This window comes from Lactuca saligna, chromosome 9 (genome assembly GCF_052625555.1).
Source record: "Lactuca saligna cultivar CGN05327 chromosome 9, ASM5262555v1, whole genome shotgun sequence".
Lineage (NCBI taxonomy): Eukaryota > Viridiplantae > Streptophyta > Magnoliopsida > Asterales > Asteraceae > Lactuca > Lactuca saligna.
In genome coordinates this window covers 171,917,940-172,062,118 of record NC_136425.1, presented here as the reverse complement: position 1 = coordinate 172,062,118, position 144,179 = coordinate 171,917,940, and positions in this window count along the sequence as shown.

The window sequence follows — 144,179 nt, the reverse complement described above, 5'->3', positions numbered from 1 at the left end:
CCCTTAGGATGATTCCGTCCTCAGAATCACACATCAACAAACAAATGCGGATAGCGACTCATCATGTCACTCTCCGTCTCCCAGGTGAGATTTGGCCCATTCGTATGTTTCCAATGGACAAGCACTAACTCGACCATCTTGCATCGTAACTTCTTAGTCTTTCGGTCAACGATTGCCTCTGGTTCTCCAGTCAACCTCTTGTTTTCGTCAATTCTCAACTCTGAAAGTGGAATCATGTCGGGAACTTCTCCCATAAACTTCCTCAAATAGCACACGTGTAAAGTGTTATGAATACCATTAAGTTCTTTGGGTAATTCGAGCTTGTGAGTTTGGTTCCCAACCCTCTGAAGAACTTTAAACGGTCCAATAAACCTTGGACTCAAATTACCCCTTTTACCAAATCTTATAAGTCCCTTACACAGTGAGACTTTAAGCAAAACCGAATCTCCAACTTCAAAGGTCACCACTCTTCTTTTCTTGTCAGCATAGCTCTTTTGACGATCATGAGTTGCTAATATTCTTTCCGTGATTATTTTCAGCTTTTCAGTAGTCTGATGGACCATTTCGGGTCTCATAAACTTCTTTTCCCCAGCCTCAAGCAAACAAGACGGCATACACCACTTTTGTCAGTATAGAGCTTGATAAGGTGCCATCTTTATGCTCGAGTCGAAACTATTGTTGTATGAAAATTCTACCAAAGGTAAATGTTCATCCCAGTTACCTAGGAATTCCAGAGTACATGCTCTCAACATATCTGTAAGTGTTTGTATCGTTATTTCTCTCTGACTATTAGTCTGTGGATGGTAAGTTGTACTCAAACACAACTTGGTACCCAATTCCTCTTGTAGACTTCTCCAAAACTGCGAGGTGAAACGGTTGTCACGATCTAACACAATCGTTAATGGAACACCGTGAAGCCTCACAATTTCCTTCAAGTAAGAATTCACAAGTTTTTCCATAGACCATTTCTTATTGGTTGCTATGAAATGTGCACTCTTAGTGAATCGATCAACGATCACCCAAATCATGTTGTGACCACTTTTCGTTCTGGGCAGTTTAGTGACAAAATCAAAAGTAATGTCTTCCCACTTACCCATAGGCACAAGCAATGGTTCTAAACTCTCATACGGTTTCTGATGTTGTGTCTTTACTCTCGCACAAGTCACACACTCGGTCACATATTTTGCATCATCAAGCTTCATCGACGGCCACCAGTAGTAGGGTTTCAGGTCCCTATATATTTTAGTGCCAACGGGATGAATTGAGTACATGGTCTTATGAGCTTCTTCCATCAGAAGATCTCTGACCCCTCCTATCTTAGGTATCCAACTCCAATCTTAGAACACCTTCAGTCCATGATTGTTTAAACCAAACACCAACGTCTTGCCCAAACGGTCTTATTTTCGATCATTCTTCACAGAAGCTTCCTCTTGAGCTTTCTTTATGCTCTCCACAATTGTCGAGACGACTTCTCTTCTCAACGCTCTTAGTCTTTTTCTTTCAAGATTTACTTTCCGACTCAAAGCATCAGCAACAACATTAGCCTTACTGAGGTGGTAAAGTATCTTGCATTCGTAGTCCTTAAGTAACTCTAGCCAACGTCATTATCTCATATTCAATTCCTTCTGACTAAAGAGATATTGGAGACTCTTATGATCAGTGAAATGTTTTCACTTCTTGCCATAGAGGTAATGCCTCCATATCTTTAGAGTGAAAACTACTGATGCCAACTCCAAATCATGAGTCGGGTAGTTCTTTTCATGCTCTTTCAGCTGTCGAGATGCATACGCGATCACCTTATCTCTTTGGGTCAAAACACAACCCAACCTAACACCAGACGCATCGCTATAAACAACAAAGTCTTCAACTCCATCGGGTAGAGATAAAATCAGTGCCTCACATAACTTCTTCTTTAGCTTCTTGAATGCTTCTTTATGCTTATCATTCCAAGAATAAGTAGCTCCTTTGTGGGTCAAAGTTGTTAATGGAGTAGCGATCGAAGAAAAGCCTTGGATCTTTGTTGGATCAACCATTATCCCAAAAATCTTCGGATCTCCGTGGTACTTTTCAGTTGTTTCCACTTTATCACAACTTTGATCTTTGCTGGATCAACCATTATCCCTTCTTGGTTGACCACATGACCCAAAAGTTCAACTTCTCGAATCCAAAAATTAATTTTGGAGAACTTTGCATATAGCTTCTCCTTCTTCAACACTTCCAACACTTCTCGCAAGTGTCTACCATGCTCCTCTTGGATTTTCGAGTAAATCAGGATGTCATCTATGAACACTATCACGGATGTATCAAGGAACGAATTACAAACCCTATTCATTAAATCCATGAATGCTGCTGGAGCATTGGTTAGTCCAAACGACATAACCAAGAACTCGTAGTGTCCATATCTAGTTCTGAATGTAGTCTTCTCGATATCCTGCTCTCTTACTTACAACTAATGATATCCTGACCTTAGGTCGATCTTTAAAAAATAACTTGAGCCTTGAAGCTGATCGAACATGTCATAAATCCTTGGCAATGGATATCTATTCTTTATCGTTTCCTTATTCAGCTCTCTATAATCAACACACATTCTCATACTTCCATATTACTTCTTCATGAATAACATCGGAGCTCCCCAAGATGATGAACTCGGTCCAATGAAACCGTTGTCCAACAACTCCTGAAGTTGCATCATCAACTCCTTCATATCTGTTGGTGCTAATCGATAAGGTGCTTTTGCTATTGGCGTGGTTCCTAGTAACAAGTCAATACGAAATTATACTTGTCAATCATGCGATAATCCAGGAAGATCTTCGGGAAATACTTTCGGATAATCACACACCACAGGAATGCTCTGCATCTCCTTTTTCTCCTTCTTTGCATCAATCACAAATGCCAAATATGATGTACACCCTTTGGCCAAACACTTTCTGGCTTTCATTAGAGAAATGATCCCAAAACTTACTCTGCGTTTGTCCCCATACACCATAAATGACTCTTTCCTGGCAGGTTTACTTTGACTATCTTCTTTCTGCACAATATCTCGGCGTCATTGGCGCTAAGCCAATCCATTCCCAACACGATGTCAAAACCGTTTAATTCGATATACAATAAATCCTCGTCAAACTTATTCCCATTCAAGTCAATTAAGATGTTTTTCATACGATGGATAACAAGTACAAAATTTCCACTAGCAACTTCGAGTAATAAAGCATTATCTTGTCTATCAACAGGCAAAGCTAGTTTTCTACCAAATTCATGCGAAATAAAGGAGTAGTTGGCTACATAATCAAATCAAATTTAAGCAGACAATTTATTACAAGAAAGGTACCTGAAGCAACATCAGCTTCATCTTTAGCAGCTTCTAGTGTCCTCTGGAATGCTCTTGCCTTCGACTTTGGCAGAATGTTGGGTCTTGTTGCCTCCTTCTTTTTTGGACAATCCCTCGAGATGTGACCCTCCTCACCACAACCATAGCAAAATTTCTTGGTGAGACTGCATTCATTGGCATAGTGCCTTGGTTTTCCACATTTAAAACATGTGGCCACTACCTCACATTTTCCATGATGCTTCTTTTTACATTTGTCGCACTATTTCGCTTCGCCTCATCCTCCTCTCGAACTAGACTTCGAGGACTTGTTTTTCTTGTTGGACCCCGAGGGTCCATCGAACTTCATTTTCACACCAACCTCTATCCTTTATAGAACCTTTTCCTTATGTTGGGCCTCCACATTCTTAGCTGCACAAACAATTTTTTTCAAAGTGGTTGTCATGTTGACTGTCGTTCCAAAGTTAGCAGGCAGTCCATTAGCAAACCTCTCAATCTTGGAGAGTTATGTTGGTACTAGGTATGGAAATAACTTCATTTTCTCAGTGAATGCAGTAGCATAGTCATGTATGCTCATTCTCCCCTTCTTTAATTTTGGAACTCATTGTTCAGATCAATCATATTTATCTCTGAACAATACTGCACCCTTAATTGTTCCAAGAACTCTTCCCAAGGCATTTTCAAGGCATCTCCTCGTGGCATAGTATCTGCCAACAACTTCCACCAGCTCAAGACTCTGGTCTTCCGTTGTCTAACTGCAAAGACAGTCTTCTGTTTGTTGCTACAGTCGCAACTTTCAAATATCATTTCCATTTCAGAGATCCAATCCATAATCTCAACAGGCTTTGGGCTTCCAGAAAGACTTGGCGGCTTGGCGCCCAAGAAATTCTTATACATTCGCCCATCCTTTTTGTTTCCCCATTTCGGGCCGTTCCTTCATTCTCCTTGAGTCCTAACTTGACTCACAATGCTACTATTGTTTCCTTCCTCCGATTGCTCGGGAATCAGTTTGGGTTCCTCAATGGGTATGATTGGTTCGTCCCTATTTTCATGCAACATTTGTCGCATTTCTTCCATTTGTTCGGCTAACATAGCCCTAATCATGGCTTTCACTCTACCCATGGTGATCTGCTCTGGTGCAGCAACTTCAATAGCTACTTGTTCAATTACAGGCGGTTGATTCATGTTCTTGTTTGCGTTTCCAACACCGCTTCTTGTTCTTTCCATTCTTGATCTATACACTGAATAAGGTGAAATTCAGATCCTCATTCACGATAGATATTCAAATCATCCTTATCACTCTGAAACATTTACATGCTAGTTCTAATACTGTAGACATACGCTTAGAATCCTAAACACATAAGGTCTCCAGATCCGGTTGGCAACAAACCGTAGATCCGAACAAATAATATCATATATGGCAACATATAACATTTAGCACATAAAAGCATTTTAGGCATCTTCCTAAAATAAACTAGTGCTCGTGTCTATAATATAACAGACACACATCTCACAATATCCACTTAGTATTCTAAGTTTAAGTCTATAAATCCTACAAATTCCTAGTTCGCTTAAACTAATGCTTTGATACCAACTGTGACATTCCCAAAATCACGGTCAGAAAAGACCGTTTTCATTTATGCTTTTAAAATAGTTTCAGATTAAATCCATTGATTTAAAAGAGTTGCGGAATTTGTTCCCAAAAACAAAATATGATAAAATAATATTTACCAAAGCATTTCATAAAGAAATGTATTTTCATTATATAATCAAAACTCTGGATGTCATGTTCCAATACATACCAAAAAACCATAAACGGCATATTACAAGCCATATAACAGTTATATACAACTACAGGCTTATAAACAAAACAACTTAATGATTCATCCATCTTATACTCTCGTGCCACTACCAGTAATACAAATAAACTGAGTGGGCCAGGCTTGGGAGCCTGGTGAGCATATAGGGTTTTCAACCCGTAATAAATAATTATATTTAATTTCACCAATCAACAATAATCTGATTACCCATTCCCGTTATCCTCACTTTACATCCCTAAAACAACATATCTCAAGGGATCTAATCTAGGATTTTCATCGGGACATACATTACTCCAAAGGGCTTTCCTCAACAATAGATGTCCTAAAGGCAACCATGAGTGGGATAGAGTACACCGGTGAACACATCATTCACAACACCTACATGTTATGAACCTGCTAGCGTTCCACTGGACTATCTAGAAAGAGTATGTGGTCGTCATCCATACTCTGCTAGATGATTAGGTCAACAAAAACATTGAGGCCTCTCATCTGTTTATCATACATCAACTATCTACCCATGTTCTACCTAACATATTATTAGATAAAAATATATATTTTTATACATAGTTTAAAACCTGTATAGCATTCTCATTCAATACATATTCCAAACAAATAGATGAGACACATACACATAACACGTATCTCATAGAGAATAAATCATATGTATGAGACAGAAGAACGTGAATATACATTCACATATATAACCAACAAAATTTACACATAACATGTATTTTGTATAAAATACTTCGTAATTATGCGTTAGAAGAAAGTAACTACACACTCACTTGATCAGAAGATGATCGGACAACACTACGACTTGTAGAAGTAGTATTCTTCGGTAGATCTGGAAGATCATCACAAAAACCGGGCTTCTCGTGGGCAGAGCTTCGGCTCGAGAATTGCACTTCTCGGGATCTTCGGGGCTCAGGAATGATATCGGGGCTTCGGGGTATAAGTTGCACACAAAACGAGGTAAAACATGAGAGAAGGGAAGAAATGAGCAATAGAACTCGGTTGCATTCGACATATATTTATAGGGGGCTGAAACCCAAAATTACGTTGGGTGTAAATCTAGGTACGTTGGGCGTAACCCAGTGACTCCCCCCCCTTTATTTAATATTTTAATTACTTAATAAACTTCAAAAATTCATATCTTCCTCAGACGAACTCCATTTTTGACGTTCTTTACGTCCACGCATAGGTGAAACTACGCTCTAAAACTTTCGTTTAGACTCCGTCGGGTGATTTCGAATTTATTTTTATTATATTATTTTTAATAGGCTTGGACAGGGAAAGTCCGTTATAAATTCATAACTTCTTCATCCAAAGTCCGTTTTCTTCTGTATTTTTACTGTTGGACTACTATCGATGAGATCTTCGATTCTCGTTTAGATTGTGTCAGCTCAAAAGCGCTTGATCTCAAATCGAGTATTCGGGCTATCTACTGCTAAGCTGAAACTTCAAAAAATCATAACTTCCTCATACGAAGTCAGATTTGAGCGTTCTTTTTTTGCATGCACTTGGGTAAATTAAGTCTATGACTTTCTTTTAAATTACTAAGGCTAAATATCGATCCATCGTGAATTCACTATTTATGTCATTCAGCGTCATGCCGGTTCTGTCGCGAAACTTCGACAGGTCATAACTTCTTTGTTATAACTCGGATTTCAGCATTCTTTATATATTCGGAAAGCTCGTTACAACCACTACGTCTTCATACAAAGATATCAGGTTTATCTCACACTTTAATTTTGACACTTATTTTATTCTTAATTCATTAAATTACAATAATTAAGAAAATAAACACATAAATCACATAATACTCAAATATTTCATCATTAATGATTCAAAAAGAGTTACAAAGGTTAACCTAGACTATTAAATCAACAATAATGCCTAGCCTGGAAATACGGGCGTTACACTTTTATTATTTCAACCATGGGTCGAAAAATGGTTGTTTCCCATAAAGCATTTTGGCCCTTCCGGACGATGATTTTATCGACCAATGGATCCTCTCCTATGAGGAGACATGTTCTTTTGGTGTTGATGATATTGAGTCTCTAAGACTTAATGGGCCTTTCTTCCCGAAGTTGTTTTCAAACCCTTTGATCCTCTCATTTAGTCAGATTTCGTTTCTTTACTTGTGTGTGTTTTCATCGGTAGCCTTTCTCCTTAGGATGGAGATATCTTTTCCCCGGGATCGTCTTCGAATTCTTTAGGTTGAATGGGATTTCGTATATTTAGGTCATGCTAATTGTCTGGAGGATCCTATATTGGATCGACCAGGAAAACCATTTACAAGGCCTCGAAATATGACTTTCTGAGCATGCTAGCATTTATTACCTCACACCTTTGTGAATTCTTGTTTCCTCCTCAAGGTCAAAACTCTTAGATCCCTTCTAGTCTTGAAAACCAAGCACAATTATGGAGCTTGGAAAGGAAGATATCTCTTCGTGACACGTGACTCTGTTCCCAATGAGGATCTATTACCCACTACTTGGGTTAAGAAGGGTAGGATTTCAAAGCTTTTCCTTGTGATCTTGAAATCTTATTCCTATTTTGTTTGTTTCTTTGTAGATTTCAAATTTGAGGAGCTTGTTCCCATTGCTGAAGATTTCGAATTGAAGATTGAGAAGTTCTTGGCCTTGTCTTGTAACATCCCAATTTTCAAGACCACAAATTTCATTTTTGATATAATGATTCATAAACAATTTATAGAAAACATCATCAAGTTATCTCATTTCATAAAAACCATAAATCACACTTCTCAACCATATCATAATATAGTAACAATGTCATAGTACAATCCTAAGAATCTCATAATGTGGAAACCTTGTGTGTGTGATCTGTTGTTACTGTGTCGGCTCCTTCCCTTTGATAAAGAGGTACCTGAAAACAAAACTGAAAAATGTAAGCACAAAGATTAGTGAGTTCCCCCATCATATCATACACCATAAACATATAATGTCTATCCCTCGGTGTCTTTCAACTAGTATCTGACTGGTATAACTATAAGTTGAGCTCTCCTTTGGGATCTTTAAACCGGTAACCGGGAGTTGGCCTCCCCTTAGGTATCTTTCAACCGGTAACTGGGAGTTGGCCTCCCCTTCGGTATCTTTCAACCAGTAACCGGAGACTATTCACCCCTACCATTACCACATAGTAATATAAGATAAAAATATTGCTAGGCATGTATGGGTATTGTCTACCCCCTCGGTATCTTTCAACCGCTATCCGAGGACTATTTCACCCCTACTAATAGTAACACATATGTCATAGCATCCTAGCATATAAATCATATCAGATAGTGGCAGACCAGACAATTATCAAAAAGAAAATCATCTAACAAACAACTCTTACTGGTGGGCTGACATTGTGGCCTTAGACCCACTTATACTGGAAGGTAACTCACCTCAATGTCGTGTAGTGTCTGAACTGTCCTCGGTGCACTCTTCTCAAACTCCTACACATAAAAATTTTCCATGATTGCCTTTTCATACTCATAACCCTTCAAGGGTCAACTCTGGTCAAAGTCAACACCATGGTCAAAGTCAACTTTTGATTAAAGTCAACATCTAGTTGACCCACTTGCCGAGTTGGTCCACTAACTCATTGAGTTCTTTCCTACATGGTCGGGACTTTTACTCCAAACTTGTAAGTTCTCCTTGAACTCATTGAGCTCTCCTTCATACAGAGTTGGTACATTTTGCTCATGACTCACCGAGTTCATCCTTGAGCTCGCTGAGTCCTCCTTCATATCAGTTGGGATGTTTAGCCCTTGACTCGCCGAGTTCTTCCTTGATCCCATTGAGTTCTTCTTCATATCATTTGGGACATTTGTTTTAAACTCACCAAGTTCATACTTGAACTCGTCAGGTTCTTTGATCTTCAAGTTCATATTCACGTCCATCTTGTTGAGTCCTCTTCTAGACTCAACCAGATTGCTCATAAACAGAAAAGGTTGGGGAACCGTGACCCGCCTCGCCGAGTCCTATGAACGAGTCACCGAGTCCTCCAAAGTTCAATTCCATATAATCAATTTTAGTGGGGCTTATTGCATCCAAAGCAAAGATCTAGCCTCCTAGGGTCGATATAACACGTAAGGTTACAAACTTTACGTGCATGCATGGGTGTTATGAAGCTAAAACACCAAAACTAAGCCATAAAGGAGTTCTAATGCATGGAATAGGGCCATAGCTCAATAAAGGTGGCAACTTTAAGCTTCCTAAGCTCAAAAAGTTCCTAGACCTGAAGTCAATACTCTATTATGCACTAAAATCCCGAGAGTGACTTAAAAATGACCCAAAAATGACAATATGAAGGCCCTAAAGAAGATCTAAGTGATGGAAAGCCAAGGTTGAATCTTTTTACCTCAAACAAGCTGGAAATGCAACCAAAACTTTGGATCTATTGCCTTTTTCTTGAACCTTCAAGCCTTTCCTTCCTTCTCCAAGCTTTAAATCACTATAATGGCACAAAATAGCTCAAGAAACTCACAAACTGATTAGGGTTTCGAGAATAGGGTCTGAAGGTGATGGAGGCTGGATTGGAGGCCATATAAGATGTTTAAGTAGGGTGCAAACCCTGAAAATTAGGGTTTCACTCTAGCAAACCTACTCGTCGATTCGGGGCCTCTGATTCGTCGACTAGACTCCCCTACTCGTGAACAAGATTCGTCCCTACTCGACAAGTTTGGGGCCTCCAACTCATCGAGTACCAATATAAAAGTGCAAAATTCTACCCCTGTTTTAGCTATTGGGCAAGGCAAAGGGAAAAAGAGGAAGCACCCTTCGAAGGGTACCAAGGGAAAGTCTCTTGAAGGCTCCTCATCAAAGACTAAGAACGGTTCTGTCACTCCTTCTGCCATTCCCAAGGATGCTGAATGCTTTTATTGCCATGAAAAGGCACACTGGAAGCAAAACTGCCCTAAGTACTTGCAGGATCTAAAGGATGGGAAAGTGAAACCCACCTATGCAGGTATTTACACTATATTGTCTAATTACTCAACATATTCTAACTCTTGGGTGCTTTATACAGGATGTGGTATTCACATATGTTCTGATTTACAGGGCCTAAGAAGAAGTGAGGATGTGGAGCACGGGAAGATAAACCTAATCATGGGGAATAGGAAGGCTTCACCTGTTTCCAAGATTGGAGTTTATACTTTGTTGCTTAATAATGGGTTAAAATTAGATTTGAATAAATGTGTGTACTCGTCTGAAATTGCGAGGAATATTATTTCTTTTCATGCTTTGTACAAACAAGGTTTTACCTTTTCGTTTGATAATGAATGTGGTGGTATTAATGCTTTCTTTAATAATGTGTTTTATTTTAAAGCATTACCTTGTGATGGCGTGTATGAAACTGTGTCGATTGTAGACAACTTAGGAAATAATGTGTTGTATATTGATTCTTCTACTAGCCTAGATAAAGCATTATTGTGGCATTGTCGTCTTGGACATGTAAACAAGAAACGCATAGGCCAACTCCAAAAGAGTGGAGTCTTGGAATCATTTGACCTTAAATCAGATGATAGTTGTGAATCTTGTCTACTTGGAAAAATGACAAAATCACCCTTCACTGGAACTTGTGAGAGGGGTGAGGGTTTGTTGGACCTAATACATACTGATGTATGTGGGCCATTCAAAACCGCCACAAGGGATGCTAATCGGTATTATGTGACTTTTATTGATGATTTTAGTAGATATGGGTATGTCTACTTAATCAAACATAAGTCCGAAACCTTTGAAAGGTTTAAGGAATTCAAGCAGGAAGTAGAAAATCAATTGGGCAGGAACATTAAGATGCTTCGATCCGATCGAGGTGGTGAGTATCTTAGCACCGAGTTCCTTGACTACCTTAAGGAGTGTGGGATTGTCTCACAATTGACTCCTCCCAGGACACCACAACTGAATGGTGTAGCTGAGAGGCGTAATCGAACCTTGTTAGACATGGTTCGCTCTATGATGAGTCGAGTTTCGTTACCAATTTCTTTTTGGGGGTATTCCTTAGAGACTGCTGCCCATATCCTTAATCTAGTCCCTACAAAGAAGGTTACCAAAACACCTCATGAGATGTGGACTGGGAAGGTTCCCAATTTGGACGACATCAAAATTTGGGGTTGCGAAGTTTTCGTGAGGCGCGAAACTCATGATAAGCTTGAACCCCGAAGTGAAAGGTGTATTTTCATCGGCTACCCACAGAAATCCTTTGGTTACCTTTTCTACAGACCCAGTGAGAATGTGGTCTTTGTAGCACGAAGAGGGATCTTTCGTGAGAAAGAATTTATAAGCCAAGGAGACAGTGGGAGGCGGATTGATCTTGAAGAAATTCAAGAATCAATTGGTGAAGGAACCTCAGACACTAGCAATCAACCTGAGGAGGAAACTCCTGTTGATCCAGCTGCCGAGTCTGTACCTCCGAGGCGTTCCACAAGGGTTAGGAACACACCTTCGTTTTATTATGGTTTTCATATTACTACAGAAGGTGATACGTTTATTAGTGATAGTACACTAGTAAATTTGGATGAACCTAGCAGTGTTAAGGAAGCCATGGCAGGCCCGGAGTCTGCTAAATGGAAGGAGGCTATGGATAGCGAGATACAGTCCATGTATGAAAATCATGTTTGGAACTTGGTTGACAATGTACCAGGCCGTAAAACAGTCGGGTGCAAATGGATCTTCAAGAAGAAGACAGACATGGAAGGAAAAGTGCATACTTATAAGGCTCGACTGGTTGCGAAGGGTTTTACTCAAACTCAAGGTGTTGATTATGATGAAACCTTTTCGCCGGTAGCAAAGATTAAGTCTATTAGGGTTATGTTAGCCATTGCAGCATTTCATGATTATGAAATATGGCAAATGGATGTCAAAACCGCTTTCCTTAATGGAAAGTTGGCTGAGGATGTGTACATGATTCAGCCAGAGGGTTTTGTCAATTCAGAGTACCCTAATAGAGTATGCAAGCTTGAGAAATCCATTTATGGATTAAAACAAGCATCTCGTAGCTGGAATCTTTGTTTTGATGAGAAGGTAAAAGAGTTTGGCTTCTTGAGAAGCGAAGATGAGTCTTGCGTGTATGTCAGAGCTAGTGGGAGTATAGTTAGCTTCTTGGTACTGTATGTGGATGACATACTACTCATAGGAAATGACATCCCAACCTTGCAGGAGGTTAAGTCCTGGCTTGGGAAGTGCTTTGCTATGAAGGACCTAGGGGAGGCTACCTATATCCTAGGGATAAGGATATTAAGAGAAAGGAGTAGAAGACTAATTGGACTTAGTCAGAGTATCTACTTAGATAAGGTGTTGAAAAGATTCAACATGGAGAATTCCAAGAAAGGAGATTTACCGATCCAAAGCAATACCAAACTGAGTAAGACTCAGAGTCCGAGTACAGAGGCAGAGATAGCTGAGATGAGCCAATTACCATATGCTTCCGTAGTTGGCTCGATCATGTATGCTATGACTTGTACCCGTCCTGATGTGGCATTTTCTTTGAGCATGGTCAGCAGGTATCAGGGGAACCCTGGCAAGGCTCATTGGACCGCGGTAAAGAACATTCTCAAGTACCTGCGGAGGACTAAGGATTGGATCCTTACCCTTGGTGGCAGTGATGACTTGAGAATATTAGGGTATAGTGATGCTGGTTTTCAGACTGATAGGGATAATTTCCGCTCTCAGTCGGGCTGGATCTTTACCTTAAATGGAGGGGCATATTCTTGGAAGAGTTCCAAGCAGGAGACGGTGGCTGATTCGACTTGTGAATCAGAGTATACAGCAGCGAGTGAAGCAGCGAAGGAGGCGATATGGCTAAAGAACTTCATCGGAGACCTTGGAGTTGTACCAGCTATTAAGGAACCTATAAAGATTTTCTGTGACAACAATAGTGCGGTTACCTTAGCCAAGGAACCAAGAGATCATGGCAGATCCCGACACATTGACAGAAAATATCACTTCATAAGACACAAGATTGAAGAAGGACTCCTTGTGACAAGGAGGATATCGTCGGATGAGAATCCTGCATATCCCCTTACGAAGGGACTGACGAGGGTTAAGCATTTTCAGCATGCGAGACGCATCGGGCTGAGGGACGATATTAGTTTTACAGATTAGATAGTTTTCCTGAAACTTGTAAAATGTAATCGACGTTTGATGATGAATAAAATTTGTGATTTATTTATGAGTAAAGTGTTACTATCATTGTCAATTATTTACTATTGTTTCAGTTTTGCATGTTTTGACTTCCAGAATAATTAATTTATTCAAACCTCCACAATCGATCATACGTCGGAAGTAGGTATGAATCAAGATTGTCATGAATTTGGTTTGTAGATGCCTTAAAGGTGTTTAGACATGGCAATGGTTGCTGCAACATTCATGAGTACTCATAAGTTATGAGTATTGGTATAAACCCATGCTCACTTGTATCACTTCATGGAATTTATCTCGAGTGATCGTGAGATGATAACATCATATAAATCTTTAAACCTAGAGATATGAGTTGTTACCTATGAGTTGGTTGTGCATTGATTGCACGTAAACGCATCAGTAACTTGATGTTATAAAACGTGCCTTTGTGTACAATTCAATAAGTAGTAGAACAAGCATATCAGTCGAAGTTTATCTGTTCCTTCTAGAAATAGAAGCGATATCTGGGCCCCTCGATGATTTTGTGTTGACCCATGTACCAGGCCTGGTCAGAACTAAACGGATGTGTTCAGTGAAGTTCTTCGTCAAACAAATCGGAAAAACGAGAAACAACTGCTAGACAATAAGCAAGACATAGTTCCATGTGTTTGTCCGGCTGATATCATGAGAACAGAGGATTATGTGATCACTTATCTAAAATGGCGCTTCATAGTTCGACAGAGTCTTCATTGTTCGAGGGAGTTTTCGAGAGCTACGATTGTTGGTTGGTTCCTGAAGTTATAGGCAAATATAGTTATTAGACTTATCCAAGTGGGAGTCTGTTGGATAAGGTGTCTAAGTCCATAACTTATTTGGTATATACTTGACCCGACCGGCATGGTCCATTTGGGTTGCATCTCATCCAAACTATTATGGATAATTTTATGAGAGTTATACACATATGTTTATTAATATATTATGAGTTATAATATATTAATATGAAGTTACGTTATTTAATTAGTTTTAGTCTTAAATTAATTATGAATTAATTTAGAGATTAAAAGGAATACTAATTAAATTATGGGCTATTTGTTTTATATAGTGTGGGCTAATACTCATTTGTTAATGGGCTAGGCTTATGTGGAAGTCCATGGATGATCCATGGAGCTTTTAACCCATGGATCCTTGGAAAAGGAAAAGACATGGGTTATTAGGGTTTCACCCTAACCATGCACACTATATAAGCATGCTTATGGAGCATGAAATGAAGCCTAAGAGAAAACTAGTGAACTAGTGTGTGTGTGCATGTGTGTGGCCGATTTTATACAAGGTGTATACTCTCTCAAAGTTTTCCAAGAGTTTGTGGTGTTTGTGATTCCATTTGAGGCATTCACACTATTGGTGCTTGGCCCTCAAACTCCTAAGAACCAAACTCACCAAAAGGTATGTAATCTCTTCTAACTCTTTTATGTTGAAATGTTCCCCATGCCATGTTAGATAGGTTATAAACCTTGGAAAATTATTATTTTGCATGTATTTAGACAAACATAGATCCAAGGTTTATTAGGGTTGCATGCACACTTAGGAAGTGTTAGATTGCTCAAAACCCAACATCTTTGACCTGGAATTCTAGGTCCGAACGATGCTTGTCAATATTACATTTCTGCTGACTCTGAGCAGTCTAAAGCCTGCTATGAACCTACTGGTGTTGGATTAATGTCTAAGTCCATAACTATAATTGGTAAGACTTGACCCGACCCGGCATGGTCCATTTGGGTTGCATGGCATCATGCACTTGGATAGACTATAATGAGAGAAATAACACTTAAGGTTTGTTAATATATTATAAGTTCTAATATATTAATAAGGTTATTTAATTAGTATTGATCAAGAATAAATTTGGAATTAATTAAGTGATCAAAAGGAGACTAATTAAATATATGGGTTGATTGTGTAAATCATTCATTCTTATATATGTGGGCTTGTGATCCAAGATTCCTTATGTTGGACTAAGTCCATGGGGTGACCCATGGATACTCCATGGAGGTTAAAATCCATGGAGCATAAGGAATGGGTAAAGTCATGAGTTACATGGTGTAACCCTAATAGCCACCATATAAAAGAAACCCATGGCTCAAGAAATCGTGACTATGTGTATGTATGAGGGCTAGACGATTTCATGAAGTGTTCTAATTTCTCTCAAGTTATTCCAAGTGTATTTGGTGTTGTGTGAACCATTTGAGGTGTCACACTTGGGGCACTAGGTACTCAAGCTTCATGAAGACATTCTACATCAAAGAGGTATGTATTCTATCTTGTTATATTGATAGTTTTGTATGCTAGATTAGGATAATACCTTGGATGTTCATATTTGCATGTATAATAGAGAAAACATAGATCCAAGGTATTTAGGGTTACATGTACACTTAGGAGTGTTAGAATGCTCATAACCCAACAGTGGTATCAGAGCCTACGCTTGTTTTCTTGTTATACCTGCAATAGAAGCTGAAAAATCGAAATTGGTGCTGTCAGCCCAGCTGACTCGCCGAGTCCATGAAGGGACTCGACGAGTCCAAGGCAAAATGCATCCAACTCGCCGAGTTGTGTTCATGCACTCGACGAGTTGGACCCCAGACAGCATATCTTCGAGGTTTTTGGCTAGAAATGGACTAGGAACATTACCCTAAGTTGTTTTTGAACTTATAAACTTGTTTTTAATGTGGTAATGTTCATGCTAATCCATTTTCAAAGATAATTGTCAATAGATTCATGTTTTGTATTAGTTTAAATGTTAGACTAATTACATGAAAAAGTTTGATTTGAATTATCTTGTTCTTATGAGTTGCTTAGATTAATAGAAAAGTTGAGTGAAAAAGTTGTTTTCAATCCAAATTAATCTAAGAGTTGATTCTAAAATGTGTTTGTGTAACTTATCCTCAAGTTACATGAAGAGTCACATTAAAGACTCATAAAACTCATAAAAGTTGGCAATGGTTACAAAAGATGAAGAGTCTTGTCCTTAAGTTATGGAGGTTCAAGAGTCACTTCATTAATAAATAAATAAATAAAAATATGTAACCATAATTAATTCCATAAGTTATAAAATAAAGGAAAAGTTAATTCTTTATTAGTTTAAAGTCTTCCATAATTTGTCCTCAAGTTATGGAACTTGAAGAGTTTTTGGATTAAAACTACTTTAAACACATAAGTTATGGAATTAATTAGTTTTGAATAGTTTCAAAACTTGCCCGCAAGTTTTGGAATTTGTAAAGTTTTCTCTTATGAATACTTTAATTCCAAGTTAGCCCTTAGAATTTTAAAAGTTAAAATTCAACCCTTATACTTTATAATATTATAAGTTAATAATATATATATGTATAAGAGTAAAGTCGGTCTTACCGCTAGTACGCCTCATTCACGAAGCCGGTCTATAAGGTGGGTATAAGGTTGTTGCCTATAAAATGGCAACTTAATGGGTGTCCACTCTGACCCACCGCTTGCTTGACTGGTGGAGGGTCGTTAGCCGAACGGGTTTGACAGGACTATAATTCTCCCTTCATTAAAAGTATTAATGATAAATACTAAGTAACTAAACTCTTATAAATACCCAATCTTAGTTACTTAGAAAAAAAAATGTGAATAAGGTGCTAATCCATGAAATTACACTTTGCACTTTGTTTAAGTCGGTTAGTGGAGCATGTGTGGTTAACCGGCACACTAACTCGTATTTAACAAGGTAGGCAAAGGGTAACTTAATGTTTATCATAGTATCGATGGAGCGTGTGTGGTTAACCGGCACATCGATTGAGGGATAAACACTTAAGGGTACCCAGTAATTTGCATGGTTACTTCACACCTTGTTTTGTGATCCTCAGCATCCCAGTCACAAAACTTGAAGGGCACACTCAAGATTGAAACATGCCATTGAACAGTTTAATGAATCTCAAAAGATCTAGGAGTTTCAAATCCAATTAAAACCTAATAATACGTTTCGTTTATCTTGGTGGAAATTGGTGAATCGTCATTCACCTACCTTCAAATTGTTTTATAGCTTGGATTACGACATACCTCTTCTAAGTTATAAAATAGTCTGTTGGGTCCTAGCCTTAATATTTCATATTGGGTGTCATATTAAGGACTTTAAGATCAACTATCTTGAATATCTCCCAAAAGATGTCTGGTTTAGACATTTATGATCTTCCCAAATCTCTTGAAACAAGCTTTCCTAAATGAAGATGATGTCCCATGGAAATCATAATTCTTTCACCTCCTCCAATTATTCTCCCTACCCCACAAGTTCTTAAAAAGTTTAAAGTCACTCGAGCCCTATTGGCAATTAAAGGTCTTGGTGTGGTCACATCTTGGAGATGTAGTCACATATTGACAAGCCGGGAGAGAAGGGTGTCAAAGTCTTGAGAAAGTTGGTGGTTCAATCACTTTCTAAGTCACATAGTGAGTTCCTTTGGGACACCTATGAAATAGACTATGACAAGACCCTTAATGATCTTATCTATTGTTAAGATCAACTTCCTGAAACTTTATGGACATTGACAATGGTGACACTGGAAATACAGAAAAAGCATTCTCTTCCCAATGGAAAGGGATCGACCATAGTCAACTCGGTTGAACAAATGGTAAAGAGAAAAGCTAAGTTTGTGATAGTCCCGTGTACAATTATCAAAGGGTCCATATGTTTATATTGACAAAGAAAGGGTCATTATTTGCGAAGCTGCCAAATTTACCTAAGGATGTTAAAGTCAATAAGGTTGACTCTACTTCAGGTAAAATCCACTACTCTAACTCTTTTAAGTTTCTATTCTGAGATTCCTTACACATGATGTGATTGGGTCACATGGTGATGTTTTAAGAATCAAAGAAAAAAGTAAAGGAACTTAAAGAAAGAATATGCTGAATCTGATCGCATAGATGGATTTCTATCGCGTAGTTTGAAAAATCGGATTCTTGAGCTACTTCTTAGGAGTTATGAGATATTGCTAAGGAATAGATAACAACAAGTTTTTATATGGATTGTAAGGATAAGTTTTTCCGCATAGTTTTAAAATAAAAGAAAATTTTGATTTTATTTATTTTAAAAATATCCTTACAATGGCATTTGAGGAAAAAATTTGTTGCTTATATGATTCCATTAATAGCAAGAGTGGAAATATGAAATTGATTCCTTCATTTGTGGTAATGTCTAAATTTACCAAATAAGGAAAGATTCTCATCATCCAAAGTCTCAATTGGACCGGGACTTGGAGTCATGCAAGTTGTATAGCATGATGAATGAGAACTTTTCAAGTATTGGAAAAATTAAGACTAATTACTTATTCACATGGATGTGTGAGTCAAGTAATGGACTAAGGGATCGAGCACATAGTCATGTGCACTGATTAAGTCCACCACAAAAGATGTAAGGCTATTCGTCATAGTTTACTAAAGCTCAGTAAATATGATTATACTTACAAGCTTAAGTGTAACTCTGAGACATTGGAAAAGGTTCCAATGCATTGCAGAGCGGATAAGAAGAATCAAATTAGGCAGAAGGATAAAAGTCTCTCAAATCTGAAAAGATGGGAGAATACTTTAGTATCAGCTTTGTGATCATCTCAATGATTAAGAAACCATATCAAAATTAGTTCTCTAAGGAAGTCTTAGTGCATTCTTATGACTAAGAAGAAGGGATCTTGAATTGTTGAAATGGTTAAATCAAGAAGATGAGTCATACTTCGTTCCAATACAAGTCTTAGAGTCATACTCCAAGATTGTAAATTGAGTGACATGTCTCAAAGAAGGTTTAAAACACTTATCAAATGTAAGAGTAAAAGTTTTCTACTCTTGTACATTTGAAATTGGTAAGTTGTGATGTTTTGGATAAAACAAAGACCAACTTCGGCCAATTGTGTGAAGTGTTTGTCTTGATTAGAATCCGCACTATCTCTTGGATGTTTGACAACGGAGTCTTATAGGTCAAGAGGACAGTGGGAGTCTTAAAGGTCTTGAAATTCTCAAGAACTAATCAAGAATGAAACCTGAAGTTCTTCACTAGCGCACGACTTGAGGTTTATAACCTATCGTGTTGACATATTCTGTGCCCATTCTAGTTGAAGTTGGCTTCGCATATGAGTTCTTAGAGTTCTCAATGTGTTGCACAACAACTTGGAAGCAATGGTAGGCCCTTGAGCTGCCAGGTGGCAAGAAATTAAGATTGAGTTCAATCCATATGGTTTTGGATTTGTCATTATCCTTGTCTTGTGATTATGGTTTTGAAAAATTCATATGGGTAGGAACTCATACACCAATAAATCTAAGTGTCATAAGGTTTCTCTCTGATTCATGAAAATGATGGTGAGGAAACACTTCCACTAAGTAGATTTTAGCTAGATAGCAATTGTGATATTTGCATTCTCAAAGTCGTTAGTGGAGCGTGTGTGGTTTACCGGCACACTAACTTGGATTTGTGAGAAGTGGCAAAAAGGTCTAACCATTATGATTACGGCATCCCTCTTCATAATTGTTTTGACACACCCATGAGCTATCTAAGAGAAGGTGTATAATTTTGATAAAGTTCTATAAAAAACAATCCAGTATCAGAAATCTGAACTTTGGTCAATAAAGTATTGATTTCTAGAAGTCCAGCTGATTTCTGAGTACATGTCAAAGCTAGTGGGAGCATAAGTGTTATGCTAATAATCATCATGTTAGTGGGAGCATGATAATTATGATAAGTATCGCAAGTTAGCAATGTTAATTATAGAAAACAAAAGTTTCAACTGGGAAAGAGTTGTTTTGCTATAATTAAGGGAGAGGAAATTATACTTCATCTCAAATCTATAAGCTTAGATCGTGAGGTTTTAATCATTTAGTCAAGGATATATATGAATTTCATGTTGGAATGGCTCAACATAAGGAAATTCTGTATATGGGTCCATTATTTGCGTTCTTAAATTCGATTATGATTACGGCATCCCTTTTCATAATCTGAATTATGAGAACTTGGCAAATCGAAATGGAAATGTTATAGCAAAAGACTGGTTTAGTCTTTATGTGAGACATCATGAATCGTGTCGCATATGCTTCGGATATAGGATCGATTACATGTGCTATATTCATCCTTTCTAAAATTTTCCAAATGCCTGGGGCGTTATGAATGGAAAAGGTTTAGAACTGGATATGACTAAAAGGATTAAACAATTGTCGAGGACAATCTAAGGTTTACCAAAGATTGGTTGCTCAAGGACAGTTGGAAGTATAGTGATAATTCTGGAAGGACCATATTGACATAATCTGTAAGGAGGCAACTCTTGTTCAGAAGTGATAGTCGAAATGGAATCTGGAAATGTTTCAAAGTTAGAATTTTCAATCTGTGTAAGATTAAGGAAACTTAATGCAAGAAGGATGGTTCCAAGGAGTTGATCTCCTTTGGAATGCTCTATAATGATTGTTGTTAAGTCTTTCTGACTTTGTGCATAATCATTACAAGAGGATCGATGCATATAAGTTTAGAATCTAACAGATTTCAGTAAATGACATGAATTTGGAATTCTTGCATTTGCAGTCAGGATTTGGGAGTGTGAAAAGAGAATCATTGAAGATTATGTTCAATTGATCTAGTTCACAAAGTAAAGATCATAGACAAACATAGTATGCATACTTGGTGTATGGCATGACTAGTGTTTAGAAAACATAGTGTGCATGCTTGGAGCATGGGACAACTATTGTTTTAAATTCAAGAATAATGTTGAGAGCTGAAACAATATACAATGAATAATGTGTAATCATATGGTGATAAATAAAAAGTGTTTTATTTATATTCATAAGTTCTGAGACCATATTGGATTCAATTATTATTGTGTTTCACTTTGCATGTTTTGACTTCCCGAATAAACTAGGTTATTCTTCCGGAATGACTAAGTTATTCAAACCATCCACAGTCGGTCATATGTTGGAAGTAGATATGAATTAAGACTGTCATGGGTTGGCTTGTAGAGGTCTAAGATGTTGGACAAAGGGCTACAACACTCATGAGTGCTCATAAGTTCTGAGTATTGGATACAACCCGCGCTCATTGGAATCACTTCATGGATTTTATCACGAGTGATCATGAGACGATAATATCTTATATTCTTCAAACCTAGAGATATGAGTTGTTACTATGAGTTGATAGTACATTGATTACACGAAACGCATTGGTAACTCGATGTTATAAAACGTGTCTTTGTGTATGATTCAACAAGTAGTAGGACAAGCCACATGAGTCGAAGTTTATCCATTCCTTTTACCTTCGGGATAAAAGCGATATCTGTGGGCCCCTCGATGATTTGATGATGACAAATGGAAGTGCTCGGCCGGGCCAGGACTGATTTGATTTGTTCAATTAGTCAGTCGTCATAAATCGGAAATCGGGAAACAACAAATGGACAGAGAGAATGATTATAATCCATGTCTCAGTCCATATGATATCTAGAATGGAGGAATATATGATCCCTTATCTAATGGACAAGTCATTGACAAGATCAGAGTTCATCTACAAGGTCAGAGTTCGACAGAAGCTTTTGAGGGCTACGATTGCCAGTTGGTTCCTGAAGTCATACGCAATAATAGTTTTAGACTTATCGAAGTGGGAGACTGTTGGATTAATGTCTAAGTCCATAACTATAATTGGTAAGACTTGACCCGACCCGGCATGGTCCATTTGGGTTGCATGGCATCATGCACTTGGATAGACTATAATGAGAGAAATAACACTTAAGGTTTGTTAATATATTATAAGTTCTAATATATTAATAAGGTTATTTAATTAGTATTGATCAAGAATAAATTTGGAATTAATTAAGTGATCAAAAGGAGACTAATTAAATATATGGGTTGATTGTGTAAATCATTCATTCATATATATGTGGGCTTGTGATCCAAGATTCCTTATGTTGGACTAAGTCCATGGGGTGACCCATGGATACTCCATGGAGGTTAAAATCCATGGAGCATAAGGAATGGGTAAAGTCATGAGTTACATGGTGTAACCCTAATAGCCACCATATAAAAGAAACCCATGGCTCAAGAAATCGTGACTATGTGTATGTATGAGGGCTAGACGATTTCATGAAGTGTTCTAATTTCTCTCAAGTTATTCCAAGTGTATTTGGTGTTGTGTGAACCATTTGAGGTGTCACACTTGGGGCACTAGGTACTCAAGCTTCATGAAGACATTCTACATCAAAGAGGTATGTATTCTATCTTGTTATATTGATAGTTTTGTATGCTAGATTAGGATAATACCTTGGATGTTCATATTTGCATGTATAATAGAGAAAACATAGATCCAAGGTATTTAGGGTTGCATGTACACTTAGGAGTGTTAGACTGCTCATAACCCAACAACTGGATCCTTTCTATCGTCTTGAGTACCACTTCAGCACTCCCCATGACCCTCTATCCAACCTCACCCTAACATATCGGGGTTCTGTACTTCCTCCTGTATAATATCTCGAAGGGAGGACAGTCAATACTCGCGTGGTAGCTATTATTATAGGAAAACTCTACCAAGGGAAGGTAGGTATCCCAACTACCACCAAAGTCTAAAACGTGTACCCGCAACATATCTTCGAAAGTTTGGATGGTCCGCTCGCACTGACCATCAGTCTACGGGTGAAAAGTAGCCCTGAAGTGCAAACAAGTACCAAACTCGTTGTGAGACTTCTTCTAGAATCTGGAAGTGAACCGCATGTCTCTATCAGAAATCACGGAGATTAGCACTCTGTGTCGTGCAACTACCACCCGAATGTAGATAGTCATTCAGCTTCTTAGCCGAAATGGTCTCCAGGATCGGGATGAAATGGCCAATCTTGGTCAACCGATCCACGATGACCCAAATCGAATCTACTCCCCGTGCGGTCTTGGGAAGCTTTGTGATGAAATCTATAGTAATATCTTTCCATTTCCACATAGGGATGTCCAAAAACTGTGTCTTTTCATGAGGCCTCTGGTGCTCGGCCTTGACCTTCTTGCTGGTCAGTCATCTCTCAACGTACTAGGCTACATCCTACTACATGCAGGGCCACCAATAATCAGGACGAAGATCTTTGTACATCTTCGTTGCACCGGTATGGATAGAAAACCTAGATTTGTGCGCCTTATCCATCTAAACCTATCATACTCCTCCCCGGTATGATACATAGACCCTCTCGTGCAGGGTTAGCAGTCTACGACTGTCATAGTCAAACGAGGCCACCTGACCTATGATCCGCTCGCACTTCCGGGACTCCTCCTTCATGTCCTCAGCTTGAACCTCTCAGATCTGCTCCAAAAGTGGAGTCACCACCTTCATCCTCAAGAAAATGTCTCTGATCGGGTCCACCTTACAGCTAAGCGCATCAGCCACAACATTGGCCTTCCCGGGTGGTAGAGGATCTCAGAGTCGTAATCCTTCACCACATCTAGCCATCGATGTTGCTTCATGTTCATATTCGGCTGATCCATGAGGTACCTCAAACTCTTGTGGTCTGTGTAAATGGTACATTGGACCCCATAGAGGTAATGTTGCCAAATCTTGACGGCGAAAACAACCGCCCCCATCTCAAGATTGTGTTTTGGGTAGTTCGCCAGATGAGGCTTCAACTTCCTCGAAGCGTAGTCGATAACATGCCCTCTTTGCATCCATACCACGCCCAAACCTGAAATAGACACATCGCAGTATACTACAAAATCCTTCAGAACCTCTGGTATGGCTAGGACCGGCGCCTCGCACAACCTTTGTCTCAATGTCTTAAACGCTACCTGTTGCTTAGGCCCCTAATGAAAGACTACGACCTTCTTCGTCAACTGGGTCAAGGGTACTATTATCTTGGAGAAATCCTGAATGAATCTCCGATAATACCGTGACAATCCAAGGATACATTGAATCTCATATGGCGACTTCGGAACCTCCCACCTCATCACAACCTCTACTTTGGCCAGGTCTACCAAAATACCGTTCTGGTTGACAAGGTGCCCAAGAAAATACACCCCCATATAACCAAAACTCATACTTAGAGAACTTGGCGTACAAGCTCTCCATCCTCAAGGTATCCAACATCTCTCACAAGTGATCCTCGTGCTGATCATGCGTCTTCGAATAAAACAAGATGTTGTCAATGAAAACTATCATAGAACGATCCAACTTCGGTCTACATACACGGTTCATGAGGTCCATGAACACGATAGGAGCATTGGTGAGCCCAAAAGGAAACACCACGAACTCGTATGGCCATAGTGAGTCTAGAAAGTAGTCTTCTATACATCCTTGACTCTGACCCACATCTGATGTTAGTCTGAATTCAATTCTATCTTGGAAAAAAAAGATGCCCCATGTAGCTGGTCGAAGAGATCATCAATCCTCTGGAGTGGGTAACGGATCTTCACCGTTACCTTGGTCAGCTCCCGGTAATCTCTACACATCTGATGTGACCCGTCCTTTTTCTTCACAGACAGGATCGGGGCTCCCCAGGGTGAAATGATCGGTCTAATAAATCCCTTGTCTAATAGCTATTGAAACTGTGTAGACAACCCCTGCATCTCGGGAGGAGCCAACCGGTATGCTGACTTGGCTATTAGAGCCGTAACAGGGACCAGGTTGATTCAGAACTCCACCAGTCTCTCCGGAGGTATCCTAGGAAATTCCTCTGGAAATACATCCGAGTACTCTCGAACCACTGGTAAATCGCTCACAATCACCTTACCTGCCTCCAGGGTATCCATAACATAGGCGACATACCTTGCACAACCCTGCTGAAGGTAGCGCCTAGCCATCGCTGCCAAACACATAGTTGGTCCATGCATCGACCTTTCACCTTGAATCACCATCTCTTCGCCACTTAGGGTCATGACCCATACCAATTGTTGTGCACAGTTGATCATAGCCCCATTAGGGCTTAGCCAATCCATTTCTACGATAATCTTATGTCCATGTAACAAAATGGGAACCAAATCCACTAGGTAGTGCTCCTTATACATCCTGAAAACACAATCTATAAAAAGCTGTGATGCTTGTACTGATCGGTCATCAGCAATTGCGACCTCTAAAGGACAATCCAATATGCCCGAGGACTTTGAAAACCTCTTGCTAAGAGTAAGAGAGACAAATGATCGAGTAGCCCTGAGTCAAATAACATCTAAACCGGGATACCGTTCACATGGAATGATCCTAAACAACACGTAAAACATATACATAAATATAATAATTGTCATTAAATAAAAGTTACAGAGAAGAAAACATACCTGTCACCACATCCGGTGTGGCACACGCCTCCTCAACGGTCAACTGGAAGGCTCGGATCCTCTCCATTGGAGCATCCGTCTTTTTGTCGGCCATCCGTGATTCACCGGGTCGTTGGAGCTGGCGTGACCATTGGCACTGCTACTGCTATTAATCTCGAACAGTTGGCCTGATGGCCCTTTTGATTGCAGTGAAAGCAAATCAGGTCTGATGTCTGAAAGGTAGCGGTAGGGGTTCTATAATCCTACTTCGAAACATGCCACCACCATTCTGAAGCAAAACACAAAATCATCAGGATCATATATAACCTCGAGAGGTCTCACACACACTATAAGTTCCTTGGTTCTATCTCAGCCCTCTTTGAATCGAGTACGTATCCTCTACATTCAGTAGTACGGGCCCATACTTCCTTCCACATCTATTCGTACTTTCCTCAAGGATTTCCTTGACTTTTTGAAGTCCCGTTTACTACCACTACTCGCTTCAATAATCTCATCCTAGGCTTACCCTAGGGTACCTCTCCACCTACTCTCTGCGATCAGCCGCATAAGAAATCCCTCCTTCCTTTATATAAATAGCTCGCGATTATCATTACATATCACTAAGACCAGATTATTCTTCGAATGAGAGGTCCTACCCTACAATGGTTTGACACAAACGAGAGCGGCAAAATAAGGCTAGACCTAACCTTTTGAAATTATTTAGTCCCCGCAATATGTAACTTAACGTATTCATTTACTAGTTAGTTAAATATAACTAGAACTTCTACAAGCACAAAGCAAGCATCATTCAGGCACTAAGTAACCCAAACCAAGCATATCCTATCCAGGCTATCATATCACTGACTAGTCAGTACTATCATGCAGTGTAAAAAGCACATAAGGCATCTCCCTAGATACCTAGCCCTAATCTTGCATGCAGTTCTCATAATCATATCATATCATAACAATACATGTATGGGTATCTTGGGGAAAACTTACTTGAGCTCGGCCGGTTGCATGCATCACACACCTTGTGCTTTTAAAAGTTCTTTTCTCCTTTAAAATTCTTTTCAAAATTATTTTTATAGAAATGATTTTCTTTTGAAAATTTTCATGCCAAGTCCTCCGTTTGAGTCCAGTCACACTTGAGAGTGTGCCCGAATCCCTCAAACCAAGGCTTTGATACCACCTTGTAGCATCCTAATTTTCAAGACCAAAAATTTAATTTTTGATATAACTATTCATAAACAATTTATAGAAAACACCATCAAGTTATCTCATTTCATAAAAACCATAGATCACATGTCTGAACCGTATCATAAAATAGTAACAGTGTCATGGTACAATCCCAAGAATCTCATAATGCAGAAACCATGTGTGTGTATGATGCGCCACTACCATGTCGGCTCCTTCCCTTTTGATGAAGAGGTACTTGAAAATAAAACTGAAAACTGTAAGCACAAAGCTTAGTGAGTTTCCCCACTATACCACATACCATAAACACATAATCCGTATCCCTCAGTATCTTTCAATCGGTATATGCCTGGCATAATTGGAAGTTGGGCTCCCTTTGGTATCTTTTAATCGGTAACCGGGAGCTAGCCACCCCTTCGATATCTTTCAACCGGTAACCAGGAGCTAGCCTCCCCTTCAGTATCTTTCAACCGGTAACCGGGGACTATTTCACCCCCTACCACTACCACCTAGTAATATAACATGAACATACTTCTAGGCATGCATGGGTACCGTGTAGCCACTCAGTATCTTTGAACTGGTATCTGGGACTATTTCACCCCTACTACTACTAAGACATATGTCATAGCATCCTAGCACATAAAGCATATCAAATAGTGGAAGATCAGACAATTGTCACAAAGATAATCGTCTAACAAGCAACTCCTACTGGTGGGTCGGTATTGTGGCCATAGACCCACTTCTACTGGAAGATAACTCACCTCAATGTCGTGTAGCGCCTAAACTGGCCTCGGTTCTAGGATCACTCCTTTCAAACTCCTACACATAAGAATCCTCCTTGATTACCTTTTCATACTCATAACCCCTTCAAGGGTCAACTCAAGTCAAATTCAAAGTCAACACCCTGGTCAAAGTCAAATTTTGGTCAAAGTCAACATATGGTTGACTAAACTCGCCGAGTTGGTCTACCAGCTCATCAAGTTCCCCCTACATGGTAGGGATTTTTACTCCTAACATGTCGAGTTCTCCTTAAACTCGTCAAGTTCTCCTTTATACAGATTTGGGACCTTCTGCTCATGACTCGTCAAGTTCACCCTTGAGTTCGTCGAGTCCTGCTTCATATTAGTTGGGACGTTTATCCCTTGACTCACCGAGTTCTTCCTTGAACTCGTCGATCTCTTCTTCATATCATTCGGGACATTTGTCTTTAACTCACCGAGTTCATTCTTGAACTCGTTGAGTTCTTTGATCTTCAAGTCCATATTCACATCCATCTTGCTGAGTCCTCTTCTAGACTCAACCAGATTGCTCAAAAACAAAAAAAAGTTGATGAACCGTGACCCAACTCGCCGAGTCCCTTATATTCCAAGTCCATATAGTCAATTTCATTCCTGCTTATTACAAACTTTACATGCATGCATGGGTGTTATGAAGCTAAAACACCAAAACTAAGCTATAAAGACGTTCTAATGCATGGGATAGGGCCATCACTCAATAAAGGTGGCAACTTTTAGCTTCCTGAGCTCAAAAGTTCCCAGATATGAAGTTATTACACTATTATGCACTCATATTCCGAGAGTGACTTAGAAATGACCCAAAAATGACACTATGTAAGCCCTAAAGAAGATCTAAGTGATGGAAAGCCAAGGTTAAAGCATTTTACCTCACACAAGATGGAAATGCAACCAAAACTCTTGATTTACTACCTTCTTCTTGAACCTCCAAGCCTTTTCTTCCTTCTCCAAGCTTTAAATCACTAGAATGGCACAAAATAGCTCAAGAACACTCACAAACTGATTAGGGTTTTGAGAATAGGGTCTGAAGGTGATGGATGCTGGAGTGGAGGCCATATAAGATGTTTAAATAGGGTCCAAACCCTGAAAATTAGTTTTTCACTCTGGCAGACCTACATGTCGAGTCGGGGCCTCCGACTCGTCGAGTAGACTCTCCCACCCGCAACCAAGATTCGTCCCTACTTGGTGAGTTTAGGGCCTCCAACTCGTCGAGTCCCAGTAGAAAAGTGTAAAATTCTTATGTAAAATACGTACCAGAAACTGGGAATTACATGTATGTGATGGGTTTTGAGCAATACATCAATCCTATGGCGTACATGCAAAGCCTAATAGCTTTGGATCTACTTTTTCTAATGAACATGCAATTGATTATCCAAATCCATAAAACCTAGATCTAATAAATTATAACTAAAATTAGGGTTTAGATCTTACCTTTGATTGTTATATATCAATAACAATAAATCCTTCGCTTCATAAAGCTTAGTGCCTCAAGTGTTGCACCTCTAATGGAGTCACAAACACCACTAAGAAACTTGGATGAAGAGGGAAGAAAGAGGAGACACCAAAAACGGTTTCAAACCCTAAAGGAAGTGTTAGCCCCGTTTTTGATGCCTAAGGGCCCCTTATACACTTAGGCAATGAGGGTTATCTAACAAGGAAACCCTAATTTGACTGCTTAAGCCCTAAGCAACCCATGGACTCCTTCTTTAGAAGCCTTGGATGATTTCTAATGGGTTTCCGCATAGAATTCTTCCACTGCACCTTCTATGGAGTCCATAAGCCCATCTATGTAATTATCTTATAATTACATAATAAGTCCCTTAAGTTTAATTAATCTCTTTTAGCCACAAAATTAATTGTTGACTAATATTAATTAAACAATATGATTTCTCCTTTAATATATTATTCTTATAAGATATTAATAAATCATAATTAAACCTTTCTCTCCTTGATTCATCCTACATATTGCTATGGTGAAGGCAACCCAAAAGGACCATGCTCACAATCGGTTCAAGTACATACCAAAATAGTTATGGACTTAGACACTAATCCAACACTATGAAGTCAAGAGATCCTTCCTATTCGATCAAACCATCCTACATGAAAGCTCATCTGCCACTGATCTCAGGTCGACAAGTAAGGATCCTTGGTTTCTCTTTTGCTTCTGATAAAGATCGTTAATAGTTTTTTGCAATATACAGGATCCAAAGTCACACCCTCTGGTGCCTGCTTCACTTTTGCTAATCTTGATACAACCATGTTAGGAGATCAGCTGATGGAGAAGAAGGAGAAGAGTTCGTCTTCACTTCCTCCTAAAGGATCAACCGTGGACTTAACAGTGAAGACTCTAGGATCTCGGAAATGGAAAACTGTTGAATCCACAGGTTTATCATTGGAGAGCCTTGGAGCTGAGGTAGTGCTCCAGAAGTTGGTCTATTTCTACCAGGTGCATAAGTCTTGATTTTACTCTTGCTTCATTATTCATTTCATTTTTTGTTGACTCACTACATCTCTATCATAGGTCTCTAATCATATTTCCCCCGACATAAGGATTCGGGCGGAGAGGGCTGAACAAGCCCTTCAGGGATAAGAGAAGATGTGCAAGGCGACCAACAATGACCAACTGCTTAGCAAGGAGAAGGCTGAGAGAGAGGAGGAGCCCGTACACAAGATGGAAGAGGTGATCTCGGATGCGAAGGTCGGTGTTGTAGTGGCTATTTGGGAGGCCATGATCCGTCTGGCGGAGGATCTTTAAAACACGTGTTTCTAGGACATGGTTGGTTGGTGGGGAGTTGAGGGGCACTGCCCAAATTAACTGCAAGCCTGCTAACATCTGCCAAGATCCTGTATTGTGGATGATCGGGTGGGTGGGGGGAGGGGGGAAGGAGGTCGATGATGACCAGGCTAAGGTGTAGGCCTTTTAGGTGATTAGGGTAGCAAAATCTTTTGATGTGAACACATGACTCTTGTAAGGCTATAGGCCTTTTTATTTCGAATATAGTCACACCCCAAAACCGAGAACGGCGGAAACGTTCTGGGGCGGAGGACGTCATGTAATGTATCATAACAATGCTAAGTAGTAAACAAGCAACAACATCATCCATTGCATTAATAGTATAATTGTAATTACATTTGAGTTCTTTCATAGTATAATTCTACAAAAATGAATATTCAGAAATAAAAGACGAGTCTTGATCGCTCCGTCTTCACAAAACCTGGTAGTCGTACCTGCCTATTCGTATCCTGGGAATACAAGTTATTTTGAAAGCGAGTATCAGCAATAATGCTGGTGAGTTCATAAGTATTTATATGACTTGATTTGTAAAGCTGTAAAGAAAGACATGTAATTGTTTGAAAGAAAGTTTGTACCAACGAATATGTTTGTAAGTAATTGTAAACGTTTGAAACTTCTAGAAAATCCCATATTTTCTACTAGTATAAAGTGTAGCCTTCTACCAAGGCTCGACTGTTTTAAATGTTTGTTTCAAAAATCCAATATGTGTTCGTATGTAGATGGTACATTAAAAGTCCCAAAATGAAACTACCGTAATGTTTTTCATGTCTAAAATAGTAGATTTGTGTACAGTTATAATTGCTAAGGTATATGAAAACTCCGTAAATCAATCCTGTTTTTATACTTTTCTGTGAGTTTTATAACCATGCTAATGACCCTGATGGCCTGTAACAACGTTCTTCAGGCGTTGGAACTGTTATGACATTTGTCACCCCAGGCCTGTCGGCCTAGCTGTAGCTAACAGCTTAGGTGTGGGATTGTCAATCCCGTATAGATCTATACACAAGTATCACGTTCTCTCTCCAAGAGATTAAGATATATAATACAGGACTTGAATTGCATACATACGAGTATGTTGAAGTTCAATTGTCTCACATTACTTGGTATAAGCAGATTTACGATAATAAAGACTTTACCCCTTTTGAAAGCATTTCATTTGTCGAGATGTGTATGTAAAATGTATGAATCACTTGAACCCTACACTCATTATAGTTTCTCAAAAGTATGTTCCCATTTGGTAATAAAAACTTGGTTATATAATAGCCCTTAAACATAAAGTTATTTTTGTATCAAAACCCTATAAGAAAAATATTATAATTATGTTTATAAAACAGATTGAAAATAGTTTGTTTTGACAAGAACAAATGTTTAGTATCGGAAGACCTTTGTTTGAAATACGATTCTGATGGTGTTTTAAAGGAAACATAAAGTATGTAAGATAGTTTGATAAAAAGTTTTTAACATGTAAAAATGTTTGTCGTAAACTATTATAGTTTTTCCAAAAGTTCGTTTCGTTCGGATAGTAACCCTAGTGTAATGCTCACTTATTATGAAATGTGTAACTTTTTGTGGTGACATAAATGAACACCTGTACTCATAGTATAAATAAACTGTTTGATTCGTATACGTATAACAACATATTTAATTTCAATATATATCAGATGATATTGTGTTATGTTTTCTGTACGAAAGATTTCATATAACGGTTTTGAATCACATATGATTTACTTGATAAAAATGAGTATTTAGTGAAACTTTGAGTTACACACGATAATAATCATGTGTTTACTTGTATTCCCCCCCTCAAAAGTGTATATTAAAACAATATTGATAAAAATGTAGATTATAGGGGTATGAACTCACTCGTTAAGTTTGAAGAGAGGGGCTAGGGTTGAGCAGAACTTCAACCGCGGATGGTTGCGTCGTCGGCTCTTCGGGGATCTCTGCAGCGTAAATCTTTTGTTAGGGGCTCGAGTGCGGAAACCGAGGTGAGGGAATGGTCTCTGGTGCTTGGAAAGGGGTGAGAGTATCTAGAGGTTTGAGAATGTGTGCTTAAATTCGCAGCTGAACCTTTCTATTTATAGGCTGGAATTGCCTCGTACGCGGGGCGTAATTTTGGAGTACGCAGGGCGTACTCACGTACGCGGTGCGTACGTCGTTACGCTGGGCGTAAAAAATGCGTCATGGCTTACGACTCGAGTCTAGCTAAGCGTAGCTTGGGCGGGCCGATGGGACTCGACTCTGGGTCTAGTACGTGGGGCGTACTCCCAGATTACGCGGGGCGTAATCCCTGCTTCCGACTTCTAAATTCTGTAACTTTTGCGTACGAGATCCATTTTTCGCGTTCTTTATATCTACTCGTAGGTGAGATTATGCTCTACAACTTTCATTTAGACTCCGTCGGCTAGTTTTGACTTTATTTTTAATGATATATTTTTAATAGGCCGGGCCTCCTAAAGTTCGTTAAAAATTCATAGGTTCTTTATTCGACGTCGGTTTTCGTTTGTCTTTTTATTGTTTTATTACTATTGTTGAGATCTTCAACTCTCATTTAGGTTGTGTTAGCTAATTAACACTCGATCTTCAATTCGAGTTTTTAGCCCTCTACTACCGTTACGAAACTTTGAAAATTTGTAACTTCTTCATACGAGGTCCAATTTGGGCGATCTTTTTATGCACGTTCACCTTTCAACGAGATCTACGACTTTTGTTTAGATACTTAAGGCTAAAATGCATTTTATTGATATTTTACTTTTTACGTCCAATAATGTTTTAACGGCGGGTCGTAAATATACGAGTGGTTATAATTTCTTCAATATAACCCGGTTTTGAGTATTCTTTATGTTTTTGGAAACCTTGGCATGATATCTAATATTTGATGCATCCCAACTTAGATACTTGAACACTTTATTTTCGAGGTTAATTTCGTTGTTTTTAGCTTTCGAGTGTTTACAATGCTTTTGGGAAAAATAGGGTTGTCACATCATCCCCCTGTTAAGGGAATTTCATCCCGAAATTCGAGTTTTAAGTAGTATTAACAATCATACTACCGACATGAGTTTGCTTCTTGTGTTCTCAGCTGAACTCTGGTCCCCGCTTAGCATTCCAGCGAACCTTTTACTATCGGGATACAACTTTGCTTCTGTCATTTGACATTTCTGGGATGATAACTCTCCTTGGTTGAATGTATGTTGAATGTTTTTGTGGTTTGTGAACATAGTATACCTTGTACTCTACAAATAGTGTGTCTAGATCTTCGGAGCAATCCTCGCTGCTCCTGAATTAAGGTCATGTGTTGAACAGTCAAATTCTTGGGTCTTAAATTGTCTTGAGGTATAGGTAGTGATCTTTCCTCTTGCATAATAATTCAACCAAGCCCTTGGTTATATGTATCGCATTACACCATGCAATATTCTATCCCCTTTTTGGTGCGGTGCATCGGACTTACTTTAGCGTTTGGAATGCTCTTTCTTGTTTACAGACGAATCCGGTGCTCTTCCAAGTGAAAAACTTGTCCTAAAGAATCCCCTTCTGAGGAGTTTGTTAAGTTCGTTAGGAAGTTCTTGCACCTCGGTTGGAGCTAGAGAATAAGGTGATTTGGCTACTGGAACTAAGTCGACTATGAATTTGACTTGACGCCGTGTTGGTAGTCTCGGTTGTCCTTTCGGAAAGGTGTTGGGAAAAGTCGCGTACTTCTTGGATGTTCTGAATGTCCTCCACTTCTAGGCATGTCTCGGCGATGTGTGCAAAGAATACATGATATTCCTTTCATAAGCATTTATGAGTATGCATACACGAAATGATGAGTGGGTTCATACTTGGTTTGTCGCGGTAAATAACTAGAGCTTCGTTGTTTTAGGACAAACTGTTTTTACCAAAGCGCCTGATGTCGGTTCAATGTAGACTTAACCCACTCTAACTGATCATGATGTTGAAACTTTGGGGTGGATTAGCTGTCGTAAAGATCTAAAAGAACGTATAACTAGTCATGAATTAGGAAAAAGGGTAGGTATTTCTGATGCACGATCACTCGTAGTCTTGGGTAGTCTCCGTCCTGAAGTTCATAGTAGAACTCATACCTGGTCCATCCATCACAGACTCGGGTATACGAGTCGTATATAATTAAGATTGAAAAGGTAGTCGAATAAATGATTCCTTTTTAAGCTCACATCCCAACGAGGAAAAGAAGTTAAAGTGGAATCATCAATTCTAAACCTGTAGAATCTTGATTATATACCACCCTTATGTATACATTCTTCGGAGACCGATCAACCATATGGGTCTTTAGATTGAACTTGACGTACTGTACGAGTGATACTTCAGGGAGGTTTGCTGCGGTTTCCTTGGAAAGGATGAGAAGCAGGAGGTACTCTATGCCTGAGTACTTCGGAGTTCTGGAATGACGGCTTCGCTAGAAAGACGTTTTCAGAGAAGGAGAAGTACGCACGAAACAGATATTGTGAGGATCGAATTGAGTCAAATTGTATGATGATATCGGACTTTCTTGAAAATACAGTATTAGGTTTGATTATAAGGGTGTTACAGACAAAACACAACAGTGCAACTTTTAACAGAGTTACAGTACTTTGGTTCTACTACAAGACTATTGTTGCGAACAACGTATACTACAAAAGGCAAGTATATGCAACATGAGGGTCCCCTTATACTGACGGGATCTCTCAAAAGGTAAGACTCGAGTTGCACTAGTCTTATGCGAGTTTAACAACATACTTAATGCTGACGATTGGAAGTGAGCCCCTATTATAGTCGGGTCCTTCATTGTCTTTTTCCATTCTGAGGTCAAACTCCTCCTGTTCTACGGTCGTTCTTCTCTGTTGGGCAATCCCTCTTGAAGTGTCCCATTAAACCACATAGATGGCATATCCGAGAAGTTTCGACATTGGTGGTTGAAGTAATGTGTTTGACCCGAGTCTTGCAGAAGTGGGTAGTGTGTCCGTTCTTGTTGCAGGTCTTGCAGTGTAACAGACGACAACTGCCTAAGTGATGGAAGTTGCACTTATTGCAATTCGGTAGATTTCCAGCATACTGTCTGGCCGGGTTAGGGATAATTGGGATACTTGTAGTGTTGGTGGTAGGAGTTAAAGATGTCGTGGCTGCGAAGGCTGCCACCGGTGATGGTTTCTTGTTAGTCCCTCGTGGTGATTTGTCTTTAACTTTATCCCAAAATTTTCGTTTGTTGCTCATTCATTTGAGGTTCGGAGCGTCGTCGTAGTTTGTTACTCGTGGGTGTACTTGGTTGTTACTTGGATTGAAATTATTGAAAACCATCCCGCTAACATTTGCATAGTTGGCGTTAAGGTGATTCAGAACAGTTGTCACGGCAGCTGAGACTACAGCTTGAAAGGTAGCTGCATCAATCTGAAGAGTTGGTGTATGGCTGATGGGTTGATTACTTTTCTTCGGCGACATGATTCTGTAACACGAAAGGAAAAGGAGTTCGTGAGATATTAAGGTTGAACCTAGGTGTATTTTGATCGCTTAAGTAAAGAGTAAGAGTATGTTCTCGAAAGTTTTGACCTACATCCCTATGATGCAGTCCTAGTACAGAGTAGAAGTATGTTTGTTGTTCAAGCTGAGGTATTGTTGGTTGGTGGATAACATGATCCAACCACTAGAAGAGACATGGAAATGCCTCCGGAGTTAAATTACTATAGTCCAATGACTTGACTAAAGCATATTAACGAAGCTATGATGAGGGTTTTTGAACAAAAGGTGACACGGGAGTTAGTCGACTGTCAAAATCATCGATGCTTTACGATGTAATAAGTTTTAGGAAAATTTGTCCTTGAAGAAGGTCTTACATCTTATCCAGAGTAGAAAGGTTTTGCCCGCATAAAGGCCCAACTAACAGTACATATAGTACAAGATAGTTTCTTAGAAAATGCTGCATCGGGCACAGACAGAAAAATAATTCTTTTAACAAGGGAAATTAAAGTAAGGCATCTATTTTTGGTGACGGTCATCCCTCTGGTGGATTCTCATCCCAGTCAGTTGACATTCCATATCAAGTAGGTGTCCTTTGTATACCCTTCGGAGTTCTATGACTTCGGCTTGTGTTTCAGCTAATGCTTGCAGCAGGGTCTCATAGTCTCTCTTAGATCTCTCACGAGTGTTTTCAAGATGATTGGTGTAGATGGTGTGCATTCTTGCATTGGTATTTAACTTCTTTGATATAATGGAGCGTCGTCCTACCTTGAATTTCGTTTTGATCAACTCTGCGGATCAGTATTGTTAGAACTTTGTCTGCTGAGCTCCCTTCGCTTAAGTGGTAGTAGCTTCGGTCTCCTTTTGACGACATAGGTTGATCTTGCTCCGCGCTCCATGTTTCTAGGCATACTACCCAAGGAAGTGTCGGGTAATGAAGAGTTAGACGAGGGTTAGGGTTTGAATTGGAAGTTACCGGGGGTAGGTTCTCCTTCTTGAGATCAGGGTTATCATCATCCGAAAGGTCTTCAGTATGGTGATCATTCAAAAGGGATTGGATGATCATTCTCTGGCTCTTCTTTGAACCATCCAACACTGCCTTTGTTCGGGAAGTACGAGTTGTCGTGGGGATGGGGTCCAGCTATGTTATCTATACGGTAATTTGGGGTATAAGAATCTAACACATAAGTAGTTTATAGAATACACAAAATACTCCTATAGTATTTTAGGTTTACGTTCTATTGTTCCCATTGTTGTGTTGTGGGTAAGTTTTTAGACTTGTTGCAACTCACAACCACACTTAGGCACATGCTAGTCAACCCTTGGAAAATATAGTTGATCGGGCTATATCATCCCAGTTTTGACTATATGTCTCTAAGTCTACTTGTGTTGCCCAACAATCGTAATACTTTTGTTCTGTCCTAGTGATACTGATTTTAGTATGTATGCAGGCACGTTTACTTAAATATTTTATTATTTAAAAGTATAATCTCTTTATCAGAGTATTTTAATCCCTATTGTATTTATAGTTCGTATATCTTTTATGGGTTGATATACTTCATTCACTATAAACAATGCTCTGATACCAATCTGTCACACCCCAAAACCGAGAACGGCGGAAACGTTCTGGGGCGGAGGACGTCATGTAATGTATCATAACAATGCTAAGTAGTAAACAAGCAACAACATCATCCATTTCATTAATAGTATAATTGTAATTACATTTGAGTTCTTTCATAGTATAATTCTACAAAAATGAATATTCAGAAATAAAAGACGAGTCTTGATCGCTCCGTATTCACAAAACCTGGTAGTCGTACCTGCCTATTCGTATCCTGGGAATACAAGTTATTTTGAAAGCGAGTATCAGCAATAATGTTGGTGAGTTCATAAGTATTTATATGACTTGATTTGTAAAGCTGTAAAGAAAGACATGTAATTGTTTGAAAGAAAGTTTGTACCAACGAATATGTTTGTAAGTAATTGTAAACGTTTGAAACTTCTAGAAAATCCCATATTTTCTACTAGTATAAAGTGTAGCCTTCTACCAAGGCTCGACTGTTTTAAATGTTTGTTTCAAAAATCCAATATGTGTTCGTATGTAGATGGTACATTAAAAGTCCCAAAATGAAACTACCGTAATGTTTTTCATGTCTAAAATAGTAGATTTGTGTACAGTTATAATTGGTAAGGTATATGAAAACTCCGTAAATCAATCTTGTTTTTATACTTTTCTGTGAGTTTTATAACCATGCTAATGACCCCGATGGCCTGTAACAACGTTCTTCAGGCGTTGGAACTGTTATGACATTTGTCACCCCAGGCCTGCCGGCCTAGCTGTAGCTAACAGCTTAGGTGTGGGATTGTCAATCCCGTATAGATCTATACACAAGTATCACGCTCTCTCTCCAAGAGATTAAGATATATAATACAGGACTTGAATTGCATACATACGAGTATGTTGAAGTTCAATTGTCTCACATTACTTGGTATAAGCAGATTTACGATAATAAAGACTTTACCCCTTTTGAAAGCATTTCATTTGTCGAGATGTGTATGTAAAATGTATGAATCACTTGAACCCTACACTCATTATAGTTTCTCAAAATTATGTTCCCATTTGGTAATAACAACTTGGTGATATAATAGCCCTTAAACATAAAGTTATTTTTGTATCAAAACCCTATAAGAAAAATATTATAATTATGTTTATAAAACAGATTGAAAATAGTTTGTTTTGACAAGAACAAATGTTTAGTATCGGAAGACCTTTGTTTGAAATACGATTCTGATGGTGTTTTAAAGGAAACATAAAGTATGTAACATAGTTTGATAAAAAGTTTTTAACATGTAAAAATGTTTGTCGTAAACTATTATAGTTTTTCCAAAAGTTCGTTTCGTTCGGATAGTAACCCTAGTGTAATGCTCACTTATTATGAAATGTGTAACTTTTTGTGGTGACATAAATGAACACCTGTACTCATAGTATAAATAAACTGTTTGATTCGTATACGTATAACAACATATTTAATTTCAATATATATCAGATGATATTGTGTTATGTTTTCTGTACGAAGGATTTCATATAACGGTTTTGAATCACATATGATTTACTTGATAAAAATGAGTATTTAGTGAAACTTTGAGTTACACACGATAATAATCGTGTGTTTACTTGTATTCCCCCCCTCAAAAGTGTATATTAAAACAATATTGATAAAAATGTAGATTATAGGGGTATGAACTCACTCGTTAAGTTTGAAGAGAGGGGCTAGGGTTGAGCAGAACTTCGACCGCGGATGGTTGCATCGTCGGCTCTTCGGGGATCTCTGCAGCGTAAATCTTTCGTCGGGGGCTCAAGTGCGGAAACCGAGGTGAGGGAATGGTCTCTGGTGCTTGGAAAGGGGAGAGTATCTAGAGGTTTGAGAATGTGTGCTTAAATTCGCAGCTGAACCTTTCTATTTATAGGCTGGAATTGCCTCGTACGCGGGGCGTAATTTTGGAGTACGCGGGGCGTACTCACGTACGCGGCGCGTACGTCGTTACGCTGGGCGTAAAAAATGCGTCATGGCTTACGACTCGAGTCTAGCTAAGCGTAGCTTGGTCGGGCCGATGGGACTCGACTCTGGGTCTAGTACGCGGGGTGTACTCCCAGATTACGCGGGGCGTAATCCCTGCTTCTGACTTCTAAATTCCGTAACTTTCGCGTACGAGCTCCGTTTTTCGCGTTCTTTATATCCACTCGTAGGTGAGATTATGCTCTACAACTTTCATTTAGACTCCGTCGGCTAGTTTTGACTTTATTTTTAATTATATATTTTTAATAGGCCGGGCCTCCTAAAGTTTGTTAAAAATTCATAGGTTCTTTATTCGACGTCGGTTTTGGTTTGTCTTTTTATTGTTTTATTACTATTGTTGAGATCTTCAACTCTCATTTAGGTTGTGTTAGCTAATTAACACTCGATCTTCAATTCGAGTTTTTAGCCCTCTACTACCGTTACGAAACTTTGAAAATTTGTAACTTCTTCATACGAGGTCCAATTTGGGCGATCTTTTTATGCACGTTCACCTTTCAACGAGATCTACGACTTTTGTTTAGATACTTAAGGCTAAAATGCATTTTATTGATATTTTACTTTTTACGTCCAATAATGTTTTAACGGCGGGTCGTAAATATACGAGTGGTTATAATTTCTTCAATATAACCCGGTTTTGAGTATTCTTTATGTTTTTGGAAACCTTGGCATGATATCTAATATTTGATGCATCCCAACTTAGATACTTGAACACTTTATTTTCGAGGTTAATTTCGTTGTTTTTAGCTTTCGAGTGTTTACAATGCTTTTGGGAAAAATAGGGTTGTCACAAATATAATTGATGATCTTTCCTTTATCTTACTATGTCTCCTGCATAACACGATACTAAAATAAAATCCTCGCATAGTTAGGATCATAAAAATAGTGAATAATTTTTAAGATAAAATGGTTCGATAAGGATTGAATCAGTTAGACAAACAAGAACTAACACTGTTAAGTAATCTAAAACTTTGTTTAGAAGTTTGATGATTATCTTGTAACTCTTAAGAGTTTTTAACATGCTTCAAAACTACTTTCAAGATATGAAATTAAGATAGCAAATGACTTCGAAGTGATGAAAGTTCATAAATCAGTAGCTGGTTTAGGATCCTAAAAAATTTAGGATCCTTAAACTTTATCTAAATTTCTTTTAGAATAAGGATAGACGAAACCTGTTTATCTCCAAGTTTTTTCCTTAATATTCATGAGCTCTTTAGTATTAGGATTTACTGAGGATAAATCTCAACTTAGTAAAGAACTCGTGATCGTTGTCGACTTCTGATGATAAGGTTCTTCACTGATGAGGGTCCTTACCGATTGGGATCCTCATGGACAAGGATCTTTAATGATAAGATAATATGGGGGAGTTCCCTTCTTAGGATAACCTGTTTAGGTTATAGACTTTGATAAAAATTTTGTGTAACACCACAGGTTCAATATTTAACACATTAATGTTATATACCGAGGAGCATCCCATCTTGTGATATAATTTATGAGAAAGGTCCTTATTTATGATTACATGAAAATGTTATGATTCGAGTGTATTTTTTGGGGAAAATTCCCCACATGTGATAGCATAAAGATGTTACATATCTTATATATTTTCTGGGGCAAGATCCCAATCTTTTGATAACATGAAAATGTTATAAACCATATGGATCTCAACTTATGTTCAAATATAAGAGGGTTGTTAAGCCACTAAATCATGAAATGATCCCTTACCCAAATCCTACAGTCATATATCATGCATCCAAGCGAGGTGTATAAACCTTAGTTCGTGTGAAACATGTAATTAGCTCTTTAAACCTTAGAGGAGATTAAGTACACTTAAGCATAGGAGATATGATCAGTCTCTAGATTGTGTATATGATATTCTAAAGATTACATTGTTAAATATAATGGAGTTTATCAAGTATTATAGTGTTAAGATCTTCACGTGTCATGATACTTGTGTTTCAGGGTCTTCAACCTTGAGGTTCCTTATGTTTTAGGATATTCATGTTGGGTTATGAGCATTCTAACACTCCTAAGTGTACATGCAACCCTAAATACCTTGGATCTATGTTTTCTCTATTATACATACAAATATGAACATCCAAGGTATTATCCTAATCTAGCATACAAAACTATTAATATAACAAGATAGAATACATACCTCTTTGATAGTGCTTGTCTTCATGAAGCTTGAGTGCCTAGTACCCCAAGTGTGACACCTCAAATGGTTCACACAACACCAAATACACTTGGAATAACTTGAGAGAATTCTACACTTCATAAAATCGGCTAGCCCTCTCTAGAATAATCTAGTGTCCGATTTTGGGAAGAATAATATCTTTATATAGTGTTACAATTAGGGTAAACCCTAATTGTCATGACTTTCCATTTCCTTGGATCCATGGGTTCGAATACACCATGGAGCATCCATGGAGCATCATATGGGTTTTGGCCCAACTAGATAATCCATGGAGCATTAGCCCACTATATAAGTATGGATGATTTACACAATCAACCCATATATTTAATTAGTCTTCTTTTGATCACTTAATTAATCCTAGATTAATTCTTGATCAATACTAATTAAATAATCTTATTATTCTTATTATTAATATACTAGAACTTATAATATATTAATAACCATAAGTGTCTTATTTCTCTCATTATAGTCTATCCAAGTGCATGATGCCATGCAACCCAAATGGACCATGCCGGGTCGGGTCAAGTCTTACCAATTATAGTTATGGACTTAGATATTAATCCAACAATTCAGTCTTGAGGATCCTTAACTGCATGTTGTTGTGCATAGCAAACGTTATCTAGGGGTGGGCATTAGTCGAGCTAACGTCCCTCCTATGCTTAAGTTAACGATGCATTCGAGGAGAAAATAAGTAATTATGAAAAGTTTAAGGTAAAGAAGATGTGAACCTTGGTGTTGTTGTGGATTAGTCAACCCTACTTACATGTAGTTTGATTTGAGGTGTATTGCATTACAGGATCTTGGCAGTACATCTCCTTCGAGTGTTGCTAGCCAATATGCTCCTTTTCTTGCTTCAGTATCTATAAGATACGACCCTTCCCATTTAGGAGCTAATTTTCCTAAACTAGGATCCTTGGTGTTTTGGAATGCTTTCCTTAATACCAAGTATCCTATTTGAAACCTTATGATTCGTATGTTCTTATTGTAATCCTAGGTGATCCTTTATTGATGAGTAGTAATGCGTATTTTGAAAAGATCCCTAAGCTCATCAATAGTGTCAAGATCTTCTACTAGGATCCTGTCGTTATTCTCTTGGTCTTGCAGCATGTATCTTGCCGTCAGGATCACTACATCAGTAACGATTAATGTTTCTATCCTAAACACCAAAGAATAGGGGGTTTGACGTGTGTCCACTTTTTAAGTGGTCCTATCTGCCCACAAAACGAAAGGAAGCTCTTCTGCCAATCTTCTCTTCTTTTTGTCCAGCTTTTTCTTCAAATTATTTATTATGATTTTGTTACTAGATTTCTATTGACCATTAGCTTGGGGATGAATAGGAGTGGACATTATCATTTTTATTCCACAACTTGTGCAAAAGTCTCTTGCACTTTTGCTTATAAACTGGGATGCATTGTCGCATATGATTTTAGCTAGGATCCCGAACTTGGTTAAGATTTTAAGTTTAATAAATGATACTACCTCTTTGTCTCATACATTAACAAAAGCTTCAACTTCGATCCATTTGGAGAAGTAATCGGTCATCACCAGCAGGAAGACTTTTCCTTCTAGGGCCACTGTTAATCTCCCTACTGTATCCATTCCCCATATCATGAACAGCCATGGGGAGATAATAGGGTATAATGGTTCTATCGATTGATGTAGGATGTTGATGTGTATTTGGAAGGCATCACATTTTTGAGCATGTAGAAAGGAGTCTTTCTTCTTGGTTGGCCAGTTGTAACGACCCAAATTTACAAATAAAAATTTTCATTTATAATTAATCAAAACATTCCCATAAAATATGAAATATCAATGACATCTATTTTCAAATACATAACACAAACATTTTATTTCAAATATAAGAGTGTACCCATGTAAAATGTCGGAGAGTGCATGTCGTGCCATCAAACCTTGACCTTATCCTTAGGCTCCTATGTACCTTAAACAATTAAAAAACTGTAAGCTAATGCTTAGTGAGTTCCCCAGAGCATACCCGACACAATCCACGTAATCACATAATTCCCATTAGCTATAAAGGCTACATAAACCACATAAGCCATGCATACAAACATATAAGGATATCGTGGGCTCCTACTAGGGTCTTACTCCAAGATGTTATGGGCTCCTCCACATGGTCTTACACCTAAGTGCCCTGGTCTCTCCCATGGTCTTTAGCTGGAAAGCCATGGGTTCCCCCACATGGTTTGACATCCAAGTGTCATGGGATCTCCCGATGGTCTTTACCTAAAAAGCGATGCCCCCCCACATGGTCTTACATCTGAGCGTCATGGGCTCCTCCATCGTCTTTACCTGAAAAGCCATGGGCTCCCCCACATGGTCTTACATCCAAACATCATGGGCTCCCCCATGGTCTTTCATGCAAATATACCACATGTAAAACTACCATACCACCTAGCTTATAACCAACTAACATGCCACATATCACTGCATCAACTAGTCTACAACATATCATAAAATGCGATGGCCTTTGTGCCTTTGACCGATTGGTATGGTGAGGAAAATGACCTCTCAAGAAATGCTGAACTGATAAGGTCAATCGTAACTTGGAGCTCCAACTCAACTGCCTATAGTCATCATGTGACAAACTTTGTCAAAATGCCGAAATACCAGAAATACCATTAAGGTTAAACTTGGTCAACTATGGTCAAAATCCAAGTCAGCAGTCCATGTTGACCCCAACTCGTTGAATGCATCCAAAAACTCGTCGAGTTCTTTTAGAGTCCATAACCGAAGTTTTGAGTCAAGTTGCTGAGTTACCAGAGTAACTCATTGAGCTCTTTAGTGTCCAGGAGACCAAAAATTCATGTAGACCAAAAACTCTAATCACTCACCGAAATCACTCAAAATCCCAAAAATGGGTAAACCCAACCCAACTCGTCGAGTTGGGTAAGCAACTCACCGTGTTCCTTCATCTGTTTTCGTGTTCAGTCCTTTCTAGTTGAATCCAAGGCTCCACACTATAGATCCAACCCCCTATGGTGTAGTTACCACATAAAGTTGCAAACTTTACATGCATGCAAGGCCTCAAAAGGCAAAAACACTAAAACTAAGATTCAAAGTTTAGTGCATGGAAAAAGGCCTAAACAACATAATGTGGGCAACTTTATGTCCATGGAGGCCTAGAGGTGTCCAGATCTAGAATCATATCCTCATGACTAGTTCAAACCCGTGAATGGCACCATTATGCACCAAAAGTGACAATAAACTTTCACAAGATGATATATAAGGAAATAGTGGTTAAGGTAGCAACTTTATACCTCAAGATGGTTGCCAAAACAGAGTAGATGTCGGATCTACAGCTTCTCCCTTTGCTCTAACCTCTTTAAGTTCCAACTACCTTCACAATCACACACAAATCACACTCAAACGCTCTCACACACACTCAAGAAGGCACAAGGCTCGAATTAGGGTTTCTTTGGGCTGTAGAGATGATAAAGGAGGCCACAATGAGCCATAAGTTCTTTATAAAGGGCACAAACCCGTGAAAATTAGGGTTTCACTTTACAGCATCTACTCAATGATTTGGGCCTTCCAACTCGTCGAGTAGATCCTAAATCCCATGTCCCAAAATGATCTCTACTTGACGTGTTGGAGCTCCCCTAATCGTCGAGTTCCAGTTTAAAACCCTAAAATTTTGAAAAGTAATTAATACTTGAAACGAGCGTTACAAATCTCCCACACTTGATCTAGACTTTGTCCATGGACATTCAGATCCCCTTCGGTGCTGACTTTGTTGGGGTAGTGCTTCCTCATCTCATCCTCTGGCTCCAATGTACATTCAGAGCCCCTTCAATGATGAAATTGCACCTTCACTAGCTTCACCTCTTTATAGCGAAGGACCTTAACATTCCTATCCAAGAATGTAATGGGCCGCTCAATGTAGTTCAGGCTCTCATCCACCTGAATGTCATCCAAATATATAATTTCATCCTCGTCTATGGCACATTTCTGAAGCTGAGACACATGGAAGGTGTTGTGAATCAGGCTAAGCTCGTCCATAACTATTTCTGGAATGTACTTGACCCGGTTGGCATGGTCCATTTGGGTTGCATCGCATCATGATACTTGGATAGACTAAATGAGAGAAAGGACACTTAACGTTTTTTAATATATTATAATTTCTAATATATTAATAATATTATATAATTAGTATTGATCAAGAATTAATTTAGGATTAATTTGGTGATCAAAAGGAGACTAATTAAATATATGGGGTTGATTGTGTAAATCGTCCATTCTTAGATAGTGGGCTAATGATCCATGGATTATTGAGTTGGGCTAAAACCCATAAGGTACTACATGGATAGTCCATGGAGGTTATAAACCCATAGATCATGGAATATGAAAATCCATGTCAATTAGGGTTTACATGTTGTAACCCTACTTGTGACACCACTATAAAGGACCCCATAGGTTTCCAAAATTAGCACTATGTGTAGAACAAGAGGGCTATCTGATTTTGAGTGATAGTGTACTTCTCTTAAAGTTATTCCAAGAGTTGTGGTGTTGTGTGAAACATTTGAGGCATCACGTTTGGGGTGCTAGGCTCACAAAGTTCTTAAGGAACCCAAGCAACAAGAAATGTATGTTTTCCTACTAGTTTTTATGTTTCAAGTTGCCCATGCCATGATAGTTAGGTTATAAACATTGGAAAAATCAAATTTTCATGTATCTTAGTAAAATATAGATCCAAGGTTTCTAGGGTTGCATGTACACCTTAGGAGTGTTAGAATACTCAAAACCCTTCAGGAGGTTAGGACCCTGTTTGATGGGGTAAAGTTTTGCACTGAGTCATGGGAAGCATTGAGGTGGTGCTTAAGACCACTGTGTTGATTCAGCAGGTGCGCGACCAACTACGAGTCGCACAGAGCCGTCAGAAAAGCTATGCTGACCGGCATCGATAGGATCTTGAGTTCCAGGTGGGGGACTTTGTTCTGTTGAAAGTATCACCATGGTAGGGTGTCATTCGGTTCGGACAGAGGGGCAACTTATGGCCATGGTATATTGGTTCGTTCAGGATTACCGCCCGGGTGGGCAAGGTGGCTTGGATGAGTCTAGTAACTATAACTGAAAAAATAACTTTAGAAACTGATCAGCAATCGTAGCTCTTTCAAAGTCTCGCAGAACAGAGATAATGATGATACGCCATTTAAGATAAGTGATTATATAATCCTCTGTTGTAGATATTAGCCAAACAAATACATCGAACAATGTCGTACTTATTGTCCAACAGTTTGTTTCCTGATTTCCAATTTTTTTGATATAGAACTTAATCGAACATATCAATTTAGTTCTGATTGGGCCTGGTACATAGGTCAAAACAAAATCATCTAGGGGACCATATATTGCTTTTAATCCAAGAAGGAACAGATAAACTTCAACTCATATGCTTGTTCTACTACTTTTTGAATTATACACAATGGCACATTTTATAACATCGAGTTACTAATGTGTTTTCGTACAATCAATGTATAACCAACTCATAGTCAACAACTAATATCTCTAGGTTTGAACACTTATACGATATTACCGTATCATGATCACTCAAGATAAATTCCATGAAGTGATACAAGTGAGTGTGGGTTGAATCCAATATTCATAACTTATGAGCACTCATGAATGTTGTAGCAACTCTTGTTATGTCCAACACCTTAGACATCTACAAGCCAATATCATGACAGTCTTGATACATATCTACTTCTAACATATGACTGACTGTGGAGAATTTGAATAATATGATATACTATAACATAATTATTCTAGAAGTCAAAACATGCAAAATGAAATGATAGCAAACAATTGACAAAAGATAGAAACACGTTACTGATAAATAAACGACAACTTTTATTTATCATCAAATGTCAATTACAGTTTACAAATTTCAAAAGCTATATAATTTCTAAAAATAATATCATCCTTTAGCCCTATGCGCCTCACATGCTGAGGATGCTTAACCCTACCCAGTCCCTTGGTTCCTTGGCTAAGGCAACTGCACTTTCACTATCACATAAAATCTCCATAGGATCCTTTATAGCTGGTACAACTACAAGGTCTCCAATGAAGTTCTTTAACCATATAGCATCGTTTGTTGCCTTGCTTGTTGCTATATACTCTGATTCGCAAGTTGAATCATCCACTATCTATAGCTCGGAACTTTTCCAAGTAATTGCTCTTCCGTTTAAGGTAAAGGTCCAGCCTGACTGAGAGCGGATATTATCCCTATCAGTATGGAAGCTAGCATCACTATACGCTACTACTCTTAAGTCATCAATCCTACCGAGGGTAAGGACCCATTCCTTAGTCCTCCGTAGGTACTTGAGAATGATCTTTACCACAATCTAGTGATCCTTGCCATGGTTCCCCTGATATCTCCTGATCATGCTCAAAGCAAAGGCCACATTAGGATGAGTACAAGTCATAACATACATGATCGAGCCTAGAGCGAAAGCATACGATACTCGACTCATTTCAACTATCTGAGCCTCTGTACTCAGGCTCTAAGTCTTACTCATTTCGGCATTACTCTAGATTGGTAACACTCCTTTCATGGAATCGTGCATGCTGGACTTATTCTACACCTTATCCAAGTAGGTACTCTGACTAAATCAAATTAGTCGCTTACTCCTGTCTCTCAATATCCTTATCCCTAGGATATAGGCATCTTCTCCAAGGTCCTTCATAGAGAAGTACTTCCCAAGCTAGGACTTCATTCCATTTAGAGTTGGGATTTCATTTCCTATGAGTAGTATGTCATCCACATACATTAACAAAACGCTAACTATACTCCCACTAGCCTTGACATACACACAAGATTCATATTCGCTCCTCGAAAAGCTAAACTGTTTAACTTTCTGATCAAAACAAATATTCTATCTGCGAGGTGTTTGTTTCAATCCATAAATGGATTTCTCAAGCCAAACTCTTTGACTTTATCATCGAAACAAAGATTCTATCTGCGAGGTGCTTTTTTCAATCTATAAATGGATTTATCAAGCTTACAAACTCTATTAGGGTACTCTGTACTTACAAAACCCTTTGGCTAACTCATGTAAACATTCTTAGCTAACCATCGATTAACGAAAGCGGTTTTTGACATCCATTTGCCATATTTCATAATCATGAAATGTAGCAACGGCTAAAATAACCCTAATAGACTTAATCTTTGCTAGTGGTGAAAAGTTCTCATCATTAGCAACTCCCGGAGTTTGAGAAAAACCCTTTGCAACCAGTCAAGGCATTATAAGTTTGCACTTTACCATCCATGTCGGTCTTCTTCATGAAGATTCATTTTCACCGGACTGTCTTACGACCTGGTACATTGTCAACTTAGTTGCAAACTTCATTGTCATACATGGATTGTATCTCGCTGTCTGTAGCCTCTTTCCATTTAGCAGACTCAGGGCCTGACATGGCTTCCGTGTAGCTGTTAGGTTCATCCAGACTTACCAGTGTGCTATCACTGATAAGTGTATCACTTTCCATAGTAATATGGAAACCATAGTAATGCTTAGGTGGATTCCTAACTCTCGTGGAACGTCTCAGAGGTATAGACTCGTCAGTCGGATCAACTAGAGTTTCTTCCTTAGGTTGATTGCTAGGGTTTCAGGTTCCTTCACCACTTGACTCTTGAATTTCTTCAAGGTCAATTTGCCTCCCACTTTTTCCTTGGCTTATGAACTCTCTCTCGAAAGACTCCTCTCTTTGCTACAAGGACCACATTATAAATGGGTCTGTAGAAGAGGTAACCAAAGGATTTCTGTGGGTAGCCGATGAAAATACACCTCTCACTTTGATGTTCAAACTTATCGTGAGTCTCTCGCCTCACGAAAGCCTCACAACCCTAAATCTTGATGTGGTCAAGATTGGGAACTTTATCAGTCTCTAAGGCATACCCCAAAATGAGATTGGTAGCGAAGCTCAAATCATCATGGAACGAACCATGTCGAACAAGGTTCAATTACGCCTCTCAGCCACACCATTAAGCTGTGGTGTTCTAGGAGGTGTCAATTGTGAGACAATCCTACATTCCTTAAGATAGTCAAGGAACTCTGCACTAAGATACTCACCACCTCGATTGGATCAGAGCATCTTAATGTTCCTGGTTAATTGTTTCTCCATTAATTCTTGTTTAAACTCCTTGAACTTTTCAAAGGTTTCTGACTTATGCTTAATTAAGTAGACATATCCATATCTACTATAATCATCAGTAAAAGTCACATAGAAATAGTTAGCATCCCTTGTGTTAGTTCTGAAGGGTCCACACACATCAGTATGTATGAGATCCAACAAACCCTCACCCTTAGCTCAAATACCAATGAAGTGTGATTTTGTCATTTCTCCAAGTAAACAAGATTCACAACTATCATCCGACTTTAGGTCAAATGACTCCAAGATTCTATCCTTTTGGAGTTGGCGTATGCAATTCTTGCTTACATGTCCAAGACGACAATTCTATCATGTTGCTTTATCCAAGTTAGTGGAAGAATCAATACACAACACATTATTTCCTAGGTTATCAAAAACCAACACGGTTTCATATACACCATCACAAGGTAATGCATTAAAATAAAGAACACTATTAAAGAAAGCAATAATACTACCACATTCATTATCAAACGAAAGGGTAAACCCTTGTTTGTACAAACCATGAAAGGAAATAATATTTTTCGCCATTTTAGACGAGTAACAACATTTATTCAAATCTAACACTAAACCACTACTTAGCAACAAAGAATAAACTCCAATCTTGGTGACAGGCGAATCTTTCCTATTCCACATGATCAAGTTTATCTTTCCATGCTCCACATTGTCACTTCTTCTTAGTCCATACAAATCAAAACGTATGTGAATACCACAACCTGTATCAAGGACCTAGGAATTAGAATCAGGTGAGTTATTAGACAATATAGTGTAAATACCTACATGGTTGGGTTTTACTTTCTCATCCTTAACATCTTGCAGATACTTTGGGCAGTTTCGCTTGTAGTGCACCTTTTCATGGCAATAGAAGCATTCAGCCTCTTTAGGGTTGGCAGAAAGAGTGATAGAACCACCTTTGGTTCTACTTGAAGAGGAGCTATCAAGGGACTTTCCCTTGATACCTTTTGAAGGGATCTTCCTCTTTTTTCCTTTACCTTTTCCAATGGCCAGTACAGGGTTGAAGGTAGGAGTAGGAGTGGTAACAACCGATTTTCCCTTGAGATCACTTTCGGTGGTCTTCAAGAGTCCTTGAAGTTTGTTGAATGTAACGTCCTCCTTGTTCATGTTGTATGCCATTTGGAATTGATCATAAAAAGAAGGTAATGAGTGCAATATGATGTCAATAGCCAACTCCTCAGGGAAGTTCACATTTAGTTTCAGCAAACAGTCCACATACCTTTGCATTTTCTAGTATGTGATTCGTGATGGATTCACCATCATTCATTCAGCTTGTTATCATGGAGGAGATGATGTCATACCTCTCTTGATGAGCACTTTGATGATAGAGGTCCATCAAGTCATGGTGCATCTCAAATGGGTAATAGTCCTCATAGGACTTTTGGAGCTTGGTTGTCATCAAGGCCAACATGATACATGCCACTTTAGTGGCATCTGTATCATGAGCGCGGAATTCAGTGATCTCCTCAGGAGTAGAAGATGACTCATCAAGTTCATTAAGCTCCTTTTCATGGACATATTTAGTATCCATGTAACAAGTGCCCATCCTGATATTCTGGATCCAATCCATAAAGTTGGAACCATCGAAGATGACTCTCCCACAAAGGTTAATAAGACACCCAAATGTAATATTAAGGCTAGGACCCAACATAATATTTTATAACTTAGAAGAGGATGTCGTAATCCAAGCTATAAAATATTTGAAGGTAGGTGAATGATGATTCATCAATTTCCACCATGAAAAACGAAATGTATTATTAGGTTTTAATTGGTTTGGAAACTCCTATATTCTTTTGAGATTCATTGAACTTTTTAATGGCATGTTTCAATCTCGAGTGTGCCCTTCAAGTTTTGTGACTGAGATACCGAGGATCATAAAACAAGGTGTGAAATAACCATGCAAATTACTTGGTACTCTCAATGTTTTTCACCTAACCGATGTGACGGTTAACCACACATGCTCCACTGATCTATGATAAGCCTTTAGACACCCTTTTCCTACCTTGTTAAATCCAATTTAGTGTGCCGGTTAACCACACATGCTCCTAACGAATTAAGCAAGCTGCAAAGTGTAATTTCATGGGTTATCACCATATGCACATTTTCCTAAACTAACTAAGATTGGGAATTTATAAAATATTTAGTTACAATAAAATCATCATATTTTTAATGAGGACTAAAGTCATTGTCCTACCCGTTTGGCTAACGACCCTCCACAAGTCAAAGAAGCGGTGGGTGAGAGTGGTCACCCATTAAGCTGCCATTTTATATGCAACAACCTTATACCTCCCCTTATAGACTGGCATCATGAATGAGGTCTACTAATGGTAAAAACGGGTTGTTCTTATACATACATATATATATATATATATATATATATATATATATATATATATATATATATATATATATGTATATATATATATATATATATATATATATATATATATTATTAACTTATAATATTATAAAGTATAAGCGTTGAATTTTAACTTTTAAAATTCTAGGGGTTGGAACTAAAGTTTTTAAAGTTACTTTATATGTTCCAAAACATTTCAACCTCATAACTTATGAGTTAATGGTTTATTAAAATGAAGACTCTTCATTTTCATCTAACTTATGTGTTTCTTTAATGGACTTTAAAAGAATGAGTTTTGGTAATCCATAACTTGAGGACAAATTATGGATTCCATTAAAACACATGAAAATCAAGAGTTAAACTAACAAACTATTTGCAAATAATTCCTATGATCTTCTAAGCTATACGTGTATGAAAATTCATATCAACAATTTCAAGAATGATAAATAACGCATACAAAACATGAAATTTTGATAATAGCCACTGTAAATGGATTAGCATAACCATTACATCATCTAAAACAAGTTTTATAAGACCCAAACAGTTTAGGGTAATGTTTCTAGTCCATTTCCAGCAACAAAACTCGAAAATATGCATTTAGGGCCTCCTACTCGTCGAGTGCAAGAACCTACTCGATGAGTAAGATGAAATAACACATGGACTCATTGAGTCCCCCCATGGACTAGGTGATTTCACTCAGCAGAATGCAAAAATCTTGAGTTTTTTCAATAATTTGCATCAAGTATCAAGCAAACAAGCCTAGGCTCTGATATCACTGAAGGGTTTTAAGCATTCTAACACTCCTAAGGTATACATGCAACCCTAGAAACCTTGGATCTATGTTTTACTAATATGGATGCAAATTTGATTTTTCTAAGGTTCTTAACCTAACTAACATGGCATGGGGAACTTGAAACATAAAAACTCGTAGGAAAACATACTTTTCTTGTTGCTTGGATTCCTTAAGAACTTTGTGAGCCTAGCACCCGAAATGTGATGCCTCAAATGTTTCACACAACACCACAACTCTTCGAATAAGTTTAATAGAAATACACTATCACTCAAAATCAGGTAGCCCTCTTGTTCTACACATAGTGCCGATACTGGTAGCCCATGGGGTCCTTTTATAGTGGTGTCACAAGTAGGGTTGTAAACCCTAATTTACATGGCTTTTCATATTCCATGATCCATGGGTTTATAACCTCCATGGACTATTCATGGAGAACCTTATGAGTTTTAGCCCAATTCAATAAACCATGGATCATTAGCCTACTATATAAGAATGGATGATTTACACAATCAACCCTATATATTTAATTTGTATCCTTTTGATCACCAAATTAATTCTTGATCAATACTAATTAAATAATATTATTAATATATTAGAACTTATAATATATTAATAAAGCTTAAGTGTCCTTTCTCTCATTTAGTCTATCTAAGTGTCATGATGCCATGTAACCCAAATGGACCATGTCAGCCGGGTCAAGTACATTCCAGAAATAGTTATGAACTTAGACACCTAATCCACCACCTCCTACCATATAACAACTCAAACAAAGGTCGATCGATACTATCATGATAACTATTATTATATGAAAACTCTGCTAGTGGGAGGTATGTATCCCAGCTCCCTCCAAAATCCAGTACACATGCTCAAAGCATATCCTCAAGTGTCTGGATTGTCCGCTCACTCTGCCCATCTGTCTCGGGGTGATATGCAATGTTGAGGTGTAACTGCGTGCCCAATTCCTCGTGGATTGTTTTCCAAAATGTAGATGTAAATCCAACATCCCAGTCAGAAACTACTGACACTTTGTACCCGTGCCTAGCCACCACCTCTCGCATGTAAATATCTACTAATTTCTCAGCGGAGATGCTCTCAGAGACTGGAGTAAAGTGGGCACTCATCGTCAATCTATCCATAATAACCCATATGGCATCTACACCGCTCACAATCCTCGGTAAGTTCATGATGAAGTCCATGGTGATCTCTTCTCATTTCCACATGGGAATAGGTAGCTACTGAAACTTGCCATGATGTCGCTAAGGTCCAGGCTTGACCTTCCTATAGGTCCATCACCGCTCCACGAACCAGATATGCTCCCACTTCATGCACGACCACTAGTAATGTAGTCTTAGGTCTCTATACGTTTTTGTAGCCCCTGGATGTATAGAGATATTTAAATTGTGGGACACTTACAATATCTTCTATCTTACTCCTACGGATGTTGGAACCCATACTCAGCCACACTGAGTCAAAAGACCTCAACCATCTGGGACAAACAAGGGAATCTGACCCCAAATCTGCTCTAACTTTCATTTTTCTCTCTTCAAACCCTACACCTGAGCTTCCTTGATCATATCCAAAAATGGAGAGATCACCGTCATCCTTAAACAAATGTTCCCAATCAGGGAACCCGCTGTCTTGCGACTCAAAGTATCGGCCACCACGTCGACCTTCCTTGGATGGTATAAGGTTTGACAGTCATAATATTTCATTATATCCAACCACCTCCTTGGTTGCATGTTGAGGTTTTGCTGATCCATCATATACTTTAAACTTTTGTGGTCAGTAAAGATGGTGCAACAAACTTGGTACAAGTAATGACTTTTGAGGGAGAACACCACTCCCCTTATTCTAGTTCGTAAGTTGGGTAATTTGCCTCATGAGGCTTCAACTGCCTCGAGGCGTACGCAATAACATGCCCCCCTTTACGGCACTACCAACCCTAACCCTGAGATCGATGCATCACATTACACTACCAGATCGTCCATCCCATTAGGTAGTATTAGAATCAAGGCCTCACATAGCATCTGCCACAAGGTCTCGAAAGCCGACTGCTGGTCTGGACCCTACCGGAAAGTCACATTCTTCTTGGTCAAACGGGTTAATGGAACACCAATCTTGGAGAAATCTTGGATAAATCTCTGATAATTACCCTCTAGACCTAAGAAGCTACAGATCTCAGATGCGTTCTTCGGTACTTCCCATCACATGACCGCCTCAACCTTGGTTGGATCAACCAAAATACCCTAGTGGTTGATGAGGGTGGCCCAAAATTGCACCTCTCGGAACTAGAAATCACAATCTGAGAAATTAGCATATAGCCTTGCTGTTCATAGTGTCTCCAATATCTCCCTCAGATGTTGCTTGTGCTGCTCATTGGTCTTAGAATAGAGCAGGATATCATCAATAAAAATGATCACCGACCAATCCAGCATAGGTTTACACACCCTATTCATGGGATCCATGAACACTACTGGGGAATTGGTGATCCTGAACGACATCACCATAAACTCATAATGCCTATACCAAGTCATGAAAGTTGTCTTTGGTATATACTCATCCTAAATCCTCATCTGATGAAACCACGACCGAAGATCAATCTTCGAAAACCAAGATGGACCCTGTAGTTGATCGAACAAATCATCGATCCTTGGGAGTGGATACTGGTTTCTCATTGTTAACTTGTTCAGATATCGATCATCAATACACATCTTGTGTGACCCGTGCTTCTTTTTCACGAACATGATCGGTGCTCCCAATGGGGAGCTGCTCGAACGAATAAACCCTCGATCTAGCAGCTCCTGAAGTTGTGTAGAAAGCTCCGGCATCTCGGGCAGAGCTAGCCGGTACGGTGCCTTAGCTATCGGAGTGACACCCGACACCAAATCAATGCAGAACTCCACTCGACTCTTCGGAGGCACTCCAGGAAACTCCTCAGGAAAACATCCTGATAGTCTTGTATGATTGGCACATTGCTCAAATCTGTCGTAGGCTCAAACCTCGTATCTGAGATGTACTCCAATAATCCCGAACAACACTGATGGAGGATTCTTATTGCTCTCGCAACCGAACAGAGGGTTGACCCGTACGAGGCCCTCTCTCCATGAATACTTAGTTCTCCCCAACTTGGGGTTCGAACTCTCACCAACTAGTGCTTGCAATGTATCATGGCCCCATTAGCCCCCAACCAGTCCATCCCGACGATCACCTTCAGCCCTCGCAACGATATCAGGACTAGATCAACACGAAGCCTCTCCCCAAGAAGATTCAAGACATAGTCCTGATACACCCTCGTAGCACTCACGATATGACCATCCACAATCTCAACCTCAATCAAGGAATCCAAAGTCCCTAGCGCATCCTAGAACTTCTTGCTAAGCGCAAGAGATACAAACGACCGAATAGCTCCCGAATCAAAAAGAACATAAGTTGTCTTACCATTTAGCAAAAAGGTCCCTATACAGGAGCATATATTTATAAACATAAACAATACAATCAATATCAAGCAGGAAAAATTAAATATGTACCAGCCACGACGTCTGGCATTGCCTGAGCCTCCTCAGTAGACAACTGAAATGCATAACTTTTCACCACATAAGTATCCGCCTTAGCAGGGCGGCCATCAGGGATCTTCATAGTGGCGGGCGAAGGTGTTGCCACTACTCCTCCTCCTCCCCGCAACCTCAGACAATCGTCCCACTTATGGCCGGTCTGGTTGCAGTGGAAACAAATCAAGCGCTTCTTAGGGCAATCCCTGCTCATGTGGCCTGACTGGCCACACTCTTAACACCCCGAGCCTGTCGCTCGACAAGCCCTACTGTATGGTTTACCGCACGTGGGACACCATCCACAGTCATGCTATCCCCTACTGGATGAATCCGTGGTCTTAGTCTATTCAGCCTGACCTACAAATGTCTGTGCCTGCTCAGGTTTCCGCTTGGTGCGAAACTCAAACTCCGTCTCATTCAGGTTCTTGCACCCTGTAAAGCTCACAAACTGCTGGATATTATCTGTCGGTATGGAATAACACCTCGTCCTCCTCATATCCTCATATGTAGTATACTTTGGTCAACAGTGCTTGTTTCTGAAACTTGGCGTTGATCTCCACCACAGTCTCGGTGGTCTGCTGGAGCTCATGAAACTCCCTTACTAGTCAGTGCACCTCAACAAATGGTGCAAACTCCAAATCAAAACACCTGACGAACTCCGCCCATGTCATCTCTACTACTCCAGCTACCCCCACCGGACTAGTCACCTCTCCCCTAGTTACGTGCTCAGTCCCTCAGCATACACAAAGCAAATCCCACCTTTTCTGCATCATGGCAAGAACTAGTACGTTGGGCATTCTCCATGTCTTCCACCCAATGTTAGCTAACTATGGGGTCCTTGAATCATAAGAACTCAAGCTCTCAACATGCCTTGAACTTCCAGAATGAGGGAGTTCGGGCCTCGACCTGGCCCACAACAATCTCAACCCTGAATGACCTGAGCCTCTCCTTCCATCATCCCTTGCTTGACCATCCAAAAAATCATCGGGGTAGCATCAAGGATGCCCCTCGTAACCTTGGCTGCAATAATCTTACACAGACTCTCATCAATAGGCTCGATACCACCCAGATTCGGATCCTAATCCCCCTCCTCTAAACCGTATCACCACCATTCTGATCTGAAATACCAAAAGAAAGAATGATCAAAATCTCCAAAAAGGGGATCTTCCCATACTGGTTCTCCTTAGAGCTTCCAGGTCGAACATTAGTTCGGGTATAGGTCCTGCGCTTCCAGTAGAGCTTCCCACACCTACCTATAGCTTCCCCAATGCTCTACATGATAACTCTAGTTCATCCCATAACAAAACATATCTCAAAGGCTACTGTATAACTCAAATCCTAGGATATCCTATGATTTGATCCATCCATATCAAACCGAAACTCAATCATAACAGGTTTCCTTATGCATGCAAATTCTAGACTAAACAGGACCAAATAGACTTTCGAATAGCAGGCTCTACCCTAAGACCACAACCATACAAGTAACAAGAAATAAGGCTAAATAATTCATTCTGAGGCTATAAGACCCTAACTGTATACAATTTTGAAAGCATACACAACAAGATTCATACGATTATCATAATCCAAATATCAGTATAGCATGGATAACATATTTGGGAACTACTTACTTGGGCTCGGTCGATCACACGCATTTCACTCTTCCTTTTTCCATTTTAAGAAGTTGTTAAATTTTGATTTTTGAAAACAGTTTTATCATTTCCTTAGTTTCAGTCCTTACATACTTGAAAGTGTGCCCGAATCCCTCAAACCAAGGCAATGAAACCAACTTGTAACGACCCAAAACTCCAAATATAAAATTTCATTTTCAATTAATCAAAACATTCCCATGAAATATAAAATATGAATGATAACTATCTTAAAATGCATAACATCAACATTTTATTTCAAATATCAGAGTCTCCCCATATAAAATGTCAAAGAGTGTACGCTGCACCATCAAACTATGCCCTTGACCTTAGGCTCCAATATGCCTGAAACAATCAACAAACTGTATGCTAATGCTTAGTGATTTCCCAGAGCATACCCCACACAATCCACATAATCACATAATCCATATTAGCTATAAAAACTACATAAGCCACATAACCCATGCATACAAACTTATAAGGATGTTGTGGGCTCCTCCCAGGGACTTACTCCAAGATGTCACGGGCTCCCCTACATGGTCTTACACCTAAGTGTCATGGGATCCCCCATGGTATTTACCTGAAAAGCCATGGGTTCCCCTACATGGTCTTACATCCAAGCGCTATGGGCTCCCCCATTGTCTTTACCTGAAAAGCCATGGGATCCCCCACATGGTCTTACGTCCAAGCGCCATGGGATCCCCTCGTGGTATTTCATGAAAGTATACCACATATACAACTAGTATACCACCTAGCATATAACCAACTAACATGCCACATATCACTGCGTCATCTAGTGTACAACATATCACAAAATGGGCTGGCCTTGGTGTGTTCGACCCATTGATATGTTGGATCTATATGCCCATGAATAATTATGGAGTGATATTGCTAATAATATATGATCCTATAGGGTCACACGTTTATCAAGTTGACACATTTTGTATATTTATTATTAATATGATTATTAATAAATAATATCGATTCTTGTATTTTAATTAGGGAATAATTATTGTTTTTTGAAAATTATAATTATAAGAGAGTATTACTAGCTACTATTTCATATGGTATGAATTAATAAGTCATGCACAACATTTTGGACTAGTTGGATTCTTTTGTCTTTTACCTAAAGACAAAATTTATATTTTATAACCTTGGAGTTTATAAAAAAAATAAAGAATCATACTTTTTAAATGTCATAATGACGGTGTAGGAGGTTGCTTTTTCAACCTTCCACCTTATGTCTCCCATGCTTCTAAAGGCTATCATTACATTAGATTATTTTAATGGTTAGACCTTACCTTTCATGGGTTATATACGATATGAATGAGGCTTGCATTTTTGCAAGCATGAAGCTCTTGTTCTTCCTTTCTTTCTCTCTAAAACTGTGGGTTTTCTACTCCTCCCCCCTCTCTCTCTCTCATATGAAGTTAGGTTTGTGGTTTAGAAGAGCTCTTAAGTTGTTCCCTTTAGTTCTTAATTGAGTTAAGCACTTAAAGGCTTTATACACTCAAGAGTACAAGAAGGAACTACCATTCCAAGTGCCTTACTCTAGATGGTGGATACTTGTAGAATAGATCATACACTTTGATCCTTTGTTATCTTCATCAACACCGCAAAACAAAGTGGGTTAAAAGGCTTCAAAGGTAATCTCTAAAACATCCTATGGTTGTTTTTATTTCATTCTAATCTCTATAAATGGATCCATGATCGTATGGTTTTGTTATGAACTAAAAATAAACTTGTTATTTTTAAAGTCTTCCGTTGCCGGTTTTTTGTGATAACCAAACTTTTATTTCATATCAAAACTCATCATTGGTATCAGAGCCATCTTTTATATGTTAGGAATGATTTTTTTTTGTTTGATAATCTCTGGTTTTTGAAAAACAAGCATGAGTTTCCTTTTGTTAAGAAAAATTCATATTTATCTTCTTTGGAAACTACTTGGTTAAAATAGTTTATTTATATATAACCATTTTTAATGCATTTTGGTCATATAAAAGTTTGCTTAGAAAAATCAGAGTTGTTTGTTGTAATATTTGATATGTTGTTGTGTATAAACAAGCCATTTGGATATTTGTGTTGTGGTTGGTTGATATTTATTTATTCATAAGATGTAATAGATAAATATATATTTTTTTTCATTTGTTGACTTGTTGTAATACATTAGTTAGAATAGTTGCATTTCTTTTTATATGTAACAAAATGAAGAAATTACCACCTTAAATACCTTTTGAAGTGTCACTTCAAACGTTTAGGAAAGACTTAATAATTCTTGTGATGGCTCAAAAAAATTATTATTAGACATGGCTTAATTTATACACATTATAATGCATTCTTGTAATGTTTATTTTATGTTAAATTTATGCTATGTTTTATGTATGAAAATAGTTTTTACATGTCAATTAATATTTTTTCATCAGATAATATCACTTGGAGTTTGAGTAAAAAATATTTAAAAGATAACATAAGATGTTCATAGGTGGATATTTAAAAAAAATTTTGTATTGGTTATCGGTTACCGGTTTACTGGTTAAAATTCAATTTTGTTAAAAATAGTTTTATTATAAAACTTATAAATACCCAACTTTGAAATATTTGAAATGGTTTAAAATATGTTTATACTTTATATAAACTCAATGTCTTTATAATAAATAAGGAGTTTTTATTAGAAAGCCTAAAATCTTTTTATAGCATTATAAAGGAAAATAATAAAACTAATGATTATTTTTTGCATCGATACTTAGTATATGATATTGGTGTTTTAAACATAACACAACATGTTGAGATTATGTTTTATGCATACTAAATGAGATTTAAAACATAAGTATCATCACCCAAGTTTTGGTTTATTAAAATATAATTTTTATCGTAAGATGCATAAAATTGAATTTATAAAATAAAATGAGTTTATTCTATAAAGTCATGAAGTGATAAGTTTTTCATTGTTAAAAGGATATTTAAAATATTGATTTTACAACTCATCCAATACTCCAAGTCTTAAGTATAAAACAAAGTTTTAATAAGACTATTACCGGTTCTTAAAACCTATCTACGACTAAACTTTAAAATACTTGATTTTAACTTTTATAATTGATCGCGGTTAATGGTAAATAAAATGAACTTTTATTTTGCACCAAAAGAACCTCATAACAAGTAATATGAATTTTACAAAAAGGTACATGAATTGTTGGATGCATGTAATATTCATGAGACCATGTTTTTAAAAACTATAATTGTAAAACATATATAAACCCTTATTTAGAAAACTTCAAATCTATGCAATCCATTTAAAATTCACTTGGGATTTTTGTGCAGTTCATATGGATTTTTGGGTCGCCATATTCATTTGAGTTGTCAAAAATAGTCAAAGTGTTTTCATATTTGCTTGTTTGAAAAAGGTCACCTAACCATTTATGGAATAAAACTCATATGTTTTTAAATGGATGATTTGATCAATTTCTTAGATAAAGGTCGTCTGAGCATAAGAGTTTTGAGGCATAGATAGGATAAACATGCCAAGCTAAACAATAGTTTTTAGGATCCCATAATCTAGGAGTTACATATATTATGCAATTGGTAATCGCTACCTACCGGGTTTGACTATGTTTTTGGGATAGATGTCGCCTAACCATTTACTTGTTTTGTTACTTGGATCCTAGAATTTAATAAATAAATGTTTAAGAAACAACATAAGGTATTTATTTTTAAAGACTAAATATTGAAAATACTAAATGAAACTTTGTTAAATTGTGTTGGTAACTGTTAATAATTTTACGCCCTGCAAAACCTCTCTCTTGTTGAGTTTTAAGAGACAATAACATTTGATGGTTATAATTTATATAACCGGTATAATATCTTGAGGTTCTACCTTTAAAATAAATAGAGATTATATATAGAAAAAGATCTCATACCTGAATAATCTCTGCAACCAGTTAGTCTGATTATGATACTTTGATGGAAGTATTATTATGATAATGTTGATGTGTCTCACATCATATTGAATTGATTAACCATGACTTACTGAAAGTCTTGAATAATTATGAAACATATCAGATGTCTCATTAAGTAAAGCAAATATTCAATCATAACGCCAAAAATAGCTTCAACTCTATTTAAGCATTTAATAAAAGAAAGTATATGAGATTGTGCACTAATATAGACTTATAGTTCAGTTAAGGGAAATACAACATAAAAGCAGAAATGAAGAAAGGACGAAATGTTTAGTGTTATTTCTATTGTGGAAGAAACTAGACACTAAAAGAGGAATTACTCCTCTAATCTCATCGAGATGAAGAAGTCTGACTTGGAAAAGACTTCAAATATCTATATGATAGAACTACTTATTTTTCCATCATTTACTTGAGTATGTTATACTTAAAGTAACACTAATAATTGATATTATGTGCCGATGATTGGAAGAAATAATCAACTGATTACAAACGAATGATATTTCGTGTTGAAGATATAATAAGTGTTGTTATAGTTTTTTATTTACACAATAGATGTATTGTACACATCCTTATAAGGAAATGTAACAGTTGTAATTTATGAATAAATCTAGATTTACTTATGTTTAATGGATGTTCACATTCATGTTCTGAAACAATGTATCCCATGTTAAAGAATATTTTCTCATAATGTTATTTATTAAGTAAATCTATAAGCTATCATTAGATTGATTGTTCTGATCATAACACCCAAATGATCAAATGATATTTGATTGAAACTTATCTATAACATAATCATCATGACTATATAAATAAGAAATACATACCCCAACTTCAAAAAGGATGGAATTTTTTGAAGGCAAATGATCTTGATTCATTTGATATATGTGGATCCTCTTTATATGGGAAGATGATTCATAAGTGTCTTTATCTATTAGTAGTTAAAGAACAAAAAGGCTTGACAAAGAGTTATAGATAAGTGAAGTATGTAATCTTTTTCAATCCATGAATAGATTTGGTGATAGAAACTTAATCAATTTCACTAACGATTTTTATTCGTCGTTGATGAAACCTTTTGATTTGATCAGAATTTTCATAGTGAAGATTGAAATACGACTTAATGAGACCATCATTAACCTTTCCTTGTGATAAAGAAAATGATTTTTGTAAACCAAGTCTTCTTGGAACATTGTAGGACTTATAGGATTGATTAATAACTTATTCTGACAAAGACACTCATTTGTCATTAGTATGTTTCTTGTGGCACATGATCACCTAGTCACTTGTCATACCCCCAAACCGGAACGGCGGAAATGTTTGGGGGTGGATGAATTCATGTTAAGTGTCATAAAAATTGCAAAATAGAACTCAAAGTGCAACAATCTTGTATTGCTAAAACATAAGTTTTACATTTGTGTTCAAACTTATTGTATACATGATAACAAGATGTATATCAAATGTTAAAAGACATGAGTCTATGAAGCTCCATCTTCTTCAAAACCTATGGATACCTGCTTATTGTTTTCCTGAGAATACAAGTGGTTTTGAAAAGAGTGTCAAGAATTAAGTTGGTAAGTTCATAAGCATGTTTGTAAATGAAAATTTTTCATTTGTTCTCTGAATATGTAAGTATGTTTTCCCATAAACTCCCATATTTTTTGTTGTAAATATTCTGTAGTCTTAATACCCAAAGACCGAAATGTGTAATTGTTAGTGTACTCTAAAATAGTATAGTGTAGCTTTAATTCACATAAAACCATTAAATGTATGTTTCTCTGTACTAGTATAGTATTTTGTATTTGTACTTGGATGAAAACTCAGTAACTGTAAATGTCTGCATTCACCAGTTGTATGGAAAAATATTTTATTACAGTTTTATTTTCAAATAAAACTATGTGAAGTTGTTTAATTATTCATACACTAATCGTATTGTTCAATACCAAATTGTGAGTTATCATAACCTTGATGACATCGGAATGCCTGAACAGGATGTTCTTCAGGCGTCATAACTGGTACGACATTTGTCACCCCAAGCATTCCGGCCTAACTGTAGTGATCAGTTAAGGTGTGAGATTGTCAGTCCCATATAGATCTATACATAAGTGTCACGCTCTCCCTCCATGAAACTTTGGTTATAATTTCAGGACTGGGATTGAAGTATGTATCACAAATCTATATCGACGGTTAGATGTAGAATAATGAAAACTAATTTTGAAATGAATAAAGTGTATCTATGTCTCATAAACTATACCTATTATAGTTTATATGTTTGTTTCTGTAATATAACTTGAACTTGTAAAATAGTACGTGTGTTCCATAAACTATATCTATTATAGTTTATATGTTTGTTTTTGTATGAAAACGTCAACTGAAAACTATTTGAATAATATTGATTTTTATCACAAGATTTCCTTGTGTTTTACCTGTATTCCCCTCTAAATTTAAAATGAATTTATACTTATATAATTATAATATTTATATAATTTTGATTAAATAGACAGTTGAATAAATAATTTACCCCAAGCCCACAACGAAACAAGGAAAAGGAAATGGAGTCAAATCATCAATTCTAAGCTTGTTGAATCCTAATTATATAATTTATATATACATAAATATATAATTTTATTGATGGTAACAATTAAGAAATATTGAAAACAAATATATATACATACATACATATATATATATATATATATATATATATATATATATATATACACACACACACTAACACAAATTTCTTATGTTACACTTGTATTTCCCCCTAAAAATAGTTAAAAATCATGAAAGTGTAGGGGTATGAACTCACTTGATAAGTGGTGATTTGGGCAGCTCTTAACTACTTGAAATTATAAGTTTCTGGTGAAAATCGATTTTTTCACGGGCAGAGTTTTGACTGAAAAAGATTATTTTATCGAGGACATCGCTTGCTCCGGGATTTCTTTGGGTGTTAGGGAGGTTCTCTAAGCTCCAGGGTGTTTAGTACTGAAAGATTGATAAAAAATACAACCTAAACCCATAAGTCTCACATCCTATTTATAGTGGTTGAAACCTTGTAATACGTTGAGCGTAAATTTAGGAACGCCTAGCGTACCTTGGTATTCTTAAGTACACTGGGCATAGCGTGAAAAGTTGTACTGGTTTGATTTCAGAGGTTCGAATGTGTCAAAGCGTATCATTCCTTTCCAGGGAGAGACCTAGAATGGTCCGATGTACCTTGGACTTAGTTTTCCACTTTTGACAAAGCGTATCATTCCTTTCCAGGGAGAGACCTTTAACAAGACGCAGTCACTAACCTGGAGTCCCAAGGGTTTTCATCGTTTGTCTGCGTAACTCTTCTGTCTGCCTCTAGAAGCTTTCAACCATTTCCAGATTTGTAAAATCTTTTTTGTGGTTTCTCGAATGATTTTTGGACGAGTTAGAGTATTGTCGGTTACTTGGTTCTTGGCTAGTTACGTATCACCTACTTCAGCCTGTCACAAAGGAGATATGCACTTATGGCCATAGAGACCTTCAAAGGGTACAACTTTGATGCTAGTGTGATAGCTATTCTTGTATGAGAATTCAGCTAGTAGTAAATGGGTATCCCAAGCTTTACCAAGATCTATCACACAAGCCCTTAGCATGTCTTCCAGCATTTGTATGGTTCTATCACTTTACCTATCAGTCTGAGGATGGTAGGTTGTACTCATGTCAATATTTTTTCCCAAGGACTTTTGCAGTGATTGCCAATAACGCGAGGTAAATCAACTATCTCGGTCAGAGATAATGGATATTGGAACACCATGCAATCGGACCATCTCTTTAATATACGTCCTTGTTAGCTTCTCCATTTTGTCATTTTCTTTTATTGGCAGGAAGCGTGCGGATTTGTTTAATCTATCAACGATTACGCAAATGGTGTCATGACCACCTGTTGTTCTGGGTAACTTGGTTATCAAATCCATTTTAATCTGCTTCCATTTCCACTCAGGTATTTCTGGTTCATTGTAATAAACCCGAGGGCTTCTGATATTCTACCTTAACTTTGGTGCAAGTTAGACACTTTCCCACATATGTAGCAATTTTATTTTTCATGTTCGGCCACCAATAGAGTTTCTTAAGGTCCAGATAGATCTTGTCTGAACCTAGATGAATGGAGTATCGAGTTTTATGGGATTCATTCATGACAACATGTTTGTAGCCACCATACTTTAATGTCTAGATCCGGTTCATGAGATAACGAACTCCATCACTCTTTATTTCCAAGTTCTTTTCCATTCCCTTTAAGGCTTCACCTGTCATGTTCTCAGGTTTCAAGGCTTCCAGCTAAGCCTCCTATATCTGTGTGGATAGGTGGGAATGGATGGTCATGGTCAGAGACTTTAGTCGGTGGCCCGAGTACTCTTTCCGACTGAGGGCATCAGCTACCATATTGGCTTTGACAGGATGATAGCGAAACTTACATTCATAATCATTGAGTAGCTCTACCCATCGTTGTTGTCTCATGTTAAGTTCCTTCTGATCGAATATGTGCTGGAGGCTTTTGTGATCAGTAAAGACTATGTATTTCACACAATACAGGTAATGCCTCCATATCTTCAAAGCGAAAACCACTACTCCCAGTTCGAGATCATGTGTGGTAGAGTTAACCTCATGATTCTTAAGTTATCTCGAGGCATAAGATATGACTTTTCATCGTTGCATAAGAACGCAACCTAACCCTTGCTTGGACGCATCACAAGTTTACTACAAAATCTTCCGTCTACTCTAGAAGGGACAAGATCGGTGTGCCGTAAAGGGATTGCTTTAGTTTCTAGAAAACAGTTTCTTGTTTCTCTTCGCAATTGAAGGTTACACCCTTGTGAGTCAAAGTGGTGAGTGGATTTTCGATCATTATGAAGTTTTCGATGAACCTTCTGTAATAGCCAGTGAGACCTAGAAAATGACGAATCTATATTGGGGTTCGTGGGGTCACCCAGTTTTCAATAGCTTTGATCTTGGATGGATCCACATGTATCCCTTCTTCACTGACTACATGACCCAAGAAATATACTTTCCTGATCAATAATTCACACTTTAAGAACTTCACATACAGTTTCTCTGCCCTTAAGGTTTCCAAGACTTGTCATAAGTGTTTGTTGTGTTCTTCCTTACTTCATGAATTGACTAGTATGTTATCAATTAAAACTATAACAAAATTGTCTAAGTATGGTCGACACACGCGGCTCATCAAGTCCATGAACACTGTAGGTGAGTTTGTTAAACCAAAGGGCATCACTACAAATTCGTTGTAACCGTAGTGAGTTCTAAAAGTAGTTTTTGGAATATCAGCCTCCTGGACTCGTAACTGATGGCATCGTGATCTCAGGGCAATCTTAGAGAAGAAACTGGCTCCTTTAAGTTGATCGAAAAGGTAGTCGATTCGAGGTAAAGGGTATCGTTTTTTTATAGTGAGTTTATTTAATACACATGCGAAACGATCCATCCTTTTTCTTCACGAACAAGACTGGTGCTACCCAAGGTGAGAAGCTTGGTCTAATGAAACCTTTGCTGAGAATTTTGTTTAAATAGATGGATAGTTCCTGAATCTCTGATGGGGAAAAACAATTTGGGGATTTGGCTATGGGGGTAGCTCCGGGAATCAAGTCGATTCAGTATTCGACTTGCGTTCAGGAGGAACTCCTGAAAGGTCTTCTGGGAAAACATTGGGAAAATCACAGACTTCACGGATGTCCTTGATGTTTTTCACTTATTATGATGTATCTACCACGTGAGCCAAAAAGGCATACTACTCTTCGAAAAGATATTTTTGGGCTTTGACACAAGAAATAATTTTGAAGTTTTGTTCTGGATTTATCGCCATAAATAACGAAAGATTCACTACTTGGTAGATTACGACAGATAGATTTTTCATAAAACAAAATTTCAGCTTGATGAAGAATTAACCAATCAATGTGGATAATGATGTCAAAACTTGTAATTGAGTCCGACATAAGGTCGACTTGAAAATAATAGTTGTTCAGAGTATGTGTGCATCCTATGTATATGTCGTTTGTACTATCGGTCTTCCCGTTTGCCATCTCTACGATAAACGTGTCTTTTAATGTTTCAGGATTTTGTTTTAGTATATGTTTCAATTGTATGCTTATGAAACTTTTCTCCCCAACACTATCAGAAAGAATGCATGCGCAATAATTTTTGAGAAGAAATGTACTAGTAACCACAGTAGGATCTGCCATCCCTTCTTCATGGCCAATTGCCAAAACCCTCCCACACTGGCAACATTCTTTATCTTTGGGCAGTCTCTATTGAAATGACCAATTTCACCACACTCATAACAAGCTTGACTTAATCCTGTAGCGGGAACTTGAGAGATGGGTTGTACTGATGCTTTACAAAAACGGGCGATGTGCCCCTTCTTATTGCAGTTTATGCAGTGCTTTTCCTTGCAAACTCATGTGTGATGGACGTTGCCTTTATTATATTTTTGCAAAGTTCCAGCATATTGGCTCAAAGGTGATGGTATAGCAGAAACAGTGGTAGGTATAGAAGTAGGAACAGTAGCAGTAATAATAGCAGTGTGTGCCCCTACAGTTTGTTGTTTCTTAGAAGGCTCTTTTGATGATTGCCCCTTTCATTTATTCCAATTTTTTTTTCTGCCTCCTTCTTTGGGCTTTTCAGGAATGGCTGGTATGGAATATTAAATAACTCCATGATCTACTAATGTCTGTGACAAATGTTTGGCTCTATCAAAAGTAAGTGGATCGGCGGCAATAACATTTCCTTGAGGCGGGGGAGTTAATCCCCATATATACCTCTCCACCTTTTTACTCTCCGGGGTGACCATCCTGGGACATAGTAGAGCCAGGTCACTGAACCTAGTAGTGTAAGCAATGATATCAAAGTCCTTTATCTTCAGACTCTAGAGTTCCTGTTATAGTTTTGCATTTCGCTCCTAGGGCAATATTCAGCTAGCATTAGTTCTTTAAAATCATTCCAACTCATACCGTTGGCTATCGGGACAGTCAGGGATTTTACTTGGCTATTCCACCAAGTGATAGCACTTTCTATAAACGTGCACGCTATAAATTTTACTTTGCTAGACTCAGGGCATCCACATATTTTGAATAGTCATTCTATTTTCTCAAACCAACGAGTTAATGTAATGACACCTCCCGTGCCTTCAAAGGACCGAGGTTTAGCATTTGTGAAATCCTTGTATGAATATTCATTTGGATGACCATGATTATCCCCATGATTAGAAGGATAGGCACCACTACCTGCCCCATTGATGCCACTGGAATTATCTGTTTCATTGCTGCAGCCACGACTGTGACAACCCGAAATTTATTTCGTCATTTTTAACCCATTTTTCCGTTAATAAGCCTCATTTTATTTAACTGTCCATTAACTTTTGGACTATTTAATAAATTTGGGACTTTTTGAATGACTTTATGAGGGTTGAAATAAATTTGAAACACCCCAAATTTTTCCCTTGAAAAATTTTAGTTTCAACCAAATCAAAATACGACCACTAAATCGGGTGCGACCAAAAGCCCCGTTTAACGGCAATATCGGGTAGATTTTCACTGAGCCCCAACTTAAGCCCGTATATAAAGGAGAGTGAACTCCATTTCCACCTTTACCACTCTCTCTCTACACTCTCTCTCTCTACAACTCGTTTTCGAGCCAAAACACCCGTTTCGAGCCCCAAACTAGTAAGAACTCTATCCTAACTTGTTGTACATCTTAACTAACATGCAAATTTGTGTTTAAGACATCAAATAGGGGCTAAGTTATGTGTTTATGGCCCAAGAACACTCTTGGACCGTGAACACCCCTAAATGGGTTTTTTAAGCCCCAAAACCCCTCCAAATTGCCCCTAAGGCTTAGATATGACTCGTGGACTTACACATTCGGACTTAGAACACCTTGAACTATAATTTTGGGGAGTAAACTTGAGTTTACTGCCCAAGAACATTCCTGCGCCGTAAACTCCTCTTCATGGGGAGTAAACTCAAGTTTAAGTGTTAGAAATGCCCCTAAACACCTCCTATGGCCTTGGAAAAATGTCTAGAAGCAATTACACAAATGTAAAGGCTTTAAACATTTAAGAAACCATGGAAATAGGAGTTAACGGTCGTAAACCCCCTTAGAATTGGTCCATGGGCCGTAAACTCCCATTAAGTGCCCAAATGATGCCCTAACACCCCTATTTGGCTTGGAATATTGCTTAGAACTTTATACTCTATCATTTAAGGCTTAGAACTATGAAAGAAATGACCAAGTGAGAGTTTATGGCCATAAAATCCCTGTTTATGGCTGTGAACTCCTTAAATGGTCCCTTAAGAGCCTTAAACCCCTTCATATGCATTATATTTAGACCTAGCCTAATTCTATTAATGATATAAGGCCATTTAGCATCGTAGAACACTCCCACCATGAGTTTACGGCTGTAAACTCATGGGGACATGGTCTTAGGGCCGTGAACTCTATAAAGAGTTTGCTCTTGAAGAGTAAACTCCCTATCTAATCCATAGATATCCTTAAATGTTACCAGGGACACTCCAAGCACTTAACCAAAGTGTTTTCCGCACTTTACGATGCGTACACGTGTTTAAATTAGTATTATATTTGCTAATTGTATGTAAAAATATATGTTATCATATGTTTAATAGGTCACTAAGTGTGTTCAAGTCTTTACTTGACACCGAGCACCCAACCGGCACCTCCGTCGGATCCACTGACAACAGGTGAGTTCATACCCCTGATGTAACACCGTAAAAAATTTGAACAATTTTTCACTTTTGTAACCGATAAAATATCATTTGTAATTATAAATAAAACATTGTATCAACATTGTATTATAACAAAACCCAAGATCAAAATATATATAAACTCTGGTGGTGTGTGTGTGTACGAATCATGTTGGTGCCTTCCCGCGATCATCACTGGTACCTGAAACACATAACACATAACACTGTAAGCATAAATGCTTAGTGAGTTCCCCAAAATACCACTCTAACACATAATAGCCACTCGAGGCTGTAACTCTGTTGACCCTCAGGTCTATGTGTCTCAGTGGGGCCCTCCAGCCCCAACTCTATATGGGATCTCTGGCCCTAACTCTGTGGACCCGAAAGTCCTAACTCTGAATCATACATAGCACATATCACAATAAATCATAGCACATAAATAACATGCAATTACACTGGCATGTAACTCTAAAATACTCTATCACATAACTCTGTTACCACACTAGGTAAAGTATAGTGAGAACACTCACCTCAGGCGTTTCCGTAAATCTCTGACTCGGTAGAAATATTGCCTAGTCTCCGCCTATTCACATAAAATAAATACTCTTTTAAATATAACTCTTGAAACTAGACTCGTTCTACCATTGGCACCCTCAGGAGGGTAAAAGACTATTTTACCCCCTATCGACACAAGTATTCCATTGACCAAACCCTAAAGGTCAACGGTCACACGTTGACCCTACTCGCCGAGTGCACCTTGGTGACTCGGCGAGTTCACCCATGCTCTCTAACACTTTGTCCCGCTTGGCACGCCGAGTCCCTCCCTATGCTTGACAAGTCATACTAGGCATGAATCGAGGGGCCACCACGACTCAACTCGCCGAGTCTCAAGAACAACTCAGTGAGTACCGACTTGAACTCCTGTCCTCTAACTCCCTTCTGACTCACTGAGTCATCCCCCAACTCGGCAAGTCTATTTACTGAGAATTTTATGTGCAACCCTAACCCTACTCGCCGAGTCTCAGGAACAACTCGGCGAGTTCATGCCATGCACCAACTCTATTGGCCTCCTAAAGTCATATCTGTTTCCCTAAATCAAAGATCTAGCCTTCCCAAGCATGAATGTCACATAAAGCTAGAAACTTGATGCTTGTATAACAACAACAAGGCATCAAAAGGAGATTTAGTCCCAGAAATGGCAACCTAAGTCCAATAACCCCAAACTGATTCATAAAGCTCCAAGGGTTAAGGTCTTTGGACCTCTTTGAGTCCAGATCCAAGGCACAAACTCGAAGAGGGACCATTTGCTCCACATAATCACTCTCCAAGGGGGTTAGAAAACCCTAACTCTAATGATCAACACCAAAAATGAAGGAGGTTCGAACTATTACCTCAAAATGGAGTCTCTGAATTCTGGAACTGATAGAATCGCACCTCCCCTTTGCTCTTGTTCACCTCCTTCTTGCTAAACCAAAGGTACGAGCATCAAAAGTGACTTCTTCTTCCTCACAACGATTTGGCTCACTTAGGGTTCTCTCAAGGGATTGGTAGCCGAAATGAGAGGCTATAAGTTCCCTTAAATAGGCTCCAAACTCGGGGGGATTAGGGTTTCATTAAACAACGTGGACTCGCCGAGTCCACTCATGGACTCGCCGAGTCCAAAGTGAATCCGGAGGAACAATCACCACCCTACTTGGCGAGTCTACGCATCAACTTGCCGAGTTCCTTCTCATAAATAAAAAAAATAAATATTAAATAATATACCTGGGATTCCGGATGTTAAAATTCTCCCATACTAGAATCAGACTTCGCCCTCGAAGTCTCACTTTGGAAATAACTCTAGATGCTGCTCACGCATCTCACGCTCCGGCTCCCAAGTCAGCTCGGACCCCTTCCGATGTTGCCACTGAACCAAAACCAGAGGCACTTCCTTGTTCCTTATAACATTGATCTTCCGATCTCTGATCGCCACCGGTCTCTCAGCATAATTCAGGCTCGCATCAACCTAAATGTCCTCCAATGGCACCAATGTCGACTCATCAGCTATACACTTCCGCAACTGCGATACGTGGAAATTGTCATGAATCTGACCTAACTCTGCAGGTAGCTCCAAGCGATATGCTACCCTGCCCACCCTCGCGATCACTTTAAACGACCCAATATACCAGGGTCCCAGCTTGCCCCTCTTTCTGAATCGGATCACTCCTTTCCAAGGAGATACCTTTAGAAGCCCCAAATCACCGATGTCCCACTTCTCCCCAACAAACGGGGTTCCGACACCTCCTCCCATACAACAGCTCAAAGGGCGGCATACCAATGCTGGAATGATGGTTGTTGTTGTAGGAAAACTCCGCCAAGGGTAAGTATGTGGCCCAACTCCCGCCGAAGTCCAACACACATGCCCAGAGCATATCCTCGAGCGTCTGAATCGTCCGCTCACTCTGTCCGTGAGTCTAGGGGTGGTACGCGGTATTGAAATGCAGTCTAGTTCCCAATTCCTCATGGAATTTCTTCCAGAATCTATAGGTGAAATGCACATCTCGGTCTGAGACAATCGAGATCGGCACTCCATGCCGTGCCACCACTTCCCTCACATACATCTCTGCCAACCTCTATGCGGAAGAGCTCTCGCTAATAGTGAGGAAATGAGTGCTCTTCGTCAACCTATCTACAATCACCCAAATTGCATCGACGCCCCTCACGGTCCTTGGCAATTTGGTGATAAAGTCCATGGCAATTTGTTCACACTTCCACTCGAGAATTTCTAATGGCTGCAACTTGCCGTGCGGTCTCTGATGGTCGGCCTTAACCCTACGACAGGTTAGGCAGCTCTCCACGAACCAAGCAACGTCCCTCTTCATACAGGGCCACCAATACTCCCTTTTTAGGTCCAAATACATTTTTGTAGCCCCGGGATGGATCGAGAACTTCGATCGACGAGCCTCTTCCAACAAAATGGTACGCGTTCTGCCCACATGCGGTACCCAGATCCGACCCTGGAATGTCATAAGCCCTCGATCATCGGTGACGAACTCTGATACTTGCCCGACAACGCGCTCTCTCTTCTGGTTCTCTAGCCTAATGGCCTCGGTCTGAGCTCCTCGAATGGGGTCCAACATCGGAGTCATCACCGTCAACCTCATACAAATATCACGCATCGGAACACTCTCCACCCTACGACTCAAGGCATCGGCCACCACGTTGGCTTTTCCCTGGTGGTACAGGATCTCGCAATCATAATCCTTTACCACATCCAGCCATATCCTCTGTCGTATATTCAGGTTGGGCTGATCCATCAAGTACTTCAGGCTATTGTGATCCGTGTATATGGTAAACCGGACCGCATATAAATAGTGACACCAGATCTTGAAGGCAAACACTACTACCCCCAATTCTAAATCATGGGTAGGATACCTCGCCTCATGAGGCTTTAACTGCCTCGATGCATATGCTATCACATGACCCCTCTGCAGAAGTACTGCTCCCAATCCTGATATCGACGCGTCACAATATACCACAAAATCCTCCATTCCCTCCGGAAGGGCTAACACCGGGGCTTCGCGTAATCTCTGGCGAGGTGTCTCGAAGGAGGCCTACTGCTCTGGACCCCAAGCAAAAACTACACCCTTCCGGGTCAACTTAGTGAGGGGAATGATGATCTTGGAGAAATCCCTGATGAATCTCCGATAATAGCCTGCCAGCCCTACAAAACTCTTGATCTCTGTGGGTGACCTCGACACCTCCCAATTCATCACCGACTCAATTTTGGCCGGGTCGACCAATATCCTTTTCTGATTAATGAGATGTCCCAGGAAGTGGACCTCTCGTAACCAGAAATCACACTTGGAGAACTTGGCATAAAGTCTCTCTGATCTCAAAACCCCTAAGATCTCCCTCAGATGCTCCTCATGTTGCTCTCTAGATCTCGAATACACCAAAATGTAGTCGATGAATACGATAATCGAGCGATCCAACATCGGTCTGCAAACCCTGTTCATGAAGTCCATGAACATCGCTGGTGTGTTGGTGAGCCCAAAAGGCATCACCATGAACTCGTAATGCCCGTAATGAGTCCTAAATGCTGTCTTCTGAATATCCCCATCTCACACCCTCACCTGATGATATCCAGACCTCAAGTCGATCTTGGAAAACCAAGATGCTCCTTGTAACTGATCGAACAAATCGTCAATCCTCGGCAGCGGGTAACGGTTGTTGACCGTCAATTTGTTCAACTCCCGGTAGTCAATGCAAATCCGGTGTGAACCATCCTTTTTCTTGACAAAGAGGATAGGAGCTCCCCACGGTGAACTAATCGGCCGAATAAACCCCTTTCCCAGCAGCTCCTGCAGCTGTGAGGATAACTCCTGCATCTCTGGAGGCGCAAGGCGATAGGGCGCCTTGGCGATAGGTGCGGCCCCCAGAACCAAATTGATACTGAACTTCACCTGCCTCACAGGAGGTACGCCCGGCAACTCCTCCAGAAATACATCCTGGAACTCACGCACTATCGGAACCTCTCCTACAGACCTCGGTTTCTCCATCTCAACTCTCGCATCCATAACATATGCTATGAATCCCTTACATCCCTGCTGAAGACTCTGCCTCGCCCTGGCAGCTAAGCAAAACGCTGAACCGGAATGTGTTCCTTTGCCGTACACCGTAAGAACTCACCCACCAGGGTCTCGCATGGTCACCAGTTATCGCTCGCAGTCGATGATCGCTCCAAACCTGCTTAACCAGTCCATGCCCACGATGACACAGACATCCCCCATTGCAATAGGGACCAAATCTATCGGAAACTCAACCCCGAAAATCTCGAGTACACAACCATGAATCACCCTGGTGGCATACACCGCTCTCTTATCCGCTATAGAAACTCTCAGAGGTCGACTCACCGCCTCTCGACTAATATTGATGTGTCTGCTAAAGGCCAACGATACAAAAGATCAACTCGCACCCGAGTCAAATAACACTAGAGCAGGTACAGAATTCACAAGGAAGGTACCTACGCATAACATAATATAAGCACAATATCACAAATACAAAAGAATACATGAAAGCGCACATACCGGCCACGACATCGGGTGATGTGCGGACCTCCTCCGCAGTCAACTGGAAGGCTCTCCCGCGTGCCTTCGGTGCCTCAACCTTCGCAGGCTGAGCATTCGTAGCTCTCATCGCAGCAGGGGCTGATCCCGAAAATGCTCCCTGCGCTAACCACCACAACTGTGGACACTCTGCCTTCCGGTGTCCGGTCTGGTTGCAATGAAAACAGACTGAAAAAACCTTGGGGAAATACTTAGCCATGTGCCCCTCCTTGCCACACTTGTAGCAAGACCCTGCTCTACATATCCCCTCATGGCTCTTGCCGCACTTGCCACAAGTGCAGCCCTTCTGGTTCCCAGATCTCGAATCAGTGGGTTTCACCCGCTTGGCTGTTGGCTGAGACTGATCCGGCCACCGATCCTTTCCCTGAGACTCAGCCTCCTCCCGGGCTTAGGTATCCAACTCTATCTCCCTCTTCCGGTCATTTACCTGAAGCTTGGCAAATGTCCGGTATGTCGAGTTCTCCACGAACTCACGTATATCCCTCCTCAGAATGCTCAAGTATCATCTCATGCGTGCCTGCTCGGAGGACACGTGCTCTGGGCAGAACATCGTAACAGACTCGGTACCCTGTTTGAGGGTCAGAAACTCCTGGGCCAAACGCTCCCTCTCCACCTAGGGAACGTACTCATCTCGAAACATAGTGGTGAACCTCTCCCAGGTCACCGCAGCAACTCAGCAGGCGTAAAGTGCATAGTCACAAACTTCCACCAGTCCTTCGCTCCCAAGCGAAGCTGGTTCAGCGCGAACCGGACTCTCAAATGCTCTGGAGTTGAGCAAGTAAAGAAACACCCCTCTATGTCTGAAATCCATCTCATCGCCACGATCGGGTCCTGGGTCTCGTCAAACTCCGGTGGTTTTGTGTTGCTGAACTCTCGGAACAAAAACGCATCACCACCCTGCGGCCTAGTCGCAGCTATAGTTGCAGTGGCCACATCAACAGAAGCCTCAGAAAGAGCAGCGTATCTCTCTTCAAATGTCTCTATCAGAGTGGTCTTGATAGACCCGAACATCTCTGGTATCTCTGCGCTGATGGCCGCAGCCACCTCCTCCTGGATGATCCTACGGCTCTCCTCATCACCCGAATTGCCGATCGCTGGTGTGTGGTGCGTCCCAACCATGGTCTCCTTCTGAAATACAACATAAGAATATTAGAGACCCTTTTCGAGTATAATCACACTCGATAACTCCACCCTACTCGTTCCTTGGTGCCTAAAGGATTCTTACTTGGACTACGTACCAACCCGGTATCTTCAGTAGTACATGCCTAATACTATCGTCCATACCGTATTGGCATTCATCCCAAGTCCTCCTCCTTGAGCCTCAAATCCCAAGTACTCTACTCTCTCTATCATGTGCTACTCACTAGCAAAACTCTTATAAGCACCTCGCTGCTACCTAAATCACTCTTAAGCATCTCTAGCAGCTAAACCCCTAGACTAAGGCATCATATATCAGGCCACTCTAGTCCTAATAAGAATACCTAGTCTACTCTAGCATGCATATCGTAACTCATCATATAACATACATAACATATCTGATAATCACTTATTATGAGGGTATTTTGGGAAATCACCGCTCGGGCACTGGCTGATCGTACACACGACTCTGCTCTCTTTGTCTCAAGACTCTTTTTACTTTTTTTCAAAAATATTATATTTATTATTAAAAATTTCCTCAAATCCCCAGTTTGAGTTTAGATACACCCGAAGATATATCTGAATCCCTCAAAGCAAGGCTCAGATACCAACTTGTAACACCGTAAAAAATTTGAACAATTTTTCACTTTTGTAACCAATAAAATAGCATTTGTAATCATAAATAAAACATTCTATCAACATTGTATTAGTACAAAACCCAAGGTCAAAATATATATAAACTCCGGTGGTGCATGTGTACGAATCATGCCGGCGCCTTCCCGCGATCATCACTGGTACCCGAAACACATAATACATAACACTGTAAGCACAAATGCTTAGTGAGCTCCCCAAAATACCACTCTAACACATAATAGTCACTCGAGGCTGTAACTCTGTTGACCCTCATGTCTATGTGTCTCAGTGGGGCCCTCCAGCCCTAACTCTCTATGGGCCCTTTGGCCCTAACTCTGTGGACCCGATGGTCCTAACTCTGAATCATACATAGCATATATCACAATAAATCATAACACATAAATAACATGCAATTACACTAGCATGTAACTCTAAAATACTCTATCACATAACTCTGTTACCACACTAGGTAAAGTATAGTGAGAAGACTCACCTCAGGTGTCTTGGTAAATCTCTGACTCGGTAGAAATATTGCCTAGTCTCCGCCTATTCATATAAAATAAAGACTCTTATAAATATAACTCTCAAAACTAGACTCGTCCTACCATTGGCACCCTTAGGAGGGTAAAAGACTATTTTACCCCCCTCTCGACACAAGTACTCCATTGACCAAACCCTAAAGGTCAACGGTTACACTTTGACCCTACTCGCCGAGTGCACCCTGGTGACTCGGCGAGTTCACACATGCTCTCTAACACTTTGTCCCGCTTGGCACGCTGAGTCCTTCCCTATGCTTGACAAGTCATACTAGGCATGAATCGCGGGGCCACCACGACTCAACTCGCCAAGTCTCAAGAACTACTCGGCGAGTACCGACTTGAACTCCAATCCTCTAACTCCCTTCTGACTCACTGAGTCATCCACCAACTCGGCAAGTCTACTTACTGAGAATTTTACGTGAAACCCTAACCCTACTCGCCGAGTCTCAGGAACAACTCGGCGAGTTCATGCCATGCATAAACTCTACTAGCCTCCTGAGGTCAGATCTGTTTTCCCTAAATCAAAGACCTGGCCTTCCCAAGCATGAATGTCATGTAAAGCTAGAAACTTAATGCTTTTATAGCAAGAACAAGGCATCAAAAGGAGATTTAGTCCCAGAAATGGCAACCTAAGTCCAATAACCCCAAGCTGATTCATAAAGCTCCAAGGGTTATGGTCTCTGGACCTCTTTGAGTCCAGATCCAAGGCACAAACTCGAAGAGGGACCATTTGCTCCACATAATCACTCTCTAAAGGGTCTAATGATCAACACCAAAACTGAAGGAGGTTCGAACTATTACCTCAAAATGGAGTCTCTGAACTCTGGAACTGATAGAATTGCACCTCCCCTTTGCTCTTGTTCACCTCCTTCTTGTTAAACCAAGGTACAAGGATCAAAAGTGACTTCTTCTTCCTCACAACGATTTGGCTCACATATGGTTCTCTCAAGGGATTGGTAGCCGAAATGAGAGGCTATAAGTATCGTTAAATAGGCTCCAAACCCAGGGGATTAGGGTTTCATTAAACAGTGTGGACTCGCCGAGTCCAAAGTGAATCCGGACGAACAATCATGACCATACTCAGCGAGTCTACGCATAATCTCGCCGAGTTCCTTCTTATAAATCAAAAAAATAAATATTAAATAATATACCTGGGATTCCGGATGTTACACCTTAAATAACCTTTTAAATGTTTTCCATGCTTTTAGGGGGGGGGGGGGATACAAGTTAAACATGTCAGTTATCATATCAATCACATGTGATTGATAACCCGCATGCACAAGGATTCATTACACAGTCAACTGTTTTACCAAGTATGATACTAGAAATGGTTTTCTAAAACGTCATTATGTGTCAAAAGATTTTCTCAAATTACCACTCGTGCTGTATGTTTTATTTCGAACTCTGCTACTGTAACAGCCCGGAATTTCAGGTATTTTTATAATATTGTTTTTGGGGTGTTTTAGGAAGGGACTCGGCGAGTTGGAGCCAGACTCGCCGAGTAGGACCATAGACTGGGTCGCGGGTTCGCGACTGGACTCGACGAGTCCATTATGGACTCGGCGAGTCTGCGCTGTTCAGCGGAAACCCTAGCCGTTTGGTTTTGGATCGTATATAATGCCTTTTAGGCCGTCATTGTCCGTCTTTTAGCCGATTGAGAAGAACCCTAAGCGTCTGTGGACATCTAGAGCAAGATTTGAGGCTATTGGAACTTTGAAGAGATTGTTGGGCAAGAAGGAGAGGAGTTTTGGCTAAAGGAACAGCAAGGGATCCGAGTTCTGAGGTTTGGGGACACAAAGAGTACGTTTTTCAGGTAATACTTCGGATCATTCCTGTTATTTTGATGTGTACACGGATTTAGGGTTTATGAAACCCATTTGGTGATTAGATGGATTATTATGTTGTTACCCAAACGTTTATACCCCAGTAATAGGATGTTTAGAGGTCCAGAAAGTCCCATGATTGTGTATTTCGGGACCATACGTATTTCAGGAAGCAGTTGATCGACTGCATGGCATGGACTCGCCGAGTCCAATGAACAGACTCGGCGAGTAGCTTGAAGATTCACTGGGACTCGCCGAGTTGTTCTTCAGACTCGGCGAGTGGAGTCGGGGTGGCCCCGCGATTCTTCCACGTGGATCTGGTCGAGTCAAGGGGGATACTCGACGAGTAGAAAGGGAACATCAGGGAAAGTTGGAGAGGACGTCTCGACTCGTCGAGTCACCTTTGCACTCGACGAGTCTGGTCCAGTTGACCATTGACCAGAGTTGACCTGCATATAATTTCTTAGGGACAGTTGTCTTGAATGATAAGAGTATTAATAAGGGTATATGGTATTATAGGGAGTTTGCAGATCGGCGGATCGAGTGCGAGTGATTTCAAGAGTTGATAGTTTTCATTACCACGAGGTGAGTCTTCTCACTATACTACACCCGGAAGGGTTTAACTTTGAGACCGGAAGGTCGGATATGATATGTGTTATTTATGCTATAAATAGAAAGGTAGTTGCTATGCATGCTATGTGTGTTAATGGGCCGGAAGGCAATATGTTATGTGACAGAAAAGTCAGGTATGATATATGATACATGTGTTTATGTGTTAGAGTAAATGTATTATGTGCTGTATATGTTTATGGGCCGGAAGGCAATACGTTATGGGCCGGAAGGTGATATGTTACGGGCCGGAAGGCAATATGTTATGGGCCGGAAGGCGATTATTTTACGGGCCGGAAGGCGAAGTGTTGTGGACCGGAAGGTCAGGGCCTGGAAGGGCGTATGTGTGTAAGTCGTATACTGGGGAACTCACTAAGCATTTATGCTTACAAGTTGTTATGTATGTGTTTCAGGTACTAGCGAGGACCGTGGGAAGGCGCCGACATGATGCATACACACTGCTGCTATTTGAGATCTTGGGGATTTTATATATGTATTTGATATGAAAAACGGAATAAATACTATTGGTTGAATGAAATCACTTTATTTTAAATGAAAATTTTATTTGAAAATTTGCGTCGTTACAATTGGTATCAGAGCCTTGGTTTGAGGGATTCGGGTGTACCTTCGGGTGTAACTGAACTCAAACCGAGGATTGAGGAAAGATCTTTTAAAAATAATAAAGACATAAATTTTTATAAATGGTAAAGTGGTAAACAAGAACGGAGCAGTGTGTACGATCAGCCAACGCCCGAACGGTAAAGATCCCCAGAATACCTTACAATGTTATTTTATGCACCGAATTATGAATTGTTATGCATGCTAGAAGACTAGGTATTCATGATAGGACTAGAATGGCCTGTTTTGTGATGCCTTAGTCTAGGGAGTTTGCTTATATGAGATATTCGATAGCGTGCAGGTAGATAGTGCATACTAGAGGTAGAGTACTCACTATTCGGGGTTTGGGGAGGAAGATTTGGGATGAATACTGACACGGTGTGGTCGGTAGTATTGGGCCCGTACTACCGCAGACACCGGGTCGGTGGAAGACCCAAGTAAGAATCCCTGGATATCGGAGACTGAGTAGGGTTGCGTTATCGAGTACAATTGTACTTGATGGAGTCTCTGATAATTTTATGTTGTATTTCAGAGACATCATGGTTACCACACGTCATGGGGCGAGTTCGAGCAGTGTGAGCGACGAGGATATTCGTCAGATGATTCAGGAGGAGGTAGCTGCAGCGATCCGGGCTGAGATCCCGGAGATGTTTGGGTCTATTAAGACCACACTGATGGAGACGTTTGAGGAGCGGTACGCCGCACTGACTGAGGCTGCAGCCGCTGCCGCTACCGCAGCTGTGGCTGCTGCCAGGCCGCAAGGGGGCGATTCGTTGCTGTTCCGGGAATTCAACAACATGAAACCCCCTGAGTTCGATGGGACGCAGGATCCGATTGCTGCGATGAGCTGGATCGCCGAAATTGAGGGGTGCTTCTACACTTGCTCATTCCCGAAACACCTAAGGGTACGGTTCGCCTTGAACCAGCTCCGTCTGGGAGCGAAGGATTGGTGGAAGTTCGTAACGGCGAACTTCACTCTGGCGGAGATTACAACGGTGACATGGGAGAGGTTTACTGAGATGTTCAGGGATGAGTACGTTCCCCCAGTGGAGAGGGAACGATTGATTCAGGAGTTCTTGACCCTTAAGCAGGGTACTGATTCCGTTGCGGTGGTCACACGGAAGTTTCACGAGAGGGCGATGTTCTGCCCAGAGCTGGTGTCTACAGAACAGTCACGGATGAGCCGGTATTTATGCGTTTTGAGGAGGGATATCCGGGAGTTTGTGTCAAACTCCACCTATCGTACTTTCACTAAGCTTCAGGCGAACGCCAGGAAGCGCGAGATCGAGTTGGAGACTCAGGCCAGGGAGGAGGCCGAGTCTCGGCAGGTGGACCGACGACCGGCTCAGTCTCAGCCGACAGCCAAGCGGATCAAATCCGCTGATTCGAGGATGGGAGGTCCGAAGGGCCACACTTGTGGAAAGTGCGGCAAGGGTCATGAGGGGGCGTGTCGAGCTGGTGGTTGCTACAAGTGTGGCAAGGAAGGACACATTGCCAGGGATTATCCTAAGGGGTTCATGGTTTGCTTTCACTGCAACCAGACAGGCCATCAGAAGGCCGAGTGCCCGCAGCTTCGTCAGGGATCTACACCTACTACCAGGATTACTGAAACCCGACCGGCGAAGGTCGAGGCCCCGAGGGCTCGCGGGAGAGCCTTTCAGCTGACTGCGGAGGAGGTCCGCGCTGCGCCCGATGTTGTGGCAGGTATGCTGTAATTCACGTATTTACCTTAAAGTCGAAATGTTATGCTTATGTTAATGTATGTGTAGGTACTTTTCTTGTGAACTCTATGCTTGCTCTAGTGTTATTTGATTCGGGTGCAAGTAGATCCTTTGTATCTTTAGCTTTTAGTTAGCATATCAGCATTAGTCGTGAGCCGTTAAGTTGGCCTCTGAGCGTTTCTATAGCGGCCGAGATGGTGGTTTGTGCCACGGAGGTTCTTCGGGGATGCGTACTAGAGATTTTCGGGGTAGCGTTTCCGATTGACCTAATTCCTATTGCGATGGGGGATGTCTGTGTCATCGTGGGCATGGACTGGTTGAGCCGATTCAGCGCTGTCATCGACTGTGAGCGCCAGCTGGTGACTATACGAGACCCTAGTGGGGGAGTTCTTACGGTATACGGCGAGGGTACCCGTTCGGGATCAGCTTTTTTTTCGGCCGCTAGGGCGAGGCAATGCCTACAGCAGGGATGTAGAGGTTTTGTGGCGTATGTGATGGATACGTGGGAGGCTTCCGAGAGACCGAGGACAGTGGAGGAGGTTCCAGTGGTGCGCGAGTTTCCAGATGTTTTTCCTGAGGAGTTGCCGGGAGTACCTCCTGCGAGGCAAGTAGAGTTTGGTATCGATCTGATTCCGGGGGCTGCGCCTATTGCGAAGGTGCCTTATCGTCTTGCACCTCCAGAGATGCAAGAGTTGTCCTCGCAACTCCAGGAGTTGCTGGGGAAGGGATTTATTCGGCCGAGTAGCTCGCCGTGGGGAGCACCGATTCTGTTCGTCAAGAAGAAGGATGGTTCACACCGGATGTGCATTGATTACCGGGAGTTGAACAAGGTGACGGTCAAGAACCGCTATCCGTTACCTAGGATCGATGATCTATTCGATCAGTTGCAAGGGGCATCTTGGTTTTCCAAGATCGATTTGAGATCAGGGTACCATCAGGTAAGAGTGCGGGATGAGGACGTCCAGAAGACAGCATTCAGGACGCGGTATGGGCATTACGAGTTCGTGGTGATGCCTTTCGGGCTCACCAATGCCTCGGCAGTGTTCATGGACCTCATGAACAGGGTATGCAGGCCGATGCTGGATCGGTCTGTGATTGTATTTATCGACGACATCCTAGTGTATTCGCGAACTAGAGAGCAGCATGAGGGACATTTGAGGGAGGTCCTTGAGGTATTGAGGTCGGAGAAGCTATATGCAAAATTCTCCAAATGTGACTTCTGGTTGCGGGAGGTCCAATTTCTTGGACATGTTGTTAATCAGGCAGGGATATTGGTCGATCCAGCCAAGGTGGAAGCAGTGATGAGTTGGGAGGCACCGAAATCACCTTCCGAGATCAGGAGTTTCCTTGGGTTGGCGGGGTACTATCGGAGATTTATTAGGGACTTCTCCAAGATTGCGGTACCGCTCACCAGATTGACCCGGAAGGGTGTTACATTCTCATGGGGACCCGAGCAACAGACTTCCTTCGAGACACTACGTCAGAGACTGTGCAAAGCCCCGGTATTAGCCCTCCCGGAGGGGATGGAGGATTTTGTCGTATATTGCGACGCGTCGATTTCAGGACTGGGTGCAGTGTTGATGCAGAGAGGCCATGTGATAGCTTATGCATGGAGGCAATTAAAGCCTCACGAGGCGAGATATCCCACGCATGACTTAGAGTTGGGGGCAGTAGTGTTCGCTCTCAAGATTTGGCGTCACTACCTGTACGGGGTCCATTGTACTATATACACGGACCATAAGAGTTTGAAGTATTTGATGGATCAACCCAACCTAAATATGCGTCAGAGGAGATGGTTGGACGTGGTTAAGGATTATGACTGTGAGATCCTATACCACCCAGGCAAGGCTAACGTGGTAGCCGATGCATTGAGTCGTAGGGCGGAGAGCACTCCATTGCGAGACGTATGTCTGAGACTGACGGTGATGTCTCCAGTATTAGATGCTATTCGTGGGGCACAGGCCGAGGTTGTGAGATCCGAGATGCAGAAGAAAGAGCGGGTCGTTGGGTTAATTTCAGAGTTCGTTAAGGATGGACGAGGACTTCTGACATTTCAGAGTCGGATTTGGGTACCATTCGTGGGCGGTACGCGTGCCACTTTGATGGAGGAGGCTCATAGATCGAAATTCTCAATCCATCCCGGTGCTACGAAGATGTATTTGGACTTGAGGAAGGAATATTGGTGGCCTTGTATGAAGAGAGACGTCGCATGGTTCGTTGAGAGGTGTTTGACCTGCCGTAGGGTTAAGGCCGAGCACCAGAGACCGCATGGTAAGTTGTAGCCCTTGGAGATTCCTGAGTGGAAGTGGGAACAGATTACTATGGATTTCATCACCAAATTGCCGAGAGCTGCCAAGGGAGTCGATGCAATTTGGGTGATTATGGATAGATTGACGAAGAGTGCACACTTCCTTGCCATTAGCGAGAGTTCATCAGCGGAGAAGTTGGCGGAGTTATACGTGAGAGAGGTAGTATCTCGGCATGGAGTGCCGATCTCGATTGTTTCAGACCGTGATGTACGCTTCACTTCCAGGTTCTGGAAGAAATTCCATGAGGAGCTGGGTACTAAACTGCATTTTAGTACCGCATACCATCCCCAGACAGACGGTCAGAGCGAGTGGACGATTCAGACATTGGAAGACATGCTTAGAGCGTGTGTGTTAGACTTTGGGGGTAGCTGGGATGCGCATTTGCCTTTGGCTGATTTTTCCTACAACAACAGCCATCATTCGAGCATTGGTATGCCACCTTTTGAGTTGTTGTATGGTAGGAGGTGTCGGACTCCCATTTGCTGGGGAGAGGTGGGACAGAGAGTGATGGGCAGTACAGAGATCGTACTCCAGATGACAGAGCAGATTCAGCAGGTTAGGCAGAGGTTATTGACCGCCCAGAGCCGACAGAAGAGTTATGCGGACAGACGCCGGTCCGAGCTAGAATTCCAGGTTGGCGACTTCGTTCTCCTGAAGGTTTCTCCTTGGAAGGGAGTGATCCGGTTCAGAAAGAGGGGCAAGTTGGGGCCCCGGTTCATAGGTCCATTTCGTGTAATTGCAAGGGTAGGTCGGGTAGCTTATCGGTTGGAGTTGCCAGCATAGTTGGGACAGATTCACAATACCTTTCACGTATCACAGTTGAGGAAGTGTATAGCCGATGAATCGGCAGTGGTTCCGTTAGAGGATATTCAGGTGGATGCGAGCCTGAATTACGCCGAGAGACCGGTAGCTATCAGGGATCGGAAGATCAAGGTTCTGTGGAACAAGGAAGTACCTCTGGTGTTGGTTCAGTGGCAACACCGGAAAGGATCGGAGATGACTTGGGAGCCGGAGCGTGAGATGCGGGAGCAACATCCGGAGTTATTTGCAGAATGAGACTTCGAGGGTGAAGTCTAGTCCTAGTGGGGGAGAGTTGTAACAGCCCGGAATTTTAGGTATTTTTATAATATTGTTTTTGGGGTGTTTTAGGAAGGGACTCAGCGAGTTGGAGCCAGACTCGCCGAGTAGAACCACAGACTGGGTCGCGGGTTCGCGACTGGACTCGACGAGTCCATTATGGATTCGGCGAGTCTGCGCTGTTCAGCGGAAACCCTAGCCGTTTGGTTTTGGATCGTATATAACGCCTTTTAGGCCGTCATTGTCCGTCTTTTAGCCGATTGAGAAGAACCCTAAGCGTCTGTGGACATCTAGAGCAAGATTTGAGGCTATTGGAACTTTGAAGAGATTGTTGGGCAAGAAGGAGAGGAGTTTTGGCTAAAGGAACAGCAAGGGATCCGAGTTCTGAGGTTTGGGGACACAGAGAGTACGTTTTTCAGGTAATACTTCGGATCATTCCTGTTATTTTGATGTGTACACGGATTTAGGGTTTATGAAACCCATTTGGTGATTAGATGGATTATTATGTTGTTACCCAAACGTTTATACCCCAGTAATAGGATGTTTAGAGGTCCAGAAAGTCCCATGATTGTGTATTTTGGGACCATACGTATTTCAGGAAGCAGTTAATCGACTGCATGGCATGGACTCGCCGAGTCCAATGAACATACTCGGCGAGTAGCTTGAAGATTCACTAGGACTCGCCGAGTTGTTCTTCAGACTCGGCGAGTGGAGTCGGGGTGGCCCCGCGAGTCTTCCACGTGGATCTCGTCGAGTCAAGGGGGATACTCGACGAGTAGAAAGGGATCATCAGGGAAAGTTGGAGAGGACGTCTCGACTCGTCGAGTCACCTTTGCACTCGACGAGTCTGGTCCAGTTGACCGTTGACCAGAGTTGACCTGCATATAATTTCTTAGGGTTAGTTGTCTTGAATGATAAGAGTATTAATAAGGGTATATGGTATTATAGGGAGTCTGCAGATCGGCGGATCGAGTGCGAGTGATTTCAAGAGTTGATAGTTTTCATTACCACGAGGTGAGTCTTCTCACTATACTACACCCGGAAGGGTTTGACTATGAGACCGGAAGGTCGGATATGATATGTGTTATTTATGCTATGTGTGTTAATGGGCCGGAAGGCAATATGTTATGTGACAGAAAAGTCAGGTATGATATATGATACATGTGTTTATGTGTTAGAGTAAATGTATTATGTGCTGTATATGTTTATGGGCCGGAAGGCAATACGTTATGGGCCGGAAGGCGATATGTTACGGGCCGGAAGGCAATATGTTATGGGCCGGAAGGCGAAGTGTTGTGGACCGGAAGGTCAGGGCCTGGAAGGGCGTATGTGTGTAAGTCGTATACCGGGGAACTCACTAAGCATTTATGCTTACAAGTTGTTATGTATGTGTTTCAGGTACTAGCGAGGACCATGGGAAGGCGCCGGCATGATGCATACACACTGCTGCTATTTGAGATCTTGGGGATTTTATATATGTATTTGATATGAAAAACGGAATAAATACTATTGGTTGAATGAAATCACTTTATTTTAAATGAAAATTTTATTTAAAAATTTGCGTTGTTACAGCTACAGCAGCATTTTAAACAAAGGATTTCTCTACTTTATAAAGGTTACAATCAAAACTTATTTATGAATGATTTTCTTAAAGTATAGAGGTTTTCCAAAGATTTCATCAAAGTTTTCTTCCATGTTTTATACTCCCACTTTGTTTGATACTACCGCTTCGTTATACTTCCTCGTAGTTAATGCTACTACTTTGTTAACACTTTTAATTCGTGATACAATTTTGCTTCACGATACGCTTTTATTTCACGATACACTTTTACTTCACGATTCGCTTATACTTCACAATACACTTTTACTTCACGATACACTTTTACTTCACGATTCACTTATACTTCACGATACGCTTTTACTTCACGATACAATTTTACTTCACGATTCGCTTATACTTCATGATACGCTTATACTTCACGATACGCTTATACTTCACGATACGCTAATACTTCACGATACGCTTATACTTCACGATTCACTTATACTTCACGATACGCTTATACTTCATGATTCACTTATACTTCACGATACGCTTATACTTCACGATACACTTCTACTTCGTTAAACACTTAAACTTACTTAAATGTATGCCTATGCTTGTATAGTTATATAAATAATGTTTAAAGGACTTAAGAAGGGTAGTTCGCCCTATTTCCTTTTCTTTGTTGAGATGTGGTCTGGTGGGATCGAATACCCGTCCAAAGGTCGTTTGATCATTAGTTATACATTATGTATACAAGCATAGACATATGGGTTTACATTAGTCAGTTCAGTTGTGAGTCTCAATCATTAGTCCAGTATTTCACATCAGATCTCACTACACGAGATACATCTTCAGTACACGACCTTCTCCGTTGTCAGGATAGTAACCAGAGTCTCTTGTTGGGAGAGCGGACATTATGTGTATATATCTATACGAGATTGACACCCACGCACCTTGACTGCTAGCTACAGTCCCCGGCCTACCAAGCCCGAAGGGTGACATATGTCACATTATTACTGATGCTTGCAGGGCGTCAAGTTCTCTAGTGTCTATTAGTATGGTTGCCAGTATCTCAGGGTTACCTTGTAATTCATGGCCTTAAGGTAACAGGTTTTAACACTGCAGTCACTGTATTTAGACCTTGCTAGACGTATCATTCATTTGATACTGTCTGGGGTCTATGTTCACTGTATTTAGACCTTGCTAGACGTATCATTCATTTAATACTGTCTGGGGTCTATGTTCACTGTTTTTAGACCTTGCTAGACATATCTTTCATTTGGTACTATCTGGGGTCTGGGTCTCCCTTTTTGTTAGACTGAGCCAGGTGTACCGTTTATTCGATATTCCCCTGGAGTCTATGATATCTTTTGCCTTAGTTAGCAGTCTTCACTGCTGAGGCATATGTTATTTTCCCTGATATTCTCCTACTTTCTTTCAAAATCAATATCACATTTTGATAATAATACTGTTAAGGAAAAATTACTTTTTACCACATAACTGTGTCCAGTCTTGGTAGAAGACTGCTTTTAATTAGAAAATATAGGATTTTCTGGAAAGGACTCTAATTCACTGTATACTTTAAAACTACTACTTATATAAAGTTATTTGGATTAAATGACACTAAATACTTATGAACTCAGGTCAGCTTTAGACAGGTACATTCCAGGAGCTTGTGGTGAAGACATATTAGTACCAAGTTGCACCTATATTATTACTTGTATTACTTTGATGATGAAATGTAATATAAACCATGTAAAACTATTACTATTAATGCAATGGTTGTTGTACTTTGATTACTATACTGCATATGTTGTGATACTCGATATGACGTCATCCACCCCAGAACGTTTCCGTCGTTCCAGTTTTTAGGTGTGACAGATTGGTATCAGAGCATTGTTTATAGTGAGCTAAGTATATATCAATTCATAAAAGATATACAACCTATAAATACATAGGGATAAAACATTCTGACCAAGAATTATGCTTTAAAATATAACCATATTTTACCAAAGTATAAGATCATCCAGAATCTAAACACTCAAACACAAGTATCACAAGAAGAACAAGAATAAAAGTCTTCGGATGTTGAGCATTACCGTCAAACCTAGGCAGTTATGTAATTGTAAGCTGGAATAAATGTAACCTGATCAACTACATTTATTCGAGATGCGATGAACGTGTGCTTGGGAGTGATAGTGGTGTTGCAACAGGTCTGAAACTTACCAACTAGGAATGCTAGAGCCAAACATAAAGTTTAAAATACTATAGGAGTATTTTGGAATACTAAATGATTCACACTAATCCCAGAATCATATTCAGAAGATAAGAAACAAACAATAAATTAAAATAACATAGGGGTATTTTAGGATCCATAGATAACCTTGTGTGAAAAACTAAAAAGATCCTTATTGATATACCTACAACTACAGAGGGTATACTCCCAAGATTATATATGATAAGGACCCCATAGGCTAAGAATGTGTGGTTTTGCTCTACTTCCTTTTCCTTGTTTAGATGTGGATATAAAGTAGTATCACATATTCGAAGGCCTATCGGATCTAAACTATATATGATTTGTATACCCTAGGTAATCGTAGCAGGACTCGATATGGATCACCCAGTGATATGTTAATAATCTCTTAAGATTCTTTAGACATTTCCATTCTCGCACGAACCCTGTAGAAAACCCTATCCACTTCAGTGATCGACAGAAGAGGCGATGCAGATCTAGGAAAAGTTCATTGAGAAGATTTCTAGATCGGAAATAAATGAACTAGGTCGAGACTATTGAATCCACCAAGTGCCTATATCTTTTTAGGGACATGGTGGGTAATTCATCTAAACTTTCGAGATTTACAGTCATCCATCCTGAAGCGATGACACTCAGAGCCGGAATCAGAAGGAAGGCGAAGTAGAGATTCAATATGTCCATACGAGGAGAGAACCCTAGGTAACTACCCGAAGGAAACCAACACCGATTTCAGTCAAAAACACAAGGTAGACAGAGGGATCCAGTACATGGAACCCGAGAAGTGTCTTATTCCTTGTGTTAGTTGCGCTAATACACCCACAAAATAATACAATTTAGTGAGTTAGTGGTTACACTACTCACACTATGTGTTAGGTAAATCGCCATTTCCCGATGCCAGTAACATGATTAGAGCGGATCCCAACACCTCCATTGAGGACATTTAGCCATAAGTCTTCATGAACCTTTCTTCCTGCGGAATTTGTTCCGAACTATTCTCAAATCTTTCCAGGTCGGAGAGTGAAACCTTTCCCAGTATAAAGGTAACTTAGTAGGAACGATTCCCATCTTATAGCTTTTTCCGATGCACACACTCCTACCTTGTACACCAGGACTACATCATAGGGATGTAGGTCGACACTCAGATAACCAATATCTGAGGCACGGGAAAAATTTATGCCTAATACAGTAAGGACAAATATGTCCAGGGTTAACCATCGTCTCTCATCCGCTTGAGTCCCTTTCCGTATAAGGGAAAAACCATGCCTTCGAGCAAGTGTAACCAATCCACTAGCAAGAAACCTACTCTCCTACTCGATGAAGCTACGTTCCAGGATGCAGTTTCGGTAGCCGTACTAGCTGTCAGGGCTTAGTTGAATGTTAAAAACACCAATATTAGCAAGAACCCTATCGGGAATTCTGATCCCAGCCACAGACAGCAACAACCCTCAACCGCATACCCAACCCCCCAAGAACCTCAGACAACTCCACTAAAGAGAAAACTCAAGATCAAGGAGGGAAGTACCTCGACTCAAGGACCTTCTGAAGGGCAACGAGCCGATGCAGTCAATACCCCTGCCATCCCTTCCATCCTGACTTCAAGAAAACAATACCTAGGAAACCTTCCCCACTACAGCAAGTGTAGCTACCATCATCATGGTATATGTCGGGAACTCTACTGTGCTAGGTGCCACATGAAGGGGTATATTGCTCGCTTCTGCAGGACCCCGATTTAGTTTATTACATCAACCACCAATGTGGTGACCAATACAGTTGCTATCTATGTCGTGAGGCAGGACACTTCAAGAAGAACTATCCAAACTGAAGGAACAACAAGGAAACAAGAGGAGTCTGACTCTACCTGCCTAGGGAGAAGCATCAAGGAACCCGGTAGATTTCCGTACGTCTCTTAATCTCACATAACTAACCGAAAACATTAAAAGGCTAATTCTAAATATAATTACTTCCCCATTAAGGTGAAATTCGCAGCACTGTTATAAAATTTAAAATTTCATCAAGTAAAACTATAATGGCTAGATATATACATTACGGTCATGTATAATTGAGATGGATAGACCTAGAGTGAGTGAATGCCGCCTCATTTCGTGTTCCTCGTTTGGTTGTGGATTTAAGGCGAAGTCGCTCAGTCAACAGTCCTCCCCACCTTAATTGTACATGACTAGTATATGTGAGGCGATTATAGAAATGCCTCGTGAGAATCCACTCATAAAAAAGGTACTTTACTCAGAAACACTCAGGGCCCTCTATAGTTCCACGTCGACTCTATCAGTCAAGTATCCACGGCAGTGATACACGGGACAAAACCCGAGTCACCTAGAACCTGTGTGCCCATTCAGCACATGACTCTATCGACTCTCATTCTATATCATGTCGAAATATGCCAACTTCGACGCCTCTATCCATCATGGTTTGACTTAGTGCAACCGTGTGTAACTCCCTAGTGTTGTGTAAAAAGAACTTTCACTGTAGCCATTTCGGAAAATAAAGGTTCTTCCGAACCTAAACATAATAAAAATAATGAAAAGTAATGCGATCCGCCAGTCGTCACTCTTATTTCAAAACTTTCCGAAGTACCCAGGAGAAGAGTATCGCGCGCTGTAAACCAACCCTTCTTAGGTAGAAAGAAACCGAAGTAGAGACACTACAGGCATTCCAGAAGACGATAACCACCTGAAGCATACCTCGTAGATCCCTCAAAAAGACCTTTCATCATATTCCATAGAATAGGAGATAGACTCAAGAGAACCCTTGCGGGTTGAGCTACTATAATGACCACAGATCCGAAGTTTGTTGTCATCCCGGTTAAGCCAACATAGTAGCTAACACCCTCAGTTGATAAAGAAATTTGAGTCGTAAGAGTCAAGGACATTGACTACAACCATCCACTCACGCTTAATCCCACGAATTAAGTATCTCAGCGGATATCCCAGAAATCCAGAAGCTGCGATAAGTTAGACTCTGAGAAGAGTGGATGAGGAGATTAAAGTTCCAAGTGATGGAACCCCATACTCACTAGATTTGACCTAGACTGAGAAAACTCACAACCTTCAGAAGAGTAGTTGAAAAAGGTGTTCGCACTACTCAGACACTTCATCCACCCCATTACACACGAGTAGTGCCTAGGATCCTCCGCCCTCTCACGTGGAAGAAGTCACCGTCGCCTTGTAGGCGATAGACTGCATTCTCCAAAGCGAACACTAGAATACCGAGAACCACAGGATAACCTTCGCAGCCAAGAATACTTGATCAAAGTGCGAAAGTAGTTACGTTAAGCCACATAACCCAGATCCCGAAGACATTATAGACTTCACACTAGTCTAGGTGTTAGTCGATGGGTTATATAAGAGCAACCACTTTCTGCACTAAAATAAACCAACGTCTTAGAGATTCATTGGACTACTAGGTGTTGCACGAATACTATCTCACGCAGAAATAGTAGAACCACCTCCTGAAATAGTCCAACACTCGTCTGGTGAAACCCTATCTCCTCGACCCTGAGGGTTTCCGTTAGGAATATCTCAAGATTCATTAGTGCAGGTTCATTTTGCACAAGATTGAGATATCCACTCTACAACAAAAAGATACCGTAGACACGCAACCCATCCGATGATTTAGAAAGTCTCTAAAAGCCAATTGACAGGAAACGTGAAACCAAGGACAACCCGAGCTTCCTAAGAACCACCCTGAAGGACTACACTTCCAGTATGAGAGAGAACGTTAGCAACTTCAGAATGGCAATCACACTAGTGATGATCTTGCCATAGAAGTACACTATGTTCTAAAGTACTGAAAATCTCTACCTTTCCGAGAGCTTTGGACCATCCGAGATCCTTTACGGAGATTAGTCCAACCCTCATCAGACCAATACTACTTTCGGATATTCCACAAGCTTCATCCTAGATTGATCCACTTCTTAGACTTGATAAGTGCTTGCCCGATGTGACTCTACGTATACCACACATCTTGATAGAAACGACTGAGAATCCTAACTTCGTAGACATACCTGTAGGAAATCGCTAACTACACGAGATGGAATCCGCATCCCATAGGTGAAGGTTTGTTGGAATGACAAACACAGGCCATAGATCACTTGGGATGTGCAAGGCAAACCGAATAAGAAGTACCCTCCTGCCTTTACTCGGTCATTCATACCTACTACCTTGCCTAAACCTAAATTTCGGGACGAAATTCCCTCTAACGGGGGGATGATGTGACAACTCGAAATTTATTCCGTTATTTTTAACCCCTTTTTTCGTTAATAAGCCTCATTTTATTTAACTGTGCATTAACTTTTGGATGGGTTAATAAATTTGGGACTTTTTGAATGACTTTATGACGGCTGAAATAAATTAGAAACACCCCAAATTTTTCCCTTGAAAAAGTTTAGTTTCAACCAAATCAAAATACGACCACTACATCGGGTGCGACCAAAAGCCCCGTTTAACGGTAGTATCAGGTAGATTTTCACTGAGCCCCAACTCAAGCCCCTATATAAAGGAGAGTAAACTCCATTTCCACCTTTTCCACTCTCTCTCTACAACTCGTTTTCGAGCCAAAACACCCGTTTCAAGCCCCAAACTAGTAAGAACTCTATCCTAACTTGTTGTATAGCTTAAGTAACATGCAAATTCGTGTTTAAGACATCAAATAGGGGCTAAGTTATGTGTTTACGGCCCAAGAACGCTCTTGGACCGTGAACACCCCTAAATGGGGGTTTTAAGCCCCGAAACCCCTCCAAATTGCCCCTAAGGTTTAGATATGACTTGTGGACTTACACATTCGGACTTAGAAAACCTTGAACTATAATTTTGGGGAGTAAACTTGAGTTTACTGCCCAAGAACATGCTTGGGCCGTAAATTCCTCTTCATGGGGAGTAAACTCAATTTTAAGTGTTAGAAATGCCCCTAAACACCTCCTATGGCCTTGGAAAAATGTCTAGAAGCAATTACACGAATGTAAAGGCTTTAAACATTTAAGAAACCACGGACTTAGGTGTTTAAGGCCGTAAACCCCCTTAGAATTGCTCCATGGGCCGTAAACTCCCATTAAGTTCCCAAATGATGCCCTAACACCCGCATTTGGCTTGCAATAATGCTTAGAACTTTATACTCTATCATTTAAGGCATAGAACTATGAAAGAAATGACCAAGTGAGAGTTTACGGCTGTAAACTCCTTGTTTATGGCCGTGAACTCCTTAAATGGTCCCTTAAGAGCCTTAAACCCTTCATATGCATTATATTTGGACCTAGCCTAATTCTATGAATGATATAAGGCCATTTAGCATCCTAGAACACTCCCACCATGAGTTTACGGCCGTAAACTCATGGGGACATGGTCTTAGGTCCGTGAACTCCATAAAGAGTTTGCTCTTGAAGAGTAAACTCCCTATCTAAGCCATACACACCCTTAAATGTTACCCGGGACACTCCAAGCACTAAACCAAAGTGTTTTCCGCACTTTAGGATGCGTACACTTGTTTAAATTAGTATTATATTTGCTAATTGTATGCAAATATATGATATCATATGTTTAATAGGGCACTAAGTGTGTTCAAGTCTTTACTTGACCCGAGCACCCAACCGGCACCTTCGTCGGATCCACTGATAATTGGTGAGTTCATATCCCTAAATTAACCTTTTAAATGTTTTTACATGCTTTTATGGTGGGGAATACAAGTTAAACATGCCAGTTATCATATTAATCACATGTGATTGATAACCCGCATGCACAAGGATTCATTACATTATCAACTGTTTTACCAAGTATGATACTAGAAATGGTTTTCTAAAACGTCTTTATGTGTCCAAAGCTTTTCTCAAATTACCACTCGTGCTGTATGTTTTATTTCAAACTCTGCTACAACAGCATTTTAAACAAAGGTTTTCTCTCCTTTATAAAGGTTACAATCAAAACTTGTTTATGAATGATTTTCTTAAAGTATAAAGGTTTTCTAAAGATTTCATCAAAGTTTTCTTCCATGTTTTGTACTCCTACTTTGTTAGATACTACTGCTACGTTATACTTCCTCGTAGTTAATGCTACTACTTTGTTAACACTTTTACTTCATGATACAATTTTGCTTCAAGATACGCTTTTACTTCACGATACACTTTTACTTCATGATTCGCTTATACTTCACGATACACTTTTGCTTCACGATACACTTTTACTTCACGATTCGCTTATACTTCACGATACGCTTTTACTTCACGATTCGCTTTTACTTCACGATTCGCTTATACTTCACGATACGCTTATACTTCACGATACGCTTATACTTCACGATACGCTTATACTTCACGATACGCTTATACTTCACGATACGCTAATACTTCACGATTCGCTTATACTTCACGATACGCTTATACTTCACGATACACTTTTGCTTCACGATACACTTTTACTTCACGATTCGCTTATACTTCACGATACGCTTATACTTCACGATTTGCTTTTACTTCACGATTCGCTTTTACTTCACGATTCGCTTATACTTCACGATACGCTTATACTTCACGATACGCTTATACTTCACAATACGCTAATACTTCACGATACGCTTATACTTTTCACGATACACTTTTACTTCACGATTCGCTTATACTTCACGATACGCTTTTACTTCACGATTCGCTTTTACTTCACAATTCGCTTATACTTCACGATACGCTTATACTTCATGATACGCTTATACTTCACGATACGCTAATACTTCACGATACGCTTATACTTCACGATACGCTTAGACTTCACGATTCACTTATACTTCACGATACGCTTATACTTCACGATACGCTTATACTTCACGATTCACTTATACATCAAGATATGCTTATCCTTCACGATTATCTTATACTTCACGATACGCTTAAACTTCACGATACACTTCTACTTCGTTAAACACTTAAACTTAGTTAAATGTATGCTTATGCTTGTATAGTTATATAAATAATGTTTAAAGGACTTAGGAAGGCTAGTTCACCCTATTTCCTTTTCTTCGTTGAGATGGAGTCTGGTGGGATCGAATACCCGTCCGAAGGTTGTTTGATCATTAGTTATACATTATGTATAGAATCATAGACATATATGTTTACATTAGTCAATTCAGTTGTGAGTCTCTATCATTAGTCCAATATTTCACATCAGATCTCACTACACGAGATACATCTTCAGTACACGGCCTTCTACGTTGTCGGGATAGTAACCAGAGTCTCTTGTAGTGAGAACGGGCATTATGTGTATAGATCTATATGGGATTGACACCCCCGCACCCTGACTACTAGCTACAGTCCCCGGCCTACCAAGCCCAAAGGGTGACATATGTCACATTATTACCGACGCTTGCAGGGCGTCAAGTTCTCTAGTGTCTATTAGTATGGTTGCGAGTATCTCGGGGTTACCTTATAATTCATGGCCTTAAGGTAACGGGTTTTAACACTGTATTCACTGTATTTAGACCTTGCTATCTGTATCATTCATTTGATATTGTCTGGGGTCTATGTTCACTGTATTTAGACCTTGCTAGACGTATCATTCATTTGATACTGTCTGGGGTCTATGTTCACTATTTTTAGACCTTGTTAGACGTATCTTTCATTTGGTACTGTCTGGGGTCTACGTCTGCCTTTTTGTTAGACTGAGCTAGGTGTACCGTTCATTCGACAGCAGTCTTCACTACTGAGGCATATGTTAGTTTCCCTGATATTCTCCTACTTTCTTTCAAAATCAATACCACATTTTGATAATGATAGTGTAAAGGAAAAATTACTTTTTACCACATAACTCTATCCAGTCTTGTTAGAAGATTACTTTTAGTTAGAAAATATAGGATTTTCTGGAAAGGACTCTAATTCACTGTATACTTTAAAACTACTACTTATATAAAGTTATTTGGATGAAATCGCACTAAATACTTATGAACTCACCAGCATTTGTAAAAATGCTGATACTTGCTTTTCAAATAACTTGTATTCTCAGGTCAGCTTTAGACAGGTACATTACAGGAGCTTGTGGTGAAGACAGATTAGTACCAAGCTGCACCTATATTATTACTTGTATTACTTTGATGATGAAATGTAATATAAACCATGTAAAACTATTACTATTAATGAAATGGTTGTTGTACTTTGATTACTATACTGCATATGTTGTGATACTTGATATGACGTCATCCACCCCAGAACGTTTCTGCCGTTCCGATTTTGGGGTGTGACAACGACTGCAAGTACTGCTGCTTGGAATACAACAACATCATACCGTGGAGGTGGTGGATTTAGTGGATGGTTGTTCTTTTAGTTGGACTTACTTGGAGGCATCATTATCTATAATTATTTAAGAAAAATGATGATAAGTACTCTATAAGGATCACAAGTTAGGCGATATTAAACAAGATTTTTTTAACTCTAATTGCATTATTTCCTGACTATTATAGTGTTCTATTAAGCGATTTACAATAAAAGTCTAGTAACATAAGTAAACAATCGCCAATTTCGTTTATAGAAACACTTGAAATGAATTTTTGTATAATGTATTACGTACCAGGTTCTTCTACATTCATTTAATGTGTACAAGTTGTATGTAATTAAGATTGAATAGATTGTCGAACATAATAGGTCCGCCTTAAGTTCACAATCAAACAAGGAACAGGGCCTAAGGCGGACCTACCATTTTTAGGTCAATAGAATTTTAATTACATAATACTTTAAACCATACACTAAATAATTATAGATTATTAAGAGTAAACAAAATGTTAATAAAATTATGCTAACTCCCAAAGAAATAAAATTCTTGCCATTTGATACATAGTTTTTGTACATACAGTTGGAAATATTTAACCTTGATATAGATCTATATTATATCTGCATAAGGGAAAATTTGACAGCATTACATAGAGATACACACAAAGACCGGTTTCACTATTCAAAACCGGATCCAATCCGAAACCAGATTGGGTCAAAACCGGTTTTGACCAAACCGGATCGGATCGGATTTAAAACCGGATTTTCAATCGGATCCTAATCCTATATTCCAAATCAGATTTGATACCGGATCGTAAACCGGATTCGCTAAAAACCGGATCCAAATCCGCCCCAAAATCCGATTAAAACCCACTAAAATCGGTTTAAACCGGTTTCAAATCGGATTAGAATCGGATTCGGATTTTGGTTAGAACCGGATCGGATTTTGACTGGATCGGATTTTTGATGACGTAAGCGAAACCGGATCGGATTTAGATCCGGATCGGATCGGATCGGATTCGGGTTTTGTGCATATCTAGCATTACAACCTACGAGTAGTGTATTCACTTAATCGCAGGGTGGAGTTCTACATATAGATAAAAAGAATATACATATCCGATATAGTAGCCTATATCAAAACAAAAGTAGTGTAAACACTACTTGCGGCGAGTGCGGTTCTAGGCAATGGATTCTGTAACATAGTGCTCTTTCGCCATCAAACACCTCTCTAGTGTAGTTTGCTGTTCCCGAAGTATTCTAATTTCAGCTTGAGTAGCAACCATCTTTTCTTGAAGCCTCTTAGTGTGGTTTCTAGTTTGATCATGATCTCCATCCAGATGACGAAGATTAACGGTGTTAACTTGGGAAGTAACATTAACTTCCAAAATTCGGCTGATCGATATTTGTGATTGATCAATCTATTAAGAGACGTAACGTATTATGACATGGAGGGCCCTGTCGGCAAAACTTTCTCCTTCGAGGTTGTAGAAATCCATGTTCATACCCAAAGGAGGGCATTGACCCTGTTCTCGGCTCCATAACCTTAATTCCTCGGCCCATTGGGCGTCAGGAACCGAAAGTGTTGTCTAGGAATGGGGACAAGAGGTGGCTTGTAGACCTCGGGGTCCTCATAAGAATCCTCATCCATCTCCTCTTCATTCTCGTCCTCCTCGGGATCCTCTTCCTGATCATCTTAAACCCAACCATTATTCCCTTGATCAGGGAAGTAGGGATCTCCATGTGGGGGATCCCTTTCCATAATGTCTATACAAGAACTTAGAGGTAAGAAACATAGAAAGAATGTAAACATGTTGTTTTATAGTATTAAAAATACTCATATAGTATTTGAAATGATAAGGTTCTCTGTATAGTATATAGGTAAGTTTTAGACTTGTTGCAACACCACGATCACTCCCAAACATATGTTGGTCATATCTCAAATAAATATACTTGATCAGGCTATATTTATCCCATATATGATTACATAACTTTCTAGGTTTAACTATAGTGTCCAACATTTAATACATTTTTATATTTTTCACTGTGATACAAGTTCTTGTAAGTATGCATCTTAGTATACTTCTTATAAAATACTTAAATTTTAAAAGTATACTTTTATTCACAGCACTTCTGACCCACTGGATTTATAGTTGGATATCTTTTATGGTTTGATATACTTAGTTCACTATAAACAATGCTCTGATACCAATCAGTCACACCCCCAAACCGAAATGGCAGAAACATTCGGGGGTGGATGACCTCATGTTAAGCATCACAACAATTGGATAATAGAAATCAAAGTACAACAACCATGTATTGCTAACATATAATATTTACATTTGTGTTCAAACTTATTGTATACATGATAACAAAATGTATATCAATTGTTAAAAGATATTAGTCTATGAAGCTCCATCTTCTTCAAAACTTGTGGATATCTGCTTATTGTTTTCCTGAGAATACAAGTGATTTGAAAAGAGTGTCAACAATTAAGTTGGTGAGTTCAAAAACATGTCTGTAGTCTTAATACCCTAAGATTGAAATATGTAATTCTTACTGTACTCTGAAATAGCATAGTGTAGTTTTAATTTCCGTAAAACCATGAAATGTATATTTTCTCTATACTAGTATAGTATTATGTATTTGTACTTGTATGAAAACTCTGTAACTGTAAGTGCCTGGATTCACCAACTATACAACAAAATATTGTATTGTAGTTTTATTTTCAAATAAAACTATGTGAAGTTGTATAATTATTCATCCACTAATCGTATTGTTCAATAGAAAATTGTGATCATAACCATACTTGATGACAACGGAATGCCTAAACACAAAGTTCTTCAGGTTTCGTAATTGGTACGACATTTGTCACCCTAGGCTTACCGGCCTAAATGTAGTGAATTGTTAAGGTGCGGGATTGTCATTCCCGTATAAATCTATACACAAGTATTACGCTCTCCCTCCAGGAGACTCTAGTTTTAATTTCATGACTGGGAATGAAATTTGTCTCACAAAGGGATATCGACGGTTACGTGTTGAATAAAGAAAACTCATTTTGAAATGAATAAACTGTATGTATGTCTCATAAACTATACCTATCATAGCTTACATGTTTGTTTCTATAATTTAACCTAAACTTGTAAAATAGTGCGTTTGTTCCATAACCTATACGTATTATAGTTTATATGTTTGTTTCTATATGAAAACATCAACTGAAAACTATTTGAATAATATTGATTTTTATCACAAGATTTCCTTGTGTTTTACTTGTATTCCCCTCTAAGTTTAAAATGAAGTTATACTTAGATAAATATAATATTATATAATTTTGATTAAATAGATACTCGAATAAATAATTTTACCCAAGCCCACAACCAAACAAGGAGCATAAAATAGAGTCAAATCATCAATTCTAAGCTTGTTGAATCCTAATTATATAATTTATATATACATAAATATATAAGTTTATTGATGGTAACAATTAATAAATATTGAAAACATATATATATATATATATATATATATATATATATATATATATATGTATATATATATATATATTAACACAAATTTCTTGTGTTACACTTGTATTTCCCCTAAAAACAGTGCAAAATCATGAAAATGTAGGGGTATGAACTCACTTGATAAAATATATGTAACCTAAACCCGGAAGCCTCGCATCCTATTTATAGTGGCTGAAGCCTTGTATTACGTTAAGCATAAATTCTGGTACGCTTAGCGTACCTTGGTATTCTAAAGTACGTTGGGTGGACTCTCGTACGCTGGGCGTACTATTAAACGTCGTATTGGTTTGATTACCGAGCTTTGGATGCGTCAAATCTACTAATACGCATTGAAGTTCGTCCGAGTACGCTAAGCGTACCCTCGTATGCTTGGCGTACGACTTCGGATTTCAAATTTTCAAACATCAAAAATTCAAAACTTTCGCATACGAGCTCTGTTTTTTTGGCGTTATTTATTCCACGCAAAGGTGAGACCGTGCTCCAAAACATTTGTTTAGACTCCATCGGCTAATTTTGATTTTATTTTTAAATTTATATTTTTAACATTCCCGAAACAGGAAAAGTCCGTTAAATATTCATAACTTCTTTATCCGACGTCCATTTTTGTCGGTCTTTTTATCTTTGAATTTCTATTGACAATATCTCCGATTCTCGTTTAGGTTGTGTTGGCTAAAAATTGCTCTATCTAAAATTTGAGTTTTGAACTGCATACTGCTATGCCAAATCTTAGAAAATTCATAACTTTTTCACACGAAGTCAGATTTGGACGTTCTTTTTATGCATACTCTCGGGTTTATGTATACTACGACTTTCATTAGGATCTTTAAAGCTATAAAGTATTCTAATGTAAATTCACTTTTTACGACACATTGCGTCGTGCCGGTTCTGTCGCGAAACTTTGACAGGCCATAACTTGTTCGTTATAGCTCAGATTTCAGTGTTTTTTATATTTCCGGAATTCTTGTCACGCCCACTACTACTTTCCTCATAGATATCATTTTTATTTAAAATTTTATTTCTTTATTACCTGAAAATGAATTACAAGTTGATCTAGTCTATTACATTGATTTGAAATAATGGGTAGTTACATCACTTGAATCTATCTTTTGATATTTAAGGTAGCCTTCAAATTCTCTAGTGGGATAGGGTCACCTAAGCACTAGTTGAATGTCGCTAGTACAAGTTTTTAAAGATGCTAAAAATAGGCATTTCAGTCTATTACATGATGTTTATTAAAGAACTATTTACTTTATAAAAATTTTAGAATTAGGCTCACTGCAATAAATATATATTGAATACATATTTCCAACCAAACAAGTGGAATATATACTTATATTAGACTAATGATGAAATGGTTTAGCCTTATCTAAAAGGTATAGAGTTATAGAGCATATGTTAAACAACAAGCTCAACCACTCTGGTATCTACTAATTGAATGTATGTAGAATATCCTAAATGATTGTTTAGGATGAAGTTTCTACTAATTCCAATAATTGTCATTCCATAATACAAGTGATTAGAAAGTTCTTTTTCTAACTGGGAGCTATATGGAAGTTTAAGAGCTTAAGAACCATAAATGCATCAAAGTTTGGAACTAGAAAATTTCAATTGTTGTTGAATATGCTCAATGGTTGTCCATAAACTAATAAAACACATAGAGATGCATTCATGTATGATCATCAAGTATGGGCTTGATTAGTATTCCTCGATATAGTTTGACTACAACGAGTAAGTGAGTTTTCATGGGAGAAAACATACATAATTGAAAATCTTCTCTTATTTAAGCTAATATCTTAAAGTAAGAATCTTATTTTTGATAAGATAATTACATAATGTGATTTAATTATAGATAAAGATGATTCTTGTGTTTTTCAAAAAAGCTAGTGGGAGCCCAGTAACATTCCTAATGTTATATGTAGTCAACATATTAATTCATGGAATAACGATCTATATAGATAGATCATGGAAACTTAAAGGATTAAGTAAAATTGCGTTACTTGTCAAGGATCTTCAAGGAGCTTAAGATAAAGGACTTTGAGAGAGTCATCTTATTAAATACTATATGACATGATTTTATGCAAAATCCTAGTGCAAATGTTTTTGAACTAGATAACATAATTGTATTCCCTATGTTGCTGTAATTAGAGAAATCATATGTGTCATGATTATGCATAAAGGCCAAATAAGTCGTATGCTTAGAGCATGTCGAATGATACCAGTATAATCCAAGAACAAGTCATTGTGTGACTCATAGAAACATTGTAAAGTACTTGCGAGAACTAGTGAAATATTCCTAGTCTACATAGTATTTGAAAGAGAGCTATGTTTAAAGTTGTTACACATTTGCTAAATTTTCAAATAAATTGAGATGACTCTCAGTCACAATCAGGCGTCTCCTCATTATGAATAAAGAAATAGTTACATGGATAGTGGTTCAATGTAGATTTTAATTACAGTAACAGATAATAGTTAAAATACCTCATGGTTTTGAGAACCACGTACAAAGATGCTTAATGTATAGTTCATTATGACTGTGAGTAATCTCATTACGCAAGTATTGGTATCTAAGTCATATTTAATCATCTAATTCATTCTCGATAGTTTTTCTTTTATATATAAGTTATATATAAAATTGAAAATGATTGTATTTGCAAAGTTTACACAACTCAAGGTTGTCAAATCTACTTAACAAAGTTGATTCATTAGCTAAAGCATGAATGTCAAGCTGGTGCTATAGAGCGTTGTTGATACAAGTAGACGTATTTCATTAAAATTTAGTATTTGGATATTCGAAAAATAAAACAACATATATTGTAATGAATGATATATTGGATATGAGTCTTTCATTAAATAATTGTTATGTTCTATATTAGCATGTTTAAATCCTTTAATAACTAGGTTATTCTAAATGTCCAAAGTTATTCATAGTTATGGGAGAATCTATGAGGTAAGACTAATATGAGTGAATTGGTGGATTCTCATGAAGATGAAAATGGCAAAGAGCTGCTACCAATTTCATAGGTACTTGATTGGGAGAATAAGTATTGGACTTGACCCACATGAAATCCGCTTTATCGATCTTAGTCAAGAGTGATGTTTTGATCAAGGTTGTACTGTTTAATCTTAGATATGAGATACATATTTGGGACTTGAGGTGTAGGGATTATTATGCTTAGACATGGTTCAACGTTGTTTTGTAAAGGGCAGTCATAAAGGTCATCGTTAGGTATGACATGAACTGTATTGATAGGCATATGTAGTCTGTAACATCCCGGAATAGCAAGAGTAGAGTAGAATGACTAAAAGTGTAAATTTTGAAGGGCAACTCAGCGAGTGCATGGATGGACTCGGCGAGTAGGGTCGCGACTTTGGTCGCGAGTCAAGTGGCCTACTCGGCGAGTCCAAAGATGGACTCGGCGAGTAGGTGCTGAGTGGAGAAAACCCTAAATCTGGGGAATGAGCCCTATTTAAAGAACATTATATCCTCTCCCCAGCCTCTTTGATCCCCCTTGAAGTCCAGAAACCCTAGAAAGCGTGATTGAAGAAGATTGGAGTGCATTTGGAGCTTGGGGAGGTGTTTGTTGAAGAAATCTTGAAGGAGAAGAGGCTTGGATCAAAGGGCTTTGCGTGGATTCGAGTTTCATTGCAGTTGGGGCATTCTTTTGAGGTAATATCTCGTTCTTGGGCTATCACTCATATGGATTCATCATTTTAGGGTTTTTGGGGAGTATATCTTGGTATGTTTTGGAGTTTGGAGGTTAGATCTGAGGTTGCTACCTCAGATCTGGAATATTGAAGGCCTAGAGTGCATTAAAGTTCCTATGTTGGAGTGCTTAGTGAAGCCATCATGTCCCAAACCCTAGCTCTAAAGTGAATAAGGCCTAGATCTCTTTGGATTCACGTAAAGTTTGCCACTTTATGTGATGGATGGATTGTAGGAGGCTAGATCTATGTTTTGGACCAATTGCTTGGCCAGGAATGCTTTTGTATGGATTCAGACCGGTGGTACTCGGCGAGTCACATGGGTGGACTCGACGATTTGCTTGAAGATGAGCTGGAACTCGACGAGTTGGATGAACAACTCGGCGTGTAACAGCCCGGAATTTCAGGTATTTTTATAATATTGTTTTTGGGGTGTTTTAGGAAGGGACTCGGCGAGTTGGAGCCAGACTCACCGAGTAGAACCACAGACTGGGTTGCGGGTTCGCGACTGGACTCGATGAGTCCATTATGGACTCGGCGAGTCTGCGCTGTTCAGCGGAAACCCTAGCCGTTTGGTTTTGGATCATATATAACGCCTTTTAGGCTGTCATTGTCCGTCTTTTAGCCGATTGAGAAGAACCCTAAGCGTCTGTGGACATCTAGAGCAAGATTTGAGGCTTTTGGAACTTTGAAGAGATTGTTGGGCAAGAAGGAGAGGAGTTTTGGCTAAAGGAACAGCAAGGGATCCGAGTTCTGAGGTTTGGGGACACAGAGTACATTTTTCAGGTAATACTTCGGATCATTCCTGTTATTTTGATGTGTACACGGATTTAGGGTTTATGAAACCCATTTGGTGATTAGATGGATTATTATGTTGTTACCCAAACGTTTATACCCCAGTAATAGGATGTTTAGAGGTCCAGAAAGTCCCATGATTGTGTATTTCAGGACCATACGTATTTCAGGAAGCAGTTGATCGACTGCATGGCATGGACTCGCCGAGTCCAATGAACAGACTCAGCGAGTAGCTTGAAGATTCACTGGGACTCGCCGAGTTGTTCTTCAGACTCGGCGAGTGGAGTCGGGGTGGCCCCGCGATTCTTCCACGTGGATCTCGTCGAGTCAAGGGGGATACTCGACGAGTAGAAAGGGAACATCAGGGAAAGTTGGAGAGGACGTCTCGACTCGTCGAGTCACCTTTGCACTCGACGAGTCCGGTCCAGTTGACCGTTGACCAGAGTTGACCTGCATATAATTTCTTAGGGTTAGTTGTCTTGAATGATAAGAGTATTAATAAGGGTATATGGTATTATAGGGAGTCTGCAGATCGGCGGATCGAGTGCGAGTGATTTCAAGAGTTGATAGTTTTCATTACCACGAGGTGAGTCTTCTCACTATACTACACCCGGAAGGGTTTGACTATGAGACCGGAAGGTCGGATATGATATGTGTTATTTATGCTATAAATAGAAAGGTAGTTGCTATGCATGCTATGTGTGTTAATGGGCCGGAAGGCAATATGTTATGTGACAGAAAAGTCAGGTATGATATATGATACATGTGTTTATGTGTTAGAGTAAATGTATTATGTGCTGTATATGTTTATGGGCCGGAAGGCAATACGTTATGGGCCGGAAGGCGATATGTTACGGGCCGGAAGGCAATATGTTATGGGCCGGAAGGCGATTATTTTACGGGCCGGAAGGCGAAGTGTTGTGGACCGGAAGGTCAGGGCCTGGAAGGGCGTATGTGTGTAAGTCGTATACTGGGGAACTCACTAAGCATTTATGCTTACAAGTTGTTATGTATGTGTTTCAGGTACTAGCGAGGACCGTGGGAAGACGCCGGCATGATGCATACACACTGCTGCTATTTGAGATCTTGGGGATTTTATATATGTATTTGATATGAAAAACGGAATAAATACTATTGGTTGAATGAAATCACTTTATTTTAAATGAGAATTTTATTTGAAAATTTGCGTTGTTACAATTGGTATCAGAGCCTTGGTTTGAGGGATTCGGGTGTACCTTCGGGTGTAACTGAACTCAAACCGAGGATTGAGGAAAGATCTTTTAAAAATAATAAAGACATAAATTTTTATAAATGGTAAAGTGGTAAACAAGAACGGAGCAGTGTGTACGATCAGCCAGCGCCCGAACGGTAAAGATCCCCAGAATACCTTACAATGTTATGTTATGCACTGAATTATGAATTGTTATGCATGCTAGAAGACTAGGTATTCATGATAGGACTAGAATGGCCTGTTTTGTGATGCCTTAGTCTAGGGAGTTTGCTTATATGAGATATTCGATAGCGTGCAGGTAGATAGTGCATACTAGAGGTAGAGTACTCACTATTCGGGGTTTGGGGAGGAAGATTTGGGACGAATACTGACACGGTGTGGTCGGTAGTATTGGGCCCGTACTACCGCAGACACCGGGTCGGTGGAAGACCCAAGTAAGAATCCCTGGATATCGGAGACTGAGTAGGGTTGCGTTATCGAGTACAATTGTACTTGATGGAGTCTCTGATAATTTTATGTTGTATTTCAGAGACATCATGGTTACCACACGTCATGGGGCGAGTTCGAGCAGTGTGAGCGACGAGGATATTCGTCAGATGATTCAGGAGGAGGTAGCTGCAGCGATCCGGGCTGAGATCCCGGAGATGTTTGGGTCGCACTGACTGAGGCTGCAGCGGTACGCCGCACTGACTGAGGCTGCAGCCGCTGCCGCTACCGCAGCTGTAGCCGCTGCCAGGCCGCAAGGGGGCGATTCGTTGCTGTTCCGGGAATTCAGCAACACGAAACCCCCTGAGTTCGATGGGATGCAGGATCCGATTGCTGCGATGAGGTGGATCGCCGACATTGAGGGGTGCTTCTACACTTGCTCATGCCCGGAGCACCTAAGGGTACAGTTCGCCTTGAACCAGCTCCGTCTGGGAGCGAAGGATTGGTGGAAGTTCGTGACGGCGAACTTCACTCTGGCGGAGATTACAGCGGTGACATGGGAGAGGTTTACTGAGATGTTCAGGGATGAGTACGTTCCCCCAGTGGAGAGGGAACGATTGATTCAGGAGTTCTTGACCCTTAAGCAGGGTACTGATTCCGTTGTGGTGGTCACACGGAAGTTTCACGAGAGGGCGATGTTCTGCCCAGAGCTGGTGTCTACAGAACAGTCACGGATGAGCCGGTATTTAGGCGTTTTGAGGAGGGATATCCGGGAGTTTGTGTCAAACTCCACCTATCGTACTTTTACTGAGCTTCAGGCGAACACCAAGAAGCGCGAGATCGAGTTGGAGACTCAGGCCAGGGAGGAGGCCGAGTCTCGGCAGGTGGACCGAAGACCGGCTCAGTCTCAGCCGGCAGCCAAGCGGATCAAGTCCGCTGATTCGAGGATGGGAGGTCCGAAGGGCCGCACTTGTGGAAAGTGCGGCAAGGGTCATGAGGGGGCGTGTCGAGCTGGTGGTTGCTACAAGTGTGGCAAGGAAGGATACATCACCAGGGATTGTCCTAAGGGGTTCATGGTTTGCTTTCACTGCAACCAGACAGGCCATCGGAAGGCCGAGTGCCCGCAGCTTCGTCAGGGATCTACACCTACTACCAGGACTACTGAAACCCAACCGGCGAAGGTCGACGCCCCGAGGGCTCGCGGGAGAGCCTTTCAGCTGACTGCGGAGGAGGTCCGCGCTGCGCCCGATGTTGTGGCAGGTATGCTGTAATTCATGTATTTACCTTAAAGTCGAAATGTTATGCTTATGTTAATGTATGTGTAGGTACTTTTCTTGTGAACTCTATGCCTGCTCTAGTGTTATTTGATTCGGGTGCAAGTAGATCCTTTGTATCTTTAGCTTTTAGTCAGCATATCAGCATTAGTCGTGAGCCGTTAAGTCGGCCTCTGAGCGTTTCTATAGCGGCCGAGAGGGTGGTTTGTGCCACGGAGGTTCTTCGGGGATGCGTACTAGAGATTTTCGGGGTAGCGTTTCCGATTGACCTAATTCCTATTGCGATGGGGGATGTCTGTGTCATCGTGGGCATGGACTGGTTGAGCTGATTCAGCGCTGTCATCGACTGTGAGCGCCAGCTGGTGACTATACGAGACCCTAGTGGGGGAGTTCTTACAGTATACGGCGAGGGTACCCGTTCGGGATCAGCTTTTTGTTCGGCCACTAGGGCGAGGCAATGCCTACAGCAGGGATGTAGAGGTTTTGTGGCGTATGTGATGGATACGCGGGAGGCTTCCGAGAGACCGAGGACAGTGGAGGAGGTTCCAGTGGTGCGCGAGTTTCCAGATGTTTTTCCTGAGGAGTTTCCGGGAGTACCTCCTGCGAGGCAAGTAGAGTTTGGTATCGATCTGATTCCGGGGGCTGCGCCTATTGCGAAGGTGCCTTATCGTCTTGCACCTCCAGAGATGCAAGAGTTGTCCTCGCAACTCCAGGAGTTGCTGGGGAAGGGATTTATTCGGCCGAGTAGCTCGCCGTGGGGAGCACCGATTCTGTTCGTCAAGAAGAAGGATGGTTCACACTGGATGTGCATTGATTACCGGGAGTTGAACAAGGTGACGGTCAAGAACCGCTATCCGTTACCTAGGATCGATGATCTATTCGATCAGTTGCAAGGGGCATCTTGGTTTTCCAAGATCGATTTGAGATCAGGGTACCATCAGGTAAGAGTGCGGGATGAGGACGTCCAGAAGACAGCATTTAGGACGCGGTATGGGCATTACGAGTTTGTGGTGATGCCTTTCGGGCTCACCAATGCCCCGACAGTGTTCATGGACCTCATGAACAGGGTATGCAGGCCGATGCTGGATCGGTCTGTGATTGTATTTATCGACGACATCCTAGTGTATTCGCCAACTAGAGAGCAACATGAGGGACATTTGAGGGAGGTCCTTGAGGTATTGAGGTCGGAGAAGCTATATGCAAAATTCTCCAAATGTGACTTCTGGTTGCGGGAGGTCCAATTTCTTGGACATGTTGTTAATCAGGCAGGGATATTGGTCGATCCGGCCAAGGTGGAAGCAGTGATGAGTTGGGAGGCACCGAAATCACCTTCCGAGATCAGGAGTTTCCTTGGGTTGGCGGGGTACTATCGGAGGTTTATTAGGGACTTCTCCAAGATCGCGGTACCGCTCACCAGATTGACCCGGAAGGGTGTTACATTCTCATGGGGACCCGAGCAACAGACTTCCTTCGAGACACTACGTTAGAGACTGTGCGAAGCCCCGGTATTAGCCCTCCCGGAGGGGATGGAGGATTTTGTCGTATATTGCGACGCGTCGATTTCGGGACTGGGTGCAGTGTTGATGCAGAGAGGCCATGTGATAGCTTATGCATCGAGGCAATTAAAGCCTCACGAGGCGAGATATCCCACGCATGACTTAGAGTTGGGGGCAGTAGTGTTCGCTCTCAAGATTTGGCGTCACTACCTGTACGGGGTTGGTTGTACTATATACACGGACCATAAGAGTTTGAAGTATTTGATGGATCAACCCAACCTAAATATGCGTCAGAGGAGATGGTTGGACGTGGTTAAGAATTATGACTGTGAGATCCTATACCACCCAGGCAAGGCTAACGTGGTAGCCGATGCATTGAGTCGTAGGGCGGAGAGCACTCCATTGCGAGACGTATGTCTGAGACTGACGGTGATGTCTCCAGTATTAGATGCTATTCGTGGGGCACAGGCCGAGGTTGTGAGATCCGAGATGCAGAAGAAAGAGCGGGTCGTTGGGTTAATTTCAGAGTTCGTTAAGGATGGACGAGGACTTCTGACATTTCAGGGTCGGATTTGGGTACCATTCGTGGGCGGTACGCGTGCCACTTTGATGGAGGAGGCTCATAGATCGAAATTCTCAATCCATCCCGGTGCTACGAAGATGTATTTGGACTTGAGGAAGGAATATTGGTGGCCTTGTATGAAGAGAGACGTCGCATGGTTCGTTGAGAGGTGTTTGACCTGCCGTAGGGTTAAGGCCGAGCACCAGAGACCGCATGGTAAGTTGCAGCCCTTGGAGATTCCTGAGTGGAAGTGGGAACAGATTACTATGGATTTCATCACCAAATTGCCGAGAACTGCCAGGGGAGTCGATGCAATTTGGGTGATTGTGGATAGATTGACGAAGAGTGCACACTTCCTTGCCATTAGCGAGAGTTCATCAGCGGAGAAGTTGGCGGAGTTATACGTGAGAGAGGTAGTATCTCGGCATGGAGTGCCGATCTCGATTGTTTCAGACCGTGATGTACGCTTCACTTCCAGGTTCTGGAAGAAATTCCATGAGGAGCTGGGTACTAAACTGCATTTTAGTACCGCATACCATCCCCAGACAGACGATCAGAGCGAGCGGACGATTCAGACATTGGAAGACATGCTTAGAGCGTGTGTGTTAGACTTCGGGGGTAGCTGGGATGCGCATTTGCCTTTGGATGAGTTTTCCTACAACAACAGCCATCATTCGAGCATTGGTATGCCACCTTTTGAGTTGTTGTATGGTAGGAGGTGTCGGACTCCCATTTGCTGGGGAGAGGTGGGACAGAGAGTGATGGTTAGTACAGAGATCGTACTCCAGACGACAGAGCAGATTCAGCAGGTTAGGCAGAGGTTATTGACCACCCAGAGCCGACAGAAGAGTTATGCGGACAGACGCCGGTCCGAGCTGGAATTCCAGGTTGGCGACTTCGTTCTCCTGAAGGTTTCTCCTTGGAAGGGAGTGATCCGGTTCAAAAAGAGGGGCAAGTTGGGGCCCCGGTTCATAGGTCCATTTCGTGTAATTGCAAGGGTAGGTCGGGTAGCTTATCGGTTGGAGTTGCCAGCAGAGTTGGGACAGATTCACAATACCTTTCACGTATCGCAGTTGAGGAAGTGTATAGCCGATGAATCGGCAGTGGTTCTGTTAGAGGATATTCAGGTGGATGCGAGCCTGAATTACACCGAGAGACCGGTAGCTATCAGGGATCGGAAGATCAAGGTTCTGCGGAACAAGGAAGTACCTCTGGTGTTGGTTCGGTGGCAACACCGGAAATGATCGGAGATGACTTAGGAGCCGGAGCGTGAGTTGCGGGAGCAACATCCGGAGTTATTTGCAGAATGAGACTTCGAGGGCGAAGTCTAGTCCTAGTGGGGGAGAGTTGTAACAGCCCGGAATTTCAGGTATTTTTATAATATTGTTTTTGGGGTGTTTTAGGAAGGGACTCGGCGAGTTGGAGCCAGACTCGCCGAGTAGGACCACAGACTGGGTCGCGGGTTCGCGACTGGACTCGACGAGTCCATTATGGACTCGGCGAGTCTGCGCTGTTCAGCGGAAACCCTAGCCGTTTGGTTTTGGATCGTATATAACGCCTTTTAGGCCGTCATTGTCCGTCTTTTAGCCGATTGAGAAGAACCCTAAGCGTCTGTGGACATCTAGAGCAAGATTTGAGGCTTTTGGAACTTTGAAGAGATTGTTGGGCAAGAAGGAGAGGAGTTTTGGCTAAAGGAACAGCAAGGGATCCGAGTTCTGAGGTTTGGGGACACAGAGAGTATGTTTTTCAGGTAATACTTCGGATCATTCCTGTTATTTTGATGTGTACACGGATTTAGGGTTTATGAAACCCATTTGGTGATTAGATGGATTATTATGTTGTTACCCAAACGTTTATACCCCAGTAATAGGATGTTTAGAGGTCCAGAAAGTCCCATGATTGTGTATTTCGGGACCATACGTATTTCAGGAAGCAGTTGATCGACTGCATGGCATGGACTCGCCGAGTCCAATGAACAGACTCGGCGAGTAGCTTGAAGATTCACTGGGACTCGCCGAGTTGTTCTTCAGACTCGGCGAGTGGAGTCGGGGTGGCCCCGCGATTCTTCCACGTGGATCTCGTCGAGTCAAGGGGGATACTCGACGAGTAGAAAGGGAACATCAGGGAAAGTTGGAGAGGACGTCTCGACTCGTCGAGTCACCTTTGCACTCGACGAGTCCGGTCCAGTTGACCGTTGACCAGAGTTGACCTGCATATAATTTCTTAGGGTTAGTTGTCTTGAATGATAAGAGTATTAATAAGGGTATATGGTATTATAGGGAGTCTGCAGATCGGCGGATCGAGTGCGAGTGATTTCAAGAGTTGATAGTTTTCATTACCACGAGGTGAGTCTTCTCACTATACTACACCCGGAAGGGTTTGACTATGAGACCGGAAGGTCGGATATGATATGTGTTATTTATGCTATAAATAGAAAGGTAGTTGCTATGCATGCTATGTGTGTTAATGGGCCGGAAGGCAATATGTTATGTGACAGAAAAGTCAGGTATGATATATGATACATGTGTTTATGTGTTAGAGTAAATGTATTATGTGCTGCATATGTTTATGGGCCGGAAGGCAATACGTTATGGGCCGGAAGGCGATATGTTACGGGCCGGAAGGCAATATGTTATGGGCCGGAAGGCGATTATTTTACGGGCCGGAAGGCGAAGTGTTGTGGACCGGAAGGTCAGGGCCTGGAAGGGCGTATGTGTGTAAGTCGTATACTGGGGAACTCACTAAGCATTTATGCTTACAAGTTGTTATGTATGTGTTTCAGGTACTAGCGAGGACCGTGGGAAGGCGCCGGCATGATGCATACACACTGCTGCTATTTGAGATCTTGGGGATTTTATATATGTATTTGATATGAAAAACGGAATAAATACTATTGGTTGAATGAAATCACTTTATTTTAAATGAAAATTTTATTTGAAAATTTGCGTTGTTACACGGCGAGTAGGTTGAAGATAGCCTTAGACTCGGCGAGTCTGTTCTTGGACTCGGCGAGTCTTGCCGAAGAGTCCAAATATTTTCTGGTTGAGTCGAGAATCAGTGAGTCAAGGGATGACTCGGTGAGTTGGGTGCGAGTGGACTCAGAGTTGTTGGACTCGGCAAGTCTCGGGGTGACTCGGCGAGTTAGGTTGCGGATTGTGGGAAGTTCTGAGCATAGGGACTCGGCGAGTAGAGTTAGTCAGAGGTTGACTTTGACTTTGTCCAAGGTTGACCAGTTGTCGTCCAGGGGTATTTTGGTAATTAAGGATATATATTGAGTTGAGTGTTTTGGTGTTTAGTTGAGGAGTTCGTACCGGAGTTCGGAGCAGCGGGATCTTATCCTTTCAGCCGGCAGTTCGAGGTGAGTTATCGTCACTATATCAATAGGGTCTACGGCACCAAGGCCGGCCCTTTATCGGATGGAAATCTGGGTAGTTGTTTGTTATGGTATTGCTTGATATGGGCCAGAAGGCATTATGATATGGGCCGGAAGGCATTATGATATGGGCCGGAAGGCATTCTATGTTATGTGGACCGGAAGGTCATGGCCTGGAAAGGCGTATATGTGTAAGTAGTGTCTTGACTGAGATGTAGGGTGATATATGCTCGTGATCGGGTAGGTCGGTATCCTGGTTAGGGTAATGATATGTTATGTGATCTGCTTGATCGATTTGTTGACTGCGAACTATTATATGATTGAATGTTATGTGCAAAGGGTTGTTTAGGCTGGAGTTTGACTCGATATGCATGGTTGTTCTATGTTCTGTTATGTTATGTATGCTTTTTATGTTATGGGTCGGAAGGCAATATGTTATGGGCCGGAAGGCAATATGTTATGGGCCGGAAGGCAAATGTTGTGGACCAGAAGGTCGTGGCCTGGAAGGGCGTATATGTGGTTGGTATTTTGGGGTTATCTCACTAAGCTTTCGGGCTTACAGTTGTGGTTTAATGTTTTTCAGGTTCTTCAGGAGACTGTGGCAAGGCAAAGGCGTGATCGTACCGTTCCTCGCGTTTATGTTTTATGAAATAGACTTGGGAATATTCTTATAAACAACGTATTGAACACCTTTCTGTAGTAATGTTATTAAAATGAATTGTTTTGAAAAGTTTAAATTATGTTGAAATTTTTGGGTGTTACATGGTCAAGATGATCTTTGTATTCTTAGACCTGAGATTTATATTTGGTACTTGAAGTGTAGGGATTGTTGTTTTAGACATAGTTCAACGTTGTTTTATAAAAGGCGGTCTTAAAGGCCATCATTGGGTATCACATGAACTACATTGATAGGCGTATGTAGTCAAGATGGCATTTGTCCCTCTTATTCGTTAGCAGCATGACATCTAAGGCCTTAGTTAAAGTTGAACACTAAATGAGATTGATCGTGATCCATATCTCATGTTCGAGATGATGTCCAAAACAAAGGAATAATTGATACCACACCTTTAATAACAATTGCAACTTAGAGCTCCTGGAATTGGTTGTTGATGAGATGGCACCCTTCATATGTAGCTAGGGGCAGTAGCCCATTGCTAGACGTCAGCTACTGTCTATGTCAGTCTATAATGAATCTTGTGCAAGTGGGAGATTGTTGGATCTATATACCTAAGGATCATTATGGAGTGATACTGCTAATGATATAGGATCTTATAGGGTCACCCCTTTATGAAGTTGGCAAATTTTGTATATTTATTATTAATATGATTATTAATAAATAATATTAATTCTTGTATTTTAATTAGGGAATAATTTTGTTTTGTGAAAATAATAATTATAAAAGAGTATTACTCATTATTATTTCATATGAATTAATAAGTCATGCACAACATTTTGGACTAGTTGGATTCATTTGTCTTTTATCTAAAGACAAAGTTTATATTTTATAAACTTGGAGTTTATAATAAATAAAGAATCTTACTTTTTAAAAGGCATAATGATGGTGTAAGAGGTTTCATTTCAACCTTCCACCTTTTGTCTCCCATGCTTCTAAAGGCTACCATTACTTTAGATTATTTTAATAGATAAGCCTTACTTTCCATGGGCTATATAAGAGATGCATGAGGCTTGCATTTTTGCAAGAGTGAAGCTCTTCTTCTTCCTTTCTTTCTCCCTAAAACAATTGGTTTTATACTCCTCCCCCCCCCCCTCTCTCTCTCTCACTTTTGAAGTTAGTTTGGTGGTTTAAAAGACCTCTTAAGTTGTTCCCTTTAGTGATTAAGTGAGTTAAGCACTTAAAGGCTTTAGACACTGAAGAATACAGGAAGTAACTGGCATTCCAAGTGCCTTAATCTTGATGGTGGATACTTGTAGAGAAGATCATACACTTTGATCTTCTGTTATCTTCACCAACACCCCAAAACCAAGTGGTTTCAAAGGCTTCAAAGGTTATCTCTAAAACATCATATGATTGTTTTTTATTTCATTCTAACCTCTATAAATGGATCCATGATGGTATGTTTTGTTATGAACTTAAAATAAACTTGTTATTTTTAAAGTCTTCCGTTATCGGTTTTTTTGTGAGAAACAAACTTTTACTTTGTATCAAAACCCAACATGTTATAGTGAGGAGACTTGCCTCTCAAGAAATGTTGAACTAATAAGGTCAATCCCAACTTACATCACTAACTCAATGGCCTACAATCATCATGTGACAAACTTTGTCAAAATCCCGAAATACTAGAAATAACCATAAGGTCGAACTTCGTCAACCATGGTCAAAGTCCAAGTTAATAGTCAAGGTCAACAGTCAATGTTCATCCCAACTTGTCGAGTGCATCCAGCAACTCATTGAGTTCCTTGAGAGTCCATTTAACATAAGTCTCAAGTCAACTCGCCGAGTTATCTGAGTAACTCGTCGAGTTCTTTAGTGTCCAGGAGACCTGAAACTTGTGCAGACCAAAAAATCTAATTACACACTAAAATCACTCAAAATCCTGAAAACAGGTAAATCCTATACAACTCATCGAGTTGGCTACGTAACACGTCGAGTTCCTTCATCCCTTTTCGTGCTCAGTCCTTCCAATTGAATCCAAGGCTCAAAACTACAAAACCAACCCCCTATGGTGTAGTTACCACAGAGTTGCAAACTTTACATGCATGCAAGGCCCCAAAAGGCTAAAACACTAAAACTAATGTTCATATAAGGTTTAGTGCATAGAAAAAGGCCTAAACTAAATAAAGTGGGCAATTTTATATAGGTGGAGGCCTAGAGGTGTCCAGATATGGAATCATATCCTCATGACCAGTTCAAACCCAAAAATAATACCATTTTGCATCCAAAGCGACAATAAACTTTCACAAGATGATATCTAAGAAAATAATCGTCAAGGTAGGAACTTTATTCCTCAAAATGGTTGCCAAAAATAGAGTAGATGTCGGATCTAAAACTTCTCCCTTTGCTCTAACCTCTTCAAGTTTCAACTCTCTTCATAATCACACCAAAATCATTCTCAAAGGATCTCACACACACTCAAGAATGCACAAGGCTCGAATTACAGTTTCTTTGGGCTGTAGTGATGACGAGGGAGGCCACAATGAGCCATAAGTTCTTTATAAAGGGCACAAACCCCTAAAAATTTGGGATTCTCATTATAGCATCTACTCATCGAGTTGGGTCTTCCAACTTGTCCACTAGATCCTAAATCTCACATCTCGAAATAATCTCTACTCGACGAGTTGGAGCTCACCAACTCGTCAAGTTCTAGCCTAAAACCCTAAATTTCTAAAAAGTATTTGTTACCTGAAACAAGCGATACACCAGTAATATCCCGTTCTCAGTATTTTGGAGCATAAGGATCTACCCTCGGTGTGATTGACATAATCTCCTTCGTGCATATCCTTTAAGACTTATGCAACTTTAGAATCTTTTAAGCATCTAAGGTATAGACCTGGCATAGATTTTTTCTTTATACAGTTTACCTTGGATTACATGAATCTTGAGACTATCGTCCTAAATGTTCTTGCACTTTTTTCTTCTGCCGGCATTGTGCCATTTTGGAGATACTCCATAATGGGTTGGGTCCATGATCCTAGACTTCTTCGAGGATCCTATTTATTGGGGTTCTTTTAAGGAGGGATCCTAGGGTCAGGATCTTCAATAGCTGCTATGCTTGTCGGATGTTTAGGATCTTCAGATTTGTCCGATAGGGTTTCTATGGCTGGGGTTATTATATAGGTTATAGGAATCTTTGTCTCTGGTAGGATTCTAAGGGAGGATCCTAAATTTCCTAATGCATCTTGTAACATCCCGAAACTCAGGTAAGATTTATAACCCTTCTACTTTTTCAAGTTGTCAAGATAAGTCCCGTAAGTTGAACATTGGACTTATGAGTACGCTGGGCGTAATCAGGTGTACACCGCGCGTACTCGCACGCTTATTTAGGACACAGACTCGCTTGGGTATGATGGGCGTACCGAGGGTTATGCTAGGCGTAATGTGCCTAGATGGAAATCCTAATTATGGCTTGTGCATTATAAACGTAACGTTAAGTCCTTTACCCTAGCCACCATACTTCTTTGAGTGAGCCCTAAGAGAGCAGAAAACCTGTTTTGAGCTGGTGTGTGTGTTCTTAAGCTTTAAGGTGCCTTTTTAAGGTGAAGAAGGAGAAGAGGAAGCCATTGTTGGAGCTAGAAGTTGGAAAGCAAGAGTATATCTGAGTTCTATAGAGGTTGGAGCTCCTTTTTGAGGTAAAAAGCTCAAAGCTTTCCTTGCATTTCATGAGTTTTGTTTATGGACCCGTTTTTAGGGTTTTTGGCTCAAAGGTGGAGACTTTTTGTGCAAAGGGTCTCCATAAGCTTAGATCTGGCCTTTCCCAGTGTATAATGTGATGAAAGTTCATAAAAATCAAATCTTGGTCGTGGATATTGAGTCATGCATGAGATATGGACTTAATATGGAAAGAGGAAAGGTGTTTTGAGGGTGTAAGGGTCTTTATAGCCATGCAAAGGCTTAAAGGTTCCAACTTTATGGAATAAGAGGTTTTGAGGGAGTCAGATCTGGAAGTTGGAGAAGTGGCTTAATCGTTTAAGACCAAAATCCATACAATAGCTGAACTGGGACTGACGTTGGGCGTAATCCTAGTACGCGCAACGTAAGGGGTCGCGCACCCTGATTCTGTGAAGGCACCGGGTACGCCCAGCGTACATGTTTGGTACGCGCAGCGTAACCCGGAGGATTGACTTTTGTTTACTTTTAGGTTTTGGTCAACTTTAGGGTATTTAAGCCATGAGAGGGGTAAAATGATCTTTTACCCTCTTGAGAATGATAGGAAAGGAAGGAGTCTAGCCTTGGGGAAATGTATTAATGTGAAGTGTTGTTATGATTAGGCGGATGCTAGACCCGATTCATAGAGTTCGAGATTATCCGAGATAACGAGGTGAGTCTTCTCACTATACTATGCCTAGAAGGGTACCTATGATGTATGTGTTATATGTTGTTATGCATGTGTTATATGTTGTTATGTGATATGTATGTTCTATGTATGTTATGTATGATAAGGACCGAAAGGTTAAGATGAAATTTATGTGTTATGTATGTTATGTGTGCTAAGGAGCGGAAGGTCAAGACGATGTGGACCAGAAGGTCAAGAGGGTACGGACCGCAAGGTCGATACGGGTAGAACCGGAAGGTCTACCGGAGTGCAGGACGGAAGTCCCCTGAGACACCTGGATCGGAAGATCCCATAGAGTATGGCCTGAAAAGGTGTATGTGTGGTATGTGGTGTTTTGGGGAACTCACTAAGCATTTATGCTTACAGTGTTGTGTTATGTGTTTCAGGTACTAGTGACGATCGCGGGAGGGCGCCGCCTTGACTCGTACACACACTGATGGATTTTGGATATGTTTTGATCTTGGGATGTAATTTTATGGATTGATACGTGATACAAATGATACTTTTACAACTATTATGAATGAAAATGTGTTTTAAATGTGCAAAATTGTTTTGAAAATTTTCGTCATTACAAGTTGGTATCAGAGCCTTGGTTTGAGGGATTCGGGCACATCTTCGGATGAATCTGAACTCAAACTGAGGAATTGAGAAAGTTTTTCATAAAATAAACAATTTTTCTAAAGAAGTAAAAGGTTTTGAAGAATACGGATTGGAGCAGTGTGTATGATCAGCCAACGCCGAAACGGTGATTTCCCAAAATACGCTTACATTATGTGTTATGAGATATGTTATGATACGCATGCTGGAGTTGGCTAAGTATTCATATTAGGACTAGAGTCGCCTGATTTGTGATGCCTTAGTGTAGGAAGGATTTTGCTATTATGTGATGCTTGAGAGCGAATAGGTAGCAGCGAGGAGCTCGTGAGAGATCTACCGAAGGGTAGCCTATGCTAATGAGATCTAGAAGTACTTGTGATCTGGGATCCAAGGAGAAGGACTTGGGATGAATACTGGTGCTGTGTGAGTGGTAGTATAAGGGTCCGTACTACCGAAGGCACCGTATCAGTCTGCAGTCCAAGTAAGAATCGTTTGGGAACTGGGGAACAAGTAGGAATGTCTTATCGAGTGCGAGTATGCTCGAGCGGTTCTATGATATTTTATGTTGTATTTCAGAGAGACATCATGGTCGGAACACGCCACACACCCGGGAGCAGTGGTGTTAGCGAGGAGGAGATTTGCAGGCTGATTCATGAGGAGGTGGTTGCTGCCATCCGGTCCGAGATTCTAGGGATGTACGGGTCTATCAAGACCACATTGATTGAGACCTTTGGCGAGCAGTATGCAGCAGTGACTGAGGCTGGGGCTGCTGCAGCTACTGTTGCTGTTGTTGCTGCCAGACCTCATGGAGGTGACTCGTTGTTGTTTCGGGAGTTCAGCAACACGAAGCTACGAGAGTTCGATGGAACGCAGGACCCAATTTTTGCGATGAGGTGGATCTCTGATATCGAGGGATGTTTCTACACGTGTTCTTATCTATAGCACTTGAGGGTACGGTTCGCTTTGAACAAGCTCTGCTTAGGAGCGAAGAATTGGTGGGAGTTCGTGACGGCGAGCTTCAATCTAGCAGAGATTTCTGAGGTGACCTGGGAGAGGTTCACCGCCATGTTAAGGGATGAGTATGTTCCTCCGGTGGAGAGGGAACAGTTGATTAAGGATTTCTTGACCCTCAAGTGTAACACCGTAAAAATTCAACCAATTTTTCGCTATTCAAAAACATAATAATTCATTCATAATTACTTTCATAAACAATGTATCAATATTATCTTAATACAAAATCCCAAGATCATATAATAATAAACTCCGATGGGTGTGTACGAATCATGTCGGCACCTTCCCGCGCTCCTCACTAGTACCTGTGAGACATAACACAAAACATTGTAAGCACGAAGCCTAGTGAGTTCCCCAAAATACCACACATATCACATACTAGCTACTCGAGGCTATAACTCTGTGGGCCCTTGGGCCCAAACTCTGTGGACCCTCTGGTCCTAGCTCTATGAACCTTTCGGTTTTCACTCTGATATACTCTAGTATACACACGATATAAATCACATAGAAATAATGCAGTGCAACACATCACATAAATAGCATACAATAACTCTGTCACATAACTCTAATTACCACTCAAGGTAAGTATAGTGAGAAGACTCACCTCAGATGTCTCGGTAAATCCCTGACCAGGTACCAGTATAGTCTAGCCTCCACCTAACCACACAAAGTAAATTCGCTAATAAATATAACTCTCGAGACTAGACCCAACCCTCTCTTAGCAACCTCATAAGAGTAAAAGACCATTTTACCCCTCTCTTGACTCGAAGACCCCATTGTTGACCAAACCCTAAAAGTCAACGAAGTCAACGGTCAAACTTTGACCCGACTCGTCGAGTGCACTTGCACGACTCGGTGAGTCTACACATGTCCACTATCTCTCTAGCCTCTCATGACACATCGAGCCTTTCCCCTGCTCGACGGGTTACACCTAGCATGAATCGCAGGGCCACCCCGACTCAACTTGTCCAGTTCAATTATAAACTCAACGAGTTCCACCTTCAATCCTCTACCCCCTTCTGACTCACCGAGTCATTCCCCCAACTCGACAAGTTACTCACTGAGTGACTTACGGGAAACCCTAGCCCTACTCGTCGATTATGTTCTTGGGACTCGGCGAGTTCATGCCATGCTTATTCAGAAATGACCTCCTGAGGTCAGATCTGTTCCTCTAACCCATAGATTTGCCCTCCTTGATCATAATAACCACGTAAAGTTTGGATCTTGATGCCCATGCAAAGAGCCTATGACTCTATTTGATGAAATGGCCTCAACATGCCATCCTAAACTCATATCTCTCAAGTACACTCAATAACGATCAAGGATTTAAGGTATCTGGACCTTGTTGGATCCAGATTCGAAGCCTCAACACAAGAAGGGACCATTTTCTTTACAAATCATACTCTAAAAGGGGCTAGAAACCCTAACTCTCAAAACTTACACCAAAATTGAAAGAGGATCGAACATTTACTTCAAGATGAAGTCCCTAAGCTCTAAAATCCACATATTAGCACCCTCTTTAGTTTCCTCTTGCCTTGGCAACCTACTTCTTGCAAAAACACCCACACAAAGATCAAAAATGGCTTCCTCTCTCTCTCAAAACGTTCACACACTCTGGGGTTTCTGTCTATCAAATGGTAAGCACAAATAAAGGCTATAAGGGCCTTTAAATAGGTCTCAATCCCTGGAAATTAGGGTTTCCTTGAATAGCGTGGACTCGCCGAGTCCACTAGTTGACTCGCCGAGTCCGGACGTTAACCCGGATGGAATTTCGCGACTCTACTCGACGAGTCTAGGCATCAACTAGCCGAGTCTCCATCAAAGTCTCCAAAATAATGAATAAGTAATGTACCTGGAAATCCGGATGTTACAACTCTCCCCTACTAGAATCAGACTTCGCCCTCGAAGTCTTACTTTGCAAACAACTCTCAATACTGCTCACGCATCTCTCGCTTCGGCTCCCAAGTCAACTCGGACCCTCTCTAATGCTGCCACTGGACTAGCACCAGGGGCACTTCCTTGTTCCTCAGAACCTTGATCTTCTGATCCCTAATCGCAACCGGTTTCTGAACATAGCTAATGCTTGCATTCACCTGAATATGCTCTAATGGTACCACTGCGATACGTGAAAGGTGTCATGAATCTGGCCCAACTCTGCAGGTAAGTCTAACCGGTTGGCTACCCGGCCTACCCTCGCAATCACTCGGAATGGACCAATATAGCGGGGCCCCAGCTTGCCCCTCTTCCTGAACCGAATCACTCCTTTCCAAGGAGATACCTTAAGGAGTACGAAGTCACCAACCTGGAACTCGACTTCTAACCGTCATCTATCCGCATAACTCTTCTGACGGCTCTGGGCCTTCAGTAACCTCTGTCTGACCTGCTGAATCTGCTCGGTCGTCTGAAGCACAATCTTTGTACTACCCATCACACGTTTCCCTACCACTCCCCATCAAATGGGAGCACCTCCTCCCATATAACAACTCAAAGGGTGGCATACCGATGCTCGAATGATGGTTGTTGTTATAGGAAAACTCAGCCAAGGTTAAGTACGTGTCCTAACTTCCTTCGAAGTCCAATACACATGCCCGAAGCATGTCCACGAGCATCTGAATTGTCTGCTTACTCTGTCCATCAATCTATGGGTGGTATGTGGTACTAAAATGCAGCCTCATACCCAATTCCTCATCAAATTTCTTCCAGAACCTAGAAGTGAAATGCACATCTCGATCTAAAACAATCGACACCGGTATTGCATGTCGCGATACCATCTCTCTCATGTACAACTCCGCCAGCCTCTCCGCAGAAGAGCTATCACTAATAGCAAGGAAGTGAGCGTGCTTCGTTAACCTGTCCAAAATCACCCAAATTGCATCGACACCACTCGCAGTCCTTGGTAATTTGGTGATGAAATCCATGGTAATATCTTCCCACTTCTTCTCGGGAATCTCTAATGGCTGCAGCTTACCATGTGGACGCTGGTGCTCGGCCTTAACCCTGCGATAGGTCAAGCATCTCTCTACAAACCACGCGACATCCCTCTTCATATAATACCCCAATATTCTCTCTTCAGGTCCAAATACATCTTAGTGGCCCCGGGATGGATCGAGAACCTCGATCCATGCGCCTCCTCCATCAAAATGGTACGCGTTCCGCCAACAAACGGTACCCAAATCCGATCCTGAAATGTCATAAGCCCCCAGCTATCGGTAACAAACTCCGATACTTGCCTGATAACCCTTTTTCTCTTATGGTGCTCTGGTCTCACGGCCTCAGCCTGGGCCCCACGAATGGTGTCCAACACCGGAGTCATTACTATCAATCTCAAGCAAACCTCTCGCATCAGGGCGCCCTCCGCCCTATGGCTTAGGGCATCAGCTACAACATTATCCTTGTCCGGATGGTACAGGATGTCGCAGTTGTAATCCTTTACCACGTCCAACCATCTCCTCTGGTGCATATTTAGGTTAGGCTGATCCATCAGGTACTTCAAGCTCTTGTGGTCAGTGTATATGGTACACCGAACTCCATACAAATAGTGACGCTAGATCTTGAGGGCGAACACCACTACCCCTAACTCCAGATCATGGGTGGGATACCTTGACTCATAAGGTTTCAGCTGCCTCAATGCATAGGCTATTACATGCCCCCTTTGCATAAGCATCGCTCCCAACCCTGATATCGACGCGTCACAATACACTACGAAGTCCTCCATCCCCTCCGGAAGGTCTAACACCAGGGCTTCGCACAGTCTCTGGCGAAGTGTCTCGAAGGAGGCCTGCTGCTCTGGGCCCCACGAAAAAGCAACACCCTTTCGGGTCAACTTGGTGAGGGGCACGACGATCTTGGAGAAATCCATGATAAATCTCCAATAATAACCAACCAACCCTAGGAAACTCCTGATCTCGGTAGGTAATCTTTGCACCTCCCAGCTCATCACTGCCTCGATCTTGGCCGAATCGACCAATATCCCTTTCCGGTTAACGAGGTGCCCAAGGAACTGGACCTCTCGTAACCAGAAATCACACTTGGAGAATTTGGCATAGAGCCTCTCAGATCTCAAAACTCTGAGGATCTCTCTCAAATGCTCCTCATTCTACTCTCTGGATCTCGAATACACCAATATGTCATCAATGAACACGATCACCGAGCGATCCAACATCAGCTTGCACACCCTGTTCATGAGGTCTATGAACACCGTCGGTGCATTAGTGAGCCCGAATGGCATCACCACGCACTTGTAATGCCTGTAACGAGTCTTGAATGATGTCTTCTCGATATCCTCATCTCACACCCTCACCTGATGATATCCAGACCTCAAATAGATCTTGGAGAACCAAGATGCTCCCTGTAACTGATCGAACAAATCGTCGATCCTCGACAACGGGTAACGGTTCTTAACCGTCAGCTTGTTCAACTCCCTGTAATCAATGCACATCTGGTGTGAACCATCCTTTTTCTTAACAAAAAGGATAGGTACTCCCCACGGCGAACTGCTCGGCCTAATAAACCCTTCCCCAGCAACTCTTAAAGTTATGGGGATAACTCCTGCATCTTTGGAGGCGCAAGGCGATAGGGCGCCTTGGCGATAGGCGCAGCCCCCGGAACCAAATCGATACTGAACTCAAACTGCCTCTCAGGAGGCACACCCGGTAACTCCTCTGGAAATACATTTGGGAACTCATGCACTATCGGAACCTCATCAACTGACCTCAGTCTCTCTGAATCAACGCTCGTATCCATCACATCCACTACAAATCCCTTACAGCCCTACTGTAGACTCTGTCTCGCTCTAGCGGCTGAACAAAATGCCGACCCAAAACGTGTACCCTCGCTGTACACCGTAAGAACTCCACCACTAGGGTCTCGTATGGTCACCAGTTGTCTCTCGTAGTCGATAACCGCTTCAAATTTGCTCAACCAGTCCATGCCCATGATGATACATACATCTCCCATCGTAATAGGAACTACATTGATCGGAAACTAAATGTCGAAAATCTCGAGTACACACCTTCGGATCACCTCGGTGGCATACACAGCTCTCTCGTCAGCTATGGAAACTCTCAGAGGCCTACTCAACTCCTCTCGACAAATACTGATGTGCTAACTAAAAGCCAAAGATACAAAAGACCGACTCGCACCCGAGTCAAATAACACCAAGGCAGGTACAAAACTCACAAGAAAAGTACCTATACATATCATAATATAAGCACAATATCTCAACAGAAAAGTAAATACATGAAAGAATACATACCAGCCACGACATCGGGCACTGCGTGGACCTCTTCCGCAGTCAACTGGAAGGCTGTCCCTCGTGCCTTCGGTGCCTCGGCCTTTATGGGCCGACTTTCTGTAGCTCTCACTGCAGCAGGGGTAGATCCATGAGATGCTCCTTGAGCTGTCCCTCACAACTGTGGACACTCTGCCTTCCAGTTTCCGGTCTGGTTGCAGTGAAAACATACTACAAACCCCTTGGGGAAATCCTTGGCCATATGCCCCTCCTTGCCACATTTGTAGCAAGACCCCGCTCTGCACACCCCATCGTGGCTCTTGCCACACTTGCCGCAAGTGTGGCCCTTCTGACTCCCAGATCTTGAATCAACGGGCTTGGCTTGCTTGACTGCTGGCTGATACTGCGTCGGTGGCCAATCTCTCCCCTAAGACTCAACCTCCTCCCTAGCCTGGGTCTCCAGCTCTATCTCCCTCTTCCGGGCATTTGCTTGAAGCTCAGAAAATGTCCGGTAGGTCGAGTTCGCCACGAACTCTCGTATATCTCTCCTCAAAATGCTCAAATAATGGCTCATACATGCCTGCTCGTAGGACACGTGATCAGGGCAGAACATCGCCCGCTCATGGAATATCCTCGTAATCACTGTAACTGACTCAGTACCCCGCTTGAGGGTCAGAAACTCATGGGCCAAATGCTCCTTCTCCACCTGGGGAACGTACTCCTCTCGGAAAATAGCAGTGAACCTCTCCCAGGTCACTGCAGGAAGCTCAGCAGGCGAGTAATGCGTCGTCACAAACTTCCACCAGTCCTTCGCTCCCAAGCGAAGTTGGTTCAACGCGAACCGTACTCTCAGATGCTCTGGAGATGAGCAAGTAAAGAAAAACTACTCGATGTCTGAAATCCACCTCATTGCTGAAATCGGGTCCTGAGTCCCATCAAACTCCAGTGGTTTTTTGTTGCTGAACTCCCGGAACAGCAACGCATCACCACCTTGCGGCCTTGTCACAGCCATGGCTGCAGTGGCCGCAGCAACTACAGCCTCAGAAAGAACAGTGTATCTCTCGTCAAATGTCTCTATCAGTGTGGTCTTGATAGACCCAAACATCTCTGGTATCTCTGCCCTGATGGCCGCAGCCACCTCCTCGTGAATGATCCTACAGATCTCCTCATCACTAGTACTACTGCTCCATGGTGTGTGGTGCATTTCAACCATGATCTCCCTCTGAAATATGACATAAGAATATTAGAGAGTCGCTAGATTATACCCACACTTGATGACTCAACCCTACTTGTTCCTTAGTACTCCAAGGATTCTTACTTGGTTTGCGCACTAACCCGATATCTTCACTAGTACGATCCCAATACTACCGTCCACACCACATCAGCATCCATCCCAACTCCTCCTCCCAGAGTCCCAAATCCCAAGTACTCTACGCTCTTTATTCATATGTTACTCACTAGCAGATCTCTCATAAGCTCCTCGCTGCTATCTAAACACTCTCGAACATTCCTAGCAGCAAAACTCCTAGACTAAGGCATCACATATCAGGCCACTCTAGTTCTAATAAGAATACCTAGTCTACTATAGCATGCATAACATAACTCATCATATAGCATAGTATACCATATATTATAACACTTATTGCGAGGGTATTTTGGGAAATCACCGTTCGGGCGCTGGCTAATCGTACACACAGCTCTGCTCTGTTTGTCTCAAAACTCTTTTTATTCTTTTAAAATTGTTTTATTATCCAAATTTTCTCAAATCCTCAGTTTGAGTTCAGATACGCCCACTGTTCTAAAAGGCGCGACATGGCGTGAGGTGTGGCTTTGCCGTTACGAAAAGCTTCATAACATTGCTATTAGGCGTGGCGCGTGTCAAGGCGTGATATGGCGCGCCATGGCACGTTATGGCGTGTTATGGCGTGTGTTTTTTCGTTTGAGACGCAATTTTTTGCTCTTTGTTATGTCTTTTCAAATCAGAGATACAAGTATTGTAGTTTTTGTTAACTTTTGGTTATTAGTTATTGATCTAACTCTTCTAAAAAGTAGTTATATTTAATATAAATTTATATTTATGTGGTAATATAATTTTAAATTAATACAAAATCGCCGCCTTATATCACGCCTTGAAAAACGCCATGGCTCGTCAAGCTTGAGGCTTGGCCTTGCCGCCACGCCACGCCTCACGCCATTTAGAACCTTGGATACGACGAAAATGCATCCAAATCCCTCAAACCAAGGCTCGGATACCGAATTCTAACACCGTAAAAATTCAACCAATTTTTCGCTTTTCAAAAACATAATAATTCATTCATAATTACTTTCAAAAAAAATGTATCAATATTATCTTAATACAAAATCCCAAAATCATATAATAATAAACTCCGATGGGTGTGTACGAATCATGTCGGTGCCTTCCCGCGCTCCTCACTAGCATCTGTAACACATAACACAAAACACTAGAAGCATGAACCTTAGTGAGTTCCCCAAAATACCACACATATCATATACTAGCCACTCGAGGCTATAACTCTGCGGGCCCTTGGGCCCTAACTCTGTGGACCATCTGGTCCTAGCTTTGTGAACCTTCCGTTTCTCACTTTGATATACTCTAGTATACACACGGCATAAATCACATAGAAATAATGCAGTGCAACACATCACATAAATAGCATACAATAACTCTGTCACATAACTCTAATTACCACTCAAGGTAAGTATAGTGAGAAGACTCACCTCAGATGTCTCGGTAAATCCCTGACCAGGTACCAGTATAGTCTAGCCTCTACCTAACCACATAAAGTAAATATGCTCATAAATATAACTCTCGAGACTATACCCAACCCTCTCTTAGCAACCTCAGAAGAGTAAAAGACCATTTTACCCCTCTCTTGACTCAAAGACCCCATTGTTGACCAAACCCTAAAAGTCAACAAAGTCAACGGTCAAACTTTGACCCGACTCGTCGAGTGCACTTGCGCGACTCGGCGAGTCTACACATGTCCACTATCTCTCTAGCCTCTCATGACACGTCGAGCCTTTCCCCTGCTCGACGGGTTACACCTAGCATGAATCGCAGGGCCACCCCGACTCAACTTGTCGAGTTCAATTATAAACTCAACGAGTTCCACCTTCAATCCTCTACCCCCTTCTGACTCACCGAGTCATTCCCCCAACTCGACAAGTTACTCACTTAGTGACTTACGGGAAACCCTAGCCCTACTCGCCGATTCTGTTCTTGGGACTCGGCGAGTTCATGCCATGCTTATTCAGAAATGACCTCCTGAGGTCAGATCTGTTCCTCTAACCCATAGATCTGCCCTCTTTGATCATAATAAACACGTAAAGTTTGGATCTTGATGCCCATGCAAAGAGCCTATGACTCTATTTGATGAAATGGCCTCAACATGCCAACCTAAACTCATATCTCTCAAAGACACTCAATAAAGATCAAGGATTTAAGGTCTCTGGACCTCTTTGGATCCAGATTCGAAGCCTCAACAACATAATGGACCATTTGCTTCACAAATCATACTCCAAAAGGGGCTAGAAACCCTAACTCTCAAAACTTACACGAAAACTGAAAGAGGATCGAACATCTACCTCAAGATGAAGTCCCTAAGCTCTGAAATCCACAGATTAGCACCCTCTTCAGTTTCCTCTTGCCTTGGCCACCTTCTTCTTGCAAAAACACCCATACGAAGATCAAAAATGGCTTCCTCTCTCTCTCTCAAAAGGTTCACAGACTCTGGGGTTTCTCTCTATCAACTGGTAGCTGCAAATGAAGGCCATACAGGCCTTTAAATTGGTCTCAATCCCTGGAAATTAGGGTTTCATTAAACAGCGCGGACTCGCCGAGTCCACTAGTCGACTTGCCGAGTCCGGTCATTAACCCAGATGGAAATTCGCAACTCTACTTGGCGAGTCTAAGCATCAACTCGCCAAGTCTCTCTCAAAATCACCAAAATAATGAATAAATAATGTACCTGGAAATCCGGACGTTACATCAAGAAGGGTACTGATTCAGTTACAGCTGTTAGCAGGAAGTTTCATGAGAGGGCGATGTTCTCCCCTTAGCAGGTGTCCACCGAGCAGGCACGCATGAGCCGATATTTTGGCGTTTTGAGGTGGGATATCCAGGAGTTCGTATCGAATTCGACTTACTGGACATTTGCTGAGATTCAAGAAAATGCCCTGAAGATGGAGACTGAGTTGGAGACGCAGGTCAGGTAGGAGGCCAAGTCTCGGAGGATGGATCGGCGGCCGTCACATTCTCAGCCGGCAGCCAAGCTAGCCAAGCCTGCCAATTCGAGATCTGGGGGCCAGAAGGGCCGCACTTGCGGGAAGAACGTAAAGGGACACGATGGGGTTTGTCGATATGGTGCGTGCTACAAATGTGACAAGGAGGGGCATATCGCCAAGGATTGCCCCAATGGATTTATGGTGTGCTTTCATTGCAACCAGACGGGTCACCGAAATTCCGAGTGCCCGCAGTTGCATCAGGGATCAACACAGGGATCTGCACCTTCATCTAAGGTTACTGAGGTTCGTCCGGCATAGGTCGAGGCACCGAAGGCTCGTGGGAGAGCCTTCCAGTTGACACCGGAGGAGGTCCGTGTAGCGCCCGATGTCATGGCTGGTATGTGATCTTTCGTTTATTTATGTTAAATATGAAGTGTTGTGCTTATATTATGATATGCATAGGTACTTTTCTTGTGAATTATGTACCTGCTTTGGTGTTACTTGACTCGGGTGCGAGTCGATCATTTGTTTCTTTGGCATTTAGTCAGCACATTATTATCTGGCGAGAGACGATGAGTCTGCCTCTACGAGTCTCTATCGCTAACGAGTAAGCGGTGTATGTCACGGATGTGATTCCAGGATGTAGACTTGAGATCTTCGGTGTGGAGTTTCCGATTGATCTAGTCTCGATATCGATGGGGGATGTATGTGTCATAGTGGGCATGGATTGGTTGAGCCGGTTTGGGGATATTATAGATTGCGAGAGTCAGCTGGTGACGATACGAGACCCTAGTGGGGGAGTACTTACAGTGTACAGCGAGGGTACCCGTCCTGAGTCAACATTTTGTTCGGCTGTGAGGGCGAGACAGAGTCTACAGCAGGGCTGTAGTAGGTTTGTTGCCTATGTGATGGACACGCGAGTGGCCATTAGGAGGCCGAGTTTGATTCATGAGGTCCCTGTAGTGTGAAAATTAATGGATGTTTTTCCCGAGGAATTGTCAGGTGTGCCCCCCGAGAGGCAATTAGAGTTTCGTATTGAGTTGGTTCCGGGGGCAGCACCTTTGCCAAGGCGCCCTACCGCCTTGCACCACCAGAGATGCAAGAGTAATCCTCGCAGTTTCAGGAGCTGCTGGGGAAGGGGTTCATTAGACCGAGTATCTCACCTTGGGGAGCATCGATCCTTTTCATCAACAAAAAGGATGATTTACACCGGATGTGCATCAATTACCAGGAGTTGAACAAGTTGATGGTCAAGAACCGTTATCCATTACCGAGGATCGGTGATCTGTTCGATCAGTTGCAGGGAGCATCTTGGTTCTCCAAGATAGACTTGAGGTTGGGATATCACCAAATGAGGGTTCAGGATGAAGATATCCAGAAGACGGCTTTCAGAACTCGTTATGGGCATTACGTGTTTGTGGTGATGCCTTTCGGGCTCACCAATGCACCGGCAGCGTTCATGGATCTCATGAACAGGGTGTGCAGGCCAATGCTGGATCGGTCGGTGATCGTGTTCATTGATGATACTTTGGTGTAGACGAGATCTGGAGAGCAGCACGAGGAAAATCTGAGGGAGATTCTTGGAGCACCTCATTAACCAGGAAGGGATATTGGTCGATCCGGCCTAGATTGAGGCAGTTATGAGACGGGAGGTGCCGAGATCATACACCAAGATTATAAGCTTCATAGGGTTGGCCGGCTAGTATCGGAGATTTATTCGGGATTTCTCCAAGATCTTCGTGCCTCTCACCAAGTTGAACCGGAAGGGTATTTCTTTTCATGGGTTCCGGAGCAGTAGGCCTCGTTTGAGACACTTCATCAGAGATTGTGCGAAGCCCCGCTGCTAGCACTCCCGGAAGGGATGGAAGATTTTGTGGTGTATTGTGATACATCGATATTGGGTATGGGTGCAGTACTGATGCAGAGGGAGCATGTGATAGGATATGCATCGAGGCAGCAGAATCCTCATGATACGAGATATCCCACCCATAATTTAGAGTTGGGGGCGGTGGTGTTCGCCTTCAAGATCTGGCGTCACTATTTGTATGGGGTTCGGTGTACCATCTACACAGACCACAAGACTTTGAAGTATTTTATGGACTAGCCTAATCTGAACATGTGCTAGCGAAGATGGTTGGACATGGTAAAGGATGACGATTGTGAGATCCTGTACCACCCAGGTAAGGCGAACATCGTAGCTGATGCCCTGAGTCGTAGATCGGAGAGCACCCGATTCGGGATATTTGTATGCGGATGAAAGTGATGACTCCGGTGTTGGACACTATTCGAGGGGCCCAGGCAGAGGCCGTGAGACCGGAAAACCGCAAAAGGGAGTGGGTGATCGGGCAAGTATCAGAGTTTGTTACCGATAGTCGAGGGCTTATGACCTTTCAAGGTCGGGTTTGGGTACTGTTTGTGGGCGGAACGCGTACCATCTTGATGGAGGAGGCGCATAGATTGAGGTTCTCGATCCATCCCGGGGCCACTAAGATGTACTTGGATTTGAAGAAGGATTATTGGTGGCCATGTATGAAGAGGGATGTAGCATGATTTGTTGAGAGGTGCTTAACATATCGAAGGGTTAAGGCTAAGCACCAGTGACCACATGCACTTGAGATTCCTGAGTGGAAGTAGGAACAAATTACCATGGATTTTATCACTAAATTGCCAAGGACTGCTAGGGGTGTCGATGCAATTTGGGTGATTGTGAACAGGTTGACGAAGAGTGCTCACTTTCTTGCTATCAGTGAGAGCTCTTCTACTGAAAGGTTGGCAGAGTTGTACGTGAGGGAGGTGGTATTGCGGCATGGATTATCAATCTCGATCGTCTCAGACCGAGATGTGTGTTTCACTTCCAGATTCGGGAAGAAATTTCAAGAGTAATTAGGTACGAGGATGCACTTTAGTATCGCATACCACCCACAGACTAACGGGCAAAGCGAGTGTACGATTTAGACGCTCGAGGACATGCTTCGAGCATGTGTATTGGACTTCGGAGGGATTTGGGATACGTATTTACCCTTGGCTGATTTTTCCTATAACAACAACCATCATTCGAGCATTGGTATGCCAACCTTTGAGCTGTTGTATGGGAGGAGGTGTCGGACTCCCATTTGCTGGAGTGAGGTAGGGAAGCATGTGATGGGTAGTACATTGATAGTGCTCCAGACGACAGAGTAGATACAGCAGGTCAGATAGAGGTTATTGACCGCTGAGAGTCGCCAAAAGAGTTACGCGGATATGTGTCAATCAGAGCTCGAGCTTCAGGTCGGGGATCTTGTACTCCTGAAAGTGTCTCCTTAGAAAAGGAGTGATCCGTTTCAGGAAGAGGGGCAAGTTGGGGCCCTGGTATATTGGGCCGTTTAGGGTGATCGCGAGGGTGGGCAGAGTAGCATATCGCTAGGAGCTACCTGCAGAGTTGGACCGGATTCATGATACCTTCCATGTGTCGCAGTTGAGGAAGTGTATAGCCGACAATTCGGTAGTGGTACCATTGGAGGATATCCAGGTGGACGCGAGTCTGAATTATGTTGAGAGGCCAATCGTAATCGTGGATCGGAATATCAAGGTTCTGAGAAACAAGAAGGTGCACTTAGTTTAGGTTTAGTGGCAGCATTGGAGAGGGTCCAACCTGGCTTGGGAACCGGAGTCGGGGATGCGGGAGCAGCATTCGGAGTTATTTTCGGAATGAGACTTCGAGGGCGAAGTCTAGTTCCAGTGGGGGAGCATTGTAACATCCCGAAACTCAGGTAAGCTTTATAACCCTTCTACTTTTGCAAGTTGTCAAGATAAGTCCGTTAAGTTGAACATTGGACTTATGAGTACGTTGGGCGTAATCAGGTGTACACCGCACGTACTTGCACGCTTATTTAGGACACAGACTCGCTTGGGTATGCTGGGCATACCCAGGGTTATGCTAGGCGTAATGTGCCTAGATGCAAACCCGAATTATGGCTTGTGCACTATAAAAGGAACGTTAAGTCCTTTACCCCAGCCACCATACTTCTTTGAGTGAGCCCTAAGAGAGCAGAAAATCCGTTTTGAGTTGGTGTGTGTGTGTGTGTGTTCTTATGCTTTAAGGTGCCTTTTTAAGGTGAAGAAGGAGAAGAGGAAGCCATTGTTGGAGCTAGAAGTTGGAAAGCAAGAGTAGATCCGAGTTCTATAGAGGTTGGAGCTCCTTTTTGAGGTAAAAAGCTCAAAGCTTTCCTTGCATTTCATGAGTTTTGTTTATGGATCCGTTTTTAGGGTTTTTGGTTCAAAGGTGGAGACTTTTTGTGCAAAGGGTCTCCATAAGCTTAGATCTGGCCTTTCCCAGTGTATTATGTGATGAAAGTTCATAAAAATCCAATCTTGGTCGTGGATATTGAGTCATCCATGAGATATAGACTTAATATGGAAAGAGGAAAGGTGTTTTGAGGGTGTAAGGGCCTTTATAGCCATGCAAAGGCTTAAAGGTTCCGACTTTATGGAATAAGAGGTTTTGAGGGAGTCAGATCTGGAAGTTGGAGAAGTGGCTTAACCGTTTAAGACCAAAATCCATACAATAGCTGAACTGGGACTTACGTTGGGCGTATTCCCAATACGTGCAGCGTAAGGGGTCGCGCACCCCGATTCTGTGAAGGCACCGGGTACGCCCAGCGTACATGTTTGGTACGTGCAACGTAACCCGGAGGTTTTACTTTTGTTGCCTTTTAGGGTTTGGTCAACTTTAGGGTATTTAAGCCATGAGAGGGGTAAAATGGTCTTTTACCTTCCTAAGAATGATAGGAAAGGAAGGAGTCTATCCTTGGGGAAATGTATTAATGTGAAGTGTTGTTATGACTAGGCGGAGGCTAGACCCGATTCACAGAGTTCGAGATTATCCGAGATACCCAGGTGAGTCTTCTCAATATATTGTACTTGGAAGGGTACCTATGAGTGACCAGAAGGTCTTGTATGATATGATGTATGTGCTATATGCGGTTATGTGATATGTATTTAAAAACACATTTATCACAGTAATAAATCTCAAATATCATAATGTCAAATCATCAACTCTCTTAATCAAAACTGTGTATATATATATATATATATATATATATATATATATATATATATATATATATATATATATATATATATATATAACTCCAGGATCCGATAAATCATGACTCAATCTCTGATGTGTGTACAATCAAGGTGGCGCCCTCCCGTGATCCAAATAAGAACCTGAAACACATAACATGGTAAGCATGAAGCTTATTGAGTTCCACAAAATACCACATGCATCTCGTCAGCCACTCGAGGCTATAACCAAATAAGACCCTCCGGTCAATGTGTCTCAGTGGGACCCTCCGGTCCCATAACTAAGTAAGCATAAGATAATACACAACATAAATCACATAGACATAATGTAGGATATCACAGTTCTCAAATACACATATAAGACCCTCCTATCACACAAATCAGATTACCATTCTAGATATGTATAGTGAGAAGACTTACCTTGGATGATGAACAACCTCTATAATTGTTGTTGCTACATATCGGCCTCTAAGTCAGCGTCAAACCAACAATTTTTCCAATTAGGAACTATGTCCAAACTCTCACTCATTAAGTCTAAAGGTAGCCCACTAACCAGCCCATCAATGACCCTGACCTATTGGGCCCACCAAGGCCCAATAAGAAATGGGCTCTCCCGAGGCCAAACTCTCACATCTAATGGAAAGCCCAACACAAGGGTCCAAGACACATATGTATAATCTTGTGGTCCAAGAATCTATTGCGTCAAGCCCAAACTCTAGGCCCAGCACTCAAAGGCCCAATGTGATACTCCGCCCAAAAGACCACAGTGAGGTTACGCGGTGCGTAGCTCTCTTGGTATGCTCGACGTACTCACGCATGCATGAAATTAATCGTGGACACCAACCCAGTACGTGGAGCGTACTGGATCATACGTTGGGCATACACTCAGTTTTGCTTAAATCCACCCCCTCGGTCTTAACCTGTTAAGACCATAGCTCATTTCTTACATCTGGACTCCGTAATATCTCTTACTCCATCAAATCAAAGACTTTAAGCCTTTACATGGCTGATTTGGTCTCAAACACATAAAACTCTTACTCTCTTAACTCAAAATGCTCATATCTCATGCATGGGTTGATTCTCACGTTCAAGAACTCATTTTATGGATCCTATTCACCAGAAACACTTAAAAAGAAAGATATTAAACTATGGAGTGCAACAACTAATAAAGCCTCAAGTTTAGGACCAAAAACCCTAAATTGGACCATATAATGCACAAAACAAAAAGGATGGGAAAGCATTTAGCTTTATACCTTCAAATGATGCTCCCTCCACAGAAAAGCTCAGATCCAAAGCTTGGAACCCAACTCCATTCTCTTCCATGCTCCTTCTTCACTCCAAAAAGCCTACAAGAACACTTATAAGCTCAAAATGGTCACATACAAGCTTAAGAATGAAGCATTAAGGTTTTCAAGGGTTTATTGACTGAGGATGGTGGCCAGGAATGAGACCATCTCATGCTTTATATAGGAACACATCCAAAGTTAGCGTTTCCACTCTATGCCTAGTATGCCCAGCGTACCCTCTGGTATGCACAACGTACTAGGTGGCTCTGCTTAACAATCAAGCACATGACTATGCTAAGTGTACACATATGTACGCCTAGTGTACTCAGCTGCCATCTTTCCCAGATGAGGGACTTCCTGCCACGACTTCAAACTTCCATATCTTCCTCGATATAACCTCGATTCCCATGAACCTCATACATGTAGAAAGGTGATAAGATGCCCTATTCTTCTAGCAACTCGTTGCAACCCCCGAGACCTCCTCATGCCTGGTTTACAGCCCAAAAACTCTAATCACAGACGACTCGAAACAGGATGTTACAATTCTCCCCCACTTAAATTAGACTTCGCCCTCGAAATCGCTCCTTATGAACACATAGATCGAATCCAAAATCACCTGAACTCGACAGGGACTCCCGATCTCGAAGATAGACAAACCCAACTTCTGCTGAAATACTCAATCTCACTCTCCAGAATTTAAAACTCAACTAGTCTTTCTCCCCGTCATACCACCCTCGCAGAACATCAACCTGCTAATCGCTCATCGACTATCAGACTCTAAGAACACACTCCCAATTCTGATTCTCAAATCGGACCCTATCGCATTCTCAAAAGGGACTGAAAGGTCGTAATCCCCTAAGGACCCACTGCTTGAACAGCTATCAGAACTCATCAGAAGGAAACAACCTCAAAATCAGCTTAAGAAAGGATTATGCTCGCTTGGAAGTATCCTCTGATATCTATAGGCATCAGCCCCAACTTCCTCTCAATTATTCAAAACTGAGCATCGGGTCAGCTCTTGACCCAAACAATGATCCTCAAAAGGTTACTCGTTGCATCCCAAAAAACATTTCACCGACTTCCTTCTCAGGATAACTATCTTGGCTCATCGTGACACACAAGTCACGAGTGTAACAAGGTGATTTTTAAAAAACAAAATTCATTTTTCAAACAAAATACACCATCATTCAATATTCTCAAATCTCGTGTTTAGCAAATGTCATCATAATAAAAATACATCCCAAGATCATAAAATAAATCTTCCTTCAGTGTGTATAGATCATGTCGGCGCCTTGCCACGGTCCTCGCAAGTACCTGAAACGCATAACACAACAACTGTAAGCATAAATGCTTAGTGAGTTCCCCAAAATACCACTTACATACGTACGCCCTTCCAGGTCATGACCTTCCGGTCCATGTGTCTCAGGGGACTTCCGTCCCAACCCGGTAAACCTTCCGGTCCTACCCATGCCGACCCTCCGGTCCACATCACAATGCCTTCCGACCCATAACAGATTGCCTTCCAGGCCATCACATAATGCCTTCCGGCCCATATCAAGCATAGAATACGTAGCACATACAAAATGGGTAACTAATCACATACAATGCATACATCTTATAGCATATCCGACCTTCCGGTCACAAATAGGTACCCTTCCAGGTACAGTATAGTGAGAAGACTCACCTCGTAGGATGTCTAGAATCTCACGTGCTCTATATCTCTGAATCTCGAAATGACGACCCAACCCCGCCTATTCACAATGAATAATCATTTTAATTAATATAGGATTCCAAGACTAAGCTACACCCTTTTTCTCTATCCCACAGAGGGGTAAAAGACCATTTCACCCCGCCTTGACTCAAAAGTTCACATGTTGACCAAAACCCTAAAAGTCAACAAAAGTCTACAACAAACAGTACGCGGGGCGTACTCTCTCATTCCAGAAACGGGGAACGCGTCCCACTACGTGGCGCGTACTGGGATTACGCCAAGCGTACATCCCAGTTTCTCACTTCCTTATTCTAATGCCTTAAACGATTAAGACATAACCCCACATTCCAGATCTGGCCAAAATAATACCTCTTAGTCCATAAAGTCGAAACCTTTAAGCCTTGGCATGGTTAAAAGGTTCCCCACACCTTCTAACACCTTTCCTTTCCCCTCCAAGAGTCTAGATCTCATGCATAGCTTAACATCCACATCCAAGATTGCATTTTTATGAACATACAACTCATATAGTCCTGGAATATGATAGATCTAGGCCAATGGAGACTAATTGCTCATAAAGTCTCCATCTTGGGACCAAAAACCCTAGAAATTGGTCCAAGAAGCACACCATATAAGCTACAAGGCAAGATCTGAGCTTTTTACCTCAGGAAGAAGCTCCAACCTTTGTAGTCCTCAGATCTACACTTTTCCACCAACTTCTGGCCTCCACAATGGTCTCCTCTTCTCTTTTACTACCTTGAAATGACACTTTGAAGCTTAGAACACTCACACCCAGGCTAAAAACGAAGAAAATGCTCTCTTAGGGTTTCTTTCTGAAGGATGGTGACTGAGGGACAAGACCATATCATTCCTTTTATAGCCCTCAAGTCATATTAGGGTTTTGAGTCTTGGCCGGTTAGGCCGGGCCTAACCTTAGGTACGCCTAGCGTACCCGGATGGCAACGCGTACAAAATAAGCATGTGAGTACGCGCAGCGTACTCTTTGTACGCCCATCTTACTCACTCAACACAAAGGACCAAAATGACATTTTGGAAAAGATGAAGGGTTAAATGGTCGTACCTGAATTTCAGGTTCTTACAATTCTCCCCCACTAGAACCAGACTTCGTCCCCGAAGTCTTATACCAAAAACAACTCCGGATGCTGCTCCCGCATCTCCGACTCGGACTCCCATGTCAGCTCGGTCCCCTTCCGATGTTGTCACTGCACTTGCACCAAAGGCACTTCCTTGTTACTCAGAACCTTGACCTTCCGATCCCTAATTGCTACCGGTCTCTCAACATAGTTCAACCCTGCATCCACCTGAATATCCTCTAATGGTACCACTGCCGACTCGTCGGCTATTCACTTCCTCAACTGCGACACATGAAAAGTGTCGTGACTCTGACCCAACTCCGCAGGTAGATCCAAACGGTAGGCTACCCTACCTACCCTCGTGATTACCCTGAAAGGTCCAATATATCGAGGCCCCAACTTGCCCCTTTTCCTGAATCGGATCACTCCTTTCCAAGGAGAGACCTTTAAGAGTACGAGGTCACCGACCTGAAACTCGAGCTCGGACTAACACCTGTCCGCATAACTCTTCTGGTGACTCTGAGCGGTCAACAACCTTTGTCTGATCTTTTGTATCTTCTTAGTCGTCTGAAGCACGATCTCCGTACTACCCATTACACGTTGCCCCACCTCTCCCCAACAAATGGGGGTCCGAAACCTCCTCCCATACAATAGCTCAAAGGGTGGAATACCAATGCTTGAATAATGGCTGTTGTTGTACAAAAACTCTACCAAGGGTAAATATGTGTCCCAACTTCTGCCAAAATCCAAAACGCATGCTCGGAGCATATCCTCGAGTGTCTGAATTGTCCACTCACTCTGATCGTCCGTCTGTGGGTGGTATGTGGTACTGAAATGTAGCCTCGTACCCAACTCCTCGTGAAACTTCTTCCAAAATCTGGAAGTAAATCGTACGTCTCGATCTAAAACAATCGACATCGGAACCTCATGCCGCGATACCATTTCCCTCACATACAACTATGCCAACCTCTCAGCAGAAGAGCTCTCACTGATAACAAGAAAATGAGCGCCCTTCGTCAACCTATTCACAATCACCCAAATTGCATCGACTCCTCTTGCAGACCTTCGCAATTTGGTGATAAAATCCATGGTAATTTGTTCCCACTTCCACTCGGGGATCTCCGGTGGCTGCAGCTTACCATGCAGACGTTGGTGCTCGGCCTTAACCTGGCGACAAGTTAGGAACCTCACAACGAACCATGCAATATCCCTCTTCATACAGGGCCACCAATACTCCTTTAGGTCCAGATACATCTTTGTGGCCCCGGGATCGATCGAGAACTTCGATCGATGTGCCTCTTCGATCAAAATGGTATGCGTCCCACCCACAAACGGTACCCAAATCCAACCCTGAAATGTCATAAGTCCCCTGCTATCGGTAACGAACTCTGATAGCTACCCAACAACTCGCTCCCTCATTTGGTTTTCTGGTCTCACAGCCTTAGCCTGGGCCCCTTGGATGGTGTCCAATACCGAAGTCATCATTGTCAACCTCATACAAACGTCTTGAATCGGGGCGCTCTCCGCCCTACTGCTCAAAGCATCGGCTACGACATTAGCCTTGCCCGGGTGGTACAGGATCTCACAATCATAATCCTTCACCACATCCAACCATCTCCTCTGGCGCATATTTATGTTGGGCTGATGCATCAAATACTTCAGACTCTTGTGGTCCGTGTATATGGTACACCAAACCCCATACAGATAGTGACGCCAGATCTTGAGGGCAAACACCACAACCCCTAGCTCCAGATCGTGGGTGGGATATCTCGACTCATGAGGCTTCAGTTGCCTCGATGCATACGCTATCACGTGTCCCATTTGCATAAGCACTACCCCTAACCCAGATATTGATGCATCACAGTATACAACAAAATCCTCCATCCCTTCCGGGAGTGCGAGCACCGGGGCTTCGCACAACTTCTGACGAAGTGTCTCAAATGAGGACTGCTGCTACGGACCTCATGAAAATGCAACACCCTTCCGGGTCATCTTGGTAAGTGGCACGACGATCTTGGAGAAATCCCTAATAAACCTCCTATAATAGCCGGCCAATCCCATCTCATGAAAAGCTCCTGATCTCAGTGGATGATCTTGGCACCTCCCATCTCATCACCGCCTCGATCCTGGCCGGATCGACTAATATCCCTTTCTGATTAACAAGATGCCCTAGGAACTGGACCTCTCGTAACCAGAAATCACACTTGGAGAATTTGGCATATAGCCTATCCGATCTCAGAACTCCAAGGATCACCCTCAAAGGCTCCTCATGCTACTCTCTAGACCTCGAATATACCAAAATATCATCAATGAATACGATCACCGAACGATCCAGCATCAGCCTGCACACCCTGTTCATGAGATCCATGAATGCAGCTGGGGCATTGGTGAGCCCAAAAGGCATCACCACAAACTCATAATGTCCATATCGAGATCTGAATGCAGTCTTCTGGATATCTTCATCTCGAACCCTCATTTGATGATAACCCGACCTCAAGTCTATCTTGGAGAGCCAAGATGCTCCCTGCAACTGATCGAATAGATCATCGATCCTCGGTAACGGATACCAGTTCTTAACCATCAACTTGTTCAACTCCCGGTAATCAATACACATCCGGTGTGAACCATCCTTCTTCTTGACAAAAAGGATCGGTGCTCCCCAAGGTGAGCTACTCGGTTGAATAAACCCCTTTCCCAACAGCTCCTGAAGCTGCGAGGATAACTCCTGCATCTCTGGCGACGCGAGGCGATAAGGCACCTTGGCGATAGGTGCTGCTCCCGGAACCAAATTGATACGGAACTCCACTTGCCTTTCCGGAGGCACGCCCGGCAGTTCCTCGGGGAAAACATCCGGAAACTCGCACACTATTGGGACCTCGTCAATCGAACTTGGCCTCCCCGCGGCCACTCGTGTGTCCATCACAAAAGCTATGAATCCACTACAGGCTTGCTGCAAACTCTGTCTTGCCCTGGCAGCCGAACAAAATGCTGACCTACAATGGGTCGCTTTGCCATACACAGTAAGCACTCCCCCACTAGGGTCTCGTATGGTCACCAGCTGTCTCTCGCAGTCAATAACTATTCCAAACTTACTCAACCAGTCCATGCCCATGATGACACAGACATCTCCTATCGCGATAGGAACTAGATCAATTGGGAACTTGACGCCAAAAATCTCGAGCACACATCCTCGAATCACCTCGGTGCTATATACCACTTTCTCATCAGCTATGGAAACCCTCAGGGGTCGACTCGTCACCTCCCGACTAATACTGATGTGCTGATTAAAAGCCAAAGATACAAAAGACCGACTCGCACCCGAATCAAATAATACCAAGGCAGATATAGAATTCACAAGAAAAGTACCTACGTATATCATAATATAAGCACGATATCTCAACATGAAAGTAAATACACGAAAGAATACATACCATCCATGACATCAGGCGCCGCACGGACCTCCTCCGCAGTCAACTGAAAAGCTCTCCCACGAGCCTTCGGAGCCTCAGCCTTCGCCGGTCGAATCTCGGTAACTCTAGTAGCAGGCGCAGATCCTTGTGCTGATCCCTAGTGTAGCTGAGGATACTCGGCCTTCCGATGGCCGGTCTGGTTGCAATGGAAGCAAACCATAAATCCCTTGGGGCAATCACTGGCGATATGCCCCTCCTTGCCACGTTTGTAGCAAGCACCCGATCGACAGGCCCGCTCATGACCCTTGCCGCACTTCCCGCAAGTGCGGCCCTTCTGGCCTCCCATCCTCGAATCGGCGGACTTGGTCCGCTTGGCTGTCAGCTGAGACTGAGCCGGTCGCCGATCCATCCTCTGAGACTCGGCCTCCTCCCTAGCCTGAGTCTCCAACTCAATCTCCCTCTTCCGGTCATTTTCCTGGAGCTCAACAAATGTCCGGTACGTTGAGTTCGACACGAACTCCCGAATGTCCCTCCTCAGAATACCCAAATACCGGCTCATCCATGCCTGCTCAGTAGACACCTACTCAGGGCAGAACATCACCCTCTCATGAAACTTCCGGGTAACAACAGTAACCAAATCATTACCCTCCTTGAGGGTCAAGAACTCCTGAATCAGCCGTTCCCTCTCCACCGGGGGAACATACTCGTCTTTGAACATAGTGGTGAACCTCTCCCAGGTCAATGCTGAAATCTCTGCAAGAGTGAAGTTCGCTGTCATGAACTTCCACCAATCCTTCG